General features: G+C 37.1%; 8 protein-coding genes, 1 long non-coding RNA gene and 1 pseudogene across 20 annotated transcripts; 4 read left to right on the plus strand and 6 right to left on the minus strand.

Moving 5' to 3' along the window:
* The first annotated feature begins 10,203 nt into the window (after positions 1–10,203).
* LOC104115551 (uncharacterized) lies at positions 10,204–14,983 on the plus strand. Of its 7 annotated transcripts, none has more exons than XR_690632.3 (10): positions 10,206–10,400; positions 10,934–11,052; positions 11,172–11,416; positions 11,505–11,788; positions 11,875–12,169; positions 12,249–12,489; positions 12,932–13,141; positions 13,485–13,819; positions 14,481–14,528; positions 14,623–14,983. XR_690632.3 is itself a non-coding variant. In XM_070197208.1 (8 exons), the coding sequence occupies exons 2-5, from the start codon at positions 11,048–11,050 to the stop codon at positions 11,881–11,883; spliced, it is 390 nt and encodes a 129-aa protein (XP_070053309.1). In that variant the 5' UTR covers positions 10,204–10,400; positions 10,934–11,047; the 3' UTR covers positions 11,884–12,169; positions 12,249–12,489; positions 12,932–13,141; positions 13,485–13,717. The 7 variants fall into 7 exon arrangements, 1 of the variants encoding a protein (XP_070053309.1); XR_690636.4 differs by lacking the exon at positions 10,934–11,052 and adding an exon at positions 13,340–13,415 and having other exon boundaries at positions 13,492–13,819; XR_690630.4 differs by lacking the exon at positions 10,934–11,052.
* Positions 14,984–32,283: 17,300 nt separating this feature from the next.
* On the plus strand, positions 32,284–36,926 carry LOC104091575 (ferric reduction oxidase 4-like; annotated as a pseudogene).
* LOC138907087 (uncharacterized) lies at positions 35,303–36,557 on the minus strand. Its single transcript, XR_011414798.1, has 2 exons — positions 36,419–36,557; positions 35,303–35,737 (listed from the first exon to the last, which is right to left on the minus strand). It is a non-coding gene; the product is annotated as an uncharacterized lncRNA (long non-coding RNA).
* A 5,886-nt stretch (positions 36,927–42,812) lies between the features above and the next one.
* On the minus strand, positions 42,813–46,110 carry LOC104093788 (uncharacterized). Of its 5 annotated transcripts, none has more exons than XM_070197211.1 (5): positions 45,951–46,110; positions 44,162–44,254; positions 43,687–43,760; positions 43,452–43,578; positions 42,813–43,379 (listed from the first exon to the last, which is right to left on the minus strand). In XM_070197211.1, the coding sequence occupies exons 2-5, from the start codon at positions 44,162–44,164 to the stop codon at positions 43,104–43,106; spliced, it is 480 nt and encodes a 159-aa protein (XP_070053312.1). In that variant the 5' UTR covers positions 44,165–44,254; positions 45,951–46,110; the 3' UTR covers positions 42,813–43,103. The 5 variants fall into 5 exon arrangements, with proteins under 5 accessions (XP_070053312.1, XP_070053313.1, XP_070053311.1 ...); XM_070197212.1 differs by having other exon boundaries at positions 45,839–46,110; XM_070197210.1 differs by having other exon boundaries at positions 44,162–46,110.
* Positions 46,111–61,736: 15,626 nt separating this feature from the next.
* Positions 61,737–62,180, minus strand: LOC104089746 (uncharacterized). Its single transcript, XM_009594714.2, has one exon. The coding sequence runs from the start codon at positions 62,178–62,180 to the stop codon at positions 61,737–61,739; it is 444 nt and encodes a 147-aa protein (XP_009593009.2).
* An 887-nt stretch (positions 62,181–63,067) lies between these two features.
* Positions 63,068–69,172, plus strand: LOC104112711 (deSI-like protein At4g17486). Its single transcript, XM_070197213.1, has 4 exons — positions 63,068–63,686; positions 66,038–66,299; positions 68,156–68,223; positions 68,586–69,172. Exons 1-4 carry the CDS (start codon positions 63,552–63,554, stop codon positions 68,859–68,861), a joined length of 741 nt encoding a protein of 246 aa, XP_070053314.1. The 5' UTR covers positions 63,068–63,551; the 3' UTR covers positions 68,862–69,172.
* A 1,191-nt stretch (positions 69,173–70,363) lies between these two features.
* LOC104112705 (uncharacterized) lies at positions 70,364–72,714 on the minus strand. 2 transcript variants are annotated; one of them, XM_033660442.2, is made up of 3 exons: positions 72,533–72,714; positions 71,413–71,625; positions 70,364–71,198 (listed from the first exon to the last, which is right to left on the minus strand). In XM_033660442.2, the coding sequence occupies exons 2-3, from the start codon at positions 71,528–71,530 to the stop codon at positions 70,558–70,560; spliced, it is 759 nt and encodes a 252-aa protein (XP_033516333.1). In that variant the 5' UTR covers positions 71,531–71,625; positions 72,533–72,714; the 3' UTR covers positions 70,364–70,557. The 2 variants fall into 2 exon arrangements, with proteins under 2 accessions (XP_033516333.1, XP_070053315.1); XM_070197214.1 differs by having other exon boundaries at positions 70,364–70,495; positions 70,536–71,625; positions 72,533–72,712.
* A 17,583-nt stretch (positions 72,715–90,297) lies between these two features.
* LOC104089682 (uncharacterized) lies at positions 90,298–102,555 on the minus strand. The gene is made up of 14 exons (XM_070197215.1): positions 102,198–102,555; positions 101,373–101,575; positions 101,211–101,281; positions 100,128–100,216; positions 99,877–99,927; positions 99,640–99,735; positions 99,473–99,549; positions 98,844–99,009; positions 96,648–96,722; positions 94,408–94,658; positions 94,260–94,329; positions 94,058–94,153; positions 93,622–93,700; positions 90,298–93,442 (listed from the first exon to the last, which is right to left on the minus strand). Exons 1-14 carry the CDS (start codon positions 102,477–102,479, stop codon positions 93,384–93,386), a joined length of 1,665 nt encoding a protein of 554 aa, XP_070053316.1. The 5' UTR covers positions 102,480–102,555; the 3' UTR covers positions 90,298–93,383.
* Positions 90,557–91,816, plus strand: LOC104089681 (septum site-determining protein minD homolog, chloroplastic). Its single transcript, XM_009594632.4, has one exon. The coding sequence runs from the start codon at positions 90,557–90,559 to the stop codon at positions 91,553–91,555; it is 999 nt and encodes a 332-aa protein (XP_009592927.1). The 3' UTR covers positions 91,556–91,816.
* A 39,137-nt stretch (positions 102,556–141,692) lies between the features above and the next one.
* On the minus strand, positions 141,693–144,021 carry LOC104084745 (beta-carotene hydroxylase 2, chloroplastic-like). Its single transcript, XM_009588694.4, has 7 exons — positions 143,457–144,021; positions 143,303–143,362; positions 142,871–142,942; positions 142,585–142,719; positions 142,348–142,473; positions 141,996–142,052; positions 141,693–141,829 (listed from the first exon to the last, which is right to left on the minus strand). The coding sequence occupies exons 1-7, from the start codon at positions 143,847–143,849 to the stop codon at positions 141,749–141,751; spliced, it is 924 nt and encodes a 307-aa protein (XP_009586989.2). The 5' UTR covers positions 143,850–144,021; the 3' UTR covers positions 141,693–141,748.
* Between the last annotated feature and the right edge of the window lie 158 nt (positions 144,022–144,179).

A 144,179-nucleotide genomic window follows, 5' to 3' on the forward strand; every position in this document is an offset into this window, starting at 1 on the left:
GAGGGATACTGTGATGTAAATTGGATCACCAGTTCAACTGATTCTAAGTCCACAAGTGGATATATATTCATTATTGGTGGACGAACGGTATCATGGAAGTCATCCAAACAAACGTGTATTGCCCGCTCTACAATGGAAGCTGAATTTATTTCCTTAGATAAAGCCGGTGAAGAAGATGAGTGGCTCCGGAATTTCTTGGAAGATAGTCCATTTTGTCCCAAACCATTGGCACCAATATGCATACATCGTGATAGTCCAGCGGCTATTGGAAGGGCTGGGAGCATTATGTATAATGGTAAATCACGTCATATACAACGAAGACATAAAATCGTTAGGCTACTCTCTAGGGGGGATCATCACAATTGACTGCATAAAGTCAAACGATAATGAGTCGGATCCACTTACGAAGGGCCTAACTAGAGAGGTAATTGAAAGATCCTCGAGGGGAATAGGACTATGGCCGAGGACAAGTCATTGTGGTGGTAACTCTACCTAGAAGACTGTAGATCCCAAGATCTAGGTTCAAGGAGATCAAACAAAGTCATTAATGACGGTTCAACGTTGTCAACTAAATATTTTGGTCTATTCTCATGATGAGACAATGTTCAGTACCAAGGATAAAGCAGTAAGGCTTTTTAATGGTTTCTAAATTTGAGAAGGTTATATCAAAAAGTGTATCTATGGGATGACACGTTTAGGAATCACCTATGTAAATGAGAATTTTTAGCACCTTCAAGGAGAATTTTGCAAGGCCAGTTCTCTACGCACTTATGAAACCAGGAGGTGTTCATGGCTGAAACGAACATAACAATGAGAACTAAAGACGGTTAAGGGTTGGTTGTGTGACTTATGGTTGTCTAGGTATACACCAAAGTTCGACGATTCAAAGATATCAAATCTGCCGATTGATCGAGTATATCTGACATAAGTTCACTACGGAAAGTTCAAAGGGAAACCTACTTATCTAGATGCGATTAATCCTTGTTTGTAAATCACACAGTTTTTCATGCATATTTCTGTGATATAGCCATTCCCCATTCATGTAGGGGATTGTTGGGTTTAAGCTTCTTAGATCTTAAAAGAGGGTGAATGTGAAATGGAGGGATAAATGAAAATTTGATTTTCCCTCCTTGACAAAGGGACATTGTCCCATATTGGAGGAGGAAAAGACATTTGATGGGTATACATACAATTGTTCTTCTTCTAGCTCTTTAAGTGGTAAGAATAAGGCAAGCCTCGCATCGTCGCCGTCGCTCGCTCGCTCGGCTCAGCTCGGCTTCGAATTCGAATTTGGATTCGAATTCGGTCAAATGATTGATTGATTGATTAATTTTTTGGAGCAAATTTATTAATTAATATTAACGCAATATTAATTAATCCAAATTAGACTATTTCTATAACTGTAATTCAATTTTCCTCCGTTTTAATATTCCTGTTTTAATTTGAATTTGGCGGTTGAGTTGCAACCTTACATGAAAAGTTGTAACTTTTCAGTATAACCTAACGTTTATTGGCTATATATAAATGAACTCTCCCTCAGATTTTCCTTACGAAAATTCTGATTTATCCTTCTTCTTTCTGCATTGTTTTAACAGAAAAGAAAGCAGTAAGTGTGATTTACTATTGTTCTTTGCGTTCATTGTCACTGGGGTTTGAAGTACCGCTACACTAGTGAGGGTAATCCGTTCTATCCTGGGAAGAAATAATCCTAAACCTCATGTACTAGGAGGGGATTAAGTTTCTCAAGGAAACACTATGAATTTAGTGGGCTCAGAATAATTCTGCTCTTCTACATTTCTGGTTTTTATTCTTTGAATATATTTTCGAATACAGATTACTAACAAGCTTAAGGAACTTAATTTATTTTTTCTATATTCATCTTATATTCTGATTGTGGGAGACTAAATCTTAGTGATTTCTACTCTTAGTTTGGAGACTTGAATCTTTGGATTTTCTACCCCTTGGTTGACATTACGAGATTAAAATCTCTATGATTTTCTACTCGTTCTGTATTCGGTTTGAAGAAATAAAATTTTCACCGTGGAATTTAATCAGTTTCTGTTAAAGTTGTTCGGTTTGAAGATTTTAAATACTTCACCCTTAATTAATTTTGTTTTTGTTTTGTTGTTAACAGAAATGACAGAAATAGTAACTCCTATGGTTGTCTCTACGAACAATGTTGCTACTTCCAGTCGTTCTGTGCCACCACCGGCTCCGGCGGAAAAGCCCGAAAAAATTTTCGGGATTGATTTCAAACGTTGGCAACAGAAGATGTTCTTCTATTTGACTACTTTGAGTCTACAGAAGTTCATGAAGGAGGACGTTCCGGTTCTGCCGGAATCAACTCCTGATAATGAACGTTTTATAGTGACTGAGGCATGAAAGCACTCAGATTTCTTGTGCAAGAATTACATTCTTAGCAGACTAGAGGATGATCTTTACAACGTCTATAGTAATGCAGAAACTTCTAAAGTACTATGGGATGCGTTGGAAAAGAAGTATAAAATCGAGGATGTCAGTTTAATGAAGTTTGTTGCAGCCAAGTTTTGGAGTATAAAATGGTAGACAGCAAGCCTGTCATTACCCAAGTTCAAGAGCTGCAAGTTATAATTCACGATCTCCTTGCTGAAGGTATAATCCGAATTGATGCTTTTGTTGAAAGTATTAATTTTGTTACTAATTATGAATTTTTTATTGAAGGTTTGGTCATCAATGAGGCATTTCAAGTTGCAGCAATGATTGAGAAGTTGCCTCCTTTATGGAAGGACTTTAAGAACTACTAGAAACACAAGCGCAAGGATGTAATGACTCGGCCGGTCATTTTGAGTATTACAATCTTGTTCCCCCATTTATTGCTCAATTTATGCTTTATATTTGTTATGTGACTTTCCGGGGGTAATTGCTTCGGGTCCAGCGAGGTTTTGGAATAATTTGGAACACTTAGTTCCAAGGTTTAGAATTTAAGTTGAAAAGGTTGACCGGATGTTGACTTATGTGTAACGACCCCGGAGAATTTTTGCTAAGGAAATATAAGGTTTTGTGGTGCCGAGGTAGATCAATTAGTACAAAGGTTATAGAAATTTCTCGCGGCAAGCTTGCGAGTCGCGGCTCGGACTTTTTGGGGTGAACAATGCACTAGGGAGTAAAGGAAAATTTTCGGCATAAGAGGACATTTTTGCGGTCCACTATGCGGTCGCAAAATTATTATGCGGACCGCATAATGGCCGCAGAGTGAAGCATATGCGAGGCAAGATCTGAGAAAATTTGCGGTGCATTATGCTACCGCAAACCTGTTCTGCGATGCATTATGCGACCGTAGAACAGGTATGCGGGCTGCATAATCACCGCAGATCTATCCAGGTGACCCTCATTTTGGAGCTTCAATTATGCGGTCAGTTTGCGGACCGCATACATGTTATGCGATCGCAAATCTGCGTCGGGGCTTCAATTCTTTCTAATTTTTTACCCAACCCAACTTCGATTTATAGCCCTTGAAGCTCATTTTGGAGCAAAACTCTGACATTTTTAGAGAGAATGGAGAGTGTTCTAGAGAGAGGAATAAACTCAAGTGCTTTGTTCATCAAGATCTTGTTCAAGCTTTAAAATCCAACAAGAAAATATCACAAGATCTTCACCCAAGAGGTAAGGTTCTAACCCTTAATCTTAAATTTCGAGTTTGGGTAAAGATGGGTGATTAAGAGTATGATTCTTGGGTGTAAGAGTATTATTTATACGTATCAATAGGGTTTATGGAAAGATTGTTGAGTTCAAATGGGTAAAGATTGGGTTGAAAATGGTATAAATCTTCAAAGAATTTAATTGAAGATTTGAGGGTCGAGTTGATGTCGAAATTTGGTAAAATTTGTATGGTTGGACTCGTGGTTGGACGGGAGTTCATATTTTGTAACTTTTGTCGGGTTCCAAGACGTGAGCCCCCCAGGCGATTTTTGAGTTAATTTCGGATTTTTATTAGAAAATTAGTATTTCCTTATGGAATTAATTACAATAATTGGTATTGGCTGAATCGAATTAATTGTGGCTAGATACGAGATTTTCGGAGACCAATTCTTATGGAAAAGGCATAGCAGAATAAATAATTACACGATTTGAGGTAAGTAACAGTTTTAAATTTGGTCTTGAGGGTATGAAACCCCGTATTATGTGTTATGTGATTGGTTTTGAGGTGACGCACATGCTAGGTGATGGGCGTGTGGGCGTGCACCGTAGGAATTTTGACTTGGTCAAATTCCATGGAGCTGTATAGTTGAATAATCTGTTGATATCCGTACATTCTCTACGCGTTAGAGCAAATTGAGCTGAGACTAGTATTAAAAATCATGCTTAGATAAATGCTGCTATTATTGGTACCCACTAGGGTCATTTATGTGGTTGAATTATATGCTCAAGTTGTAATTTCACACTCAGTCATGTTCATTCATTTCATATCATATCTCAGTCTTTGTTGCTATTTATTGATATACCATATTATCATTTTTGGGCTGATTTTCATGACATCTTGAGCCCGAGAGACTAAAGAGGTTGATGACTAAGTGAGGTCGAGGGCCTAATTATGAGGATATTTATGGGATCGAGTTACGCGCCGTAGCATGTTTCATTATTATATGTCATGATTGGATTGATATAGCGCTTGGGCTGAAGGAGCCCCTCCAGAGTCTATACACACCCCTAGTGAGCGCAGGTACCTACTGAGTGCAAGTGCCGAGTGCGAGTGTCGAGTGATGAGTGACTGTGAGGAATGAGTGACTGTGAGGAAAGAATAACTGTGAGGTTGGAGTGAATGGGAGGACTGAGTGAATGTTACTCTAAGAGGATGCATTGATTTCATTAACTGTTGCATTTCAGCTGTCATATATCACTGTTTTGGAAATTTTGGAAAAACATTATTTTCTGTTTCAATCAAATTTGATATGAAATTACTGTGAAATTTTAAATGTTGAACTTGAGAGCATGCCTACCCTTTTTTTGTTGGAAAGTATTGTATTTGGACTTAGTTGAGTTGCTCGTCACTACTTTCAGGTCCTTATTTATTATTGTTACTTACTAACCATTGTTGTACTCATACTACACCCTGCACTTCGTGTGCAGATCCAGGTGATACCGGACACAGTGGGTGTTGATTCTTTCACATAGTTGATTTTACGGAGATTCAAAGGTAGCTGCTATATTTTGTAGACCTTGTCTCTCCTTCCTTATCCTTTTGTTTATTGTATTTATTCTCGGATTATTATAGGCCGGGTTTCCCAGACTTGTAATGTATAGATGCTCATGTATTGAGTGACACCAGATTTTGGGAGTGTATTTATATCAGTATGTGTGGGGTTTTCTATTAAACTTAATTACGATGTTTCCGTATTTTAAAGAAATTGTGGTTTATTGAGGTTGTCAGCTTGCCTAGTATTAAGATAGGCGTCATCACGACAGGCGTGATCTTGGGTCGTGACAAAGGAGATGAAACTCGAAGATCTCATCGTTTGATTGAGGATCAAAGAGGACAATAAAGCTGCATAAAAGAAGACGCGTGGGAACTCAACAATTATGGGAGCATATATTGTTGAAACTGCTCCAACTAATCCGAAAAAGTGAAAGAAGTCTTCTGGACCAAACAACTATCCCAGCAAGAACAAATTCAAGGGAAATTGCCACAACTGTGGAAAGGTTAGACATAAAGCTGCAGAATGTCGTGCTCCAAAGAAAGAGAAGAAAAAGGGACAAACAAATATGGTTGAAACAAATAATGATATTGATGACTTGTGCGCTATGTTGTCTGAATGCAACTTAGTGAAAAATCCTAAGGAGTGGTGGATTGATTCTAGTGTCACCCGCCATGTTTGTGCTGTTAGAGAAGCATTTGCTTCATATGCTCCCGCTAGACCCGACGAGACCATTTTTATGGGAAATTCTGCAACGGCCAAAATTGAAGGTTATGGAAAGTTATTCCTGAAGATGACCTATGGCAAGGTGGTGACTCTAAACAACGTTTGTCATGTTCCTGAAATACGGAGGAACTTAGTTTCTATTTCACTTCTCGTCAAGAACGGGTTTAAGTGTGCTTTTGTTTCAGACAAAGTTGTAATAAGTAAGAACGAGATGTACTTAGGAAAATATTACCTTACTGAGAGCCTTTTTAAGCTGAATGTAATGGTTGTAGACAATAATAAAATTTCAGATTCTTCTTACTTACTTGAGTCAAATGATTTATGGCATATACGTTTGGGACATGTCAATTATAAAATCTTGCGAAAAATGATTAATTTGGAAGTATTGCCTAAGTTTGAATGTGACAAATAAAAATGTCAAATATGTGTGGAATCTAAGTATGTTAAACATCCTTATAAGTTAGTTGAAAAGAATTCAAATCCTTTAGACTTAATTCACATAGATATCTGCGACGCAAAGTCAATACCATCTCGCGGTGGAAAGAAGTATTTCATAACTTTTATTAAAGACAGTACTTGACATTGCTATGTTTACTTACTTAATAGTAAAGATGAAGCAATAGATGCATTCAAACAATAAAAAAAAAAGTTGAAACGCAACTTGACAAGAAAATCAAAATGATAAGAAGTGATAGGGGTGGTGAATAGGAATCTCCTTTTGAAGAAATATGTTTAGAATATGGAATTATTCATCAAACAACGGCCCCTTACACGCCCCAATCCAATGGGATTGCGGAAAGAAAGAATCGATCACTAAAGGAAATGATGAACGCTTTGTTGATAAGTTCTGGTTTGCCACAGAACTTGTGGGGGGAAGCCATTCTTATGGCTAACCGGATATTAAACTGAGTACCCCATAGCAAAATGCAATTCATTCCATATGAAAAATGGAAAGAAAGAAAGCCCAACTTGAATTATTTTAAAGTGTGGGGGTGTTTGGCAAAAGTGCAAGGTCCTAAACCCAAAAGGGTAAAGATAGGACCGAAAACTATTAATTGTGTTTTCATAGGTTATGCAACAAATAGTAAACCATATTGATTTCTGGTTCATAAATCAAAAAATCCTGACATTCATAATAATACGGTTATAGAATCAGATAATGTTGAATTTTTCGAAAGTATATATCCGTATAAAAAGGAATGTGAGTTGATTGGTGAAGGATCTAAACGACTTCGGGAGGAAACAAAAGAAAGTACGTATAATCAGGAGGATCCAAGACGTAGTAAACGTCAAAGAACATCTAATTCATTTGGACCAAATTTTATGACTTTCTTATTGGAAAATGAGCCTCGAACATTTAAAGAAGCTATGACTTCTTCTAAATCATTATTTTGGAAAGAGACAGTCAATAGTGAAATAAAATTCATATTGAACAACCATACATGGGAATTGGTTGATCTTACTCCAGGCAATAAACCATTGGGTTCTAAATGGATTTTAAGAGGAAAATGAAAGATGATGGTACTATTGACAAATATAAGGCAAGATTTGTGGTCAAAGGGTATAGACAACGAGAAGGTCTTGACTATTTTGATACATACTCTCCAGTTACAAGAATTACGTCCATACGAACGTTAGTAGCATTAGTTGCGGTATATGGTCTTGAAATTCATCAAATGGACGTTAAAACAGTCTTCTTAAATGGAGATTTGGAGGAAGAAATTTACATGGAACAACCTGAAGGGTTTGTGGTTCCAGGTAAAGAAAAGAAGGAATGTAGACTTGTTAAGTCGATTTATGGACAAAAACAAGCACCCAAACAATGGCATGCGAAATTTGACCAAACAATGTTGTCAAATGATTTTAAGATAAATGAATATGATAAATGTGTGTACATTAAAAATATTACAAATCACATAGTCATTGTTTTCTTATATGTGGATAATATGCTGATAATGAGTAATGGCATTGTCAACATAAATGCGACTAAGCGTATGCTAACTAGCAAGTTTGATATGAAAGACTTGGGAGTTGCCGATTTAATTCTGGGTATTAAGATCCATAAGACTCCTCAAGGTCTGGCATTGTCGCAATCTCATTACATTAAAGCAGTACTTGAAAAATTCAAGCACTTAGATTTTAAAGTTGCAAAGACTCCAATTGGCGTGAATCTTGCACTTGCAAAGAACAAAGGCCAAAGTATATCACAATTGGATTATGATCGTGTGCTGGGATGTTTAATGTATATCATGAATTGTACTCGACCAGATATAACTTGTGCTATAGGTAAATTGAGTCGTTACACGAGTAATCCAGGTCAATCTCATTGGATGGGGATGAAACGTGTTTTGGGATATTTAAAACATACCCAAGACTTTGCTTTGCACTATAGTAATTATCATGCGATGATTGAGGGATACAATGATGCAAATTGGATCACCGGTTCAACTGATTCGAAGTCCACAAGTGGATATATATATTCACTATTGGTGGAGGAACGGTATCTTGGAAGGTATCCAAACAAATGTGTATTGCATGCTCTATAATGGAGGCTGAATTTATTGCCTTAGATAAAGCCGGTGAAGAAGATGAATGGCTTCGAAATTTCTTGGAAGATATTCCATTTTAGCCCAAACCATTGGCACCAATATACATACATTGCGATAGTCAAGCGGCGATTGGAAGGGCTGGGAGCGTTATGTATAACGGTAAATCTCGTCATATACAATGAAGACATAAAACCGTTAGGCAAATACTCTCTAGGGGGATCATCACAATTGACTATGTAAAGTCAAACGACAATGTGTCGGATCCACTTACGAAAGGCCTAACTAGAGAGGTAGTTGAAAGATTATCGATGGGAATAGGACTATGGCCGAGGACAAGTCATTGTGGCAGTAACTCTACCTAGAAGACTGGAGATCCCAAGATCTAGGTTCAAGGAGATCAAACAAAGTCATTAATGACGGTTCAACATTGTCAACTAAATATTTTGGTCCATTCTCATGATGAGACAATGTTCAGTACCAAGGATAAAACTGTAAGGCTTTTTAATGGTTTCTAAATTTTATACGGGGAATATCAAAAAGTGTATCTACGGGATGACACGTTGAGGAATCACCTATGTAAGTGAGAACTGTTAGCCCTTTCAAGGAGAATTTTGCAAGGCCGGTTCTCTACGCACTTATGAAACCAGGCGGTGTTCATGGCTGAAACGAATACAACAATGAGAACCAAAGACGGTTAAGAGTTGATTGTGTGACTTATGATTGTCTAGGTATACACCAAAGTTCAACGGTTCAAAGATATCAAATCTACCGATTGATCGAGTATATCCAACATAAGTTCACTACGGAAAGTTCAAAGGGAAGCCTACTTATCCATATGCGATTAATCTTTGCTTGTAAATCACATAGTTTTTCATGCATATTTCCGTGATATAGACATTCCCTATTCATGTGGGGGTCGTTAGGTTTAAGCTTCTTAGAGCTTAAAAGAGGGTGAATGAAAAATGGAGGGGAAAATAAAATTTTAATTTTTCCTCCTTGACAAAAGGACATTGTCCCATATTGGAGGAGGAAAAGAATTTTGATGGGTATATATGCAATTTCTCTTCTTCTAGCTCTTAAAGAGTTAAGAAGAAGGCAAGTCTCGCGTCGTTGTCGTCGTCGTCGTTCGCTCGGCTTCGGATTCGAATTTGGTCAAATGATCGATTGATTGATTAATTTTTTGGACCAAATTTATTTGTTAATATTAATGTAATATTAATTAATCCAAATTAGACCATTTCTATAACGGTAATTCAATTTTCCTCCGTTTTAATTTTTCCGTTTTAATTTGAATTTGGCCCCGATCCCCTATTTACTGCATTCCCCATATCTGTTTCTGCTAATGTGACTTGCCGGGAAGGGCTTATTTTTGGTTTCGGAGTGTTTTGGGACACTTAGTCCCTAAAACGGATGCTTAAGTCCTAGGATTTTGACCTTAGTCGGAATGGTATGAAGACGACCCTAGAATGGAGTTTCGTCGATTCTATTAGCTCTATTGGGTGATTTTGGACTTAGGAGTGTCACTACAAGAAAAAGGGTTATTAGAGACCAAGATTTAGCGATGAGTTAAAAATCTGGTCCCTAAAAGTGTACTTACAGGGACAAGATTATTTTTGGTCCATAAATAGCGATTTACCTTTCCTAAACAAACGAAGGGATTTAATGTGGTCTGAAAAAAGACATTTGTCCGGTCTCTAATAATCACATTCAGCGAGAGACGTAGGCGCGAATAAAAAATAAGTGAAAATAGTTAGCGCTAGTTTTTCTCAAACTTTTTCTCCCCCTCTCACGAGTAAAAACCTTTTACTTAGCCTTTCCAAACGTTTCTTCCCTCTCTCTTTCTCAAAACCCTTGAAATTCCTAAACTCCTTAAATACTTGTTGCTCGATATCAAGCATTGTCTGGCTAAACAAAATTCTTGTCAATCACTCGGCATTATTCGGCTACATCAAGAGTAAGTTTCTTCAATTTTTCTCATTCTGCTTCTTTTTTTCTTTCTGATGAAAATCAGAATTTTTTTTCTTCTGTTTCTTTTTTTCCTTCTATCTTTTTGACCTAAGTTTCTTTGATTGAGTTTTTATTTATTTAGAACACTAATTTTGTTGTGTGGGAGGTAAAAGTGAGGATATTGGATTCGATTTTGGGGCTTGGACAACAAGAACAGAGGTTATCTCATTAGGTTTCTTTATTTTTTTGGAATATTAATTGTTGTTGTGTGCTAAAAGTGAAGTATTTTTGGATTTATTGAGGGGTTTTCTATTAGGGTTACATTAAACAAGAGTTTTGGGAACTTGCTTGAAGGGCTAAGAAAAGTGTCGTGGGCATATTGTGGGATTTTGTTTGTTGTGGGTTTTCTTATGTGGTGAAGAGTTGGTTGAACTTTTTACATATTATGTGTTTTTGAATTGTATAACCAACTTATTAATTTTGGTAAATCTAGTTTGATATTTCCAAAACAACTTTATGCTAATGATAATTCCAATAAAGGCTGGCGTGTAGTGAGAAAGATGCAACCTCGTGATTCCTATGAGATTGTCCAACAACTAGATGATGATATTGTAGATTTAGAAAATCACATACAAAATAAACGAAAAAGAACGAATGAGGTAAAGTATTTCTTTATGCATTAGCATTTCATTGTTCTATAGTCTGATTACCTGATTTTTTCATTGATAGTACATTGTCTTTATAATGTCTTGATTTTTCTTGTGTTTTTTTTTTGTAGGTTTAATATGAAACCACTAAAGACTGGAAATGAGGTGGGATCCCCTATGAAGTCTACTAGCAAATATACATTCATTGCACCTGGTGCTATAGGTAAGGACTGAGGGCGAGGGCGAGAGATTAGATGTATGTGCTCTGTGGGGTTGTCTGATTCTACCATGACTGCTGCTCAAGAAATACATACTGATATTACATTTTATACTTCTACTGATGAAATTATGAAATACATTTAAACGGGTGAAACAAGTAAGGTTTCTCAATTTTTTTGTGCTATTAATACGTAAAAGTGAATTCTAATGTTAAAGTTTTTACTAATATGATTTTCTTGCACTAGGTGCTATAGCAAAGGGACGAGGGCGGGGGCTTAGATCTATGTGCTCTTCGGGAATGTTAGAAATAAGCCGGAATCATCCTTCCATAAGAGGAGTCTTCATGCTAGTCAAAGTGTTCCAAGAATTTATAGCAACTCAAGATCAGATTCTACATTGTCTGCTGATCAAGAAATGCGAAGGACGATTAAAATCCCCTCGGTTATTGAGAAAGAGCATATGCAAATTGATGTTTCATTTTCTCCATCTACTGATAAAGCTATACAATCCCCCCAAACAGTCGAACCAAGTATGATTTCTCAACTTTATAGAGTTACTAATTTATATTCTGAATTTTAATGCAAAACTTTTTACTAATATGATTTCTATCACCAGGTGCCATAGGGATGGGACGAGGACGAGGGCGAGGGCGAGAGCTTAAATCGTTGTCCTCTTCAGGGTTTTTTTGGAAATAAGGTGGGATCCTTTCATTATAATTCTCTTTACACTAGTCAAGGTATGCCAAGAACTTCTAACATGACAAGATCAGATTCTACAATGTTTGCTGCTCAAGAAATGCAAACAACAAATATAAATCCCTCTGTTCATGAGAACAAGCATGTGCAAACTGATATTTCATTTTCTCCATCTACTAATCAAGTGATGGAATCCACCCAAACAGTTGAACCAAGTATGTTCTCAAATCTATTCGATCACAAGTTTATTATTTGTATAATATTTACAAATACTTTTACATTATGCAAATGTAGGTTCATGTACTAGTAAGGTAAAAAAGGTTCGAGGAAGTAACAAGTGCAAAGAAGTTGCATCACTTGAAGTGGGACAGAAGCTGAAAGTAACATTTTACAATAATCGAACAGTTGGAAATAATAGCAATATATTTGCGAGGCACTTGGGAAAATTAGTTCGTGACCGTAATATGTGTCCGTTGGGAGTATCATCGTGCGATGACATTAAGAGAAATTAAATCATATGTGGGCAGCTGTCGAGGTAACTGGATTGAGTATTCTTATTTTTTCTTGGGTTCCTCTTTTCTTACTAATCTGGAGATGTGGCTATGGCCTCTATTACTTATTTTTTTCTCTTATTTGATTATATATATTAGGAGCTTTATTCTTATATAGGATGAACTTATCTGTTAGAGAAGAGATTATAAGAGTAAATGGAAAATTAACACACTTACTCCTGCTTCTAGTTCTGTTAGACTGCTTAGATTGGCAACTAGATGTTGGCAAGGAATCATCTCTCTAATGCTAGACCACTGATGTTTCCTAGTAATTATTCTTTTTCTGATGTGACTGAATTACATGGAATTTTGTCTTTTCAGCAGATACTATGAGGGAATTTTATTTCACTGTCTTTGAATCATTGAATGACTACTAATTTGTTTTCACATACTCTAAACGTTTAAAACATATTTGTTTTATTGTAGGATAAATTTGAGAGTGAGGACATGGATATTCATCGCGATCATATTTTGAGTTGGATGAAAGAACTATGGAATAAATGTAGAGGACGATTGCATGCAAAGTATGTGAAGGGTAAGCCAATCCAAGAGGCTCTTAGAAATGTGCCAAAGTGGGTAGACAAGAAACAATGGGAATGGTTGATAAAGGAACATTTTGCTTCATAAAGTTTTCAGGTTTGACATACAATACTTAGTTATATATTTTCACTTTCATACTATGATCATTTTTTTACATTTATTTATAATATTCCAATCTAATACTTCAAGCTAAGCTAAAGATGCTTCATCATATTGGTAGCAAGCCAATTAGAGAAATTATTTATCAAAAGGTGCTATCATAAAATCTCAATTCTTTTCTTTGAATATTGACAGACTATTTGACATGATTTACTTTGAGACTCGCAAGAAGAATAACACACTTGTTGATTTTGAAACAATTGAGAAACATGTGCGTTTGGTTAATTGAACATCTACCTTACTTTTAGTTAGTATGGGTTCTGACAATCTCTTTATATAGTTTTCAGGCTCAAATCCAAGAATTAGTGATGTCTGAACCATCTCTTTCAAGCATAGAGATTGTAGAAAACTATTTTGGACCTCAAACCCGTAGCCATGTATTTGGCTTTGGAGGTGGAGTAAAAGCAAAAAACTTGAAATGTGACGCTTCTTCAAAGGCTGAACTAATATCTGAGTTGTGTTCAACTCGAGAAAAAACAAATCTTTGAAGGATCATGTGTCTACATTAGAAAATTAGATGAAAGAAATGAAGCAACTAGTATTTGCCCAACACTCCAATGTCCAGCCTTCGACATCGACCGTTTCAGGAGAATGACCATCTGGTTAACATACCAAGTTAGTAGCAACTTACTCGAATATTATTTCATTTTGTTGTTTGTTGTGCATTTGCTGCTTTTCTATTTGGCTAGAGCAGAACAGAGCATGCTTTGAGGGGTAAAGAACATATTTCTAGAGCTAAAAATAGATATTTACATAATCTACTTTTGGTATAAAAACAATCTGCTAGTAGAAAATCTTCATCAGTATATGCATTTTCTGGATTTATTAGGAAGAAGGATGTAGTAGTTTGCTTTGTTTTGGCTTATGTCTGAGTGATGTACTATTTTTGAATCAACTTCAGCCTTAAACAAGTATCGAATCAAGTTTTGCCTTAAAATCTCTTGAACATTAGAACATGCACTCGTTCTACTGACTTTCAGTTGCAGGTCTTTAGCAATAGTTTTATATCGTTGTCATACTTATGTCACGTTAATGATTTTCATAAATCTATTTTAGGAACTGCAGTTTTCCTTCATACATGTTTGCTTGTGGTTACGTACATAGCTAACTGAAGAGAATGCAGATTTGGAAAGTTCATACTAAGCTATAACACATATCACTGTGTTAACCAGTTAAACAAGTTCAGTAGATTGATAAGTAATTTGACAAATGAAGGCTTAGGAAAACTAGACTTATTGTTCTTATTTCTAATCCACTTTTGTGTGTTGTCATGCAGCCTCTTTTACGGTGATGGTTTATGTTTCTAATTTGGGCACTTATTCTGGTAAGTGGTTAAATATTTATCCCACTAAACTAATTGATTTTCTGGTTTCTTTTTATTTTTTTCTTAACAATAATTGTTTGCATCCTTTTTCCAGGTTTTGGAGCAACTTACAAGTCAAGATGCAGCTTTTGGAGACATATATACAAGATGACTATCATTTTGCTAGGATATTATTGCAACAAAATGTTATTATATTTCTAATCTAGGGATATTAATTTGGTGTTTTTGCTATAAAATTTTGTAAAAGATATTGTGACTTACATCATGGATCGTGGCATTAACAAGAAGTTACGCAATATTTGTAATAGAAAGGTTTATCTTTATATTATATTTTGTGGCAATAGTTTTTAGAGAATTTGATAAATATTGAGATTTATTGATATAAAATTTTAGGGACCAGCTGTAATATTTTTATGGACCAGGACTGATTGTCCTTAAAATATTCTTTTTGACCAGTTTAATGTTTATTTATTTAATCATTAGGGACCAGAAAAGTAGTCCCTAAATCAATTAAGGACTAGATAGTGACTGATTTAAGGTGTTTATCATGGACCGAAAACCTGGTCGTCAAAAATGTTTTAGATACCAGAAAAGTGCCGGTCGCTGCAACCCTTTAGGGACCTAGAAATACCCGTCGCTATTAACCTTTAGCGGCGAAGCCTACAACAACGGGTTGCGACCGGATAAACCTGGTCGTTATATATCTTTAGGGACCAGATTCTGATTTTTAGGGATCATTTTTCTTGTCGCTAATAACCGTTTTTCCTGTAGTGCGTGTCAGGACTGTGAATTTGAGGTCTGTAGCTGATTTAGGATTGAAATGGCGAAAGTCGAATTTTTAGTTGGGAAATTTGACCGGGGGGTTGACTTTTTTATATCGGGGTTGGATTCTGATTCCGGAAGTTGAAGTAGGTCCGTAATGTCAAATATGACTTGTGTGTAAAATTTGAGATCAATCGGATGTGGTTTGGTAGGTTTCGGCATCGTTTGTGGAATTCGGAAGTTTAGAAGTTCTTAGGCTTGAATCCGAGTGTAATTTGGTGTTTTGATATTGTTTGGAGTGATTCGAAGGTTCGACTAAGTTGGTATGATGTTATGGGATGTGTTGGTATGTTTGGTTGAGGTCCCGAGGGTCTCGAGTGAGTTTCGGGTGGTTAACAGACCAATTATGGCCTTTGAGAGATAGCTGATCTACTGGTTTTTGTTGTTGCTGGTTTCTTCTTACGCGTTTGCGAAGAGTATCTGGAGATTGAGGAAGACTTGTTCTTCGCGTTCGCGAAGTAAGGGACGCGTTCACGAAGGTTTAGGAGTAGAGTGCATCGCGGACGCGAGATAAGTAACGCGTTCCCGAAGAAGAGAAGAGGCAGTTGGGGACCCCATTCATTTGGTCTACGCGTTCGCGAAGGTGAGGTCACGTTCGCGAAGAGAAAGTTTAGTAAAGGTTCGCGTTCGCGAGGTGAGGGTCGCGTTCTCGAAGGTTTGAGCTGGTAATGTATCGCGTTCGCGAAGTAGTTGTTGTGTTCGCGAAGAGTAAAGCGGAGAGGCAGTTTGAGTTGGTCTACGCGAATGCGAGAGGACGGTCGCGTTCGCGAAGAAGAAATCTGGGCAGGCAGTATTAAATTTCAAAATCGAGGGTTTGAACTCATTTTTTATATTTTGAGCTAGAGATCACGGTTTTGGTTGATTGGGGTAAGTGTTTCTCACTTGTTTTTGGTTAAATTCCATGATTATATCTTGATTTTTATCATCTAAACTGTGATTTGGGGTGAAAATTGGGAAAAACGTGGAAGAGTTCTTGAGATGGAATTTTGAGGTTTTGAAGGGGATTTTGTTGTCGGATTTGAGTAAATTTGGTATGGTTAGACTCGTGAAGGAATGGGCTTTCGGGTTTTGTGACTTTTGTCGGATTTCGAGACGTGAGCCCGGAGGGCGGGTTTGAGTCGATTTCAGATTTTTTTGCCATAATTTGGTATTTTTCTTATGGAATTGATTCATTTAGCCTATATTGATCGTATTGTATTGCTTGTGGCTAGATTCGGGATGTTGGAGGCCGATTTGAGAGGCAAAGGCATTGCAGAGTAGGATTTTTGCTTGGTTTGAGGTAAGTAACGCTTCCAAACTTGGTTCTGAGGGTTCGAGACCCCAAATTATGTGTTATGTGATTGGTATTGAGGTGACGCACATGCGGGCGTGCGGGCGTGCACCGTGAGAATTATGACCTGGGTGATTCCATTTCATCGTTTAGTGACTCTATCATGTTGATATCCATGTTTTCATCATGTGATAAAGTAATCGAGCTGTAAATCATGCTAGATATCATGTTTAGGCTTTATGCCGGTATTGTTGGGACCCTTAGTGGTCGTTTCTTGCTGTCAACTCACTATTTTATTAATATTCCGTACTCAGTCATGTTCATGCATTTTTATAGCATATCTCCGTCTCAGTTATTTATTGATTCATCGTATCATTGTTCCGGGTTTGTTTTCATGACATTGTGAGCCCGTGGGTGAGACTGGAGAGATTGATGACTGAGTGAGGCCAAATGACTGAGTATGAGTGACAGTTATGGGATCGGACTGCACGTCACAGCGGTTATATTGATGATTATGATAGCGCTTGGGTTGTAGGAGCCCATCCGAAGTCTGTACACACCCTCAGTGAGCGCGATTGATATTATTGAAGGATGGATCTTCCCTGGACATGGATCTTGTCCGAAATACTTGATACCTGGAGATGGATCTTCTCCACAGAGCTGGATTGGCCTTCCTCGATACTGGGTGACTTATCGTCAGTGATGTATATGTTCTGGGATGGATCTTCCCTGGGATGTATGGGCCATATACATTACCGAGTGGTTGAGCATTCGAGAATGTGAGCACATGAGGCTGACAGTATGGTGCATCACATACAGCATGTGCATTGGCATGTAGAGATAGCAGAGTTATATTTTTTACACGTTTCGGATCTGCTTCACTTTACTGTTTGAGTTGCCTATTTAATTTAAAAGCATGCCTACGTTTCTGTTCAGTTATTTCCATTTTATATGTACCTGTTGAGTTCGTCACTACCTTTCAGTTCAAAGTTTGGAGTTGTTACTTACTGAGTTGGATGTACTCACGTTACTCCCTGCACCTCGTGTGTGATCCAGGCGACTCTGTTCCTGGCGGCGGTTGCTGATTGAGGATCCTAGAGTTTTGGAGACTATCAAGGTAGCTGCACTGCGTTCGCGGGCCTTGACTCTCCTTCATTATCTTTGTCGTACTTTCAGTTTATATCTCTAGACATTGTAGTAGACTGTATTTCTGATCTAGACGCTCATGTACTCAGTGACACCCTGGTTTTGAGCTGGATTGTTTCACTTTGGGTTTTCTTATGCTTTCAAACAGTTTTCTTTAAATGTTAAATGCTTCCGTTAATGTTTTCAAACTTATTGTTGTGGTGTTGAGTTGTTGAGTTGACGCTGGCCTAGTTCCACGATAGGCCATAACGAATGTTGATTTTGGGAACGTTTTTTGGCTATAAATACATGAACTCTCCCTCAGATTTTCCTTACGAAAATTCTTATTTATCCTTCTTCTTTCTGCATTGTTTTAACAGAAAAGAAAGCAATAAGTGTGATTTACTACTGTTCTTTACGTTCGTTATCACTAAGGTTTGAAGTACTGCTACACCAGTGAGGGTAATCCGTTCTATCCTGGGAGGAAATAATCCTAAACCTCGAGTACTAGGAGGGGATTAAGTTCATTAAGAAAACACTGTGAATTCAGTGGGCTCGAAATAATTATGATCTTTTACATTTTTGATTTTTATTTTTTGAACATATTTTCGAATACAGATTACTAACAGTAGTATCTTAGGGAAGTGACTGCACCAACCCATTAGCAAACTTGGCATCAAGGTAAATAACCTACTGAAAAAGGCGATTTATTGTGTCATGAAATCTTGATCCCCGGAACCTCTGTTTTTGTCCATCTCCACATGTTCACTGGATTCTCCTCTATTTAGCTGTCTAGTTCGTCGTGACATTGATAGATACGTAGACCGTAGTAATATATTGTTGACTTTTTCTAAGCTAAAATACAACCTCAGGGAGCCACTTTCTGCATAAACATTTTGCTACAGAAATTTATCTATATTGCAAATATCAACACTCCTGTGGCATTATCATAGGAATTCCTCCTGTAATTTTTCATTGGCATTTTTGGTACTATTATATATACTTTTGCACATAAAAAACAATAACAATGCCTCAATCCAAGTTTACTATAAAAGATTTATTTGTTCCATTTTACAATTCGTAGTCCATGACAACCTCCCATTCTCCCAAATCTTTTTTTCTTCATTACAGTTTATGGGCATTGTTTCATCTTACACAAGCTCTATTCTATTTTAAAAGAAGAAGATTTTAAAACTATTTCTTTTTCATCAGGTTAAATCACACTAGTACAAATATTTCGGGGGCTGCTAATTAATTAATTCGGTTCTGGAAATAGGTATCCGCAGCTGTTGTGGGTGCCCTCAAGAGTATTTGGAATGTCATAACAAGAGTAGTATTTTTAAGCTAAGGTTGCTCATGTCCTTCAGGTAACTGTCTTCGGATCCTAGAGTTGGGAAAAACTATTTGTTCTGAACGATAAAGATGTTGCTTTTACCAGCTAATATGATCTTAGAGCAAGTGGCGGATTCAGTATTTAAAGTTTATGGGTTTTTACGTCAACTTCAAGTAAATTTACAATAATAACGGGGTTCACAATCAAATTTTTAGTAAACTTCTTGTTGAGGTTTTAATTTTTAAGATGAAATAGTCTTAAAATGAGAATGGGAAATGGAGGGAAAATGAAATTTTTGAGTAAAATTTTAAGTTTCCCTCTTGACAATGAGACATTGTCCCATATTGGAAGAGGAAGAGATTTTTGGTGGGTATATATATAATTGCTCTTCTTGTAGCTCTTAAAGAGTTAAGAAGAAAGCAAGCCTCGCGTCGTCGTCGCTCGCTCGGCTCGGCTTCGGCTTCGGATTTGGATTTGGACCAAATTTATTTGTTAATAGTAAATATTAACGTAAGATTATCCGCATTTGTAACGGATATTTTTCAATCCGTGTATTGACCACAAGGCAGCCGCCTAATGCTCTTCCTACCATGATTGTGCTTGCTCCATAAACAAGCTAATGCTTGCTCCACCATGGAGGGTGGACGTTTGGTCTTCTTCAACACTGGCTGCTATATATATGTGCAGCAGATGTTGAAGAAAGACACTCAACACTCAACACACAAACTGAAATCCTGAAATCGCTCAACAGATTTGGCTATACATTGCACTCCTTCCTCTCAGCATTTCCATATGATTTTCTGAGTATCTACTCCTTCGTTCTGCATTATTTTAACTTCAAACAAAGCAACTGTAAGTGTGATTTGCTACCGAACTTTGTGTTCGCTGAAACACTGGGGTTTGAAGTACCGCTACACCAGTGTGTGATTCGTTCTATCCTGAGAGGAAATAATCCATTACCTTGGGTACTAGGAGGGGATTAAATTCCTTAAGGAAACACTGTGAATTCAGTGGGCTCGAATTAATTACTGTTTCATTACGTTAACTTATATGTTGCAGAATTATTATTTACAAATACAGCAATATTGGCGGGACTAACACTCTTAAGGAATTTAATATTTATTTCTGTATTTGTGTTATTCTTATTATTCTGCAAACTAAAACCTTTGTGGTTTTGTGTACTCCCGTTTTGGAGAGTAAAGCCTTCGTGGCATTTTGTTGGAGATTAAAATCTACGTGATTTTTACTCCAGTTTGAAAACGTGTATTAAACGTTTCTTTGTGTCATTCTTTTACAGAAAAAATGACGACTGAAAGCGAAAACCAAGCTGTTCCGATGGTGACTGCCAACGCATCGACAAGCCGAACACCGGCGTTGGCACCGGCAAAAAAATTCAGAAAATTTTTCGGGATTGATTTCAAGTGCTGGCAGCAGAAGATGTTTTTCTACTTAACTATGTTATGTCTACAGAAGTTCATCAAGGAAGATATTCCTGATCTGCCAGATAAAACTCCAGAGAATGAACGCTTTCTCGTGATTGAAGCGTGGAAGCATTCTGATTTTTTATGCAAGAATTATATTCTTAGCGAACTGGATGATAATCTGTATAATGTATACAGTAGCGTGGAGACGTCAAAAGAATTGTGGAATGCGCTTGAAAAGAAATATAAAACTGAAGATACCGGGATGAAGAAATTCGTTGCCGCAAAATTTTTGGACTACAAAATGGTAGATAGCAAGTCTGTTATTACCCAAGTCCAGGAATTGCAAGTGATTATTCATGATCTACTTGCTGAAGGTCTTGTCATCAACGAAGCATTTCAAGTAGCAGCAATGATTGAGAAGTTGCCTCCGTTGTGGAAGGACTTCAAAAATTATTTGAAACACAAACGAAAGGAAATGTCCCTTGAAGATCTCATTGTTCGGTTGAGAATCAAAGAGGACAATAAAGCTGCTGAAAGGAGAGGCCGTGAAAATTCAACAATAATGGAAGCAAATATTTTTGAAGCTAACAAAAAGAGGAAGAAGGCTTCTGGTCCGAAATACAACCCAAGCAAGAAGCGGTTCAGTGGAAACTGCTACAACTGTGGGAAAACCGGACACAAATCTACGGAGTGTCGTGCTCCGAAGAAAGACAAGAAAAGGGGTCAAGCAAACATGGTAGTAAACCATGATGATGTTGATAACTTGTGTGCCATGCTTTCTGAATGTAACTTGGTGGGAAATCCTAAACTGTGGTGGTTTGATTCAGGAGCCACTCGCCATGTTTGTGCAGTTAGAGAAGCTTTTGCTACTTATGCTCCTGCTGGACCCGGAGAGACAGTTTATATGGGAAATGCTTCAACAGCAAAAGTTGAAGGATATGGGAAGATATTTCTGAAAATGACTTCTGGCAAGGTCATGACTTTGAACAATGTCCTTCATGTTCCCGAAATGAGAAAGAATTTAGTCTCTACTGGACTTCTTGTTAAGCATGGTTTTAAGTGCATTTTTGTGTCCAACAAGGTTGTCATTAGTAAGAATGAAATATTTGTAGGAAAAGGTTACCTCACTGAGGGCCTTTTCAATCTGAATGTAATGGTTGTGGAAAACAATAATAATATTTCAGCTTCTTCTTACTTACTTGAGTAAAATGATTTATGGCATGTACGTTTGGGTCATGTCAATTATAAAACCTTGCGAAAAATGATTAACTTGGAAGTACTGCCCAAGTTTGAATGCGAAAAATTAAAATGTCAAACATGTGTGGAATCTAAGTATGTTAAACATCCTTATAAGTCAGTTGAAAGGAATTCAAATCCTTTAGACTTAATTCACACAGATATTTGTGACATGAAGTCAATACCATCTCGCGATGGAAAGAAGTATTTCATAACTTTTATTGACGATGGTACTCGATATTGCTATGTTTACTTACTGAATAGTAAAGATGAAACAATAGACGCATTCAGACAATACAAAAATAAAGTTGAAACGCAACTTAACAAGAAAGTAAAAATGATAAGAAGTGATAGGGGTGGTGAATATGAATCTCCTTTTGAAGAAATATGTTTAGAATATGGAATTATTCATCAAACAACAGCCCCTTACACGCCCCAATCTAATGGGATTGCGGAAAGAAAGAATCGCACATTAAAGGAGATGATGAATGCGTTGTTGATAAGTTCTGGTTTGCCACAGAACTTGTGGGGGAAGCCATTCTTACGGCTAATCGAATATTAAATCGAGTGCCCCATAGCAAAACACAATCCATTCCATATGAAAAATGGAAAGGAAGGAAGCCCAACTTGAATTATTTTAAAGTGTGGGGGTGTTTGGCAAAAGTGCAAGTTCCTAAACCCAAAAGGGTAAAGATAGGACCGAAAACCGTTGATTGTGTTTTCATAGGATATGCGACAAATAGTAAAGCATATCGATTTCTGGTTCATAAATCAGAAAATCCCGACATTCATAATAATACGGTTATAGAATCAGATAATGCTGAGTTTTTTGAAAATATATATCCGTATAAAAAGGAATGTGAGTCATTTGGTGAAGGATCTAAACGACCTCTGGAAGAAATAAAAGAAAGTACATGTAATCAGGAGGATCCAAGACGTAGTAAACGTCAAAGAACGTCTACTTCATTTGGACCAGATTTTGTGACTTTCTTATTGGAGAATGAGCCTCAAACATTTAAAGAAGCTATGACTTCTTCGGAATCATTGTTTTGGAAAGAGGCAGTCAATAGTGAAATAGAATCCATATTGAACAACCATACATGGGAATTGGTTGATCTTCCTCCTGGAAATAAACCTTTGGGTTCTAAATGGATTTTTAAGAGAAAAATCAAAGATGATGGCACTATTGATAAATTCAAGGCAAGGCTCGTAGTCAAAGGGTATAGACAACGAGAAGGTCTAGACTACTTTGATACATACTCTCCAGTTACAAGAATTACGTCCATACGGATGTTAGTAGCATTAGCTGCAGTGTATGGTCTTGAAATTCATCAAATGGATGTTAAGACGGCCTTCTTAAATGGAGAGTTGGAGGAAGAAATTTACATGGAACAACCTGAAGGGTTTGTGGTTTCAGGTAAAGAAAATAAGGTATGTAGACTTGTTAAGTCTCTTTACGGACTAAAACAAGCACCCAAACAATGGCATGCGAAATTTGACCAAACAATGTTGTCAAATGGTTTTAAGATAAATGAATGTGATAAATGTGTGTACATTAAAAATGTTCCAAATCACATAGTCATTGTTTGCCTATATGTGGATGATATGCTGATAATGAGTAATGACATTGCCAACATAAATGCTACTAAGCGTATGCTCAATAGCAAGTTTGATATGAAAGACTTGGGAGTTGCTGATTTAATTCTGGGAATTAAGATCCATAAGACTCCTCAAGGTCTGGCATTGTCACAATCTCATTATATTAAGACAGTACTTGAAAAATTCAAGCACTTGGGCTTTAAAGTTGCAAAGACTCCAATTGACGTGAATCTTGCATTAGCAAAGAATAAAGGCCAAAGCATATCACAATTGGATTATGCTCGTGTGTTGGGATGCTTAATGTATATCATGAATTGTACACGACCAGATATAGCTTGTGCTATAAGTAAACTGAGTCGATATACGAGCAATCCAGGCCAATCTCATTGGATGGCAATGAAACGAGTTTTGGAATATTTAGAACATACCCAGAACTTTGAATTGCACTACAGTAAATTCCCTACGGTGATTGAGGGATACTGTGATGCAAATTGGATCACCGGTTCAACTGATTCTAAGTCCACGAGTGGATATGTATTCACTATTGGTGGAGGAGCGGTATCTTGGAAGTCGTCCAAACAAACATGTATTGCTCGCTCTACAATGGAGGCTGAATTCATAGCCTTAGATAAAGTCGGTGAAGAAGCTGAATGGCTCCGGAATTTCTTGGAAGACATTCCATTTTGGCCCAAACCGTTGGCACCAATATGCATACATTGTGATAGTCAAGCGGCAATTGGAAGGGCTGGGAGCGTCATGTATAACAGTAAATCTCATCATATACGACGAAGACATAAAACTGTTAGGCAATTACTCTCTAGAGGTATTATCACGATTGACTATGTAAAGTCAAGTGATAATGTGTCGGATCCACTTATAAAATGCCTAACTAGAGAGGTAGTTGAGAAATCATCAAGGGGAATGGGACTATGGCCGAGAACAAGTCATTGTGGCAGTAACTCTACCTAGAAGACTGGAGATCCCAAGATCTAGGTTTAAGGAGATCAAACAAAGTCATTAATGACGGTTCAACATTGTCAAATAAAATTTTAGTCTGTTCTCGTGATGAGACAATGTTCAGTACCAAGGATAAAGCATTAAGGCTTTTTAATGATTTCTAAATTTGATACGGGGTATATCAAATAGTGTATCTACAGGATGACACGTTTAGGAATCACCTATGTAAGTGTGAAGTGTTAGCCGCTTCAAGGAGAACTTTGTAAGGCCAGTTCTCTACGCACTTATGAAACCAGGCGGTGTTCATGGCTGAAACGAACACAACAATGAGAACCAAAGACGGTTAAGGGTTGATTGTGTGACTTATGGTTGTCTAGGTATACACCAAAGATCGACGGTTCAAAGATATCAAATCTACCGATTGACCGAGTATATCCGACATAAGTTTACTACGGAAAGTTCAAAGGGAAACCTACTTATCCAGATGCAATTAATCCTTGCTTGTAAATCACACAGTTTTTTCATGCATACTTCCGTGATATAGCCATTCCCCATTCATGTGGGGGATTGTTGAGGTTTTATTTTTTAAGATGTAATATTCTTAAAATGAGGGTGAATGGGAAATGGAGGGAAAATGAAATTTTGAGTAAAATTTTAAGTTTCCCCCTCTTAACAATGAGACATTGTCCCATATTGGAAGAGGAAGAGATTTTTGGTGGGTATATATATAATTGCTCTTCTTGTAGCTCTTAAAGAGTTAAGAAGAAAGCAAGCCTCGCGCCGTCGTCGTCGTCACTCGCTCGGCTCGGCTCGGCTTCGGCTACGGCTACGGCTTCGGTTTCGGCTTCGAATTTGGATTTGGATTTGGTCAAATGATCGATTGATTGATTAATTTTTTGGACCAAATTTATTTGTTAATAGTAAATATTAACGTAAGATTATCCGCATTTGTAACGGATATTTTCCAATCCGTGTATTGACCACAAGGCAGCCGCCTAATGCTCTTCCCACCATGATTGTGCTTGCTCCACAAACAAGCTAATGCTTGCTCCACCATGGAGGGTGGACGTTTGGTCTTCTTCAACACTGGCTGCTATATATATGTGCAGCAGATGTTGAAGAAAGACACTCAACACTCAACACACAAACTGAAATCCTGAAATCGCTCAACAGATTTGGCTATACATTGCACTCCTTCCTCTCAGCATTTCCATACGATTTTCTGAGTTTCTACTCCTTCGTTCTGCATTGTTTTAACTTCAAACAAAGCAACTGTAAGTGTGATTTGCTACCGAACTTTGTGTTCGCTGAAACACTGGGGTTTGAAGTACCGCTACACCAGTGTGTGATTCGTTCTATCCTGGGAAGAAATAATCCATTACCTTGGGTACTAGAAGGGGATTAAATTCCTTAAGGAAACACTGTGAATTCAGTGGGCTCGAATTAATTACTATTTCATTACGTTAACTTATATATTGCAGAATTATTATTTACAAATACAGCAATATTGGCGGGACTAACACTTCTTAATATATAAAAATGATCTAAGCAAAAGTTACTGGGTTCCTGTGAACCCGTACGAGGTACTCTAGATCTGCCACTGTCTTAGAGGTGCTATAACAACTAGTTGAATGGCCACGCAAAATGACAGGCTTGTTTGATTTTTCTTTTAAATATAATACTAGAGTCTGGATCAGCTTCCACGTATCTTGATTATTTCACCTAGTTGCACGGTGCAACTTGCACCCAATATATCTGTTCTTAAAATCCAGGTAAATTTAGGGATTCAATTTACTTTACGTCTTTACCAACAGTCAGTTAATTCTGAACTTTAGAAAACGTCGAGCAATGTAGTGTCGACATGTGATCAGCTAATCAGTTGCCTTTTTTCTCCATCTCTTACCTCCTTTTTTCTGTCAATGAATACTATTCTTTCTCCAGCTTCAATTTCTTTTCGAGTTGTCCTTATTTTTCTTTACGTAAAATTTATCATTTATATTTCTTTGTAAACCTTATTTATCCTCAAAATCGGATAACAATTGAATTTGTATGTGATTTTAAGAATACGTGATCTAATTTGATACAAAATGATAAATCAGATTGAAATTGAAACAAGCACTCGGAAAGAACCACACAAGTTAAACAGTCTTAGCCTTGGAATGTTAGTCACCCTCGAACCAAAAGAGTTTTTATCGATATCAGAATGGAATGACAAGAGATTAATAAGATTTAGAATATAAGGTTAAATATGTAACCAGTGTGTATCCTTTCCAAATGATAAAACTTTTAGACGGGACAAACAAAATTTTTTGCGTGTTTGGAAAAAGAATATAAGGTGGCATGTTACAGATTTAGAATAAATACTATGTAACAAAGAGTAGTATTACTCTTTTCGTTCAAGTTTTTTCGATTCACTCAATTCAATAGTATTACACTTTCTATTCGCATTCTAACAAAGAGTAGTATTACACTTTGTAATCGCATTCTTAAATGTATTATGCATTTGCTATTTTTTCTTTTTACGAAAAGAAATTCGCCCACCATACCTGTTTAAACATTTACAAAGAAAAATCATATATATAGTTTATATATCCAGTGGTACTTAAAATGAAATCCATCAGATTGCCAACCCTTGAACGTACTACTTGATTTGTGTACTGCAACTCTATGTCAACTGTACTTGCAGTGCTAGTACCATCTGAACTTGGAATTTTTCATTCATCCAATTTCTTTAAATAAAAGGAAATCTTTTAATTAAACTATCTTTTGAATCGATGCATCCGTTCCTATTTACTATGCTTGTGGTCAACTTATCCCTCATTCCAAGTTATTACTAGTACTAGTTAACTAGTTGACTTATAATAATTTTTTGTTATAAATAGAATTGTATTTAAGGTAAATGTCTATATTTTAGAAAGATTCTAGGGTTTGTGGTAACGAGAACAATAAGGATTCTCAAAATAATCTTTCACTCTGTGAAAGTAATATTTGTCATCGATTTGACCACGAGATTTTGTAAAGCACATATAGATAATTATGGTCCATTCATGATGGGAATGTGACAACATGTAATTTATGAATACATATTCATTTTTGGAAGAATATGAACGTGCTAGTGGTAGTGAATATACCACACTCACCTCTAAAAGGAGGTTTGAGATGAAATAAGAAAATAATTTTATTATTATGGCATGAATGGTCATTGATCATGTACCTATTGTGATTATCCCGAAATATTATGGCAATGTAATTACTACAGGGCATAAGTAATGGAAGCAACATATCTTGCCTATAATAATTTTGACCGTGACCATAATGGGATAACATTCTCCTTCAATGAGATATTCACCATATGAATGTTGATGAATATGTGGTAGTACAAAAGTAATTGAGAGCTCTAGAAGAGCCAATTATTATAATTTTGGAGGAATAAAATTAATTATCGATAAGGCATTGTGTCGTACTAAGTCTCAAAGAAACTTATTGAGTTTCTAAAATTTTCGCGAAAACGGTTGGTCATATTGAGACTATAAATAAAGGAAAGATTTAATATCTTCTATTACTACAATTTGTAGCGGGGTAATATTTAGATGAAAAGTTACCCGTTTTATTCTTCAGTTTGTACTACACACATAAAAGAATGCCACAATAAAGTGGAAGTTTATTGATATAAAAACCCATATCATAAAAAAACTTGAAGTTTATTGATAATTGCACACGTCATGGTGCAAACCTGAAATTTATCAATATTGATAATTTATCCAATTGGCATAATTGATTTAGCCATATTAATTTTAAGTATGATGTGCAAAAATAAAAGAGAATTCACATGGGTAAATATTAAAGAACTAGAAAGTTCTTTACGAATTCTCTTATATTATTTGTTGTCATTAATTAATAGACCAACTAAAATTGGGATTGAATCCCATGAATACTGGAAATATCAAAGGTGAATATGGGCTCATTCACCTGCCATGTATACCACATAAGATGACACGCTCAAAATCCACCTAGTCATGATGACACCTAACCCAACCCGTCAGGTAAGCCAATTAATAACTATCAAATTTAAATGAGATTTATTAAGAAAAGAAATGATAATAAAACTGCTTTTATACAAGAATTTTTCAAGGACTGGTAGTACAAATCATGAGCTTCTAAGATTAGAATTTACAAAGCTGGTATGAAATAAATACATCATCTATTTTAAATGTACATAAACATATTTTTTTTTATAAATCTAATACTACCATGAACAAGAGGTAGCTACAACCGGAACACAGATACGTCTTCAAATCTCGCTCCCGTCGATCACAACAACATCAGCATCCAATATCTGTATGCAAGGTGCAGAAGTGTAGTATGAGTACAACCGATCCCATGTACTCAATAAGTAACAAACCTAGCCTTAGGTTGAAAGTAGTGACGAGTTGGAACACATGTCGGGGTCCAACACCAATAGCCAACAACAGTTCATAACAACATAAAGGAAGTAATAAAAGAAGTAGCTCAGAGATAAAAAGTTCGCTCGTTCACAGTTTCAGAAAAATAGGCCTGCTTTCCAAGTATATCAGTGAATACCCAAATCTTTTACTGAAATCACCAAAATATGAATGTTTTGTAAACCTGTGATTTTTCAAAATCTTTCAAGAGGTAAATGTTTCATTTTCTAAAGGCATGAGGAAAATACATCTTTATGCCTACATGTCAATATGTATGAGAAGTCATGAATTACGTGATACCGTACAGCATGAGGAAAAATGCATCTTTATGTCTGTATGTCAAGTGTGCCTGTCAAATGCGATGTAACTCAATGATAAAACCATATGCATACTCTCAGAGTATCAATTCACTCAGTCCTCTCAGTCACTCAGTCCTCGCAACCACTCATTCCTCACAGTCACTCAATCCTCCCAATCACTCGGCACTCGCACTCAGTAGGTACATTCGCTCACTAGGGGGTGTACAGACTCCAAAGAGGCTCATTCAGCCCAAGCGCTATAACAAGCCAATCATAGCATAAATCAATAAAGCATGTTGTGACATGCAGACCGATCCCATAAACATCCTCACCATCAGGCCCTCGGCCTCACTCGATCATTAATCTCTCCAGTCTCTCGAGCTCACAATGTCATGAAAATCAACCCAAAATGATGATGTGATGTATCAATAAATGGTGACAGAGACTGAGATATGATATGCAAATGAATGCGTATGACTGAGTATGTAATTGCAATGTAAGCAAATAATTCAACAGCAGTAATGACTTCGGTGGGTCCCAATAGAATAAGCATATAGCCTAGGCATGGTTTCTAACATGGATCACAACTCGATTACTCTAGCACGTAGAGATTTAATAGATACAAATAAGAATAGGTAACTACACAATACCATAAAAATAACCAAGTCACAATTCATATGGTGCACGCCCACACGCCTATCACTTAGCACGTGCGTCACCTCGACACCAAACACATAACACGTATAATCAGAGTTCATACCCTCAACTCCAAGTTTAAAAGTGTTGCTTACCTCGAACAAACTAAATCCAATACTAAGCAAGCCAAACGATGCTCCAAAATGCCATCCCGCACGTACCGACCTCCGAACAGCTTGAAACTAGTCAAAAGCAACTCAAATATATCAAATAATGCCAAAGGGAACAAACCCAATCGATAAAGGGTGAATCTTAAATCAAAATTCTGAAATCGACCAAAAGGTCAAACTCGGGCCCGCGCCTCGAAACCCGATGAAACTTACAAAATCCAATAACTCATTCAATTATGAGTCCAACCATACTAGTTTCACCCAAATACGACTCTGAATCGATGTTCAAAACTCAAAAATTCACTCTATGAAACTTTGGGCAAAAAAACCCAAATTTCTCTTTAAAAACGTAATCCATTTACCAAAAACAAAGATAAAACCACGAAATATAATCACAAGTGAGTCGAGAATGCTTACCCCAAGTCACATGGTGAAAATTGCTTCAAGAATCACCTCAATCTGAGGTCTATAACTCCAAATATGAACAAAACGACCAAACCCTTGATTTAAAGCTTCTGCCTAGTCATTTCCGCTTTTGCGGACACAAGAGTCACTTCAGCGGCGTCGCTTCTGCGACACGAGCTCCGCTTCTGCGGAATCCACTAGACAGCTGACCCCTCGCACCTGCGAATCTTTATCCGCTTCTGCGCAACTGTGGGTGCGAAGCCAAACACACTTCTGTGCTCAATCTCACTTCTGCGCCCAAGACCATCGCTTCCGCGAGGCCGCAGATGCGTCCTAATTTCCACTTATGCGATCTTCCTTGCCCAGGTCTCACCTCGCTTCTGTGAAGAAGACCCCGCATCTACGACGTCGCTTCTGCGACTAATTGTCCGTAGATGCGGCCACACGAGAACCAGCAGCCTTAGCCAAATGCAACATGCGACGAAATGGTTGAACCTCGTCTGAAACTCACCTGATCCCCTTGGGACCCCGTTCGAATATACCAACAAGTCCCATAACATAACATAACATTGACCTACCCGAGACCTCAAATCACACAAAACAATATTGAAACGACGAATTGCACCTCCATTCAAACTTAATGAACTTTCAAATCTCGCGCCGAAACATATCAAATCAATTCGGAATGACCTCAAATTTTTCACACAAGTTTCAAATGACATAACAAAGATATTCCAACTCCCAGAACCAAAATCTGAACATGATATCACCAAAGTCAACTTCCAGTCAAACTTATGAACAATCCATAACTCCAAATTGCCAATGTTCGCCAATTAATGTCAGAACCTTCAAGAAACATTCAAATGCAATTTCGGGCATACGCCCAAATCCAAAATCACCATCCGGACCTAATGAAACCATCAAACTCCGATCCAGGGTCAACTACACAAAAGTCGAACTTGGTCGATTCTTCCAACTTAAAGCTTAAATCATGAAATTCATTCTTCCAAATCGATTCCGAATAACCTGAAAAACCAAAACTGACGGTTCACATAAGTCATAATACATCATACGGAGCTACTCATGCCCTCATGCTACCGAGCGAAGTGCAAATGCTCAAAATGACCGGTCATAATACATCATACGAAGCTACTCATACAACAAATAATTTTTTGTATATTTTAAATATATAATTATTTTTAAGAAACTTTAAGAATCTATATGTGTTAATTCACACTGAAAATTAAGTTCCTTTCATATTCGTTCCTTCATATAAATTGAGACAAAATGAGTATATTTTTCTTGAATATAACTTATGTACATCGTAGGTCGGTGTAAAGAAATTTTTATACAATCACGTCACTTTAAGGATATCTACCGATAAATCTCTTCAAAATGCGGGTACGTATTCCAATGGGTGTCAATGGTTCGGTTCGGCCGGTTATTTTATAAAATTTGTACCATACTATTTTTTCGGCTATTCTATCATGTATAACCAAAATTAGATTTTCCGAAATTGTCCCAATCACGTCAGTTTCTCTTCGATATGGGTACGGTTCGGTTAATTTTTGGCTATTATTTTAGTGCCATATAAAAATCACTAGTAGAAGTAGAATGCAATAACCTGCATTACAAAACTCTCTAGACATTTTTACTGTTTAAAGGGTGATGAATTAAGAAAACATGAAAGTTGGTTAGAGTATAGATTCATCAACTATTCTATAGTAGTGTAAAAGAAACTAAGCAAAGACAAAGAAAAGACAAAGAGTATGAACCGGACTCGAGAATAAAAAATATAGAAGATTAAATATTCAAAAAGATAAATTTAAATCATACTAAAGGAAACATATTCAATACATTATAGTTTGCTACTCATAATTGCTAGAATACCGTGTGTTTTGCTAGTTAGGGAATTAAAAAAACTGAGATAGTACCACTACTTGGGAAGTCTACGCAAGGGAATTAGTTGTTAACATCAATCATAAAAAGTAAACGCTACAACATCTCTTTATAAGCCAATCCCATCGCATGCGTATGTATATGCAACAACAATTAAGATAGTAGTAATTCAATTCAAGAAACGATCTCCAGTTTAGGCAAAGATGGGGAGCAGTGTTGTGTGGAAAATTGTTTTGCTATTGGTTTTTATTGGATGGCTCTTCATCTGGATAATGTTACCTACAAAGACTTACAAAGATTCATGGACTCCCCAGCTCAAAATCAAGCTCAACTCCACATATTTCAGAGAACAAGGTAGTAATTACTCTAATTAAATTAGCTTAGTCAAATTTTTTCCCGTTTTTTCCTAGTTAGTATAACGCCAAATCTGAACCATTTCCTTAAGTTGAGTAGCAAATTTGGACCTTTGCCCTAAACCAATTGACACTTCGTTACTGCAGGGACAAATCTTCTTTTATTTACATTTCCTATAATGTTGATAGCTGCTCTGAGCTGCATCTATCTTCATCTTTACAGCAAGTCAAGTTCTGATCAGAGGTTAGTTAATGATTTTATTTCATTACCTCGTTCTCAGCCATTAATATTTATCACGTACGTTGGAGGAACAAAAAGATAACATAATTATATATTCTCGGCATGTTATAATTTCGTGAGCATTTTTACAGTACTAATGGCAATAAGGGGCAATATTCTCGTTCATGGAAACGGCCTGTGCTTGCGATGGCTCCTCTGGGAATTGTGAACGCCGTTGAGCTTGCATTTGCTGCTATGTTTATCGCCCTTCTAATTTGGTCTTTAGCCAACTACGTCTGTATCAGCTTTGGCCGTCTCCATATGCACAACGCTGGAGAGAAAGTGTAGGTTTTCTACTTCTTAAAATTAAACAGTTGAATCCTATTGTTGATATGTAAATATATATCTATGTTCCGCGTAAAAACTGTTGAATTCAGTTGAACTAATATTACAACATCGATCCGCCTCTTCTTATCAATGGATCGGTATTTTGGGTAATTTGCAGGTGGATGGCAAAGTTTCGAAGTGTATCTTTAAGGCTTGGCTACCTTGGGAATATTTGCTATGCGTTTTTGTTTTTCCCTGTGACCCGATTGTCTTCAATTTTGCCGCTGGTTGGGCTAACCTCAGAATCAAGCGTTAAGTATCATATCTGGCTTGGTCATGCCTCAATGGCTCTTGCCATTCTCCATAGTGTTGGCTTCGTCATATACTATGCCATGTCTCATCAAATGATAGAGGTTTGTTGACATTATTCTTTTATTGTTTGGAGCTCTTAGTTATTGCTCCATCTGTTTTGAACTTATTTCTCCTATTTAGGGAGTCAAACAATTCTTTTTTTACCATGTTTATTTGTAAATAGTTTTTAAATATTTTGAATCGTTAATTTTTATAACTTATAGTACTTTTTATGTAGTTTCTAAATATACGTACATTTTATTTCAAATAATTTAATGAAGCCGCTATATATGCCTGAATTCATACTAAAAATTAGTCAACTTGATCCTCGTACTCCGAAAAGTTTCAAACAAATTGTAACGGAGGGAGTATACTTTGGATGATATGTTTAATGACAAATGAATTTAGGGTGAAATCTGTGGATTCACCTGAACTTACCAAGGCGAGCTAGATCTTGGATTCACCTCTATTTTTAATTAATCCTACAACTAAATAATTCTTTTTTGCAGATGTTAGAATGGAGCAGTACCTACGTGTCCAACATGGCTGGAGAAATTGCTGCCTTGGTTGCAATAGCAATGTGGTGTACTAGTTTGTACACGATCAGGAGAAAGATGTTTGAAGTATTCTTCTACGCACATCAGCTCTATATTCTCTACATCTTCTTCTACCTATTGCATGTTGGTGCTGCCTACACATGCATGATCCTCCCTGGAATTTTTTTCTTTATGATCGATCGATACTTGAGATTCTTACAGTCTAAACGAAGGGCTCGATTAATTTCTGCACGTCTTTTACCTTGTAGCACTATTGAACTCACCTTTTCCAAAAATCCAGGTGAATATAATCTTTGCACTTACCTAAGCATGTTAATTAGTTACCTTTTCAAGATGTTAAAGAAGCTAGTATATACGTATATTAATGGATGTACGTACTTATTTTCACTTTACAGCATTGACGTACAACCCTACAAGCATCTTGTTTGTAAATGTGCCAAGCGTATCAAGTTGCAGTGGCATCCATTTACTAATTTGGAGGCAGATAAACTCAGTGTTGTCATTAAATGCATGGGAATTTGGAGTCAAAAGTTAGAAAAACAACTTTCTTCTTCTCCGCATCATCTTCAAATCTCAACAGAGGGACCCTATGGACCTTCATCATCTCATTTCTTAAGGTAAGTACCAAGGCGGAAACCTATATCTATATATATATATATATATATATATATATATATATAATCATCCATGTTAATTAGGTGATTTTACCTCAAGACCTTTCCTTGTTTTTATTTTCACTATGAAGTCGCGTTTTCATACTTTTTCTTTTATTCATACGATTTACTTATATGTTTACTTGAGAAATCATGGGAAATCTTTTGTCTAGTATAAAGTACCAACCATGACATCTGGTAATGAACAGATATTTGATTGAACATAGAAATGTTCTAAAAAAAATACTATTAAGAGTAAAACGCAAAGTTTAGAGTTGAATATACATAAATATTTCATTCTTTTTTGGATAAATTAAAAAAGTGTACTTTCATATAATCAAACTGCTCTTGATTTATATTCAAATATCCGCTCGTTGAACACATAGTCTTAGTAGTTGTTGCTCGACTTGCTGTGAGTTTGAGAGTTAAATTGTTTCTTCAGATCTGTTGTAATTCATGATCAGCTTCTATATACTTTTAACTTTTTCACTAGGTCATCTAAAAAATAACTAAAAGGCAATCGTCTATAATAAGTACTTTACTTTTACTTGTCCACTATACTAAAAATATATTTTTACTTTTACTTGTCCATTTTACTAGCAAATAAGAGAGACAAAAAATAATTTCGTGTTTTACCCTTATCATTAACTACTCATTCCCAAATCATCTCCCAATATTTTTTGAAATGCTATCATGGGTAAAATTATAAAATACATACTTCATTCGGTTTTCATAAAGGAAATACAAAGTTAAAAATGGACAACTAAAAATAAACGGAGGGAGTAGAATTATTAAACCGGAAAATAATATAGGATACCTGCTAGAATAAAGTAAAAACACTGATACTATAAGAGTTGTTTACGTTATCGGTATGTATAAATTAAACTTATAATTCACTAGTGATGCCTTGTACAAAGAATTTAACGAAAACAATGTGACATTGCAGTCGGGAGTGCCTGGTAATGGTCAGTGGAGGAAGCGGAATTGCTCCCATGATTTCCATAATCCGAGAGCTCATTTACAGAAGCACACAACCCAACACCAAAGTACCAAAGCTGATCCTAATTTCAGCATTCAAGAACACAGCTGATCTCACAATGCTAGACCTCTTGCTTCCTCTCTCCACCACTCCTGCTGATATTTCAAACTTAGATTTGCAAATCGAAGCCTATATTAGTAGAGAAAATGGACAAGAATATAACATTGAAAGTGCCCATCACAAGCAACTCATCCAGACAATAGTGTTCAAACATAATCCAAATGACTCCGCCATTTCTGCAGCCCTTGGCCCAAGCAGTTGGCTATGGCTCGGCGCGATAATTTCGTCCTCATTTGTCATGTTTCTCCTTTTGTTAGGCATTGTCACACGTTACTCCATATACCCAATTGAGCGCGATGGCAGGCTCTATCATTACAGTGCAAAAATCATTTGGGACATGTTCTTGGTTTGTGCCTCCGTTTTTATTGCCACCAGCATCATTTTTATGTGGCAAAAAAGGGACAATGAAGCTGAAGGGAAACAAATTCAGAATGTGGAACTACCTACCCCTACAAGTTCACCTGTAAGTTTATTATGTGGTACAGAAAGGGAACTGGAAAGTCTTCCCCACCAGTCTCTTGTTCAAGCCACTAAGGTGCATTATGGTGCTAGGCCTGATCTAAAAAGTGAGTTTACTAATTCTTGTTGGTTCACTCATTCAGAAATTTCGCTAAAATTTTTACAATTTAATATATATGTATAAAAAGTAATAGTAGTAATATTTAACTAGTATACATAGTATAATTTTTTCCGATAAAAGGTGTTCAACTCACCACCCTTTGTCGGCTCTAGCTCCGCCCTTACCGCTCTCACACACCAATCTTCTTGAAATAGTTGTTATGAAATGAACTAAATATTTGAATTGCGTGACATGCAGGAATACTTTTTGATTGCAAAGCATCAGATGTTGGAGTTGTAGTTTGCGGGCCACAGAGCATGAGACATGAAGTTGCCAAAATATGTGCTTCTGGCTTGGCAGAAAACCTGCATTTTGAGGCTATCAGCTTTAATTGGTGATGTTTGGGTTTGCAAAACGAGGACAGATGTGTGGTTTTATAATACTGTTTCTTTTTCTTTTTTCTTTCTGGTTAATTGCTACTCAATTTGGAAGGATTGGCTTTTGGATTGTTTGTTGTGTGCAAGTTTCTAAGTGTTTGTTGTGTGCAAGTTTCCAAGACAGGGCAAAGAAAGTTGTGTTGTGTACAGCTTAACCTGTTCAAAAGTTGTATAAAAATAATATGCTCTTATAATGTTTTACGTATAAAGAAAATAATGAGCATCTTTATGTAAATACGGATATACGTGTAGTGTATATGTTTGCATGTCTATTCGTGTTGTTTCGTCACACAAACCTAAAACTTTGTACGGAAACTAAAATTGTGACAAAATTCATTGATAATTGGAGGGTAAATTTTATTAAGGTCATCAACTTAAACTTTGTAACAGTTTTTGTTGCGAAACAAAACGAGTAACTTTTCCAAATGGGGGTAAATTTATTCAAAATAAACTTTGTAACACAAAGGTCAGTTTTCTTTCTTTGTGTAACATAAAAGTCATTTTAGTATAGCTTAATTAATAGAAATATAAAAGTGACTGAAACATATAAATTTTGGCCCAAAAATTGACGTGGCTATTCTAATTCTCTAATTAATTTATTAAAATTTCACACAAAGTCATATTCTAAATTTTGGTCATTGATGTTAGCAAGCTTTGATGATAACGAAAACTGCTGATCATATTTGAACCTACAAACTAAATGCAAATCTTAATGCTCATATTTGTAAAACTAGCACGGACTAGTCAGTTTTCGGACTAGTAATTGAAAAATAGTCTGCGTTTGCAAAGTAATTGAAAAATAGCCATTATTTTGCTGCAATACGGAAAGTTCCAGCATAATATACTAGAGATTGGTGCACTTGCGTATGAAGTTCCAACATATTTATGTTGAAACTCCAACACACGAAAAGTTCTAACATAATATACTAAAAATTGGAGCACTTGTGTATGAACTTCCAGCATATTATGTTGGACCAGTATATTATGCTGGAACTCCAGTATATTACGCTGGAAAATCACTTGTAAAAAAATCGAATTCTAGTATATTATGCTGGAATATTTTCCGGATTTTGAACAGTATTTTCGTTTAAATTTATCCTTACATGAAAAGTGACTAAATTTCGATTACTTTTGAAATTGTAGTTATTTTTCAATTACCACTTGTAAATCTGGCTATTTTTTGAATTTCGCCCTTTTTAATTCACTTTCAAAATCACCAATTGACGTACAAAAGACTAAGAAACTAAAAATTGCTACTCATACTTAAACTCACTTACAAATGTGTCCATTAAGCAACATCAACCCAAAAATACTGCTTAATAAGTAACCTATATAAAAAATGATTACAAATTTTAATTTGAATGATCATGGTAAAATTTACACCCGAATGGATAGTGTAAACTATATAAAAAATGATTACTGAGCGTCGAACTTGATTTTCTCCTCATATATTATATTCGGAGCATATAAGTTAGATATCTTATTAAAATTGTCAATTATCACACTGTACTACAACTTAGTAAATAATAAATCTATTATTTTATTCAAACTTTTAACCACTAAAAATATCTTGTAATATTACATTACGAACCTGAAATTGTAATTTCGCATTTGTCTTAGTGCCATACGCTCCATCCCTATCTCTCACGTCACCCCCAACGGTCAAAAACCAGACCATGCAGCCGGCGACACCACCAACAGGTAACCCCCCCACCTACCCCAATCTTTCACACTTCCCTTTCCTCTCTCTCTCCTCTTTCTTCTTTCCCTCTTCCCCACTCCCATATTTACTAGAGCAACAATACTGTCGGCAACTGCTGTTTCGTCTGGCAGCAACATCGGCCCTTTTCCCTCTTGCTTTTCTTCTTCATTTTTAATCCTTAGTTGCGGGTAACCCCCCCCCCCCCCTTCTTCTGCTCCTTTCCTGTTCGTTCCCTCTTTCTCCTCGTTCCCTTCTCTTTGTGTTTTTTTTGCTACGGCTAGGACTTCATCAGTGGTAGCGGTGACAGCCTCTCTCCCATTTGTTTGGCTTCATGGTATTTTGTGTATATTTCAGGTTAGGGTCGGTGGATTTTGGGCGGCGAACGGGACATGCGTGTGCAAACAGTGAAGAACAGTCCGGGAAACTGTCAACAAGGGGTGACGCGGGAGTTGGACGTGCAAGGAGGTCACAATATTGCCGTGTATACCAAGACAATTCCCAGGTTCTAATTACGGGAGTTAGTACCTCCCGTTTTCCTATTTTCCTTCATTGTGTTAGTTAAATTGTTGCCATCTTAGTTTGTATTAGTTTAATCGCCAAATTGGCATGCCTGTAGTTACAATATATCTTCCTTTACTCTAGTCTGTTGTTTACTTTGTGTTAGTGATTTTCTTTAGTCTGTCGTAGGTATAGTGGTTGTGGTCTGGGATGGTCGAGTGAGGTCATGTCCTCGGGGGGAGCGGGGGTGGGAAGGCAGGCAAGGGAGATAAGGGGAACAAGGGTGCTTATACGTTGAGAATTGGGTCATGGAACGTAGGTACATTGACGGGTAAGTCTATAGAGTTGGCAAAGTTCCTCCGGAAGATGAAGGTCAATATAGCGTGTGTCCAGAAAACTAGGTGGGTAGGGTCTAGGGCGAGGGATGCGTACGGTTATAAGCTTTGGTACTCCGGAGTCCGGAAGGGTAAGAATGGAGTGGGTATCTTGGTGGATGGGGAACATAGAGAGTCGGTGGTTGAGGTTAGACTGGTGAATGATAGATTGATGACTATTAAGTTGGTGGTTGGAGAGTGCACCCTAAACATCGTTAGTGCCTACGCCCCGCATGCGAGCCTGGATGAGGAGGTTAAACGGCGATTCTGGGAGGGGTTAGATGAGATTGTGCGTCAAGTCCCGCCTACTGAGAGGCTATTTATATGAGGAGATTTCAATAGTCATATTGGTTCGACCGCAGGCGGCTATGGCGAGGTGCATGGAGGCTTCGGTTTTGGGGAGAGGAACGGAGGAGGTACTTCGCTGTTGGACTTTGCTAAGGCTTTTGGGTTGGTGATTGCGAACTCTACCTTTCCGAAGAGGGAGGAGCATTTGGTTACTTTCCAAAACGTTGTGGCGACGACTCAGATTGACTATCTCCTCCTTAGGAGGTGTGACAGAGGGTTGTGCAAGGATTGTAAGGTTATTCCGGGTGAGATACTCACGATGCAGCATAGGCTCTTGGTGATGGATGTTGGTATTATGTTAAAGAGAAGGAAAAGGTCTGACCGAGGACGACCGAGAATCAGGTGGGTGCCTTGAGATAAAGCCCAGGAGTTGGAGGGGCAGTTGTCAGCTATGGGAACCTAGAGGAACGGTGGTGAAGCGAGCATTATGTATTCGATGACAGCATACTATATAAGGGAGGCTGCGAGGGGTGGTAGGGACTTCAACGGGCATCTCTGGCAGGCACAAAGGAGACTGGTGGTGGAATGAAGTAGTCCAAGCTAAAGTGGAAGCGAAGAAGACAGCATACCTAAAATTAGTAGGGAGACCAAGTAAGGATAAGAGGAGAGTGTGCATGGAGTGGTATAAGGTAGCTAAGAAGGAATCTAAGATGGCGGTCACAGAGGCTAAGACTGCAGCCTATGGCCGTATGTACAAGGAACTGGGAGAAAATGGAGAGAAGAAGTTATTCCGGCGAAGACGAGAGAGAGGAAGGCCCGGGATTTGGACCAAGTGAGATGCATCAAGGACGACGATGGTATAGTATTGATGGAAGATACATATATTAAGAGAAGATAGCAGACTTACTTTCATGAACTTCTGAATGAAAAAGGGGATCGGGATATTGTGTTAGGTGAACTGGAGCATCCCGAGAGTCAACGTGACTTTGGGAACTACATGCGCATCGAGGTTGAGGAGGTCGTGAGAGTTATGCGTAAGATGAGTATGGACAGAGCGACTGGGCCAGACGAAATTCCAATTGAATTTGGAAGTGTGTGGGCAGAGCAGGCTTGGAGTGGCTGACTGGGCTGTTTAATGTTATTTTTAGGACGAAAAGGATGTTGGAAAGGGGGAGGTGGAGTACGGTGGTTCCGTTGTATAAGAACAAAGGTGATATCCAGAGTTGTAACAATTATAGGGGTATCAAATTACTAAGTCATACCATAAAAGTATGAGAGAGGGTGGTTGAAGCGAGAGTGAGGAGGACAGTGTCTATAACCGACAACCAGTTTGGGTGCATGCCGAGTCGGTCGACTACATAAGCTATACATCTTATTAGGAGGTTAGTGGAACGGTACAGGGAGAGGAAGAAGGATCTGCACGTGGTGTTAATTGACTTAGAGAAAGCATACGACAAGGTTCCTAGAAAAGTTCTCTGGAGATACTTAGAGGCAAAAGGCGTATCGGTTGCCTACATTTGGGCAATTAAGGACATATATGATGGGGCTAAGACTCGGGTTAGGACTGTAGGAGGCGACTCTGAGCAGTTTTCAGTTGTTATGGGGTTACACCAAGGTTCTGCACTCATCCCGTTCTTATTTGCACTGGTGATGGACGCGTTAACACACCATATTCAAGGGGAGGTGCCATGGTGTATGTTATTCGTTGATGACATAGTTCTGATTGATGAGTCGCGAACCAGTGTAAACGAGAGATTGGAGGTGTGGAGACAGGCCCTTGAGTCTAAGGGTTTCAAGTTGAGCAGGACGAAGATAGAATACCTGGAGTGTAAGTTCAGCACTGAGCCGAGAGAAGTGGGCGTGGAAGTGAGGCTTGAATCACAGGTAATACCAAGTAGTGGCAATTTCAAGTACATTGGGTCGGTTATTCAGAGGGGAGGGGAGATCGACGAGGATATCACACACCGTATTAGGGTAGGGTGGATGAAGTGGAGGTTAGCATCTGGAGTCTTGTGTGATAAGAGAGTGCCACTGATACTCAAAGGTAAGTTTTACAAAGCGGTGGTTAGACCGGTCATGATGTATGGGGTTGAGTGTTGGCCTGTTAAGAACTCACATATCCAGAAGATGAAAGTAGCAGAAATGAGGATGTTGAGGTGGATGTGCAGACACACTAAGATGGATAAGATCAGGAATGAAGATATTCGGGAGAAGGTAGGCGTAGCTCCCATTGATGACAAGATGCGGGAAGCGAGGCTCAGATGGTTCGAACACGTATAAAGGAGAAGCCCAGATGCTCTTGTAAGGAGGTGTAAGCGGCTGGCTTTGGAGGGCACGAGAAGAGGTAGAGGACGACCTAAGAAGTATTGGGGAGAGGTGATCAAGCAGGACATGGCGAGGATTCAGATTTCCGAGGACATGATTCTTGATAGGAAGTTGTGGAGGTCAAGTATTAGGGTTGTAGGTTATGAGGTAGTTGAGTCTACCTTACTCCGTACCTTTGTGAGGCTAGTATGATAGGGTTTTTGCCGATGTCAGCTAGTGACAATGTTGTGTCTTACTACTCTTTTATTTTCCATAGTGTCGCGTCTATGTACTGTCTATCACTTTTGCTTTGCATCTACTTTCTCATTTCCGTGATGTTATTTTTCCTATGGTTTTTATTGGTGATACTGATATTGTCTCTTTTCATTTTCTTGAGCCAAGGGTCTTTCGGAAACATCCTCTCTACTCCCTCGGGGTAAGGATAAGGTCTGCGTACACACTACCCTCCTCATACCCCCACTAGTGGATTTCACTAGGTCGTTGTAGTTGTTGTTATTATTACATTACGAACCTTTTTTAAGAAATAAATTATGTCAGGAAGAAATATGGTTCCCAAATCAACAATGTCGAAACATGTTAATTTTGTAAAGAAGCAAAATAAATTAAAGACAATTTAAAATTTTGAAGCGCATATTGCAAATCCTTCGATGCTTGTACATACTGCAATCTTAAAAGTTCAAGAACACTGTCCTCGTTAACTTGAAGGACACAAGATAACTTAATCACATCACTAATATAGCACTCCTTGATCTTAGACGTAGCAACTAGCATCTTAGTGACTACTGCCTCTTAATTCTAATGCTAATATCTCGTCATATAAAGTTTGACATTTGATTCACAGTCTGAAGAGAAACTATGACAAAACGGAGGATATTAATCTCAAGGACAAAACTGAGGAACTCCTCACCGTATGCAATGCATATCTTGATGTTTAAAACCATTAAAGCTTTGACTTTCACATTCAAGTGCGCAACAAGAATCAACATATCCGAAATTATCGTTTGTCAGGTTACTAACAGGAAAACAAAGTTGATATCACTCTGCACGGAGGTTTATGAATATGAGAATATCATCCTCGCATTTTCTTAATACAATCCAAAGATATCTATACTGTAATTCTGAGGATGGAAAAATTAGTAGGAGTCTGTTTCGGTGATGAGGGCAAGAGAACTTCAACGGACTTTAGCAGTATTGTCAGCTTGACATCATCTGTCATTAACTATCGGAGAGCTTGTCTGCTGTTTTTGGTCTTTTTGAATTCTGGTTCTCTTCTTCCATGGCCTTCAATTTGTTCTTAATTGCAGCTATTTTGGCAGTCTTGCTCATTTGCGCCGAAGAGCCAGCAACAAAGTTTGATTTACTCGTTTCACCACCAGCTCCAAAAGAGCTTTCAGCCCCTTCCATAAAATATTTCTCGCTGGCAAGCCTAACAACCAAAGGTCGCCCACAGACTAATTTTCCATGCATCTTCTCCTTGGCCAATACAGCTTCCTGCATGCTCACTTTAAACATAGAAATCAGAACCTACTCTCATTGAAGAGCAACTGAGATTCTGCAACTTACCTCTTTAGTGCTAAATTGGACAAAAGCATAACCACGTGGCTCCCCACGCTTAGGACCACGAGTGTGCCACAGGAAGTCTTCAGCTACAATCTTCCCATAGGGGGAAAACATCTTAATAAGAGCAGCCCTGGTGTAAAGAAATAATTAATTAATCAGGTGAAGCAAGTTCTCGGCAATATAAGTTACCAACGGTACAAGTTAACCAGGGAATTCAAATGCAGAGATCTATCCTTACTCCGATATTCTAAGATCAAGGTTTCCGACATAAAGTCTGCTTTCAGACTTATCATCCAAAGAGTTAATAGGATCCTGCAATAACATTAAAAACAGCCAATTAGCAGTTTCCAGAATTACTGTTACAAAAGAAGCATTCTAGAGTAACTTATATGACTAAAGGCCTGCAGTTATACTTTTTTCTGGAAATCTTTAGGCAGTGAATATTCTGTAGAACTTCTGAAAGCAGATGCTCTTTCAAAACAATGTCAGCATAAGCCAAATGTTTATAAAACTGAAACTAAATGGGCCACATTAGACCTCTCTGCCCAATCAGAAGTCACTGTGAAAGTATGATGTATTCCCCTTCAGCCCCTAATTGAAAGAAAGAAAGTTTTCTTCTGCTGTTGATGCTTTTCTTGTGGTGGTTCTTTCTTTTTTTTTTTTTTTGGGGGGGGGGGGGGGGGGGTGGGAGATGGTTATATTGTAGACTGTACCATGCAGGGCAACAGGACCTGGTAAACTACGAAGCATCAATCCGCAAGCAAAATCGAATATTTGGTGTCTAGAGTACAGCGGCCGCTTAAGACCTGCATTTAGAAAGTTAGTTTTAGTTCAAAATATTCCAACAGGTAATATATATTTCTTTCACTTCAGCTGCAATATAGGTGAGCATGAAGTCCATGCACTCTTTCCTTGCATTGTCACCATCGAAAGGAGGATAAATTTCATTTGAACTTAAGAACTCAACACAAATCATTTTGCTTAGGCGTGTCAGATAGAGAAGATACCACCAAAACCCACCCCTCCTTTTCTTCTCCCTTCTCTCTCTTAACTCAACTCAAACAGAAAACTTCTTATTCTCCGTATTCATTCTCTGATTTCCAGTGATTCCAATTGTCTTAGGGTCTTCCTAAAAGCAAAGGCATCTTTCCCACGCATCCTATTCTAGGGAGACAAGAGAGAATGGCAGCCAAGTTCACCGTTTAAAGCACTGATTTCAATTATCATTCAATTCCACAAAGGCCTCGAATATCTAGGTTCCTCTCACCTCCACAGAACCCCACCTTGGTCTGGGATAGACGGAAACAGGGTCCCTACTTCACCTTTGGACCATAGATGAAAAATGAACAACTTGCCCTATGAATTTCAAAGACAATACCAACTACATAGGATTACGGATTAGTCATGTTGGTATGATTATATATGATCCCGTGCTTAAAAGGAGTCATTTCAATCTTTTACATATTTGTATGTCAATAGAAAAATAGAGAACCTCTAGTATTAGAGAATCCCAAGCTATTGAGAATTGGAACGATACGGGTACAAGTGGAGTGAAATGGATAATACAAATCATAACGCCATATAGTTGTTAAAACCAATACCAGGATGTACCCCCATGCCATCTACCAAAAATAAGAAAGCTAGGGAGTGGATGGAGACCCAACTTCACCTTTGGGCCATAGCCCATGGATACCAACAAAAATAACTCGCCCTGTGATTTTAAGTAAATTCTCAAGACCCCATGCCATCTATCATTAAGAAAGATCTCATCCGCAGCCAATTGGTCTGTAGAAGCCTAGGGGAGGGGAGGTAAACTGAACAACTTTCCTGTCAAATCTAAAAATGAAAAATTGAACTCTCAAGAATGAATACCAGGATGTCCTCCAATGCCATCTATCACAAAATTAACAAATATCTCCTTCCCAGGCATAATTTACTAACAGTAAGATGCCATAAACCTTCATTTTCAGATCATGCCACTATCACTCTCCTGAACATGTTTGATATACATGAATGATTTGTCATGCACTGCTAACCACTCAATACAGAGACACAACTTCCCCTTCCAAATCCATCGCCATGCCCCTTAACTTCTTACACTTAGCTCTCAAGTAGCCTTTCATATTCCACATTGGCAATATCCAGTTTTGCTTCTATGTATCATAAAGTCGATGTCTGAATAGTAAACCCTAATTTAGTTTTCTAATAAAAGAAGCTAACCTATACACCCCACCCCCCAAGTTGGAACTCACATGTTTACAGGGAAAAAGCAGAGCTCGTAAATACCACTTCTAACCAACAAATTCAACCAGAAACATTCGGCATAAATCTAGCGTGTTATTCAACATCAAGACCCAGATTAAGAGAATTTAGAGGGAACATGATATTACCAATTGCAAAAGCTCCAATTGAATAGAGCTAGAGTATTCAACAAATCTAGCAGAAAACGGGAACCTAGGCAAACAAAAAGACAATGTAAAATGAATATTGAACTGAGTTTACTTGAATTTTTGCTGGATTATTTATGATGAACTGGAACCTGCTCGAAACCCCCAAAGAATTAACACGATCAGAGACGATAACTTATTTTTTATCAAAAGATTTGTTGGTTGGGTTTGTTCCTCTTTTTCTTGTTCTTCTTCTAATCTCTGTTATCCGACGTTTGTGTAATGTATTTGGGTCAGTTCACGGTATGTTATATTACTGGGCTTTCTTCCAGTCAGCCCAAATTAGATTTTTAAATCAACCATCGGCCCACCAGCAAGCAGTCAAACTAAGAGTAATGTTGTTTTGTCATACAAGTATAAGAATTAACCTAAATAGCCGGCGTTTAAACTAAAAATAGTCAGCATATATATAATATATGTAAAATATGCATAACCTTGTATAATATATAATATATGTATATTGGCTATAAAAAGTAAAAATAAATCCAGACGATTGTAAAGATTTAAGGTACTAGTAGTTCTATGGTCACTTTTCAATATTGATGTTTCAATGTCCAAAATAAAAAAATCATTGGGGGTATAATTAAAGAATTTTATTATGCACAATTCTGTTATTCTAATTTTATTTTTCTTAATGAGAAACACCATAATTTATGGTCACTAAAGTCAAGGACACTTTCTAAGTGCAGCGAAAGAGGAAAGATAAGGACATCAAACCTCCGAACGAGAATGTCACTTTGAAATTTGAAACATGAAAGCATTAGAAACTTGGACACAAATAATTATCCAACTAATAGCATGTTTGGCCAAACTTTTTCAAACCAAAAGTATTTTTTAAAGTTGAAGTGTTTGGCAAATCTTTTAGAGGGAAAAAAAAGTACTTTTGAGTAGAAGCAGGAGTTTGAAAAGAAATTTTAAGAAAAATACACTTAGAAATAGTTTTTAAAAGGTTGATCAAACACTAATTGTTACTTAGAAGTGCTTTTCAAATAAAGTAATCAAACACAAACTGATTCTCATCAAAAAGTACTTTTGAAAAAAAAAAAAATTAGAAAAATCAAATAGAGTATAAATCTCCTCCTCACATGCCTCTTACCCAAATTTCGATAAAGACAAACTCTTTGCAACTTTCTCACTTTAATCTCCACAGGAGAATGAAGAATTTGTTCATGTTCTTCGTATCAATTAGTCCATTTATCTCAAATTAAATTCTCTTTTATACGACCCTTAAAAATATTAATTAGAAGGGTTTTTTTAGTTATTTTACTCATATTATGTCTTAAGATACAATCTATCTTCATTGAATATTTATTCTATTTATGTGATATTTACATCTTCAAGAACAATTACTATTAAGTATTAAGAGTAAAATGAGAAAAAATACGGAATTTTATTTTATATTTCTTAAATGACAAATAATTTGAGATAGCTATCTTTAAAAATCACGATAAATAATTTGAGATTGAGGAAGTAAAAACTTTGAATTTGAAAATTTTGAATGTCTATGTCCAATCGAACATAGGTTAAGGGGTGGCAAAGTAAAAAATGTATGGACCAACACTCCAAATCGATGATCTTAGTTAGAGATAACTAATGGTGTGTTTGGTACGAAAGAAAATATTTTTTTATTTTTTTCATGTGTTGGTTGAATTAAATGTTTTGAAAAATATTTTTTTTATCAACTCATTTCAACGAAACGGGTATTTTTCATGATGTAGAAAAAAATATTTTCTTTCATTTCAACAAAACGAGTACTTTCTTTTCATGATGTAGAAAAAGTATTTTCTTTCATTTCAACTAACTAAGTATTTTCTTTTCCTCGAATAGAAAAAGTATGTTTTTTCAAAAAATAAGTACTTTCTTTTCATGATGTATAAACAATATTTTTTCTCATTTCAACAAAACGAGTACTTTCTTTTTATGATGTAGAAAAAGTATTTTCTTTCATTTCAACAAACAAAGTATTTTCTTTTCCTAGAATAAAAAAATATTTTTTTTCAAAAAATGAGTACTTTATTTTGATGATGGAGAAAAAGTAATTTCTTTCATTTCAACAAAATGAATACTTTCTTTTCATGATGTACAAAAAGTAATTTCTTTCATTTCAACAAACGAGTACTTTCTTTTCATGATGTAGAAAAAATAGTTTCTTTCATTTCAACAAACCAAGTATTTTCTTTTCCTAAAATAGAAAAAATATTTTTTTCCCAACAAAGCGAGTACTTACTTTTCATGATGTATAAAAAGTATTTTTTTTCATTTCAACAAACTAAGTATTTTCTTTCCTAATGTAGAAAAATATATTTTCTTTCATTTTAACAAAACGAGTACTTTCTTTTCATGATGTAGAAAAAATATTTTCTCATTTCAACAAACTGAGTATTTTCTTTTTCATGATATAGAAAAAGTATTTTCTTTCATTCAACAAAATAGTTAATTTCTTTTCATATTGTAGAAAAGATATTTTCTTTTCAACAAAATAAAGTATTTTCTTTTTAGTTATCGAGCTCAAACTTTAACGGTGTTCTTATGTGTAATAGTAAAGTAACACATTAGTTCCTTTGAGTTGTGAATTTTGAAAAGAATAATTAAATTCTTGAAGAAAATAGAGTTCTGAAAACGTTGGGGGGGGGGGGGGGGGGGTGAGGAGTACAAGAAATATGGATATTTTGGGGAAGGTGGGTTGAGGAGAGTAGCATAAAAAATTATTTTCCTAAAAATATTTTATACTCTCTAACCAAAAACTAGAAAATATTTTTCGGAAAAAGTTTTCACCTACCAAACAAGAAAAAATAAGTGATAAAACCACCTGTTTTCTAGGAAAACATTCACCTTGATACCAAACACACCCTAAGAATATAAACTTTACAACTCAGTTGGACAAAATAGACCCCTCAAGATTTTTTTTTTAAAAAGGTACTCATTTCATAACAATTTGGACTCCACTTTTTTTTTTTAAAATAATGGGGATATCTAGACTGGTCATGGTTATTAGGAAGCCGAACATTAATGGGTTTTTTTATTTGAATTCAGGGAGGTAGTGGTTGGGCACTTTTGATTAGCACGATTTGTTATATTGAGAAGTACAGTACTCTAAAAAGAAATATGTTTTAGCTCAAAATGCTCCTTATTCCTATCTGGCCTAAACCAACGAGCTGACAATAAGTATAAATTACTATTTGTTGGTATTAAGGTAAACTCTTTTTTAGGGTTAATTATCTTCTATTATGAATGGAGAATAAGTGATTGAAGTGGGGTCTCTTGTGCCCGAAAACCTGCAAATGGCAACTGATACTCATCAAATCATACGATGTTTGTCTAAATAAATTATTGCTCTCCCATTCTGTAGTTATTATTTTGCAATTATCCAGAGCACGTAGGTCTTTCATAAATCTGCTAGTTGACATCCAATTATTACGCATTTTTCCCACTTTTTGATGATCACGCGTATTACACAATCCTCCTAATTTTTCATGTAGCAAGTTTCTATGTTTTATTGAACTTTACTTTTACATTTACATTCATAAGAAAACGGTCTATGCACATGGAAATTGGCACGATTCGCGTGTTATGGAGTGTAACAATATCAACCCGGTAAAATTTTATAAGTGAGATCTGAGGAGTATATATAGTGTGTACACAGACCTTAGTAGAGAGACTATTTTCAATAGACCATCGTGTGTTATGCAGTGCATGTTTCTTTATTTTATATTATAAAGAACTTAAATATATTCCTTAGAAAACATCCAATAAAAAAAATTAATTAATTAAGTAGAATATACCAAAGTCATACAAATATGCACACCAAAAGAATTGTATTTAATAGCATTCCTAATATGCATTGAAATACAACAATTGACAAATTTGACACAAACTTTACTCCAATAATGCTTGTGCAATGCTCAACATTTCATCAATATTTAACGTTTCCACAACCTCTATTGCAATGGAAAAAGATATATCGAACACATATATCATGACTATTTAACGAAGGAAGTTACAAAATCAGCCCAAAACGGTATAAATGAAGCAAACCAATCGACCAAATTTTCTTCTTCCACATCGTATAAACATTTTTACAATCTTCTTGTTCATCATCAAATTAAAATGCTAATAGTGCGTATTACCACTTTATTTTCATTATTTGTTTTGGTGAAAAGATAAAAACCCTATACTATAATTTTTAACGCATTATGATAACTTAATTTTCTTTTGTCGGCTTTAATTTGTTGACAAAGAAATCGTTATATATACTCAATAAACAACGAAAAGTAGGATAACGAAATTCCTATCTTTGTTTCTATTAAAAGCCCAGCACGTACATTTTCAATATAACTATATTCTTGAGTTAGGTATAAGGTTAGTTAGTTACATTGGTGGCTGTTGGTGGAAGCAGCCATTTAACTATTGCATTTTCTTTATTACTCCATTTATTTATTGACATGAAAGGACGCGGACAACTTGCAATCTTAGTGGAAAGACCTGTTTCCAATACTGATTTAGGCATATCAAGTTGATTAATGGAGAAATATTTGCAACAATTGGTTAAAAGACAAAATAAAAAGAAAAGGTTGCCACTAACACATAAGCCTGTGAACAAATTGTTTAAACCTAATCATTGTATGCTTTTCCTTTTTCTATAAGTAATGTCGTTTCATGGATAATGGATAATTAATGGGAAAACAAAAATATAGGGTATGTACCTTATGAGATATTTTCTGGAAGCTTTTTACAAATTACATATGCAAGTTGTCACCACGTGCTATCAGAATGTAAAGACTTATTAAACGACCTAGCTCCTGTACAAGTAAGACCGCAACAAGTACAAGCATGCATAGCGTAAATATAACTAATTCCTAACTCCAACATTCTCTAGTCATTTTCCTTTTTGATAATATCTTACTGCTCCATCCAAATAAAGTAAAACATTATTTTCCTTTTTTTTTCGGTACCTACCAAAAGTTGGATGTTTTCCATCATATGAAACAAACTATTTGTCGGGCCAAATAAAGTATAGTTTTGAAGATTGACAAAGGAACTCAAGGATGAACCAAGTCCATCACTGGTAGGCATAGACACATGCAGATTCAAAGCACGTGAGATGCACATGCAGGAGATAAACGAAATCTGGCATAATAATAGATATCTCTTGATCGAAAAGATTGCATAACTGATAAGGAGAAGGACTCCTTACTCAACGAGAACATTATCCAAGATAAGGAAGGAGTTAGGAGTTGAGATTAACTAGAACTCTTCCACCAAGGAAGAGTAGCATTAGAACTCTAGTTATTTTCTACTCTACTAATTATATAAATCACAGGATGTTCTCACTCTACAGGTAACGCACAAAAGCAGAAGTTAAATGTCAATTGAGAGCAAAATAGCAAGGCATTTTGCAAGCAGTTCATGTGTAATTTAAATGTGCGAACCTGAAGCTACATGAACCAGATAGAAGAACCAGCTCCAAGTGTTTGTCTTTTATTCTACTTCAATTGTAGTAGGTGTTTTCATATTGTACCTTTCAGCTTTATCTAGAGGCAATTGTAATAAGTACTCAGAGTATTCAAGTTAGAGTTAACTTGAAGTTGTCGCAGCAGTTAGAGGCTGGTTGCCACAACGGGATTAGAGTTAATCCTAGGTTTACAAAAGTGTTTTGTAAATGTAGTTTTTGGCTCAGTGATTTAGTGGAGAGTTTGGGAAAATCCTACTGGGAAGTAGGTCGTAGTTTTTTCATCTTTTTAGCCAGGTGTTTTCCACATAAAATACTTGTGTTCTTTAATTTCTGCATTTATTATTCCGCAACAGTAGTATAAGGAACACATAAAAGAACCGGGTCCTTCTATAATCTGTGCACGCGAAAAATTGGACACCACACAAATCACCCCCCTCTTGTATGGTATTGAAGTTAAAACATCAATTGGTATTAGAGCGGGTTATCCTTGAAGAGGCTAACACCTTAGGAGAAGATCAAGATGAGTGCACCACCTGGAAACTGGGAAGGGCAATCCACTGCTAGGCCACCACTCTTCAACGACCAGTATTACTCTTGGTGAAAAAACAGGATGAGAGATCACATCATTGGAGAAGACTATGAGCTATGGGACATTGTCACAGATGGTCCACTGGCTTCCATGAAGATAAATGTTGAAGGAGAAGAGGTGCCAAAACCAAGAGCTGACTACACTGTTGACGACTTGAGAAAATGGGAGAAGAATGCTAAAGCTAAAAAATGACTTGTTTGTAGACTCGGTCCAGATGAGTACAATAGAATCCAAAGTTGTACCACTGCTAAGGAAATCTGGGACACTTTGCAAGTGGCCCATGAAGGAACACCTCAAGTGAAGAGGTCTAGAGGAACACTACTATATTCTCAATATGAGAATTTCACCATGAAGGAAGGGAAAACCATCCAGGAGATGTATATAAGGTTCACCACACTGACAAATGAACTTAAGTCTCTTGGAAGGATTATTTCTGAAGAAGACAGAGTTGAGAAGATTCTGACAAGGGTTCTGCCAGTTACTTGGGAGAGCAAAATCACTGTCATTCAGGAATCAAAGAATATTGTCACTCTTAGGTTGGATGAGCTAATTGAAAATCTCACTGCTTATGAACTTAGAAGTCAAACTATGAAGATGGATGTACCCAAGAAGAAAAGGAGCATGGCACTCAGAATCACTGAAGGTTCTGATCTAGAAGATGATGAAATGGCTATGATCACAAAGGACTTCAAGAAGTACCTAATGAGAGGAAAGGGTTCTTCAAGAAGTGGAAGCTACAACAAACCAAGGGTTCCTGAAAAACAGACCAATGAGGGCTACTACAAGTATGGGAAGACTGATCACCACATCAAAAACTGCCCTTAATGGGAAATTGAATGGAAGAAGGAAAGAGCTGAACGAAGAAACAGAAAGAAGGAGCAGGTTCATCCCAAGAAGAATAAAGGATCAACAAAGGCTATGGTTGCTGCTTGAGGAGAAAGCTCAGATGAGGACGCAGATGATGAAGATGAAGATGAACAAGCACTTATGGTACTTGGAGAATCCGATGAGGAATCTGAAGTAAGTATAATCCATCTAAAAGACAAGATTAAATTTTTGTCTAAAGAAAGGCAATCTGAGTTACTTCTAGATTTTATTGATGAATCTGAGAATATAAACAATGAAAAGAAACAATTGTCTAAGGAATGTGTGATTTTAAAAGCAAAGTGTAAGAACCTGGAACTTAGAGTTAGTGAGACTGTAAGTGAAAATACTGCACTAAGAACCAGGTTCATGCATTTGAATCAAATGTCCTAGAACTTAGATCTGAAAACCTAAAACTGAAATTAGAAACAAGTAAGAAGACAGTTGATTGCACACAACTCACTCTAGAAGAAAATGTAGGTAAATTAAAAGATGAGTTGTATAAGAAGGATGACCAGGTAAGAATTTTGACAAAGGATCTAGGCAAGGTCAAGCATGAACTAGACAGAATTTGTAAATGGAACAAATCCTCCGATGCACTGTCATGGCTACAGAAACATCACAGTAGCAATAGAAGAGGAATTGGCTTTGGGAATCTGCCACCTAAATGGGATCCCAAAAGCAAGTATCTCACACTTCCTGAGAACAAAATTTGCACACACTGTGGTAAGACTGGTCACTATAAAAGTGAATGCACTGCAAAAGAAAAGTCTAGTCAAAAGAATAAAAAGTTTGTTCAAGGGAAAAATAGGTTGCCAGGTTGGGCTAAAAAGAATTTGATTCATCCTTTTGCCTATAGAAAGGGACCCAAACTAGTTTGGGTTCCTAAGACTAACCCCTGATTTCCTTTTGCAGGTCCAAGTAAAGGGGAGCAGTCAAATATGGTACATGGATAGTGGCTGCTCAAAGCACATAACAGGAAGCAAGAACCAGTTCCTTTCACTTGAGGACCTCAAAGGAGATAATGTCTCCTTTGGAAATGGGAAGAAAGGTGAAATTATTGGGGTTGGTAAGATAGGTAAGACTGACTCTCACTCGATTGAGAATGTCTATTTGATAGACGACCTAAAATACAGTCTAATTAGTGTATCACAACTGTGTGATAGAGGTAACTTGGTAGCATTCACCTCTACAAAATGCTTTGTGATTAATCTTACCACTGACGAGATTGTTTTGCAGGGGAAAAGAGTGAACAATATATATATATTGTAGATCTGTCCACACTGTTAGAAAATGAACTCACTTGCTTAAGTGTGTTGGACAATGATCCCCACCTTTGGCACAAGAGACTTGGACATGCAAGTCTGAGTCAACTCAACAAATTAGTCTCCAAGGACCTGGTGATAGGGCTGCCTAACATCAAGTTTAAGGAAGACAAAGTTTGTGAGGCTTGTGCAAGGGGGAAACAGGTAAGATCCTTTTTTAAATGCAAAAAAGTGGTAAGCACCACCAGGACGATGGAACTGGTCCATATGGATCTCTGTGGTCCAATGAGAATATTAAGCAGATGTGGTAAAAGATATGTGATGGTGCTTGTTGATGATTACTCTAGGTTTACTTGGACATTGTTTTTAACATCTAAAGATGAAGCATTTGACATGTTCACTTCTTTTGTTAGAAAAACTCAGAAACAACTAGGTAATCAACTTGCATCAATTAGGTCTGATCATGGCACTGAATTTGAAAATGCTAAATTTGCTGAATTTTGTGATGAGCATGGCATAGATCATAATTTTTCTGCTCCTAGGACTCCATAACAAAATGGAGTAGTTGAAAGAAAGAATAGGACACTTGAAGATATGGCTAGGACTATGCTTCTTTCTAGTAAACTGTCCCACAGCTTCTGGGCAGGAGCTGTAAGTACTGCATGCTACATCATAAATAGGTACATGACTAGAACTCTTGTAGAGAAGACTCCCTATGAGTTACTTAAAGGGAGAAAATTAAATATATCCCATCTTAGGGCATTTGGATGCAAGTGCTTTGTGCACAATAATGGTAAAGACTCCCTAGGTAAGTTTGATCCCAGAAGTAATGATAGAGTATTCTTGGGATATTCTTCACATAGAAAAGCCTATAAAGTCTATAACAAAAGAACTATGTGTTTTGAAGAAAGTATTCATGTGGTTTTTGATGAAACTAACATTCTTTCTGAGAGACAGGAACATGATGATGAAGCAATTGGGTTGGTAAGAAACTTAAATGAAACCACAGCCCAGACTGAAGCTGCACTGGAAGAAGGAACAGGTGATGGAACAGGTTCTTCCACCCAGAGCAACATGACAGGGGGAACATAACAAAGAGGAAATGATCCCCAAACCTCAATGGAACCTTCCATAAACTTGTTCCACACCAGCAAAACACTGAAGGAGCATCAAAGGGAAACTAGATGGTTGTGAAACCTTACAAGTATCAAAGTTCTCATCCCATTGAGAACATAATTACTAATCCAACCTCTGGAATCAAAACCAGATCTTCATTAAAGAATCTTTGTGCTTTTGATGCTTTCTTATCTCTTATTGAACCTAAAAATATTGTTGAGGCTTTGCAGGATGCAGACTGTGTAAATGCAATGCAGGATGAACTCAACCAATTTGAAAGGATGCAAGTTTGGCATCTGGTACAAAGACCCTTGGACAGATCAGTAATTGGCACAAAATAGGTCTTCAGAAACAAATTTGATGAAGATGGAACTGTTACAAGGAACAAGGCAAGATTGGTGGTTCAAGGATATAGCCAGGAGGAGGGCATAGACTATGATGAAACCTTTGCTCCAGTTTCAAGGTTGGAAGCAATAAGACTCCTTATAACCTTTGATGTTTACATGGAATTCACCCTCTACCAGATGGATGTCAAGAGTGCCTTCCTCAATGACTATCTAAAGGAAGAAGTGTTTGTCAAGCAACCTCCATGGTTTGAAAGCAAGGAGAGTCCTGATCATGTGTACAAACTTGACAAAGCACTTTATGGGCTCAAGCAGACGCCAAGAGCATGGTATGAAAGATTATCAAAATTTTCGCTTGAGCATGACTACAAGAGAGGTAAAATTGACAATATTATTTTCTTGAAAGAAAAAGGTAAAGATCTCTTGGTAGTTCAGATATATGTTGATTATATAATCTTTGAAGCAACTATTGATAAGTTAAGTAAAGAATTTGCTAAACTAATGGGGAGTGAATTTAAAATGAGCATGAAGGGTGAGCTTAATTTCTTTTTAGGCTTACAAATTAAATAAAATTCAAATGGAACTATGATCCATCAGCATAAGTATGTAAAAGAGTTGCTTAAAAGGTTTAAAATAGAAGATTCCAAAGAAATTGACACTCCTATTGCAACAACTACAAAGTTGGATATTGGTTCATCTGTGGATCAGAAGTTGTATAGGGGAATGATTGGCTCATTATTGTATCTCACTGCTAGTAGACCTGACATTGTCTTCAGTGTATCTCACACTTGACTGCTGTCAAGAGAATTTTGAGATATCTAAAAGGCACCACTGATCTTTGTCTTTGGTATCCAAAAAGTAGTAATTTCAATCTTGTGAGATATGTTGATGCTGATTATGCAGGTTTTCTTGTGGATAGAAAGAGCACCTCAGGTATGGCACACTTTCTTGGCTCATGTCTTGTGTCTTGGGCCACCAAAAAGCAAAATTCAGTGGCCTTATCTACTGCTGAAGCTGAGTATGTTGTTGCTGCTTCATGTTGTGCTCAATTGTTGTGGATCAAACAATAATTAATGGACTTTGGAATTGATGTTGGTTGTATCCCTATTTTTTGTGATAAAACTAGTGCAATTAGTATGACTAAGAACCCGATTCATCATAAGAGAACTAAGCACATAGATGTTAGGCATAACGTTTTTAGGGATAACTATGAAAAATAATTGATCACTGTGGAATTTTTTGCTACTGACAAGCAAATAGCTGACATCTTCACAAAAGCCCTAAGTAGAGATCACTTTGAAAGGAAGAGATTAGAAATAGGGATGATTAAGATCACCTAAAAGAATCAGTTCAGAATTCACAACGAAAAAAAATATTGAAAATAAAAATTAAATTTTTTAAAATTTGTTTTGGTTAGAAAATCTGAAAATGTGTATATAATTAGATTAATTTTTGCTCAGACTCATACTTTCAATAGTATACTCTTGTGCCATGTGTTAAAATGACTCATTAATCTCTAATGATATTTTTTCTATTTTGGAAAATTTAGACTTACACAAGAGAATTATCAGTGAAGAACCTGGTTCATCACGGTATATTTTCTACACTCTACATAATTTTAAATAATAATATTTGGATCATGAGGAGAGTCCTACTTAATTCCAAACTCCTTTTGGACTTATCCGTTACAAGTGAACCAATTTTGTTCAAAAGAGGCCCAACCGAATTGAAGTACCTAGATTCTAGGGATACACTCCAAAGTCTTTTCAAAACTGAAATTAGTTTGATTAGACTTCCATACCCACTATCATCCCTTCCACCACCCCAACCTCTAAGAAAAGAGTAAAGATGCTGGCTCGCAAGGTTGTTGCGGGGAGAAAAATTTGGAAAATAGGTTTGTACTAGTAGGGTCTAAAGCAGGTGTTGAAACTACAGAGTTTGGAGAAATTAGTGGTAAAAACGAAAAAGAAAAAGAAAAAGAGAGCAAGGGTGTTCAAAGTGCTGTGAGGGGAAAGGGTAAAAGAGTGGTTGATTCTTCACCCACTCATGTGAGTTTAACCAAAGACACAGGTGCAATGGTTATTTGGGGAGAAAAATCTGCTGGAGTAGAGGAGAGTGTAAAGAAAACAGGGGGAAGTGGGTCTGGCAAAGCCGCTGAAAGGCTGGTTCAACTTGGAAAAAATATAGATGAACCTGTTTCATCTGAACAGGAAACCCTCGCAGACCTACTGAAGAGAGTGACTAAAAGTTATAATCCAAAGAAGAAAGGGAGGTTGGCACAAGCAAGGATTATTTTGGGGCAAATACGCTGCCTGCTTGTGACTATGAAGTCCATGTCACTCCTAAAGAACCTGGTTCATTTAAAAAGGTACCAGTGAATAGCAAGGTGCAAGCCCTGGTACAAGAAAGTGGGGCTAAGGATGCTGAGATTGAGAGGCTGAAGAAAAGGTTGGCTGAGGTAGAGTCTGATAGAGATGCTCTCAGAACTGAACTAGCAAGGAAAAAGAAGAAGAATGATGGAATTCTTCAAGACATGCTGAAACTTCTCCAAGCCAAAAACCAAGCCCTTAGTTCTTCCAAGCCTTAAACTTCTAGCCCAGTATAGACCTTTCAGTGACACGATTTGGGATGTTTTTTGTTTGCTCACGTTTTCAGTATTTTTATTTCTTTTTATGCTTTGTGGAAGAATCATATCAATCATTAATGAAATTCACTGTTTTTGCTCTAACTGTTTGTTTATATTTCTTTGATGGTTAAAATTCTTAGCTTGATCTATGATGATTAATCCATGATTGCATTTAAAGTAGCCCTAGTGGCCATGAGTAAGTTTTAAAATCTAGTTATCTCATATTTTTTATGCAACTTTTCGATGATGCCAAAAGGGGGAAAAGGTTGTGCTTTACACTTTGAACATTGATGTTTATAACCTAATGAACCTGGTCCTTGATGATAAGTGATAAAAAGAAAAAATATTTCTAACAGTGTGTTGATGTTGAGCTAAGTTGAAACAGGCCCTAAGCTTATGGAAGCACAGAGTTTGTCATCATCAAAAATGGAAAATTTATTGGGCCAAGTAAAGGATAGTTTTGAAGATTGACAAAGGAACTCAAGGATGAACCAGGTCCATCACTGGTAGGCATAGACACAGACAGATTCAAAGCACGTGAGATGCACATGCAGGAGATAAACGAAATCTGGCATAATAATAGATATCTCCTGATTAAAAAGATTGCATAACTGATAAGGAGAAGGACTCCTTACTCAACGAGAACATTATCCAAGATAAGGAAGGAGTTAGGAGTTGAGATTAACTAGAACTCTTCCACCAAGGAAGAGTAGCATTAGAACTCTAGTTATTTTCTACTCTACTAATTATATAAACCACAGGATGTTCTCACTCTACAGGTAACGCACAAAAATAGAAGTTAAACGTGAATTGAGAGCAAAATAGCAAGGTATTTTGCAAACAGTTCATGTGTAATTTAAATGTGCGAACCTGAAGCTACATGAACCAGATAGAAGAACCAGCTCCAAGTGTCTGTCTTTTATTCTACTTCAATTATAGTAGGTGTTTTCATATTGTACCTTTCAGCTTTATCTAGAGGCAATTGTAATAAGTACTCAGAGTATTCAAGTTAGAGTTAACTTGAAGTTGTCGCAGCAGTTAGAGGCTGGTTGCCACAACGGGATTAGAGTTAATCCTAGGTTTACAAAAGTATTTTGTAAATGTAATTTTTGGCTCAGTGATTTAGTGGAGAGTTTGGAAAAATCCTACTGGGAAGTAGGTCGTAATTTTTTCACCTTTTGAGCCAGGTGTTTTCCACGTAAAATACTTATGTTCTTTAATTTCTACATTTATTATTCCGCAACAGTAGTATAAGGAACACATAGAAGAACCGGGTCCTTCTATAATCTGTGCACGCGAAAAATTGGACACCACACAAATCACCCCCTCTTGTGTGGTATTGAAGTTAAAACATCAATATTCCTTCATATTCTTCTTTGACAATTCAAGCTGCTAACTATTGATATACCACTTTATATTATGCCTAATTTGATTTGAAATATTACCGCCTAACTAACTCGCTTTTTTCTTCTTTTTTTTTTATCGATTTTAATAGTATTTTGCATCCGTGCAAGTCAAAAACTCAACATAAACACTTGCTTTATAATTTATTGGAAGGAGGGAGTAAGATGCTCAATACTGTAATTTTTCCTGCATTATTCCAATTTTACCGAATGTCCCCAAAGCGACAGATGCTCAATACTGTATACTCGATTTAATCAAATACAAAAAGTTAGGCATTAAAACGAACTTTTGACCAAACTTTTGGACTAAAATTAGTGAATGGGAAAACAAAAATATATCATACGTACCTTACAAGATATTTTCTCGAAGCTTTTTACACATTACATATGCAATGCGTAAAAGTAATAATGCAATAAGTACAGTAAAATCCAACAGATGAGGTGTTTGGTGAAGGGATTGTGTACGCAAACTTTATCCCTACCCCGATTGAGTAGAGAGGTTATTTTCGATAGACTCTCGACTCAAGAAAACAAAAAAGACGAAAAGAGACAATATATAAGTACCATCAACAGAAATCATATTCATAATAACAGCATTATAAGAACTAGAAAATAGTGAAAACGCAATAACAATAACCAGTAAATAAGGCCCGGTGCTATAAAAAATAGAAGAATAGTGTGAACACAACATTAACCACTAGCAGTCTAAGACAAACCCTATTAGACTAGCCTCACACCCGAAACGAAGTAGAAAAATATTCAACTACCTCCTAACCCTCAACCCTGGTGCTCGACCTCCACACCTTCCAATCAAGGGCTATGTCCTCGAAAATCTGAAGTCACGTCATGTCCTGCCTGATCACCTCTCCCCAATACTTCTTAGGCCGTCCTCTACCTCTTTTCGTACCCGTCAACGCCAACTGCTCACACCTTCTTACCGGGGCATCCGAGCTTCTCCTCTGCACATACCTGAACCATCTGAGCCTCGCTTCCCGCATCTTGTCATCTATAGGAGTCACGCCCACCTTCTCCTGAATATATTCATTCCTAATCTTATCTATCCTAGTGTACCCGCACATCTACCTCAACATCCCAATTTTTGCTACTTTCATCTTCTGAATATGTGAGTTCTTAGCCGACTAACACTCTATCTCATACAACATGGCCGGTCTAACCACCGCTCTATAAAATTTATCTTTGAGTATCAATTGCACTTTTTTGTCACACATGATTCCAAATGCTAACCTTCATTTCATCCAACTCGGCGCTGAACTTGCATTCCATGTATTATGTCTTAGTCTCGCTCAACTTGAAATCCTTAGACTCAAAGGCATGTCTCCAAACCTTCAGTCTCTCGTTAACACTGCCTCGCGTCTCATAAATTAGATCTATGTCATCAACGAATAACATACACTATGATACATCCCCTTGAATATGTCATGTGAGTGCGTCCATCACCATGGCAAAGAAGAACGAGCTGAGCGCAGATCCTTGATGTAGCCCCATAACAATCGAAAAATGCTCTGAATCGCCTCCCACTATCCTAACCCGAGTCTTAGCTCTGTCATAAATGTCATTGATCGCTCTAATGTAAGCTACTGGCACACTTTTTACTTGCAAGCATCTCAGAGAATCTCCCTAGGGACCTTGTCATACGTTTTCTCCAGGTCAGTAAACACCATGTGCAGATCCTTCTTCATATCCCTGTATTGTTCCACCAACCTCTTAATAAGGTGGATAACTTTTGTTGTTGAACGACCTGGTATGAACCCGAACTGGTTGTCAGATATACACACTGTCCTCCTCACCCTCACTTCCACCACCCTTTCCAAAACTTTCATGATATGACTTAGTACCTTGATACCCTTATAGTTGTTACAACTCTAGATATCACCTTTGTTCTTGTGTAACGGTACCACCGTACTCCACCTCAACTTATCTGGTATCCTCTTCATTCTGAAAATAACATTAAATAACTCAGTTATCCACTCCAAGCCTGCTCTACCCGCACACCTCCAAAAGTCTACCGGAATTTCATCTGGCCTGGTTGCTCTGCCCCTACTCATCTTACACATAGCCCCCACGACCTCCTCAACCTTAATGCGCCTACAATACCTAAAGTCTCGATGACTCTTCGAATGCCCCAAATTACCTAGCACAATATCCATGTCCCCCTCTTCATTTAGAAGTTTATGAAAGTAAGTCTGCTATCTTCGCTTAATCTGAGCCTCCCCATCAATACTCTACCGTCCTCGTCTTTGATGTACGTCACTTGATCTATATTCCGAGACTTCATCTCTCTCGCCTTAGCCAGCCGAAATAACTTCTTATCCCTGCCTTTGTCCCCTAGTTCCTCATACAGACGACCAAACGCTGCAGTCTTAGCCTCTGTGACCGCCAACTTTGCCTCCTTCCTCGCTACCTTATACATCTCTTTGTTCGCTCCCATCTCCTCCTCGCATGTGCTCCCTACTAACTTCAAGTACGCCGCCTTCTTCCCTTTCACTTTGCCTTGGACCACTTTATTCCACCACCAGTCACCTTTATGTCCGCCAGAAAAACCCTTCGAGACCCCTAACACCTCTCTCGCCGCCTCCCTTACACAGTTTGTCGTCGTCGTCCACATAACGCTCGCGTCCCTACTACTCCTCCAGTCTCATATAGTTGATAACCTCCCCTCCAACTCCTGAGCTTTATCCTTAGTCAAGGCTCCCCACCCGATCCTCGGTCGTCCTCGAACAGACCTCTTCTTCCTCCTTATCATGATACCAATCACCAAGAGCCTATGCTGCGTCGCGAGGGTCTCGCCTGGGATAACTTTGCAATCCTTTCTCAACCTTCTATCGCACCTTCCGATGAGGAGATAATCAATCCGAGTCTTCGTCACCGTACTTTGGAAAGTAACCAAATGCTCGCCCTCTTCGAAAAACTAGAGTTCGCAATCACCATCTCAAATGCCTTAGCGAAATCCAATAGCAAAGTTCCTCCTCCGTTCCTATCCCGAAAGCCGAAGCAACCATGCACCTCGCCATAGCGTAAATATCTAATTCCTAACTCCAACATTTTCTAGTCTTTTTTCTTTTTTGATAATATCTTACTGCTCCATTCAAATAAGGTTAGACATTTTTTTTCCTTTTGTTTGGGTACCTACCAAAAATTAGACTTTTTTCTTCGTACGAAACAAAATATTCTTCTTTCACAATTCAAGCTGCTAGCAATTGATATACCACACTTTATATTATGCCTAATTTGATTTGAAAATATTAGCGCCTAACTAATTCACCTCTTTGTCAAATTTTACTATTTAGCATCTGTGGAAGTCAAAAACGCAAAACAAACACTTGCTTTATACTTTATTGGAAGGAGGAAGTAAGATGCTCAATACTGTACTTTCTCCTGCATTATTTCAATTCGGTATACTCTGTTTGAATCAAAGACACAACTTTAGGGATAAAAACGAACTTCTGGCCAGACCTTTGGGCTTAAATTAGTGAATTGCCAGCTAAATAAATTGTACTTTAATAAATTTTGAAGGTGTCGGTGTGAACAATGAGTACCCTCAATAATGACGATTCTTATCTCAATTGACTAATGGGCCCCCATTTTCATCCTCTGGCCCAGCCCGGACCCACCACCCATTTCACTGCACGTCAGATCGTGTAGCGTGTATCCCATTTCCCGATTTGTCCATTTTGCCTCAGTCGGAAACAACCGCAACGATCAAAAAAGTTATCAGTGTTTCCGTAACTAAGGAGTTAGCAGTAAAAAATAAACAGAAGTTTAGCCAATCGATAAAAAGAGAACAGACTCTGCCACCGAAAAAGGAAAATTACGAAAAAGGGAATCGCCAAGACACAAGGGTCTATGGTGATTATCATTATCGATAAAACAACGGTGCTTTTTCATTGCTAATCATTGCGTTGCTTTCATTTTGAATTCAATTTTGGGGGAAGAGGGATATTGATAGGGTTTTGTATTCGGAATTAGAAAGGAAAGGATGACGGAGGTGGTCGTCCACATATATGATGTGACGAATAGTGGCTCCGATAAGACCAACAACACAATTGTTCAGATCAACAAGTTTTTCAAAGACGGCATCGGTCTTGGTGGCATCTTCCATAGCGCCGTCCAGGTTCACTACTTTTACTTTTTGCCCAATTTGTTGTTCTATGTTGGTGAATTGGATCTAGGGTTTAGTAGTGATAATCCTGCTCTAGGATTTCTGTTATTGTTCCGTTTTGAGTTGCTGGATACTGAAATTTACTGATTTTTATTGTGTTCCATTATATATTTGATGCCTTGGAATATTTAATAAAAGGGGATCTGGTTGAATGTGTTCGTGGTATATTCTCAAACATCTCTCTCCTTTTTTTTTTGGGGGGGGGTGGGGGGGTGTCAGTTAACATTTCCCTAGAGCAGCAAAAAGAGAAGAAGCAGAAACAACCAAAAAGCATTTAGCACATAAGGAGCTTTTTATTTGTGGAAATGAGACAGAAAATTGGTAAATCTAACAAAACATTTTAGTGAGGAAAAGATTTTTCTAGAACTATCAATTTACTGTATGATCTGCAAAACGACAAGTTCCTTGTGTTTTGTTTCTCTTTCTTTTCTTTTTGCTTCTCCTTTGACACAAAACTAGTTTACATTGTAGACCATTTTGTTTTGTAGTTTCTGGTATGTAAGATATTAGTAACCACTTCTGTTAATCTTCTATCTCCCATTTGCTGTGACTTTAAGCTGAAACTGTTCTTGAATGTTTGCTTTTGTCTATACAATATTGAGCCGGGAGGACTTGATTATAAAAAAATTCCTCAGGTTGAGTTCATGGTAGATGTCAGCAGTTGTAACAACATATCATCTAGAATTATTAAAGCTGAAAGCAGGTTTGATGAATATGACTTACCGTTATATCAATTGTCGTCTTTGAAATCTGTTAATACTTGAAAGGCGTTCAGCTCCCAAGGGGTGGCCTATTGGTTGAGGCCAGAGGCATGAGGATAATAGTTCTAATCCTAGCTATAACACTTGGTGTGAGTCCATCTATCCCAACCTTGGTGGGCAGGATTACCTTTTCACTGTCGAGTAGAAATGATATAGGCTAGTAACATGACATAATCATTTCCTTTTCACCATCGCGTATCTCTCTCTCTCTCTCTCTCTCTCTCTCTCTCTATATATATATATATATATATATATATATATATATATATATATATATATATATATATTGTATATCTTAGCTTTCTATTTTTTCTGCTGCAAGCTTAATTTATCAATTCTCACCTATCGTCTTTTCGAAGATGCAAGTATTTATTTTCCTTCAATCAGACTAGAAGGGAAAGAGTTACCAACCTGAACACTGTAAAAAATTTCTCCAAAATTTTTCAAGCCATATATGTGGTATCAGTGTTGGCGATAATGTTTGTATCAGTGTTGTCACAAGCGAAAAGCTCTAAAAAAATGCTCCAGGTCTATTGGGTCTTTAAGCGCAAAGTATAATTTAAGTGTGGGCTTTAGTAAAAAAAAAAAGGCACAACGATGGAAATAAATAAATATATATATGTAATTTAAGAAAAATCAACAAATTCATTCATATTGTTTTCCATAAGACATTATACACTTATTTGCTGTTATATTTGTTGTTTAGTACCCGCTCAATTCAAGATAGAACTCATGGGCAATGGGTGTGCACGCCTTAGTGCCTTACCTTAACTGAAGCGCAGCTTAAGCGAGGCGACCTCCCCAAGCTTTTCTGAGCTTCAGGGCTTAAGCACGCTTTAAATGAGCCTTTGACAACATTGATCTGTATGAGATCGTGTCCACCTGACACTTCCATACTTGGGGTTATAAATGTATTAATAAGCTCTATGATCCTTGCAGTTTACCCAAAAAGTGATTGAGTGGCATTATTGCTTCACAGAACTCAATATCTAATGTATCATTTATCGAAATTGAGAATACTAGGGACCATCATTTAATGACTTAAAGTAAATGTGAAAGTACTGGTTAGTCTACGACGACATACATTGAAAGAACTGATTATCTTTGATTTAAAAATTTAAGACTAATGATAACTGATTTTTTCACATCCTTGCATCTTGTTGAATAATATGTCAAAACTGTGTTGATCCTATCTAAAAGCTTTACAATTTGTCTGACCTAGCATTTGTTTTCTGATAATTGACATGTGCAAAGTTGTAAGCACGATGTCCTGTTTCTAACTCTTTCTATTATCAGGATATATTGGTTCCTATTTGCAAAAATCTTGCACTGTCTCATCTTGTGTAGTGTCCCTTTAAGCTCATTCAATGGTGTCTTCAGTTGTTCTTTAACTTTTTGCTGAACTTTTGTCTCTTGTTAGTCAAACGAGCTTTTTTTGTAAATATGTTGCTCTGGCTATACTGTCTATAGCTCCACCTTGTGTTTTTATCCTTTTGAGTTTGTGTCTTAATAAATGTGAGATTTGGTCTATATTTTACACAGGTTTATGGAGATGACGAGTGGTCATTCGGGTTCTGTGAGCAAGGTACTGGAGTTTTTAGTTGTCCTGCTGGGAAAAATCCAATGTATACATACCGTGAATGCATTGTACTTGGAACCACAAACCACCAAATTTTCGAAGTGAACCAGATACTGAGAGAGCTTAGTAGAGAGTGGCCCGGACACTCATATGATTTATTGGCAAAGAACTGCAATCACTTTTGTGATGAGTTTTGTGAAAGACTTGGTGTTCAAAAGCTTCCTGGTAATCTTTTTCTCCCTCCTCTCTGTTTTCCCTTGCCTGTTGATCTCTGTTTGTGCTATAATCATTTTTTGTCGACAAACTCTTAGTAGTGAACTTGAATTTTGCGCAAATGTACGGCCACTACTTTTAGTTTCTGGAGAAGTACTCAAATTATTATGTATTTGCTATTTCATCATTTTCAATTAGGTGATGTCTGCTTACCAGTGAGATGTTTTACTTTGAAGACAGTTCTCGGTTTCCAATTCTCCTCATACTTATTGAAGCTCATGGAAACCACCTTTTCTCGGCTTTTGAATTTGACATTTTTACTGCATGTTATTTCTTTCATTCCAAGTTCAGTTTCCTCCTCCTTTTTTATGATAAGGTAATTCCTTGTTTCCTAGGTTGGCTTCTATGAATAAATTGATTAATGAACATTCAAGCTTAGAGCAAGGTGCAGAAACATGATGGATACACTGTGCTTTGCCAAGAACATGATCCATGGTTAATAGATATATTAACTTTAGAGAATTTGATTTAAATGTTGGACCCCTAATATGAGGAGCGGGGAACACCTAATATATTTTGATTATCCCATTGAAGTGTTCAGTAAGCAAAATATTCCATTACCAGTAATTGACACTCAATTATTTTGTCCACTTCCTATACATCAGTCAAATTACTTAATAATGCTAAATTACATAAACTTATACATTTTGAAACATGTATTGGTGATGCCTTCCCTTCAAAACATCTCTGGTTCCTCTCCTTCCAACTAGTCCAAATTCCAAAAAACACATGCTGGAATGGTTCTCCAGCATTGAAGCGTTTAAGCGCACGATTCTTGTTAAAGATAAGCTTTTAAATGCATGATATATTTTGCTTATTTGCTGTGTAATTCACGGCTTCACGCTAGTAAGAAGCATTCATTTAACGTCTTATATTAAGAAATCTGTCTACTAATATTCTTCTCCAAAACGTAGGTCTTAGGTGTTTTTTGTGGGAGGGTGGGGGTCGGTCCAGATGTAAGCATGGGCGGAAGTCCTGCCTTGTGTTCTGATTGTTGCTTGTATAGAGGTTCCCATCAGGTGCACCAAAACAACAGTTCTAGAGAAGATTTGAGATGTCATTTTACCTTACCAATAGAAATAGTAATGCAGGTGATGTATTTCATGCAGTGAAGTTAGACTGGATACTTAATATTGGGTTGCCACTTCGTCTGCTAGGGAGCAGTTTTAAAATATCCACATTATCTAGGTATACAGTAAAAAGATAGATGCACGCTTGAAATATTCTTCCGTAAGGACATGAGTTTAACACCCATTGTTTAAGCGGGAACCTTGTAACATAACTTCGCTCCTGGAACTTATTGGTGCTAAGCATTCACTGCTATATGAGTGTTGATTGGTGGTACTTTTTGCGATTGTTATACTGTTTGAAATTTGAATATATCACTTCAAGAAATAGATTTCCACCAAGATACAAGCATGATGATGCTTGAGTGCTAATGCTGATTCAAAAGCAACTTTTCTTAATCATGGATTTATAACTACCCATGTTTCTCTGTTGGATCTTTTCAATATCACTTGATTCCTGGAGCTTATTGGTGCTAGATGTTCACTGCAATATGTTGGTAAATGGGAGGAGTTATATTTTTTATTCCTATGCTGTTTGGATATGTCATCTCGAGAAATAAAAGTTCCCCCAAATGGGAACACATGGCCAAACTGTCACTGGTGCTTGAGTTCTAATCAAATGCTGATTCAAGCAACCTCTTGAACAGACATTTATATATCGTGCAGCATAAATTTTCTGAATCTTCTATCTTCTGTCTGTAACTCCCTTCATAGACCATATTCTTATAGCTTCTGTAACAGGTTGGGTGAACAGGTTTGCTCATGCTGGTGATGCTGCCGTTGAGATAGCTGGAACTACTGCCTTTAGGGTGAGATTCCTCTACTTTTGGACGTGCATTTCTTTAGCTCTAATGTTAAATGTGTGGTTACCAGTCTCCTAGTTCCCATTCTACTTCTCTATATTTACCCCAATTGTTTGACCCTTTCCCTGAAGGGAAAATCTCTCGAAAAGTTTTATTTTATCTAAGATTACATTACTTTTATGACTGTAATCTAGATTGAACATTTTTTCCAACTTAATATCCACATTCAACATATTACTTTTATGTCGTTATGATCTCTGTGTAGTTAAGAAGCACCAGAGACAATTTTGTTTTTGTTGTTTACTTTGCTACGTCTTGCTAGTTTAGCACAACTTTTGCTTCAACTTGACTTCTTCGTCTCTATGTAGCTGAGGCAAGCTAAAACAGAGATTGTTACAGCTAGTAAAGTGGCATATAGGTTCTTTGCGGGAGTTGCTTCGAACAATTCAGTTGCCCCGGATTCTCCTAACTCTAGTCGGGGAACTCCTAGATTTCAAGCTAATTGGTTTAAAAATTTTATCACCACTGGTGCAAAACCATCAAGTAGTTCAGATTTGGAGAGTCACAGTGAAGAAGTGCTACGTCAGCAGAAGCATCATGGCACAGAGACCCCTCTGAGGCAGAACTCGCGGCAGGACAGCTGAAAGAATTCTACCATGCGCTGATCCATGTTGTAGTTCATACTGTAGTCAGACACAAGGAATATCGTTGCCCCCACGTTCACTGTTATGGTTGACCACTCCTTGTTATTCTCAAGAAAATGCAAGCTTATTGCTGCTGATTTGTTGTGGAATTATGTAAATCATTTTGTTCTGATGATGATGATGCTTAAATGTTAGAAATTTTTTATGGGATTATGTAAATTTTTCTGCTCTTTTGTTGATGCCGAATTAAATGTTAGAAGGTGGACGCACAAACAACATTATTCATAATAGCTTACCTGTTCTTTCTTTAATTTCAATTTACATATATCTGAGTTCATGCAGTTAACTACATTAGGATCATGCAACATATGGAATAGTTTCCTTTTCAGCTAAACAAGTTTCTCGTATAAGTCAGAAACTGAGGATTTGCATAAGATGTCCGTGGGCAAGAAAAATCTAGTCCCGTCATGGAGAAAGAGGAGAAGAAATCAAGTTGTCGGCTTTAAGATGTCCCTTGCCACAAAAATTTAATGTTTAATATATCTTGGTCGTCTCATTTTCATGATAGATTTTGCTCACAATAATAGCCCATTCTTCCCATCCTAGTAGAGATCCGTCGATGATAATATTTGAATACAAATTCAGATTAGTGTTTCTTTGCATTTGATTCGTTATTTCAACTTAAGATAGAAAATTAAAGTTTGAAAAATTAATTTGAACAGTATTCCAAGTAAAATATACTAATGGATTTCACTCATAAAACTTAGTGGGCTCTGGACATAGGAATTGTAAAATTCCAAAAAAAAAAAGTGAATTTGTTTTTTGGTATTTGAAAATTAGAGTTGTGTTTGGATATGAATATAATTTTGGATTGTTTTTGAATTTTTATAAGTTGATCTAAGTGAAAGTTGTGAAAAATAGCTTTTTGGGATTTTTAAATTTTCGAAAAATTCCAAAATTCATCTTCAAGTGATAATTGAAATTTTATGACCAAACACTAATTTTAAAAAAAATAAAAAAATTCTTATCTTCTCCAAGTTAATATCACATCAAAACACAACTTCAACTCCAAATATTCTTGTTCAATTTCAACTTCAACCAAATGCTATCCTTAGTAGATATATGCATAAACCAATTATGAAATTGACGGTCTACTCGACGAGTTAGGTCGCAGGGTCTGAACCACTGAATATATACTAGTGCGTAGGACTTGACATCCTGCTTTAAGTAATTAGAATGTGATAGCTCAACATTTTCCAAGCAAGGATTTCGAAACCACAATAAGAAAATAAAATCACAAGTACATTTACTTATACTTGACAGCCCATCCCCCAAACGAGCAAAGAGTACGATCAATTGAATGTTTTCATCTCAAGTCTCAACCCAGCCATAGATATTCTCCCACCATGTAGCTCTCATGAACTCAAGGTGTAATTTAACCACTCTAAACTTCGCATATAACACCTCAACAGGTGACAATCAACCAGAAACACCACAGTAAATTTTAAAACACAAGCAACAACAAAGAGCGTACATATTGCAAACGGATGAGTTCACCTTCAAATATATACATGAGATTATTCAAACCCATTAAGAAAAAAATAGTAGTTTGGCACCACCAACTGGATTACAGACTTAACAACAACAACAACAACAAATAATTCACTGGATTACAGACTTAAGACTTCCAAATAATTCACTCCCTCAACACCTGATTGAAGATATACGAGTCCACTGGAGCGTCTTCAGCGATCTGAAGAGATGAGACAGCCTGTGCTGCAAGTAGATCAGGAGAAATTCTTGCAACCTCCCAATTTCCCTCATCAAAATAGTGATACTGAATATCCCTTACACAAGGTTCAGATGAGATCATCCAGTCAGAATTTCCCCCCTCATTCGACATGCATGCATATCCGCTTGCCCCAGAATCCCAGTCTGTTCCTTCAGGTGAATATGTCGAGAAGTCTTGGTGAGGGAGTATGGGTCGTTGTCCCCCAATGTACAAGTCAAAATTGCTACAAAGATCCCATGCATTCCATCCTTCGTCCTTCTTCAAGATAAGCTTACATGAATCATCAGAGTCTTCGTCCACAAGGACCTGAAGAGCAACTGCCTCAGCAATCGCAGCACCCTCTTCATCAAGCCTTTGCTGTTCTTCTTTCTTCTTCTGTTTCTTCTTTTCCAGTTCAGAACGGATGGCAGCCGAAGTAGCCAAGGCTTTCTCTAAGCGCCTCTTCTTTTTCTCAGCCTGTTTAATTCGATCCAACTCATCCTTAACTTGCTTCTTCTTGTCTTTTCTAACTGCAGATGCAACTTTAGCACAGTCCATTTTGCCAACTGATTCTCAAACAATAACACTTAAGCAAATCTGACTTTCCCTTTGTTAAGATATCTCTAAAGAAGTATTCATACTCTCTGTGACTAATTTATTTTCCTTTCCTTTGTGCCCTGTATTTAATACTATTGCAAAAGACTAAATGCTATCCAATCTAAAGCGTTTACGAGAAGTACACCTACACAAACTCAGGTCTAAAGGAATACCTCATTTTACGAACAATACAGTCCCAGACAGAAACAACAGGAGACTGAAGAAGAGAAGATTGGTAAGCACTCATAGGCCCGTCACTCACCATTCTTCCTAGTTTTCCGCAACCCTGGCATTTACCCATCTGGCAGCAACTAACCAAACTACTAACCTCACTGAAAACCCAACAAAATGATGTCTATACCTGTCGGCTTGCAACAACTCACATGGCCTTCCCTCCTGCAGAATATGCACAAACTTAGTACATAAATTCTAGATATTAACAGAACGAATAATTAGAAACACAATCAACAGAATTCATCCTAGACATATGTATATCACAATATACACCACGTTGTCCCGTACGCATATATTGTGTGTGTGTGTGTCCCGCACAGATATACACCACGTTATCCCGTAAATAGATTGTGTGTGTGTGTGTGTCAAAACCACATAATCTAGAGTACTCATACAGCTTATTAAAGAGACCAGAAAAACAAAAAAAGTACCCATATCGATGACAAATCTACCACCAAAACAGGGGGAAATTTAAGAGATACAAAAACTCCCACCCCAACAGCAACTAGACAAATCATCAGCGTCCTCAAACGTCAAAAGAGAACACCAATAAATTCACATTACATATTCTCTAACCACCTATTAACAACATACAGATTGAATCCAGGACTTTCATGTCTCATACACGAGACTTTGCTTAGGACTTAGTCATATCAGCTATGTCCAAAACTAATCCTCTCATCTAAGTTGTTTTATAAACGACTATTTATTCTACATCAGAAGCTGCAATAGTGGGTAAGCAACTAAAGCAAACCCTAATTTAACAAAATTGAGATTCATATAAGATGCCCAAATCAGAAATTGACTTCATCATACAGAGGCAAAAACTACAAAAATCATTAACCCCAATAAAATTCAGTTCACTCCTAATACAACATCAAACGATAACAACCCATTCGACCCGCATACAAAAACTTCAACTTTCAACACAATCAATCACTTTCACACACAATTAACATCAGATCGAGAATACCGAGATGACAAATCAGAGAGAAACACAAAACAGAAGCACAAATATTAAATCTTTTAGATCTCACTTGAACACAAAACAAGAATCAAGAAAATTAACCTGTGAGAGAAAAAGGCCACTGAAAAGCTCTTCCAGCGAAGGGTCAACTAGAAATAGAGAGAGTATAAAGATCTGTAAATCTGACGATAAGAAAAGCAAAGGAGAAATGAGAAATGGGGGCAAAGGAAGAGAGATAAGAGAGACAGAGAGGATAATATAATAAGCAACTGATCACATGAAATTGCCGGTTGGAAGAGACGGGGATGAGTAGGAGAAGCAAGGGTACAATTGTCAATTTAATTCCTATTCGTTATGAGACACGTGGGAGATGAGTAGGGTCATTGAACTTTCTTTTTCTTCCCCACTGGACTATGCTATCTTATTGGGACCCAACTAATATGAATTCCTAGGGTATAAATTTCATTAAATTCTTTTTGGAAAACTATATTCTATAGCAACTTTTAAAAATAAAAACAAACAATAGCAAATTCAGTATAATCTCACATAGTAGAGTCTAATGAGGATAGTGTGTATATAGACTTATCCCTACCCAGAGGCGGACCTAGGATTTGAGCGCGACGGGGCACCACTAACCTTAAATATGCCAATAATTAACTATAAAATTTTGTGTACAGTTCTTTAAGAAATTAATAAGTATGACAACTTATCCGCAATATATAAACAACCAAAAATTTTTAAAGAAAAAAAAAACATTAAGCAAAGTGTGAAAGATTACTTTGCAAAGTAGGTGCTACAGAAACCAATGCTGATAGAAGCGTTGTCACCCAACACTGCTTCGTTAATTTTTCTTATTATATATATAGGTAAGTAATATGAAAAAATAAACATTGTTATCAATGCTTTGATATAAAATATTTTGACAAAACTGGTTTTCAAAATGTAAAAGAAAACAAAAGAAGAAAGAACAAAATGCTAATTTTGCTGGAACTGGGTCTCGAACACAAGACCGAATGGTGAGGCTGGGAAGGTGGTGAAACTAGCAGCTCAACCACTTCTACCGTCCAGCTTTTGTTTTCCAGGGGGCCCAAGTAAATTATTTAAAGGGTCCTATCTCGATATACAGTACACACAAGATCTATATATACATGGTTTTTGCCGAGCCTAACGAGTTGCGGTGACCCCGCGCACTCCACTGTAGGTCCACCTCTGCCCCTACCTTGTGGAGAGAGAAAGGTTGTTTCCAATAGACCCTCGACTCAGAGAAACATAAGCACCACATTAATGAAGAGAAGAAGCGCGCAACAGCGAGAGAGCCAATTGCTTTTAAAAATATTTTTTTTATATTTGTATGTGGTCGAAATCGAGCTCGCCTACGACATGGCAGATTAGGATCGGAACATGACAACTAAAGATTGAAGATCGAGTCCGAGTTCCACCGAGGAGTTTGATAATTCATTGAACACATTGTAACATGCATTCCAAAGCAATATATTATTATTCTCTTTAAGTTCTTATAATTCTCTTGTTGCTCTGTTCTGATATCAATTAAAGTACTTTTGGCTCGAGGATGGCTAACTTTCCAAGGTTGGGACTGTTCAACTTGTGTGGTTTGCATTTACTTTTCCATTAGTTATTTCAATTGCAATCTAATTTGTCGTTTCGTATCAAGTTAAATCACGTATCCTTTAAACCACTTACAAATTCAATTGTTATCCGATTTTGATGGTAAATAGTTTGGCATCCACCGTGGGGCTAAGGATAATAGTGGTTATTTGATACAAATCTCCATAATACACACTACTTTACACTTGTTCTTTGAAGTGCCTCTAATTTCAGGTTAAAACTTGAAATGTCGAACCCTCAATCAGCACCCCTACATGTTGACAACAAGTCCGGTCATCACGGGAAAAATAACAACATAGCGCCCAGTGATGAAGTACCGCACGTTGATCCCATCGGAATTCCGGTCGCAGACCCAATTGATGCTAATTCACATATGGCTATCGACGCAAACTTACCTACCGACCCCGAGAATAGCATCCGTGGTGGAGCCCGATCGGCAACTCAAAACACACAAAACATTGGAGGAGACGGGATCAGTTTACGGGTGATCTTTGAAATGTTGCAGGCTCAACAAGCGGCGATAGCTCAGTTACAGAATCAAAGTCGTGCACCGAGCAGGGTTGAACCCAATCCACCTCGGGAAGTCACCCGCAGAGATGAACCGGTCATAGAAAGGTCAAATGGACATGAATCGGGGACTATCCCTGAGATCATAAACATGCTCGAAGAACTGACGAAATAGTTAGAATCAGGGGAGAAGAAAATCGAAGCTAATGACAAAAAGGTGGAAACCTACAATTCTAGGGTAGACCAAATCCCTGGAGTAGCGCCAATATTGTAAGGCCTGGATTCCAAGAAGTTCATGCAAAAACCTTTTCCTTCGAGCGTGACCCCGAAGCTGATCCCTAAGAAATTTTGTATGCCCGAGATACCTAAGTATAATGCAACAACTTACCCAAATGAGCATGTAACCTCTTATATATGTGCCATCAAAGAGAAAGACTTAGAGAATGATGAGATCGAGTCTGTCTTGCTGAAGAAGTTCGGAGAGACCTTATCGAAGGGAGTTATGATATGGTATCACAACTTACCTCCTAATTTTATTGATTCATTTGCTATGCTCACAGATTCTTTCATGAAAGCACAAGCCAGGGACATCAAGGCCGATACTAGAAAATTGGACATTTTAAAAGTAAGACAGAAGGATAACGAGATGCTCACAGAGTTCGTGTCCCGGTTTCAAATAGAAAGAATGGACCTATCACCTATCGCTGATGATTGGGCCGTTTAGGATTTCACCCAGGGGCTCAATGTTCGAAGTTCAGTGGCTTCATAGCAGTTGAAACAAAAACTGATAGAATATTCGGCCGTTACTTGGGCCGACGTGCATAACTGGTATCAATCGAAGATCAGAGTAGAAGATGATCAACTTGGGGGCCCTTCGGGGTCTATTTATCCCGTCATAAACATCGAAAGAGTTAAGAGAGACATCGATTGTGAATCGAGACCAAACAAGGATCGGTACCAGCCGTATAACTCTATGAGAAATGAAAGGAGAAGTGACAGAGGTCAGAGCAACCGGGGACTCATGAGCAAAAACAGCTTCGATAGGCCCATCGGGCCTAAAGAAGCGTCGAGGTTATCGGAATACAACTTTAATGTCGATGTTGCTGCCATTATATCAGCTATCGGACGCATCAAAGACACCAAATGACCTCGACCTTTACAATCTGATCCAACCTAAAGGGATCCTAACCAGATATGTAAATATCACAATACTCACGGCCACAGAACGGAGGATTGTCGATAGTTGACAGAGGAAGTAGCATGACTATTCAACATCAGGCATCTTCGAGAATTCCTGAGCGACCGAGCCAAGAATCATTTCAGGAATAGGAATTCTAACAAACAGACCGTACAAGAAGAACCTCAACACGTCATTAACATGGTCATTGGTGGGGTCGATGTTCCACAGGGGCCGATGTTTAAATGCACCAAAGTGTCCATCACGACGGAAAAATGAACTTGAGCTTACATACATGAAGGAACCTTGTCTTTCAACGATGAGGACATGAAAGGGATCGTGGAACCCCACAATGATGCACTGGTAATATCTGTACTCGTAAATAAAATTCGAGTTAAACATGTGTTAATTGATCCAGGTAGCTCGGCCAACATCATCCGATCGAGGGTCGTGGAGAAGCTCGGTCTACAAGATCAAATCGTGCTTGTAGTCCGAGTTCTAAACAGATTCAACATGGCATATGAAACCACTAAGGGTAAGATAACGTTACTGGTGAACATCGTCGGGACCATCCAGGAAGCTAAGTTTTATGTAATCGAAGGAGACATAAGATACAACACTTTGTTCGAAAGGCCATGGATCTACAACATGAGGGCAGTACCTTCAACTTTGTACCAAGTGTTAAAATTCCCAATACCATGCGGAATTAAAACAATATACGGATAAAAACTAGTCGTAAAAGAGATATTTGCGGTCGAAGAGGCAATTCCGATATCCGCACTTGCAACGGCAAATGGGCCGAATTTGGTCACAAAGCCAGAAACTAAATAGCAATTACCGACACCAGCTCCGACCCAACCGGAGAAACAGGGGACAAATGAAGATGTTGATTATGACTATGGGGTACCTAGGTCTTTTATAGTCCCCGATGATTCAAACGCCACTAAATCGACGGTCGAGGAGCTGAAATATGTCATATTGGTCGAGAACCTACCTGATCGAAAGGTATACCTGGGCACGAGGTTAAATCCCGAGCTCAGGAAAAAACTCATTTAGTTTCTTATAGATAACATAGATTATTTTGCTTGGTCTCACCTTGACATGACAGGGATCCCACAGGAGATAACCACGCATAAGCTAAGCTTGGACACAAAATCTCATCCGGTGAAGCAGAAGAGGAGACACCGGTCCGAGATCAAACATGCTTTCATCAAGGACGAGGTATCTAAACTCCTTAAAATAGGTTCCATTCGGGAGGTTAAATACCCGGATTGGTTAGCGAACGTAGTAGTAGTCCCTAAAGAGGGAATAAATTAAGAATGTATGTAGACTATAAGGATGTGAATAAGGCATGTCTCAATGACTCTTTCCCTTTGCCCAACATCGATCGAATGATCGATGTCACGGCCGGCCACGAGATCCCCAGTTTTATCGATGCTTATTCCTGGTACAACCAAATACGAATGGACTCGGGCGACTAGGAAAAAACCTCCTTCATCACTAAATACAATATCTATTATTATAACGTGATGCCATTCGGGTTAAAAAATGTCGGTGCCACTTACTAACGCCTAGTAAATCGGATGTTCGAGGAACAAATAAGAAAATCAATGGAGGTTTATATTGACGATATGTTGGTTAAGTCCCTGTGAGCAGAGGACTATTTAAAACATTTACAGGAAACCTTCAGTATATTGAAGAAATACAATATGAAGCTGAACCCGGAGAAATATGCGTTTGGAATTGGATCAGGTAAATTCCTCGGATTCATGGTATCCAACCGGGGGATCGAAATCAACCCCGACAAGATCAAAGCCATCGAAGATATCACGGTTGTGGATAACGTGAAGGCCATACAAAGGTTAACCAGGTGCATAGCAGCCCTTGAGCGATTCATCTCGAGATCCTCCGACAAGAGCCACCAGTTCTTCACACTATTGAAGAAGAAGAATAACTTCTCGTGGATCCCGGAGTGCCAACGGGCCTTGTAGGAACTCAAACAGTATCTATCGAGCCTACCGCTGCTCCACACACCGAATATAGACAAACAACTATACTTGTACTTGGCAGTATCAGAGATAGCGATAAGTGGAGTCCTGGTACGGGAATAACAAGGTACGCAATTTCCAATTTACTATGTTAGCAGGACCCTAGGTGAGGCCGAAACTAGGTATCCTCACCTAGAAAAGCTGGCGCTAGCTTTGCTAAGTGCCTCTAGAAAGCTAAAACCATACTTCCAGTGTCACCCCATATGTGTCGTGACTACTTACCAATTGAGGAATGTTATGCATAAGCCCGAGCTCTCGGGACGGTTGGCCAAATGAGCCGTAGAAATCAGTGGGTACGATATAGAATATCGACCCTAGACCGCCATTAAGTCTCAAATTTTGGCACACTTTGTAATCGATTTTATGCCAGCCCTAATACCCGAGTTCGAAAGAGAGTTACTAATCAACTCAGGACCTCCTCGGGGATCTATACCCTCTTTACGGACGACGCCTCGAACACAAAAGGGTCCGGACTTGGCATTGTATTGAAGCCACCAATAGGCAATGTAGTTAGACAATTTATTAGGACTGTGAAATTGACTAACAATGAGGCCGAACATGAGGCCATGATTGCAGGTCTCGAACTAGCCAAAAGCTTGGGGGTAGAGGTAATTGAAGCTAAGTGCGACTACCTCCTTGTGGTAAACCAAGTTAATGGGACATTCGAGGTCAGAGAAGAACGAATGCAAAGGTACCTGGATAAATTGCTGGTAACATTGCATCGATTCAAAGAATAGACTTTGCAACACATACCTCGAGATCAAATAGTGAGACCGATGCTCTCACTAACCTAGGGTCATCGGTCGAGGATGACGAGTTCAACTCAGGGGAAGTTGTACAACTTATAAGATCGATAGTGAAAGAAAGTCATACTGAGATTAACTCAACGAGCTTAACTTGGGACTGGAGAAATAAATATATAGAATACCTGAAGACCGAAAAACTGTCGTCGGATCCAAAGGAATCGAGGGCCCTATGTACAAAGGAAGCCCAGTTTAGCCTATTCGAAGACGAAACCCTGTTCAGAAGGACATTTGATGGCCTACTCATGATATGTCTAGGACCAGGGGACACCGAGTACGTTTTGAGGAAAATCCACGAAGTCACTTGTGGAAATCATTCAGGCGCCGAATCATTGGTTCTAAAAGTTATTAGAGCCGGCTATTACTGGATCGATATGGAAAAGGACGCAAAGGAGATCGTACAAAAATATGATGAATGTCAAAGACACGCTCCGATGATTCATCGGCCCGGGGAGCTGCTGCATTCAATTTTGTCACCGTGGTCGTTCATGAGTGGGGAATGAATATTGTCGGCCCCCTTCCATGGGTACCCGGTAAGGCTCAGTTTATATTATTTATGACTGACTATTTTTCTAAGTGGGTGGAAGCCCAGGCATACGAAAAGTTCAGGGAAAAAGAAGTCATCGACTTCATTTGGGATCATATCGTATGCCGATTTGGAATGCCGACCGAGATAGTGTGCGACAATGGAAAATAATTTATCGGCAGCAAGGTAAGCAAGTTTCTCGAAGATCATAAGATAAAAACAGATCCTATCAACACCCTACCACCCTAGTGGGAACGGGCAAGCAGAATCGACCAACAAAACCATACTCCAAAACCTCATAAAGAGGTTAATTGACGCCAAAGGAAGATGGGAGGAAATCCTGCCCGAAGTCTTATGGTCATACCGAACGACCTCGAAGTTCAGTACCGGGGCCACCCCATTCTCACTAGTGTACGGCGCCGAAACACTAATACCGATCGAAATCGGAGAGCCAAGTCTCAGGTTCTGATATGCACACGAGCCTAGATTTATTGGATGAAAGTCGTGAAGCAGCCCTTGTCCGGATGGCCGCCCAAAAGTAATGGATCGAGAGATATTACAATCGAAGGACCAACCTTTGATACTTCAATGTCGGGGACTTGGTACTAAGGAAGTTACATTAAACACCTAAAACCCGAATGAATGGAATTTGGGGCCGAACTGGGAAGGCCCTTATCAAATTATCGAGATCACCGGTAAATGATCGTACAAACTTGGAACGATGAACGGTGAGCAACTACCGAACAACTAGAACATAGCTCACTTGAAGCGATACTATTGCTAAGGTACGATCTCATTCATTTCCTTTTATTTATTTACATTCTGAACTAACACCTACAGAGAATCATCAAAGAACGATACAACTTTTAGGCCGGAAAGCACGCGTTGCAGTCTTTTTCCCTTGAACCAATTTTGTCCCAAATGGATTTTCCGACAAGGTTTTTAACGAGATAACAAGTAAATCATGCTAATTAAAATTGAAGGCCGATTACGAACCGGTATCGAACACCACAACAATATTCGAGGCCTCTTTCTGATCGGCCCCGAACATTAGGGGGCATCACCCTCGGATAACAACTTTAGCAAGGAAGGAATCTTTGTGATTGAACGATCCCGGATCGATCAATAGTATTTACTGTAAGGGCCAAACGGTCACATCAATCGTGCCCGCATAGACTACTTGAGCCCTGGCACAAAACTTGTACACATGTATAACTATCACGCACAAGAATAAAAAGAAGTTTCTACCTTGCGGATAAAGATCTTGCCTTTTAGAATTTCTCTTTTTCTTAAAGGAATTTCCTATATACGATCCCTTAAAGGTATCGAGCCCAAGGGCCACCTTATCCGGGTTCAAACGATCACCCTAATCGGGGATTGCCGTTCAAAAACAAATTCGGATGGCTCGGGCTATTGAAGGCCGAGGGTGCAAGACCTATTAGGAAACGCCTGAACCTTAAAGGATGCGGCCATCCCCATTCGGGGACTGATATCTTAGGCAAGCCCGGATAACTTGGGGTAACAAGCCCATTAGGCAACACCCGAACTAAAAATGCTATGGCCATACTAAAACGGCTTAGAGACAGGACCCGTAACAAAAATAAGGCCTTCAAAAATTTCATAACCGGTTTTAAAGGCTACCCTCGGCAAACTACAATCTAAAAAGTCATAAGTACTTGGGGAGAAAAAAGTTTTCGATCATGTCGAACCCCCACGATGCATTAAACAAAATAATGTCAAAGGCAAGGTCTGAACATGACCTAACTATTTTATGCTAAGGCATTTTGATCTTTGCAAACATAAAGAATAAAGCAAAGGAAACTATTTTATGCTAAGGCATTTCGATATTTGCAAACATAAAGAATAAAGCAAAGGAAAAAAAAATTCTTAAACTGTCGAAGGGAAAAAAGCCTCGTATATTATATATAGTCTTTACAAAGGCCAAGTGGCTTTAACAAAAGTACAAAAGTACACAAGAAAAATAAAAAGCAAAAAATTTCTACAAAGGCGTCTAAACAGCCTAGTCTTCTCCACTCCCAGGTCCATCGGAACCCTCGGAGTCTTCTTCTTCTTCTTCTTCTTCGGGGTATGCTAACTTCTTGGCCTCGGCCTCGAGCCCCTAAGTAGTTTCGATCTCGGCTGATAGATCGAAACCCCGAGCATGAATCTCCTCAAGGGCCTCTCTTCGCGACTGTCGCTTCTCGTATTCAACGTTATCTTTCAAATAGTCCTGGGCCGCCTCGGCATCAGCCTTATATTGGGCCACCATCACATCGGCGTCGGCTTTAACCACCGCGGCCGCTGACTTGGCCGTTTCAAGTTCCTTGGCCATGATTTTCTAATCAGAGGCAGCCGAACCTAGCCGAGACTGGAGCTCTTCGACCTTTTTGGCCTACACCTCAGCCTTTTTCCTTTGTTGCTCGAAGCTGGACCTCAGCCAAAGTAAGTTGCACCCGAGCAACCTCCTTTTCCGAGGCCAGACGATCCATCCTGGCCCTCTATTCGTCGATCTCGGCCTTGACAACATCCATCTCAACTCGAAGTTGGTCTACTTGATCGATTTTTTGTTGGACCTGCGGATTGTGATGATTAGCCACCGAGCCTAGCTCATCGTCACTAACCTCAAATATGTTTACCTGCTCGACCAGATCAGTATGCTCCTTCTCAGCCACCTAGATCTCAGCTCGGAGGCTCTTAGCCTCCCCCTCACGTTGCTCACTAAGAAGTCACTAGGAATCTATCTTCTCAGTGAGCCCTCGGACCTCGGCCTCAAGCTGTTTCAGCTCATCCTGGTATCGGAGAAAAGCCTCATGGTAAATCACCGAGGCCTACAAACACGAAGAGAAAATATTAGAGCTATCTACAAAATAGTCTAAGTGCAAATTGAAAACCAATGAGGAATGTTTTAAGTTACCCGGTTTAACGCATGTTGCGCTTCGTTGAACAGGCAGGGTGCATCCATCTCATTTATTTTGGCCTAATCATCCTCGGTCACCAGACATCGAATATAACTGGCCACCCCTACGGGGCAGAAAGGACCCGCAATCCTCCGAAGGGAGAAAGTGATGAATTGCTTCCGGCTAGGATCCACGCTCGTGGCAGGGAATCGATTGACCAGTTTGGGACTCAAGGAAGTTACACTTGCTCCCGAAGATGGCCTTTTCCTCGGTATCTCTAAATCTCCCAACCCGGTGACACCCTATGTAGCCGTAGAGTCCACACAATCAAAGAAGTTGCGGAAGGGATCATCCGCTCCGAGGACTCACTCATTAGGACGTTCTCTCACCGTCTGAGCCTCATTGTACATGGACTCAGTGAATGAAGGTGACTAGGTGATCTCTATCACACCGAGTGCTTCCTTCGGCCCACTGCCCACTGCCCGGGAAGCTTCGGCCTCGACCTCCTCCTCGGCCTCCCTAGCTCGATAAAGATTGGCATCGCCTCCCTCTGGTTCGGAGGCCCTTTGCTCTTCGAGTCGTGTCGACACTCGGGATACCAAATTGAAGGTTTCCTCCTCTTGTTCTTCTTCAGATTCATCCATCAGCTAATAGAGGGAATCCAAAGGTGGTGCTCGAGCATTGTTGCTTTCTTTGGACTTGCACACCAGTCTTCTCTTTGTTTTTCTTTTCTCCGAGCCCGGAGAACTCAGATCCCTTTTTCTATTCTTCTCTTTATCCTGTTTCAGACCAAAGGATTCAGTAGGGAAATCATCACTATTAGATCGAGGCCTCATTTGAACATCCTTGGGTAAACTTACAAACAGAAATAAGACAAGTAAGGACTTAATTATGTGGTAGGGAAACCACATATTACTCATAAAAGGGATCTCACCGTGCGAACGGGCCTCCCATCGGCCCTTTGAAAGCTCACGCCACGAGCGCTCGAAATAAGGCCTTTGCGATATTATGCCCTCGACCCACTCCTTGAGTCGAGGAAGCACGTTTGGGATTCGGGCAACAGTTGCACTGTCACAGAACACCGATAAGAAAGAAGGAAAAAGGGCAATAAATAAAACCTTGGAAGCAAAATTATATACTTACGTTTCATGATCCATTTCTCAAGGAACGACATGTGCTCGGTCGGGATCAAGTCTGAGGTCCTCACTCGGACGAAACGGCCTAGCCAATCTCGATCCATATCTTCATCGATACTCGAGAACGCGGCTTTACTGGCCCGACGAGCGAGCTTGATCAGCCCTCCCGGTAGAGTCGGGGACTGTATAAATGCATAAGGTGGTCAATCGTGAAAGGGCACCCTTCGATCTTACTTACAAAGAAACGATCCTCCAAAAAGAATGGTGAATTTGATCGAGGGTTACCTCATATCTTTTGCAAAAATCAATGATAACCGGGTCCAAGGGGCCCAACGTGAAGGGATAAGTGTAAACACTTAAAAATCCCTCGACGTGGGTGGTGATGGCTTCGTCAAGTTCGGGAACCACCACATATTTTTCAGCCCAGTTAGAATCCTTTTTGACTTCGGAGAGAATATCTTCGGTGATCGAGCAGATATACCTCGAGACCTCCTTACATCGGCTTGGTACGGAGGAGGACTTTTCAATTTTAAAATCAACATTGACCGGGCATCCACTTGGATGAACATTTTTAGAGGTGGTTCTAGTGCTGGTTCCTCGACAGTTGTACATAAAGCGGTTTCTTCGGTAGCAGGCCGCGAGGTAGAAGGATTTTTTTTTTGGGGAACGGTTTTGGAAATTTTTGCCATTTCTTTATAGAGAGGAAATAAGGAAAAAAGAAAGTTAAAAGATTACACTTAATGGTTTGAGATGAAGGCAGAGCATAAGTTCTTATAAAAAGACCTCAAATATAAGTGCTTAAAAATATTGAGATTGCTAAGATACGGGGGTAGAAGTTTTGAATGTAAAGTTTGAATGAACAAATGAGGGGGTATTTATAGTTTTCAGTGACGGTTCACATCCAGGAGTGGCCGACCATCAACTGGCATACATTTAATGCCTTTAAGACTTGACTGACAAGACGTTTCGACTGTTTTGTCATTTCTATCGTATGATGTAGAAGATAGAATCAAAAGGTCATGTCGTTTCTCGTCATCTACTCTCCAAAAAATGAGGGGACTATCTGTATGCAGTCGAAATCGAGCTCGCCTACGACATGGCAAGTTAGGCTCGGAACATGACAACCAAAGATTGAAGATCGACCCCTAGTCCCACCGAGCTAGGACCCGGGGTCAGAACGCATGCCTTCGAGATTATTAAGTCCGTAATCCCGGAGTTGACCTTAGCCCCGATCGAGCTCGAAGAAACTTTATTATTATTATAACAAAAGACCGAGATATCCGTGACCGGTCGGATATTACAGCGGGAATCTCGGCACGAATCAATAACGAATCGGCAATCAGCGAATCAAGAGATCTTTTACCTTTTATAGAATTGTACCTAAAGTAGGATTCTTCTATTATATGAAGGGGGTTTGATAATTCATTGAACACATTATAACACGCATCCCAAATCAATATATTATTATTCTCTTTAAATTCTTATAATTCTCTTGTTGTTCTGTTTTGATATCAATTAAAGCACTTTTGGTTCGAGGGTGGCTAACTTTCCAAGGCTTGGACTGTTCAACTTGTGTGGTTTGCATTTATTTTTCCATTACTTATTTCAATTGCAATCTAATTTGTCGTTTTGTATCAAGTTAAATCACGTATCCTTAAAACCAATTACAAATTCAATTGTTATCCGATTTTGAGGGTAAACAATATTAATATATAATAATATATTTTATATATAATTCGTATATATTTTAAATATATAACTATCCAATATAATTATTTTTAACCGATCGATCTTTTTTAATGCTCATTTATGAGTGGCTTAAGGAAAATTTGTTAGTTCCGATAGTTAATCTAACTGAGAAGGCTCTCTATCAGAATTTGTTTTTTGTTTTTAAAGCTCAATTTAAAATCTCTGATTAAAAGTTAAATTTTTTTTAATCATCCTACCCTACTAGAATTTATGAACTTGCTTGTGAGGAAGGACACTTGGAATGGACGGCTTCGATGAACTGTTTGTAGGTGCGTGGAACACTTTAAAGAAGAGAAGTTTGAGCCGGTACATATGATTTATTTATTTTTGCTTTTTGCTACTAAAAAGAGTTTGTTTTTGCTTTTACTTCCTAAGGAGTTTGCTTTTGTTTTGAAAAAGAGGGAAACAGGGTATTTGTTGGAGGAGATAAGGGAATCATCAAAGATTATATGGTTGGAAGTGGACGGCTGTGATTGGATGAGCTCATTCACTCTGTCACCACATGCCAAAATGCACAAATGAAAAATGGTGAGGGATGATATGATATTTAGTATATAAGTTGGGGACCGCTAGCTGAAAATGTTGTGCTCAATCTCAACTGGTTGGCAGTGGTGTTCATAAAAATCTAAAAAATGAAACCAAATCGAAAATCCAACCAAACCGACCAAAAAAATCGATACTTTTTAAGTTTGGTTTAGTTTTGATTTTGAATTTTAAAAAACCGATCAAATTTGATTTGGTATTGGTTTTAATAAAAAAAATAACCGAAAAAATCAAACCAAACCGACTATAGAAATAACTATTTAAATTTATTATTACACACACACACACACACACACACACACACACACACATATATATATATATATATATATATATATATATATATATATATATATATATATATATAAAGTTTCTAAAATTTTATGGTACATATTAGTCATTTGTACTTTTAGTCTAGTTCTTTGCTATTATAACAATTTAATTCTTTGTTTTTATATTCTAGTTTGATTGGTAGTTTTCTTTTGCTAAGTACAAGAATATATTTCATGTTAAAAATAATCGATTAATTGAGAAATTAAATTATTCATCACTATTTGATTCAATTATCATCAATATATCTTGGTAAATGATAGATTTCTCAAATAGCAATTGGTTTGATAGTGTTACGTTGAAAATGTAGTCGTCGGAGTATGTGTTTGGTAGTGTATATCTCATATTTAAGAAAAAATTCGATAAATAACTGAAAAAATCGAAAAACTGACAAAAACCGATAAAATCCGAATCGATAGAAAATCAACTTAATTGGTTTGGTTTGGTTCCAATATTTGAAGAACCAACTTAATTGATTTGGTTTCTTTTTAGGAAAAAACCGATTCAAACCGAACCATGAACACCCATATCAACTGGTTTTCGATTTTTTCTTTGGGCCGCTGATTTCCAAAATGCGAGAGCTAGTAGGTTAGAACGAACACTTTTTTTTCAAAGTAAAAAAAAAAAAAAAAAGGGAAACAAACAAAGAAAGGTGAATTAGAGCTTCAGATTTGAACGAGTAAATGAAATTACTGAAAATATATTAATTAATATTGCAAACAAGAAGAAAATGTAACACAACCGAGTTGGGTGAAATAAGGCTGTATGGGACTAAGCGAAGCACAGACAGAGTACAAGTAAGCAATGGCAGAATCATATTATAAAAAAATAAACTCATAAAAAAGTCAATGAAAGTTATATATATATATATATATATATATATATATATATATATATATATATATATATATATATATATATGCATCATTTTTTTACCTAACTATACAACATAATTTATTGGCGAAATGAAGTATGTGGCTCCGCGCAAGACCGCCCGGGCCTAAGGCCACTAAAGCAATAACCTTAGGCCCCCAAAATACTTAAGGCCCCAAAATCTATAAATAATATATATAATATTTAATAATTATGCACTATTGATAGAATTTTTAAATTATTTATATATAATAAAAGGAGAGGCAAAAGCACATTATTAAGACAAGTGGCATAACCACAAAAAGCCAAGTGGCATTATTATTAAGATAAAATAAACTACCTTTTTAACTAAAAAAAATATTAAATTTTGAATTAATTTGTTACTCTATTTGAATTAATAAATATAGATATCTTATAATTAGCTATATTAAAAAAACAAAAATATATATATAAAAAAATAACTACTCATTCAAATTGGGGAGTAGTTTCAAGTTGGAGTTTTAAAGTTATTTTAAAATAAAAAAATAAAAAAAAATAAAAAATTAAATTAGCTACAATAAAAAAACGAAAATATTAATAATAAAACAAAACTACCTATTCAAGTTGGGGAATAGTTTCAAGTTGGAGTTTTAAATAATTTTAAAATAAAAACGAAAAATAAAGAAATAAAAAATTGCCAATTCAAATTGGGGTGTGGTTTCAATTTGGAGTTTTAAAACTATTTTAAAATAAAAAATGAATATATATATATATATATATATATATATATATATATATATATATATATATATATATATATATATATATATATATATATATATGCATCTCTTTATACTTTTGATGAATTCAAAATTATAATTTAGTAAAAAAATATTACATTATTTTAGTTTTTAATAAACTACAAAATTTGAAAACTAATCAAATAAGTATTACCGTAGAAAGAAATGTACGAAAAGAGGGGGATAGAGATAATTTTATGATATTTATATTTTAAATTAGTTAAAAAATAAAAGATAAATAAATAACACTCAAGAAAATTATCAATAGTACTAAGTATTTGCTAATTCAATAATAAAAATAAAAAGGATCAAACAATTTATTTGATTACTATATGATGTGTATCCTTTAGTTTTGTACAGATTGTGTTATATTTTTGTACACTATATTAAATAATAAAATACAACTAATATTTATTAAGTTAATATGATATATTAGATCATAATTTTATAAGATTAATATTCTGTCAAATTATTCGTGCATCACGCAGGTTCTTATACTAGTTTGGTTAAAATAGTTATAGTCAAAAGTTTTACACATCTTAAATTGTAGTTACTAGTTGTTTCCTGTCTTTAAATCAACCCAACTTAAATCGATTTTCCTGCAATGTTAGTTTAGAACATTTTTTTAAGTTATTTGAGTGCCTTTGTAGACATTTTTCAAACTACTTAGATAACTAACTATTAAAATTCGTCCATAACATTGAATGACTCTTGAAACATATTAGTTACTATAATATTATTTGTTTCAACTTATATTTAGAATTAAAAGTGCTAAGAGAAACTGTATAAGTAGAAGAATACTCTAATGAGCAAACTCAATCAGGTAAAAAGTGATAATTCAATTACCATTAATAATTTCTATATCAGCTGCCTTTGTTGAAAAAGTTTTTCAAAACTAAATCAATGAAGTTCAGCTTGACAACACAAGAGAGGATTAAACAAATTGGTTAGACATTGGCAATAATTAAAATTGATTATAATTTCTTTAGATTTCGATAAATTATAAGAGTAAAAAAATCAAAAATTTAAGGCCTCACTTTTTATTTTCGCCTTAGACTCCATATTATGTCGAGCCGCCCCTGGCTCCGCGAAAGAACATTACAAAGCCCCTCTCTTCTTCACTCAAAGAGGCAATGCACCCTTTGTTTGAATGGTACTTGATTCATAAAGAATGATTCTTTTGAAGTTATACGAACTTTCTAAAAAAAAAGAGGGGCATCTTAGCCTTCTTCTCCCTTGCGGATCTATTACAACTAGCGATTCTGATAAACATTATTATAGAAATTGGGGCTAATTCAATAGAGGACTTATCGCGATGCCCGCGGACCAATTTACGATGTCTCCATCGCTGACGTTCGTCAAGCAGGCCACGTGGATTGGCCAGGGTCTTCTTCGGCTAATTCCACCTTGCTCTATTGTCATCCCTAATCATATTGATATTGTTTACCCCTCAAAATCGGATAACAATTGAATTTATACGCGGTTTTAAGAATACGTGATCTAACTTGATACAAAAATGAGAAATCATATTCAAATTGAAATAAATGATAAAAAGGTAAATGCAAACCACACAGGTTGAAACAATCTTGGCCTTGAAGGTTGGTCACCCTCGAGTCAAAGATGCTGCAATCGGTGTTGGAACAGGGTGATAAGATAATAATGACTAGAAATAATAATTTATTGCTTTAGGATGCGTGTTACTATGTCCTTTATAAATAATTAGACCCTCTTTATATAGTAGATGAGTCTTACTTTAAGTACAATTCTATATAAGGTAAAAAAATCTCATGATTTGCTAATTAATTGGTTTCATTAATACGTGCCGAGATTCCCGCCATGATATCCGATCGGTTACGGATATTTTGGCCTTCCGTTATTTTGGTTCGATAATGTGTTCTCAAGGTAATTCGGAATCGCGGTCAGTTCTGGGGTTACGAACTCGATAATCTTAAAGAAGCATGTTCTAACCTCATGCCTAGGTTCGATGGAACCCCAGGGCCGATTTTCAATTCATTATGTTTCATCCCCGATCTGTCATGCAATAGATGAGCTCGATTTCTATCGTATAAAGATATGATGATCAAAGTAACTCGTAAAAGTCATAATATGACGTTTGGTTCTGGATTTACTGGAAATCAAATCGATTCGAATAATCACACGAGGTAGTCAGGTAGTACAGTAATTTATTCTTCACTATATTAAGTGGTGTAATTATTTAACTTCAAGACCACTCTGTAAATGGAAATTGATGTATATTCTTGAAAACTTTTAAAAGATAGAAAATCACGCTTCATAAAATCATCATATTATGAATGCATTATGCCATCACCCAAGAGGGCAAAAACTTATTTCCAACTCAGTGCATGCACTAAAACAACGAGCGCATAACATCTATTCTTCATATTAATTATTATTTAATTTTATAGATATATGAAATTATACATTTTTCTTGTATATCTTGGCATGAGTCATGAGTCATGACCATCCCTTTTTGGAGAAAAGTGAATTTGCTACATGTTTTATGCTATTTATATTTTATGTTAAATAAACACACAAATTGGAAACACTCAAACACCCACATTGTTTAAGCCTTTCTAAGATCATCCTAACATTGTTCGTATTTGTTAACTTCTTTTTGTAGCACATGCAAACAATTCAATTACACTTGGATTTTACATAGCAAATTTAATCTTTATCCAATGATGATGCAAACAATTGTCAAATTAAGTACTATAATTTAACCGACTTCCACAAGTAACACATCATCTTTTCTAATTTACAAATTCAAGTTTAAGTGCACGTTTAATAAATTTTAACTGATGTAATTAAACAAATATTTTTTTTTTAATATTAGTAGATGAAACATCATAAAATCATTGAAATACTTGAATATTTATATCATGTGCATCTTCATTCAAAATTATGCGACACAGCCGAAAGAAAAAGAAAAAAAATTAAGATTAGCTGCACAAAAGATATTTCCCGTTCTTCAGTCATCACCTCATTTGCCACTTCCCCAGTGCCGTCGCCTTCCTCTTTCTGCTAACAACACACATTCGAACATGTTTTTCCACTTCTGAAGTTTCCTCTGTTTCACTCAATACAATACTCTCTCATTTCTTCCACACGAAAATGTTATCTCTGCAGCCACTCTCTAACCCTAAATCCTCCTCTTTCTACTCTTCCTCATTTACCCCTCCCAATTCCCTATCCCCCAAAACCCTAAAACCCATTCCCACTCCCAAACCTTCTAGAAACTTCTACCCTTCTATCCATTCCATCCTCCAGTACAACCGCAAGCCTCAGCTCGCCGGAGAAACCCCGAGAGTCGTCGTCATTACCTCCGGCAAAGGCGGCGTCGGTAAGACTACCACCACCGCCAATATCGGCCTCTCCTTAGCTCGTCTAGGCTTCTCCGTCGTCGCCATTGATTGCGATGTGGGACTCCGTAACCTTGACCTCCTTTTGGGCCTAGAAAACCGGGTCAATTACACCGTTGTCGAGGTTCTCAACGGCGATTGTCGTCTCGATCAGGCCCTTGTACGTGACAAACGGTGGTCCAATTTTGAACTGTTATGTATTTCCAAGCCCAGATCCAAATTGCCTATTGGGTTTGGCGGGAAAGCCTTGGTTTGGCTTGTGGACGCCTTAAAAGCCCGTGACGAAGGTGCACCCGATTTCATTATCATTGATTGTCCAGCTGGTATTGATGCTGGGTTTATAACAGCTATTACTCCGGCAAATGAAGCTGTTTTAGTGACGACGCCAGATATTACAAGCTTAAGGGATGCCGATAGAGTGACTGGATTGTTGGAATGTGATGGAATAAGGGATATTAAGATGATGGTGAATAGGGTTCGGACGGATATGATAAAAGGAGAAGATATGATGTCTGTATTGGATGTGCAGGAAATGTTGGGGCTTCCTTTATTAGGTGTGATTCCTGAGGATTCGGAGGTTATTAGAAGTACTAACAGAGGTTATCCCCTTGTGTTGAACAAGCCACCAGCTTTGGCAGGTTTGGCATTTGAGCAAGCTGCTTGGAGATTGGTTGAGCAGGATAGTATGGAGGCTGTAATGGTGGAGGAGGAGCCTAAGAAACGTGGGTTCTTCTCGTTTTTTGGGCGGTAGCAAAATATTAGTCCTCATTTAAGTAGTGGCTTTGGTAAGGTTTCTGTAATTGTTTGGTTGTGTTTTTGGAAGGTTCTATGCAAGAAAGCTGTGTATAGTAGAGAGTTGAGGTTTGCATTCTTCCTTGTGACTATTTCAGGATTCTATGTTGGATAGTCAAAGATTAGTGCAGTTATTAGGAATTTGTACTTTTTGTTTTGGATTTGAGCTGAACACTGTATCATGTGCGTTTGCACGAAATATGAATTTTTTCTCCGCCAATCTAGTTTGAGTTACTGTATTATGTATCCCTACCTAAGTTTGGCTGTTCTCTGTGTAAGTCCAGCCTGTGATCTCCACTTCTGTTCCTATTGCTTGCTTTGCCCTAGGAAATTTTGCTTAAATCAGTGCTCACAGGTAGATTTCAATAAGGTTCCCCCAGCAGTCGGTGTAAATACATGTGTTAGTGTTGAAGTATGCAGCCTCATTAGATATGCACAGTGCTTCAATCGAAACAGAAACTAGTTGGACTTCCATAAGTCATCAACTTCCTCCAAAGGAATTGATAAAGAGTGTATAATAATATCACTAATGCTGCCTATACGTAATGGGAAAGTTCCTACTTCTCTACAAAAAGAAGCTAAGGAGGTGTCATAAAGTTAGAAACCAAACTATTGCCGATATGCATACACAAGAATCATTAATGCCAAGAGGTGCTCAAGAATTCACTGCTATGGGTAAGCTTTCTGCAATTGTTTGGTTGTGTCTCTGTAATTATGTAGCCCTACCTAAGTTTGGCTGCTCTCAGTTTAGGTCCTGCCTGTAACTCCATCCTTCTGTTCCTATTACTTGCTATGACATGCCCTAGGAAATTTTGCTTAGATCAGTGCTCACAAGTAGATTTCTGTAAGATTCCCTAGGAAGTGTTCTAATTTGGATATCTGTGGATGTAAATACCTTCTTAATGAGAGAAGAATGCAGCCTCTTTGCAGCAGATCACTAGAGATTGATATGCAAGGTGCTTCAATCCAGACATGACCTGGTTGGTCTTCCATAAGCATTGAATATAATTAATTACAGACTTACAGTGTATAAAAATATCACATAATGGAAAAATCTCCTGCTTCCCTACAGAATAAGCTAAGGAGGTGATCATTTTTTTATTAGGTAAACAATTTTATTAATAATGAGAAATCTCCCAGATACAAGCACTATATCAAAAAATTATATAATCTACAACATAATGTGATTCACTAAGAACGACACTCTATCTTCCTTTACGAACTGAGATTTCATGGATGCCCCAAAAAGATGCTAAGAATGAGAGGATAACTCTACAAATGTACATAGTCGTCCTCCTAACCTTTTAAAAGCTCTGATATATTCTTCCACAAGATTCACATGAGTGCTAAGCAAAGGAGGTGGTCATAAAGTGAGAAACCACACTGTTGGCGACATACATACCCAACAATCAAGATGATCGGTAATACTGGCAGGTGACAGCCGAGAGGATTCACTACTACTTGGGGTGCAGTGGCGGTACTTTCTTACTCCATCCCTTCTATACCATTGCCTAGGTCTTTTCCTTTTGATTGTTGTGTTTGCTGCAGCAGAGAAAGCAATCATTGGATGGATATGATCTCAAGCAGTTAAACATTACCATCATATCTGCATGACTAGATCTTCCATCACCTAGATCACACTTGGCACCATCTATTTAGTGCAGGTGAATGTGCACGGTGCTAGGACCCTCTACTTCTTTAGCCGTTTAATTTGAGGCTGTGAAAAGTATAAGCATCTTCATGTCCCAGAAACCGAAAATTTTGCTGCCATCTTGAAAAGCAGCGTATTATAGTAATCTCTGCTGCAATTCAAGTAGTAGTTTATGACCCACCGCAGTTATGTCTCCTGAAAGTAGATATCAAAATCAAGTTTCAAAATAAGAAGCCAAAGATTCTTGTGCCTTTTTCTATTGCTTATTCCTTTATTTCTTTTTCTGTCTTTTTTTCCTTTTCCATCTCGGCAAAGAATGGTCTCCCTAGACAATGGAATACTGTTATACAAGGGCTATCACACAGAATGTTCACCTGCCCCTAAGGTCAAGATGACAGTTTCATGATCGGGATCCTTGGATATCTGATCAACCAGCATTTCCAGCACTTGTATCTGGTAAGTTTACACCATAAAAGGGAGGAAATAAGAAGAAAGGTTAACCAAGATGAACCATAAGCTGCCACTGACCATTCAAGCTGACTAATCCAGTACTGTAATGGATGTCATATTCTTAAAACATTGGCAATAAATATGGTTATCTAGAGAAAGATAAGCTCTCTGTCTTCCACCATCATAAAGAGAATTTTCCATTTTTTAATTAGACCTAAGAATAGGAACTCAGTACTTACTGAAAGACTGAATTATTCTCATATCCAAATGATTAGACAAGGAGAGGACAACAAAATTTTTGAGGTAACTACAACGTTTACAACCGTGAGGAAGTTTTCTTAGTTGCAGAGAGTTTCATACCAGGGAAGGGATAAACTCAGATGGCGGGCCAACTACAGACATTGCAAGATCGCTTCCACTGATCTTCCAAAGATTTCTTTCTCTAGCTGCATAAATCTAGCAGCAGAAACAAAAAATACATCTCATTTGCCAAGAGAAAAAGAAAGGGGAAAATAGAAACATTATCACTTAAGTAGCTTTACTACTCAAAGTGGGATTATACCTCTGTAATCATAACCCTATTCGCATTAGTGAATGCAGTAGCAAAGTCATCTTTCAATGCTGCTAGGCGACTGCAAATTGTGAAAATTTCAAGCATTGTGCAATCAATGTAATTGTAATTTGGAAGGACAATGCTCTCAGGTACATACCTGTAAGTATGAGGCTGAAATACTACTATAAGTTCTTGAAATGGAAATCTCTGGCGTGCTGCCTGAAGAACGGCTTGAATCTCGGTGGGATGGTGAGCGTAGTCATCGTAAATATGGCACCCGCGTACAATACCTATCTTCTCAAAACGTCTGGAAACACCTTCAAATTTTTGCAAGTGAAGCTGCAAAGAAGCCATGGAACTAAGAAATTTTTTCTGATCCGCAAAAAGAGCATGGATAGTTGCAATGACCTGCAGGTTGGAATGTCCAAAAGCAGCAACAGAACTCATCAAAAATTGTCTTCCCTTGCAGTGGACGAACGAAACAACTTTGCATGCTAAAACATGTTTTCTTCTAAACAGATGCCTAAACTATGAGATAATCAGCCGCCAAGAGATTATTCTCCATTTTGGGGCCCATTTAAGTTCGAACATAATCAAAATTGATTAGTTGTACTGGCATTGTTTATCTATCTATCTATCTATATTATATTAAAAGTACGAAGGCCCTTAGCGAAATGTCGTTCGACTTTTTTATCCTTTAAAAATAGAGTTCACACTAGACAAAACAGTCATTTATATTAATTTCCTAATATTTAGGAATGATCATTTAATTAATTCCCTAATATTTAGGAATAGTCATTTAATTATAACCTAAATACTTAGGACTTTAATTTTAACTAAAATTTGGTTAATATTTTTTTCCTTATTTGAAACAGGTAAAAAGTTCTCATATTTAGAAATTCAAAAGCAGTATATTTCTAATTACAAATATGGTAGAGTCAATATTTATGATTTAAAATGATTATGCACTATCAAGACATGCACTTTCGATATTCTACGTTTGTTATTAAACTAAGACAAAAAAAAAAAAGGTTGTTAACTTATCAATTTCTAACTCAAATAAGGATATGATAATAACAAAACTATCAATTTGTTTGACATTGAATGTCTTTTATTCGTAGACAAAATTTTATGCATTAAATTCTTTCTTATGTATTTATGCAATTTTTTTTCTTTTTTGAATTATGTAACATAATAATTTATAAAAGACAATTAATACCATAAATTAAACAATTAACACAGAATAAGTAAAAAGTAGTTATTACTTATTGTATGTTTGAATTACTCTTTGGCACATAACTATAACCAATTAATTTTATCTTAGTAAAAAAGAAATTAGAGAAAGACAAAGTTAAATTATAACGGAAGTCGATAAAGTTGACCGGCACTTCTTCGATTTTTCTTATTCTTAATTCTAGATTTATTATCGAATGTAGAATTCCCATAAATTTTGCATAATTTAATTATCTTAGTAAAAAAGAAATAGAAAAGCCCTTTACGTGAAAAATTATGATTGATTCTCTGGTATACAATAGAATATCCATTATCCTTTGACCAAACACGCCTTCTACAAAATTCATGTTATCAAAATGTAAATAAACATTCTAATAAATACGATAATTAGATATAAATAGCCTAACTTCTACAATTACGATAACATCAAATTTAATAAGTACTTTTAAAATGACACATTATAATTGCACGTGTGGGATAGACACATAGTTGCATATACTCTAAAAGTACGGAAAAGGCCTCTTTTCATTTATGTATGAAGCTATATTTCGTAGGACTTTAAAATTCATTAAAAACAATTAGAAATGGTTACTTAAATATGTAGAAAGTCCTCTTTCGACCAACATTATCATTTTCATAAACTTATATTTTTCTATTTAATTTATATTTTATAACTCAAATATATTGGTAAAAATATTGATGTAACTTTTTAATACTCCCTCCGGTCCAAAATAAGTGATTTTTTGATTTTTTTTTTTTTGTGGTCCAAAATAAGTGATTTTTTCAGATTTCAAGAATGAATTAATTATTTTATTCCTACATTGCCCTTGGAGTAAATAATGTTGGAGTATGTGATAAGGGTGTTTATGTGATATGGGTGTTTATGTGAAGAGATAGTAAAGGTTAATATGGTCAATTTCATTGTTAATTAATGTTAAAGGTGAATTTCTTAATCTGTGTGAAAACATCCAAAAAATCACCTATTGTGGACCGGAGGAAGTATTATATACTCATTAATGTAGGTGCACGCGCTAACATTAGCACCCAAAAATATTTGAGTAAAGATCATAAAATAAAATACAAAGAAAAGAAGGAAAACAATTCTGCAACTTTTAAATGTCGTCTTACCCTAAAAAAAATAAAAAGATAAAAATGTTTACTTACTGCTAATGAATTAAGAACATTGTGGACTCCAGGAATTTGTAGGCTGATGTCCGCAATATGATGCCCCTTGTGAAACTGGATAAAGAAATAAGATCTTTAATCAACAATCTGTGCACAAATATAAGAGGTATTCCATATGCCAGTAACTTCAAATAACTACCGGGGTTAGGTATAAATAAAAGACAGCAAAAACTTTATTCTATGCCGTTATATTTTTGTATTTATCTGCAAGAATGTTGTGCAACATACAAAAGTTGCAAGGCTTCAAACTCATCAAGAGAAATAAGGGAGAAATTCAAAAATAGCCAGATTTACAAGTGGTTATTCAAAAATAGCCACACTTTCAAAAGTAATCGAAATTTAACCATTTTTCATGTAAAAATCTGAACGAAAACACTATTCAAAATCCGGAAAATACTCCAATATATTATACTGGAGTTCCAGCATAAGTATACTGGAACTCCAACATATTATACTGGAGTTCCAGCATAAGTATACTGGAACTCCAGCATAATATAATGGAGTTCCAGCATAAGTATACTTGAACTCCAGCATAATATACTAGAGTTCCAACAAAGTATACCGGTCCAGTATAATATGCTGGAAGTTCATACACAAGTGTTCGAATCTCCAATATATTATGCTGGAACTTTCTGCGTGTTGGAGTTCCAGCATAATATGCTGGAAGTTCATACACAGGTGCACCGAACTCCTGTATATTATGCTGGACCGGTATCTGTTGCAGCAAAATAGTGGCTATTTTTCAATAACTTGGCAAACGCTGGCTATTTTTGAATGACCAATCCGAAAACTAGTTAGCCCGTACTATTTTTACCAGAAATAAAGTTAAAATTTCCCCATAAACAAATTTTATGCACAAGACCAAGAATCTATTTGTTTGGTCATATTCATGTCAATATATAGACTTTTAACCTACATGCAAATCTGAATCGCTCAAAATCAAATCGAGAAAGTATAATTGCTCTTTCAATTGATGTGACAGTGCTGCAAAATTCAAGAACAACAACAAGAAGCCCAGTTTAAATGTTAACTACACAAGTGGGGTCTGGGAAGGGTAGTGTGTACGGACCTTACCCTAGGCTATTTCCGGTAGACCCCCGGCTCAAGAAAAGATGAAATGGGCCATAGTAACACACAATAACACCAGCCATTCAATAAGAAAACCGAAGCAACAGAAACAACAAATAGTAATAGAATACCACGATTAAGAAGATACATGACTAACACTAACACTAATACTACTGGTAAGGACAAGGAACACACTCGAGTACCTATCCTTCTACCCCAATTCTCGACCTCCACACTCTCTTACCAAGGGTCATGTCCTCGGTAAGCTGAAGCATACTGCAAAATTCAAAACACAATCTAATTTTCTATGGCTGATATTCTTAAATATATTTGTTCTAAATGGTTCCAGTTCACAAACTGACAATATTTTCTATATAGTTTCTAAATATACAATATCTTTTTCAAAATTTAAGGGTGCATTTGGTATGACAGAAAATGTTTCTTTGCCCTTCCAGGAAATGACTTGTTTTCTGGTTTTTCTGGAAAATGTTTTCTGGTGTTTGGTGTTTGGTTGAGAGTAGAAAATTTAACTCTTCAATCCTACTTTATAGTACTCCAAATTGCAAAGGTTATTTGGGATGGAGGGTGCAAGAAAGGAGTTTATTTCCCAAATGTTCACTTTATTTTGTGAGGTGATGCATTCTCTTAATCTTTTGAAGAAACAGAAACATAAATCAGGAATTGTTTTGAATTGGACTCTCCAGTTAAGTTCGGAGAGAATAATCTACAGATTTGTAGACCATACAGGAAGACAGAAGTTATGATATTCACTTTATGTTAAGCTTCTGTAAATTGTTCTTTCACTTTCTTGAAAAGTGAATTTATGGATCATGCAGCATAGAGTTGCCAACTCAAGTACAAAGCAGGGTAGAATATGCAAAGCATTTTCACCTCCTTAGTCATAAGCTATCTACAAGTTCCCTGTATTGTCAAATAATATTTCGAAAACTAATGAATGTATTTCAGTATTACATGAAACTAGTATGTTTCATCTCTGGAAGTGATGAAGGAATCATTCTAGAATCTGACAACAAAATCAAAGATGAACAAACATGGCCTAAAATGAGTGCTTCTGGAAGGGCAGAGCTAAAGAACAAATGTACTCACCAGCTTATAGTCGGTACCGCCACAAGAGTTTGGGGATATTGATAAGGGATGCCAATCGTTACAACTAGAAATTCCGTAAGTTGAAATCTGGAATGCATCATTGCGAAGAACTGAACTAGCACCAGAGTCTGAGCCCATTTTGTTGACCAAAGAGCACGCACCTAGACTGTAATTACCCAATCAGAAAATTATTATTGGTAACTACATTAGACATGAAAATTCAATATTCCCTTCTTTAGCCTCAGAATTAAATCAATTTGTGCGTTCTATAACCAAGGATAATAGAAGCCACCAAATAATGGTTCAGAAAACGTAAATGGAACCTTCAGTAATAGAACGATCAATGTATCAGAGGACAAACATAATAAGTTCATGTAGACCGTGAACACTGCTTAGAACGTGAGGACCATTAATATCTTCATAATAGTGTTTCTAAAGGCCAATGACCAACGAAGTAGTAGCAGGTGCATGAAAAGAAATATGGTGTAGTGATTGTCCTAGTTCAGGAGATGTTTCCTATGAAGAGTGAGTAAAAAGATTGTTGAAAATCTTCAACAAATTTCTGTTTGAGCTAAATCCACTCAATCCATGAAAAGTATCAACTGTGGAACAAAGTTAGCACTACATACCTATCACCACATAAAATTAAATGTCCTCCAACCTTTATCTGCCCTATGAACTTCTGGAAAATAGTTTTAACTGCTTCCTGAGATAGAAAAACTCTGGTGATTTTCCAAAGACAAAATAAATTAAATTAAAAATATTTGGTTAACACTATAAGCAGTGAATCACCGACCTCATCTTGAAAAATGTCTACATGTTCCCAATCTATATTTGTTACCACAGCTATCTGTGGTGTTACTCCAAGGAAGCAACAGTCATACTCATCAGCCTACATAAAAAAGCACAAAAATCAGAGTTCCAGGAATAACAAACTATGTTAATCTTGAGTGACTCCTACAATTTTACAAACTACAACCAACTCATGCAGATAACAAGACACAAGAAAAAGAGGTGCGACGGGATTGGGTACCTCCAATACAAAGTTGCCACCAGTTCCACAGATGATGTTTCTTTCAGCAAGCTGCAGAAGGCAGTTACGTCAAAAGATAGTTTTGCATGTAAATGAAAAATCTCGGAATGGAATACAAATGCTCTAATGTGCACAAAAACCGTTTTGCAAACACTATCGACAAACTCCCAAAGGGGCATATCCAGAAAATCTTTGCACAGAAAGCAGAGTAGTACGAAAACACTTCTAAGAGAAAGAGAGAGTAAACCTACCTGTGGTACCCAAGCCCCAATTACAGCTGTAAGATCATTCCCCATCGCGTGTAAGACATAAGCAAGCATACTAGATGTGGTACTCTTCCCTGCATTGGTCAACATATCAACAGAAAGCAGGAGAAGTGAATTTTGGTGGTAAGAAAGGCTGCATCATGAGTAGGTCAAAGTCATTCCGACCAGACTAAATAACAAAAACATTAATGGTACAAAGGCCTTCCAGAATTGGGTTCAGCTGATAGATATCATATAGTTCAAAGCCAAACATCTGATCAGGCATTACAAGTTCTATCCATGCACTCATAGCATGAGTTTTTACCTATTAATTGAATATGTTTTTGCAAATAACATAACGGTTCACTAGTAACAAATGTTTTTTTTAAATTACATAATGTAGCGAGCAGGCATGAACTCCAGATATTAGTGACCTACAGTATAGAAGCCTAAAATCTCTTCTCCCAAATGTTGCCTAATCCTAGTCTTCTCCTATCTTTCTCAGAATAACCCCTTCAGTCAGTAGTGTTGCTCTTCTCCCTTCCGGGTACTCTCTGCCTTGAATCCTTCTTCCCACCTATGCTTGTGCAAAACACTTGTGTATGCATAAAAACCAGGGCAGATACTCATTCCTCCAAGAAGTGTTTCCACTTTCCACAGATCAAATTGTTAAGCCAATAAAGCAATACTTTCAGGGTTATGGCAGAGCTGATTAACAGAGGAATGGTTTGTGCTACAAGCGAACTACTGAAGTTCCTCGTATTTCAGATCCTCAAAAGTACAAGATTACATCGTGATTCTAGTCAAGATCTCATAAAATGATCGTTTTGGTAAATAAGGACGTTGACATTGAACAGAATTACAAAATACACATTCTTTTCAAACAACTGATTCACCCAAGAGAAATGGCTAGTACAATACATATCACACTTCAACAAACTTTCCTCATATTTCAGGCTGTGTAATACAAGCAAATATTGTGAATAATTTCACGATCTCAAAAACGTAGCCATGTTTAGCAAAGCTCAGACATAGAATGGACTTTTTCACGTATTAAGATCTCAGCAAATACCACAGAAATAAGATTACCATGGCTTCCACCGACAGCAATGAGGTTGTAGCTTTCAGTGATCCTGCCCAACCAAGCTCCTCGCTTGTACCTACAAAAACAGAATACCATGTCTACTATCTGAATTTAAGTGTAACATGGGTAACAGAAATACAATAAAAAATTACGATCAATGTACTCACACAGGTATTCCAACAGACTCGGCATATAAAATCTCCACATTGTCTCCACAAATCGCGCTTGACACAACAAGGGCATCAGGCATCGAATCATTATGCTTTCTCAAATTAAGCTCAGAATGGCCTATATACACTCTGGCACCGGCTTCTCGCAATGCGCCCATGGCATTATTCCACATTATATCGGAACCACTGACCACATAACCCTAATGAATTTCAAATTTAGCTCAGTTTAATAGTACCTAAGCAAACATTAGACTAAAATGCAAGAAACAAAGAAAAGTAATTGTCTTAAACAAACAACCAGCTCACTAATTCAATTGTCCAATAGTAATGAATCATTTTATTCAAGTACTAGTTACGTTGGAATTGTAATAGTACATACACTGTTATGCGGTGAATTATAAATGTTGTATTAGACTATTAGTTATGAGCAATTTTATGCCGAGATTATATCTATTTCTGCAGCCAACGAAGTGATCCCTAAGGGTTTAGGGAGGTCTCACCAGCTAATTGTGTTACTTCGTCCGTCCAAAATAAGACAGGGTTTTGTAGTACCACAGTTGAATTATCTAATTCTGTGTCTCAACTCAAAAATGATTTCACAATCACCAACATATAAAAATCACATTTCCGAAACTCCGTAGCAGGTAACATCAAAGCTTTTTCTAGTTACAAACATTTAAGAAGTGTTTTTTCAAATTTTCGAAAAAGCAGCTTGTCACCAAATATAAATAGTTGCGACATATATATATATATATATATATATATATATATATATATATATATATATATATATATAGAGAGAGAGAGAGAGAGAGAGAGTACTTGTTTGACAGCAAGCATGGCGAGAGCGGACAAACCACAACCTCCGACGCCGACAAAGTGTATCCATTCCTTCCTTTTCCGCTCTCTTGCATCAATGACTTCACAATTTTCGCATTCCTTAATCACTGGGGGAAATTTCAAAGCAAGGGAAGCTGTTCGAACATAATTTAATTTGCGGCGCCGAAGAAGCATTTGGCGGCGACTTGTGAGCGTAATAGCTGGAGAATAACTGAAACATTTTGCCGGGTAATTCAACGGTGATTTCACCGCCGGCGGTTCCATTTTTGCATGCTTTTGGAGACGTGGCGGTACTTCGCGGCTCAAAGCAAAGTCATTCCGCGTTTAGTAATTCAAATTTTGAAACTCCTAGACAGACTGTGGGCCGGGCTCAATACTTCTTTGTCATAAAGTCCAAAATAAAGAAGAATTAAGGAAATTTTACCTCATATACCAAACTATTATACCCTACTCCATTTATTATAAACCAAAATAATTTTATAATATTACTCCCTCCTTTCATTTTTATTTGGCACATTTTGACTTTTCACGCCCCTTAAAAAATAATAAATAAAATACATAATTTACCATGATACCCATATTAATTGATGCATATTTTATTAGATTTGAGAAAATGATTTGAAATGAGTAATAAATACTGTAGGTATAACATAAAAAAAATTGTATGCATAAAATGACAAGTAAAATGAAAATCTATTTTTAATATACATGTCAAGTAAAAGTGAACGGATGGAGTATTACTTATAGCTACCTTTTCTATTTTATAGCAAAATAGATATTTATTTATACCTACCATTGACGCATGAAATATGCCATGTTCTTTCTCTCTCTTTTCCTTCTCTCTCTTTATCAGAGAGTTTCTCAATATACGCCACTTATGTTCTTTCTCACTACCTCTTCCTTCTCTCTCTATCAACAAGATTCTCAATCTTCTCTCTTCTCCGTCAAATTAGCAGAATCATCGGCGTCATCATCGTGGTCGTCGTCAGAATCGTCGGAGTCATCATCCATTATTGGCTCATCTTCTTAGGCGAACAAATCTGGCCATGGTTACATCGGAGAAAATTTGAGGGTCGGGTTTTGTTCGTCTCCATTTATAGGTTTAATAAATTTATACAGTATTTTGCTTGGCCGAAAAACGTCATCGCCAGCTAACTTTCTTCTCTTCTTTGCTATTTAGTCACATACAATGATACAAATATATTATATTTTGTACAAATATACTCAAATATATTATATTTTGGTATAAATATATTATTTTTTGCCTATATTTATGTATTCCGAAGGTCTGTATTTTTTTAATACAGTTAAATATCACTGTGTTTTGTGATTTTTTGTTGTTTGAATACAGTTGAATTGAATACGGTGAATTGAATACAATGTATAATAGTGAATAATGGATATTTGTGAATTGAATACAATATATACAACTGAATTGGATACAACGATATACACCGTATTTCTTGATTACCTCAATATATTTATAAATATAATCACGTGAATACATGGAATACAATACAGTAGCAGCGAAATTTATGTAGAATTGATTTTGTTGAGTTAAATTAGGAGTGATACAAGCTAATTGATCTTCTTTCCGTTATTAAACAGCTGGATTCCCCTATTTTTAGGCAAAATTTCGCTATTGTATTCATGAATACAGTAGCGCGAATACAACGAATACAGTCATACAACTGGACTCCCCTGTTTTTTTAGGCGGATTCCACTACTGTATTCATAAATACAATAACACGAATACAGTGAATACAGTTGTGTAACAACTAAATAGTAGTTATATGAAGTAATTATATATATGGTAGCTATATGAAGTTAATAACCGCTAAACAATAGTGGTTTCTGAAAATTCCTCAAGAATTAACCCAAATAGCCGCACATCTAAACTCTTAAACTGAAAATAGCCAGCAAATATATAATATATCTATAATTCATGTATAATATATATATATACACATAGACTAAAAGAGTCAATCTGACCGACTATTTGTGTTACAATATAGTAAAATACTACGATTTGCCGATGGAGTTAGGGGTGTCCATCGAACTTTACTGAATCAATTATTAGGACTAGATTTTTTAAATAAATCGTATGTTTCAATTAAACAAAAATTATAATTGTAAGTTTTAAAGTTTATTAAAGAAATCAAGTATCTAACGGAACTGAATAAATTTATAGAAATTAAATATATTTATATTTTAAGTTTAACAATAATGAAACATTATAATTTTGAGATACTACCAGTCGTATGAGTCCATAAACAAATTAGTATAAAAATTAGGCAATTCATAAAATGCTACCAATATTAGCCAATTAGGTATTTATAGAGAAAAAATATCAAAATTTTATTTTCTTTTGAGCGGAGGTTGTTGGAATAAACTAGGTCACTAGGTACATCTTAAGGAGTTTGAATCTTAGTCTTGGGATGATTTGGTGTAGTTTTGAGGTGGTTTGAATTGAGAATTAGAAGCAGAAGAAGAACATGAAAAAAATATGATACGTATATGACACTGTGTATCATTTGTATATCTCATACGTATCAAATGTGTATAACATGTATATACATGTATACCTGTGTGTGAAATACATGCATGATACATGTTTGATAATGTGTCGTAAAAGAATTTTTAAAATCGATTTTAACTACGAAATTTGATACCAAGTCAATTCAAATCACCTCAAATCTTCCTAAAAATATGATAAGGTCCCTTTTTGCTTTGGTTTTTGGAATGCTATATTTTTATTTTTATTTTTTGTATTTCATCACCTTGTTTGCTACCTTATCCATAAAATTTTCTTTCCGTCTTGCATATAATATTTCTCATCATGCTTAAAAATATAGAAGGAGATATTTGTGCGTGATTCCTGGATAGGAAGAATCCTTATTTATATGAGTTTTTAATTTTTATATTTGCTTGACTAGTTTTAGTAATTCTGTGATTAATGGTTAGAGGTATGTAAGTATGAACTTATTTTGGATATTTTTGTAAGCTTCTCTAAAAATATTAATCTTGGGCCTTGGAATAGCTACAAGTAACGCCCAATCTTACTCTATTACTATTGAAACTAAACATGTTCCTGCAATTTTTAGGACTAAGCCACAAATAGCTATTTTGGCCAAGCTTCTCTCAAGCCAAAAGTATTTTTTTCTTCAAAAAATGCCTTTTTCTCAATTTGTGGTGTTTGGCCAAGCTTTTTAGGGAAAATAGTGCTTTTGGCTAGAAGCAAAAATAGTTTTTAAAAAGTAGAAAAAAGTAGCTTCTCCCCAGAAGCATGAGCAGTTTTGACTTTTTTTCCTACAAAAAATACATTTAGCAAAATATTATATATATATATATATATCAAAATAACCTTACTTAGTTTAAACTATTATATAATATATAATGACTTTTGGGATGAACTTTCATATTTATTGATGATTTTTTTATATATTTAAATTATCTTGAAAGAATAAAGTACTTTTCACTTTTATTTTTATATTTTACTTAAATAAAGTAAAAACCTAATTATTACCTTTAATAATAAATATTTATGATTATTTATCTATTTATATAATGTTAACTATTAAGCAAATCTCTTCATGTCCTTAATCGTAATTTGACACTTAAAAATATTTTTTGAAAAGTTTGGCGAAACACAAATTGTTGTTCAAAGTGCTTTTCCAATTGATTAGCCAAACACAAATTGCTTTTCTCCAAAAGTATTTTTTCGAAAAATACTTTTAAAAAAGCACTTATCAAAATAAACTATTTTTTCCAGCTTGACCAAATAGGCGAAAATGATTGAGATGAACATAGTTTTAGAAAGTCTAATTTTGATTTTACACGAGCAATAATTGAAAGTGTATAATGAGAAAATAACCGGCCGAATTTAATTGGTGATGTAAAATAAACTATCAATGAAACAACTCCATAAACGAAAATTCTTTGACAAGAATCTCTATCCTGTTTGAAAATTTTCTTTTCTAGCCTAACAGTTTCTCGTAATTAAATATTAAGAGTTAAAAATATTACACTGATATTTGTACAATTAAATTACCTAAAAATAATTATATATAAATGACTACAGTAAACATGCATGGATAACTTAAAACAATATAAATATACAGTTTAAACCGATTAAAGTATATTAGTTTTGTAAAACAAATTACGTAATTGGTGCATATAAGTTATATATATCTAAGGGGTATTATTATTTTTAGCCCGCACCAGAAATTATTTACATTTGATAGTCAAAAAAGTATATAATATTTGTATGTTAATGTATATATATACAAAATAATATACAAATATATATTTTTTCGTCTATTATTTTGAGAGCGGCATGTAAAAGTAAAAAATCGGAATCTTGTCCTAGGCTAGGACCCATTTAAGCTTGCATAATTTGACACTTCATTGAGCCGCGCATTGCCTAGATTATGGACAACTACAAGCCTAGGAGAATTAGGTGTCACGATCCCAATTTCCTTTTGTAGGATATTGTGACGGCACCTAATCTCTAAAAGTAGGTAAACCTCAACAACATGCGGAGACATTAAATAAGAGATTAAAACTTGAACATCCGAACAATTTCATAAAAGGAATCTACCAAAACTCAATACATAAAATCCCAAAACCTAGTGAGATATAAGTCACAAGCTTTAAGTACAGTACCGAATAATCATATACATCACTATCTATCAAAATATAAAGAAATAAGAGAAGAACGGAATAGAAGGGGACTCCGAGGCCTGCGGTCGCAGGCAGGTGTACCTTGAAGTTTACAAGCAGCAACACAACACACTAATATCGGGGCTGGTAAGATGCACCTGGACCTACACAAAGACATGTGCAGAAGCGTAGTATGAGTACACCACAACGGTACCCAGTAAGTGCCATGCCTAACCTCAGTAGAGTAATGACGAGGTCAGGTGTAACGACCCAACTTGTCGTTTTAAGAATTAACGCCCCGTTCAGTGACTTAAGGTCTCGAGAAGCTTAGTAATATGTATTATGACCCGCGGGTGTGATCGAGTTTGATTTTCGGAAGATTCGGAATTAAATTAAAAGAACAATTCTTATTTAGAAGCTTAAATGGAAAAAGTTGACCGGGGAGTTGACTTTTGAGCAAACGACTCCGGAATAAAATTTTGATGGTGTCAATAGCTTCGTATGATAATTTCGGACTTAAGCGTATATTCATATTTGGATTTGGAAGTACGTAGGGCAATTCAACACATTTTGGCGAAACTTGAAAAGTAGAAGATTTTGGAAAGTTCGACCGAAATTGGAATTTTTTGATAACGAGGTCGGATTTCGATTCCGGAAATTGGAATAGCTCCATTACGTCATTTATGACTTGTGTGAAAATTTTGAAATCATTCCGGATTGAATTGATACGTTTCGGCGCAAAATATAGAAGTTGGAAGATTTGAAAACTTATAATTCGATTCGATGCGCGATTCGTAATTTCGGCATTGTTTGATGTGGTTTGAAGCCTCGACTAAGTTTGTATTGTATTTTGGGACATGTTGGTATATTTGGTTGAGGTACCGGAGGTTTTGGGTGGATTTCGGAAGGTTAATGGAGGAATTTAGACTTGAAGGAAGCTCCTGGAAAATGGCAGCAGTTGCTGGAATCGCACCTGCGGAATTATGGGCACAGGTGCAACCATCGCATAAGCGAGATGAAGCTCGCAGAAGCGAAATTGGCTGGACTGAACTGAGGCCGCAGGTGCGAAGAATTTCCCACACCTGCGTGATCGCAGAAGCGGGCAGAGGAGGCGCAAAAGTGAAACCCATCGCAGGTGCGCACTGGACATCGCAGAAGCAATGTGCGCAGATGCGGTATTTTTCCCGCAGGTGCGAAACTGGATAGAATCATTAAGGAAGAAAATTGGTCATTTCGTCATTTTTCGATTGAGATTTTGGAGCTCAGTTTTTGGGCGATTTTGGAGGAGTTCTTCAAGACTTTGACTTGGATTTGAGCGATCCGGAGGTCAATTCAAGCAGGAAGGTAATTTTAAAATATCGGCACAACTTCGAAAAGGTAAGTGTCTTGCCTACCCTCGAGTGGGGGAATTACCCCTTAGGCATCGAGTCTTATGTGCCATTTGTGAAATGTGAAAAGCCGTGTACGCGAGGTGACGAGTACGTACTCGGGCTTATATGTGCAAATTTTATTGGGTTAACGTCTTAGGCCTTATTGTGTAGTAAATTAGATAATCGTTGGTATTTATTAAATCATCTATTTTTCATGCCTAAATCCTTGTTTGTTGAATTTGTTGTTACATGACAATTTGATGTGATTGTTATTTGAATATTTATGTAATTCCGTGAGTTTGTTGGTTTGATATTTCTTGGAATTTAATCTCATTATGGATTTTTTCTCTGCAAATAATTAATTAAATGAGCTTAAGAAGAGGTATTTATATAATTATTGAGACTGCGGTTTAATGAAGGCGTTGCCCTATGCTGAGCAATTTCTATCTATGTTGATTATTTTTGAGGTCTTATATACATTGTGTGGAGCCTTCGGCTATTTGTTTTAAAATTAATTGATTTGTTGTATCTTTGGAATTGGTTATGGCCATTAAAAAAATTATGGTATGAATTGATTTTGTTATGTTGCCGTGATAATTTTTTATGTAAATTATTGTGTTGTGTGAGTTGTTATTTTGAGGATATAAGGGTGGCATTCCACTGTTGAAATTTTGTGGGTATAAGGGTGGCATTTCACTGTTGTTATGTTTGTTGGAATATTATCTGGGCGAGTGATAAGGGTGGCTATAGGAGAGATAAGGGTGGCAATAAGAGCGATAATGGTGGCTATTAATATTGTCAGGACGGAGGGATAAGGGAGGCTATTATAGGAGTGATAAGGGTGGCTATAGGAAAGATAAGGATGGCTATTGTCAGGGATGATATGTGAAGATGTGGGGTGGTTGCATTGGTGATTTTTATATGATGTTGTGATTTTACTTGTATTTATTTTTATACCTTGGGCAAATTTATCTTGTTATTGGTAAATTGATAATAGTCTGATTTATGTTGAAATTAGGAGCCTGTGGATATTGCCAAACGTATTATGAAAAACAATGTGGGCACGAGGTGCCACGAGTAAATAATGATGATATTGGTACGTGAATTGTCCGCGTAGTTGATATATGAAATATGGGCACGAAGTGTCGGGGTAAAATATGATGGTTTTATTATTGGCACATGAACTGTCCGTGCAAATGTGATATAAAAAATGGGCATGAGATGCCGAAAAAATATGATGATTTAATTATGGGCACGAAGTGCCGTGAAAATATAAAAATGGGCTGAGACCCGTGTTTACGAAAAATATGAAAATGGGCTGAGACCCGTATTTATTTATTATTTTTTTTTTTATGATTATGAAATGATATGTCACATGGTGACTTTTTAATTGAAAGAATTATATTCAAAATATTTATTTGGAAGGATTTTTATTCAAAAAATATTATATGAAAGAATTGTATTTGAAAGATATTTATTTGAGAAAATTATATGAAAAATGGGCACGAGGTGCAGGAAAAATATGATGATTTAATTATGGGCACGAAGTGCCGTGAAAATATGAAAATGGGCTAAGACCCGTGTTTACGAAAAATATGAAAATTGGCTGAGACCCGTATTTTTTTTTTTATGATTATGAAATGATATGTCACATGATGACTTTTTAATTGAAAGAATTATATTCAAAATATTTATTTGGAAGGATTTTTATTCAAAAAAATTATATGAAAGAATTGTATTTGAAAGATATTTATTTGAGAAAATTATATTTGAAAGAGAGTTATTTGGAAGAATTATATGTGAAAGATATTTATTTGAAGGACTTGATTTAATTGGGTGTACTTGTATTTATTATTGTTGAGTGATATTAAGGGTGTTCTTGTTGCGCTGCTGTGCGTATCACTGTTGGATTTGTGTTGCCCTTATTGTTATTTGTTTCCTATTATTTTGTATATCATATTGCACAGGTTATTAGACTAGTGAGTGTCTTGACTGTACCTCATCTCTACTCCACTAAGGTTAGTCTTAATACTTACTAGGTACCAACTGTGGTGTACTCATACTACACTTCTGCATATTTTTGTACAGAGCCAGGTATTGGAGATATCGGACTCGGACATAGCTAAAGTGTGATCGCAAGGATTCAAGGTAGAGCTGCTTGGTCGTCGCAGTCCCTTGGAGTCTTTCTATTTTATTGTACTGTCAACTCTTATTCTAACAGTATTGTATATTCGATCCTTGAGATCATTGCATGTATTCAGTTAGAGTTCGTGACTCAGTACTACCAGTCTTGGGAGGTTGTCTGATTATTTCCGCTGTTAGTTTCTATAAAAAAAGGCTTAAAATATAATTGAAATCAGCTTACTTAGTCTTAGAGATTAAGTGCCATCATGACGTATGTGGTGGGATTTTGGGTCATGACATCAGGTCAGGCCCTACTGAAAATAATAGAAAATAAGGCAGAAGATATAATAATGTAATGAAATGACTGAGAAGTGAACAATGAGAAATTACAGAAAGATAACAACACAACAAATAAAGGTAGACAACACGGGCGGTCCCGAGGTACCGCCTCGTAGTCCCAAAAGAAAATACACAACAGGGGCGTTCCCGAGGTACCGCCTCGTAGTCCCAAAAGTAAATATGCAATAGGGGCGCTCTTGAGGTACTGCCTCGTAGTCCCAAAAGTAAATACACACCAGGGGCTCTCCCAAGGTACCGCCTCGTAGTCCCCAAAAGTAAATATGCAATAGGTAACCGATGGGACAATGAAATTACAGCGAGGAATCCCACAGTTAAAGACTGAATACAAGATCAAGGAAGTAGGAAATCCAACTAAGTATGTTGCACAAATTGCAAGTAAGAGATAAGACACGTAGACATACGACATTAGGCTAAACGTGATGACTACACATGCTAGAGTAACTCAGTTAAGGAATTAAAAAGGAAACTACTTAGCAAGAACCGGATTTTTAACATTTAACCCGAGTACGCACTCGTCACCTCGTGTACATGGCCTTCACGTATTGAAAATACCATAATAGTGCCAAACCTAAGGGGAGTTTCCACCACAGAAGATTAGACAAGTCACTTACCTCAAATCTCGCTCAATCAATCAATAAGAATGCATTTCTCTCGACTTCCAACTCCGATCGGTTCGAATCTAGCCAAAATAATTACATACTATAAATATAACTATAAGAAACTAATTTAAATAATAAATCTGCCACTTTAGCAAAGAATTAAAAAATCGCTCCAAAAAGTCGACCCGGGGCTACGTCTCGGAACCCGACCAAAATTATAAAATCCGAACATCCATTCGATAACGAGTCCAACCATACAAGAATTTCTCAAATCCGACCTCATTTGGCCTTTCAAAACTCAAATATTCGGTCTAAGAAATTTCACCATTTTCTCCCAAATTTCTCAACCCAAATCCTTAATTAAATGAAGAAATTAATGATAGATTAGTGGATACTAATAAAAAATGAGTGTAGAATCCCTACCCAAATATTTACTCTAAAATCTCTCGAAAAATTGCCACAAATCGAGCTCTCCAGGTCCAAAAATGGATAATGAAATCAAACCCTCGAAAATTCCCATTTCTTCCCAGTTAAACCGCTTCTGTGATTCATTTAGCCGCTTCTGCAGCGCCGCTTCCGCGGTCAGCCAACTGTATATGCGGAAAATCACTAACCCTGACCAACCGCTTTTGCGGTCCAAATCTTACTTCTGCGAACCGGCCTCCCCAAGCTCTCTTCCGCTTCTGCGATTATCCTTCCGAAGAAGCAACACCTGCTTCTGCGACCTCCTCATCGCACGTGCGCTCGCCCGCTCGCTTCTGTGAGCTCGCCCCTGTGAGCAAAATTCCGTAGGTGCGAATGCACGAGAAGACACAATCCCAGCAAATGCTTCAAGTCCTAATTTGATCTGTTAACTATCCGAAATCCATCCGAGTCCCCCGGGACCTCAACCAAATATACCAACCAGTCCTAAAACATCATACAGACTTAGTCGAGACTTCAAATCACATCAAATAATGCTAGCAACATGAATTGTACATCGATTCAAGCCTAATGAAATTTAGAATTTTTAACTTCTACATTTGATGCCAAAACCTATCAAATCAAGTACGATTGACCTCAAATTTTGCACACACGTCATAATTGACATTATGGACCTAATCCCATTTTCAGAATCGGAATCCGACCATTATATCAAAAAGTCCACTCCCTGTCAAACTTTTCAAAAATCATCCAATTTTTCAACTTTCGCCAATTGATGCCGAAATGACCTACGGACCTCCAAATCAACATCCGAACACACTCCTAAGACCAAAATTATCATACGGAGCTATTGGAACTATCAAAACTCCATTTCGGAGTCGTTTTCATACAATTCAAACTAATGTCAATTCCTACGACTTAAACTTCCATTTTAGGGACTACGTGTCCCATTTCACTCTGAAACCAAAAACCAACCCTCCCGACAAGTCACTTAACCACATAATGAAATAGAGGGAGAAATAATTAGGGGTTTGGGCTAATACTCTCAAAACGACCGGCCGTGTCGTTACTCAGGAAAGAAAGAAGGAATTTTTACTAGATATACTTGATTGTTAATTTTTTACCGCTTTTAAGGCGGTGTATGGGATAAACAGCGGCGAACAATTCAATTAAGGGTATTTTCAATTTAATTGCGACATTATTGTCGTGGTCCATGATTAGCTTTCTAAGTTTTATTACAACATACGCATGCACTCATCCTAAAGATCAACCTATTATTCGGATGGAGTTTTATAGTGATTTTATCTAGAGAGAGAAAACCACACCTCTCTCCACTCTTTAACCAAACATCACTGACATGGCCACCTCCCCACCCCCGGCGGAGGACCCATCCTCCAAAATCCTACTGGACCCCCCTACGAAAGCCTCTCAATTTGAGATGAAAGAGGACACTCCTCAAAAAATTTCTTTCAAAGAGATCCTACTGGAAAGGAATCTGATGTCCACCACTTTATATGAACTAACCCACTTTCCCCTCTTGTTCGAATTAAATGTGGGGAGTATTCCCATCCCTTTGTCAAAGGAAGACAAGAACATGTTATACCTCCCCTGGAGATACTCCCTAATAGTGAAACTATTTGGGAGGAAAATTCCCCACCAGGTACTACGAGCAAAGCTTGCACATCTTTGGAAGCCCATTGAACCCATAATACTAATCGACCAGGGATGAGACTTTTTCATCGTCAAATTCAACCTGGAAGCAAGCATGAACAAAGTCTTGGAAGATGGACCTTGATTTGTGACGAGCCATTTTCTATCTATACGAAAATAGGAACCAAACTTTGTTCCAGCGGAATTCAAGCTTGTTATTACATCAAATTGGATGAGACTCCCACAGCTTCCAACGGAGTTCAATGATAGAGCGATCCTCGAGCAAGTGGGCAACATGGTTGGCAAATTACTGAAAATAGATACATGTACCTCCTCCACCCTTAGGGGGAGGTATGCTAGGATCTATGTTAAGGTTCCACTAGACATCCCCGTAACCACAACTGTCACCATCGGCACCCACAATCAACCCATCTTATATGAGGGGGAAGGAATTCTCTGAAAGGGATGTGGGAGAATTGACCATACGCTACGCTACTGCTCATTCACCCCCAAGGCCAATGAAACCAACCGTCCAGTTAATCCAACTCCTACTACCACAAATGTTGGTACAGTCCCTGGCGAAGACTCTCTGTGACAAACAGTTCCATTCAAGCGGAACAAAAGAGGAATACACAAATGAAATTGCTTACAACGACCAGCTGGAGCAACATCGGAGTATCCCACGACCCATGTAAAGCAGTACAGTGAAGCCACAGGTACGTTCCTCGACCTGGTAGCCACCACCACCGGCGGCAGGAGCCCTAAAGCCCGCGAACATCTGGACCCAGGTGGACACTTGGGCTCTATAGAGTGGGCTACAGATAATCAACAAGACTTGAGGTATTTAAGGCCCAACTCTGATAAAGGATCATCTTTACAAGTGGGCGAAGTCAAAACAAGGGCATCCCCACAAGCTAAGCTGATTGGGCTGAAACGACATCTGCCTGAATCATGCACAATCCCAAAAGATGCCACTTTAAGGAATATCTCAATTCCCAAAAATTCCAATACAATCTACAAAAATGGGATTGAAGATTCCGCCCCCTTGACTATGCTCCCCCAAATCAGGTACTCTTACACAAAAAGAGAGTATATCTTTTTGAAAAGGGATCATTTGTCAATACAATCTCATCCTAAATGGCCCACACGTTCATGAAAGGCCACTTTACCGTGCATGCGCCTGCGCCACACACAACACACCCCCATCTCTTCCCCCATCCTGCCTCTTCCAGTAGAGGTAATCAAGTGTTAATTACAAATCCAATCCCCAATACTATCAATGAGGTGACACCCCTTGTCAATCCCTCAAGATTAATTGCAGAAGGCAAATCATCTCACACGAAACCCAAAGAGGAGATGGATTATAATGCTTCTCCCTCTTCTGCCTTTACTCCAAGCCACACCAATAGTCCCCTTCACTCTGATTTTTCATATGGAAAATAACAACCCCCCTTCTCAAACACAAGCCACAACACCGCTAACCATCTCCACCACCCCAATGCCACCAGAGCTCATACCGGAATCATGGTTGGAAATAGCATTCCAAGGACATACCCAAAACCTACTAATGATGGTAGGGTCTGTCCCGATGGAAATAACCATCCAAAATCCCAGGTATCAAGCTCGACTGGCCACACAACTCCTCCACCATGGTCTGGCAAACTTTGGACACCAGCTATAGATATCCATACTACTCCAAGCCCAGTACATAGTACATGGGGAACCAACAACCCTTGTCTATGGAGGAACTCAAAACACTCATGGGCCAGATTTTCCAAACCATGCCTTTCTTCCCCCTCATGAACCTAGAGACTCTAGTCCCATCTCCATCCTTCCAACTCTGGCCACCAATAGTCCAAGATCCTCAACCACCACCCCAACCACTCTCACCCATCGATCTGCTGAGTAGGGATACCACCATGGTATTGGACTACCTCAGGGAGTCAAATGTGGATCTGGAGAACATGCTAGAAAAATTAGGGGTGCCAAAGACAAAGGCCTTCCTCATACAGAAACCCCTCGATATAGAGTTCAAAGAGCGGTCAGGAGAAATGCCTATTGCACTGTGCCCCAAAAAGCTCATAAGTTGCAAAATCGATCTTCGAGTGCATTCATCTCCAAACTCAAAAAACTCAGCAATGACTCTAGTTCCTCTAGTAGGTATGTTGAAGCCAACCCCAGTGAGCAAGGGGAAGGGAATCAAAAGGAAGGCACCAACCCAAAACCCCCTGCTAATGAATTCTGTAGGCACTGTGCATCTATGGTGTCATACCCCTTTTTTACCCCGAAAAGATAATGTATGTTATTTTATGATTGCGGGTTAAAGAGTTTTTCCAATTGAAGTGACAAATTTGAATAGGGATTTACAGAGTCGCCACTTGGAATTGATTTTTCGGTGTTCCAAGTCACCTTTTATTTGAATCCCTAATCAAAGAAAGGTTTGACTCTATTATTATTGGTCTGCGAAAACAAAGTCTAGGTAAGGAATTCTGTTGATCGGGGAGAAGGTGTAAGGCATTTCCCGAATCCCGTGGTTCTAGCACGGTCACTTTATTGACTATATTTGGCTTATACTATTTTTGAACAAACTGTGCTTTAATGGATTTTTATGCTTTGCCTATGTCTGCTTTTATTGTTGGTGACTTTATTAAACTCAAACTAGGACGAGCATTCCCTGCCCACTAACCAAGACGAGTATCCTCGACCTTAGTTCATGCATCGCGCCTAGAATTGGAGCCTACTCGAAGTTAATTAAAATAACAACTTTTATTTATTAGAAAGAATTGGAACAAGACATGTCCTCGCGACCTTGCCATTTTATTTATGTCTTTATTCCGAAGCGAGTCTTCCCGACATCGGTTAAGACGAAATTGTTTATTTTTGTTAAATCTATTACTTTGGGTTTAGATTATGGAAAAATATTTGTTCATCTTTATCATGAAAGAAAATGCCTCTTTGTAGCTTAATAGTAGTAAGACTCTCTCTCTATATATATATATATATATATATATATATATATATATATATATATATAGTCGACACTGAGCCTACCCGCACTAATTAAGGCATTGTGATTTTTATTAAAGTTGTAAGAAAATGTCAATGAGAAGAAAACGAGGAAAGATGTAGCAGCTAACAGGATTTCAATTCGTTATTTAATATGAATGCAATGCCCACTAAGCAACATAACTCCTATATTTTGTATTTTAAAACTTATCAATATGTACTCTCAAATTCCATAAAGAAACGATGCAACAGTTGTTCCCACATAGTAAAAGTAAGAAACTTTAACTTTGGTAAGTCTAATTACTATAAACTGACATCAAATGGACCAACCAAAAACGTGACCATGAATGAGATTAATGGACTATCAATTCCTCATTTTAAATCTTAATATTTTGCAAGTTCTTCTTTTCAGGTTCTCACTTACACACAGTTAATAATTATAACAATAAATCAGAGACATGCTTAGACGAGAATACAACATAGAAATCAAGCCAAGGAGGCAGGAACAACTTAAACAAGGCAACGACGAACTAATTACCTAACACAAAGCAAAAAGCAGAGAACTTCATGGCTAAACTTTCAGTGTTTTTACAAAGCAAAACAAGAAGCAACTCAAGAGTACAAGAAAAGGACCTTAAAACTGAAGTTACACATTACATATCTAATAACCGATTAAACTTTAACACTTGAGCGCAAACTGTTTGACAGCTATGTCGAGCTTTGGATAAAAGGGTCCCAAATCTACCTATAATGATCAGACCAACGAGATCTTTATCTTTTCAGCAACTAAAATATGCTAGCAGAATGATGTTTTAACTACCAATGTGTATATAACCATTGCAGATTGTAGGCTTGAGACATGGATAGCATGTCGAACGTTTATCCAATCCAGGAAAAGCGCATCAAACATGTATGAAGAGCTGAAATGATCATTATCTCCAATCAATTACTATAAAAGCTGCATTACAAAGTTTAAAGGTTACCTGAAGTGCAGAAAATAATACAGTAGTGAAACCGAGCAGAAACGACGGCAGAAACAACGATAGGAACATCAGTGAAATCAGTAGTGTTAAAGCAGTGCTTGAAACCCAAAGGAACAACAGCTTTTTTTTTTTGATAGAGAAGGAACCCAGCAAAAGCTCTAAGTGTTCTCCTATTTCTCTGAAACGATTTTACACTCAAGATACTCCTCACAAAACTCACAATTTCTGCTTACTATATGGAAGTTCAGCTAATGGTTTTTACTCTTAAGTTGTCCTTTTAGTGTGTGAAAGATTGTAAAATGTGTAGGATCGTGTGTCCTGAAGTGAGGAAATGTGTAGGATCGTGTATCCTGAAGTGAGGAAAGAGCAGCCCCTTAAATAGGCAAATAAAGTCACTTTTTGGGACAGATTTTGGTTCACCAAAAATTTGTCCAAAAGACTGACTTTGTGTGCGCACTGTTCAAAATCCGTCCAAAAGGTGAAAGGACACCCTGAAAATCTGCTATGTCAGAAGCAAGGAGAAAAAATATCATTTCAGCCACCCTACTAGTAATATGTAGGCTACTAGTACCCTATTTTATGATAAAATAACCTAAACTTCAGATTTTAACCATCAACACCAAACCACTTGATTTTGAACCAAATCAAACTCAAACGACTAACCATTGACAAAACAGAAACAAGACTTCAAATGGAACTAAAACTCAAACTAACTAGATTAAAATAAATTGATTTGTGCAAACTAAATAAAGAACAAACAACTGGATTCACAAACTAATGATCAAAAAAGAACGAGCATCGTTAACAATCGGACGACGACGTTCAACAGCTAAACAATCGATTAACTAAGCAAACGATTAAACTAATACACTAAAGATTATGCTTAATTAATAATAGTCTAACAAATAACTAAACTAAATAGAGATAACTAATTAGATAAATCTAACTTGAAACTCTAATTAACAACAACAAACCCGAAATAGAAAAATTAAAATCAGGAACTAAAATTAAAATCAAGAACTAACCTATTACTACTAAAACAACATCAAAAATTAAGTAAAGAGATGGCGATTATACCTAATGTGATGACCCAAAATATTATTTTTAAATTTAATAATTAATTATGTGATTTAAGCACTATTTACCATTACTCGACTTGTGTGCGCAGTCCGTAAAATTTTTCGGAAAGTTTTCAGGTGAAAAATGGATTAAAATGTGAATTAGAGGTTTAAAACTCAACTGAGTTGACTTTGGTCAACATTTTGAGCAAACGGACTCGGATTAGTGTTTTGATAGTTTCGGTAGATTCGTATCGTGAATTGGGACTTGGGCATATACCCGGAATCAAATTCCGAGGTCCCTAGCCCGAGATATGAAATTTTGATAAAAAATTTAAAGTTTAAGTTCAAATAGTGACCGGATGTCGAATTATGTGCAAATGACCCCAGAATAGAATTTTGATGATTCCAACAGTTCCGTATGGTGATTATGGACTTAGGAGCGTGATAGAAATTTTATTTGGAAGTCCGTAGTGGAATTAGACTTGAAATGCCGAAAGTTGAATTTTTGGGAAGTTTGCCATTATTTGATGTAATTAAATGTGACATACTACTTGTTTCATTTCCATTGTCATTTTATCTTATAATATTGTTTAAATATTTTACCATACCATTATTTATTCTCCGGTAGGGCCTGACCTGACCTCGTCACTACTCTACCGAGGTTAGGCTTGGCACTTACTGAGTACCACTGTGGTGTACTCATACTACGCGTCTGCACATCTTTTTGTGCAGATCCAGGTACATCTTATCAGACCACGCATCAGTAAACTAGCTATACAAGGAGACTTTGAGGTATATCTGCCAGCGTCCGCAGACTCCGGAGTCCCCTTCTATCTTACTATGTTGTCTTCCTTATTTGCTTTAGACTATGATGTATAGAGACATAGAGAATAAATTCTTAGAAGCTTGTGACTTATTTCTACCGGGTTTTGGAAGTTGAAATTGTTTGAATTGTAGTTTATTTATTTCAGATATTTATTATTATTCGGCATTGATAGGCTTACCTAGTCTTAGAGACTAGGTGCCATCACGACATCCTACGGAGAGAATTTGGGGTCGTGATACCTAACGACCGTGCTTGAAGTTGTTCAAGCAATGAGAAGACGTCGAAGATGCCAAGAAGTGGTTGCCCGACCATAGAATGCTAATTTCATTTCGATATACACTAAATTCAATGAACTTGGTGTTATACCAAAAGAAAATTAGTGTTCTTGGGTCGGAATTAGGCTAAAACAAAGGAGGAGTGGTGCGAGTGGTCGCGGCAGTGGAGTGGCAGTGTGAGCGGGTCAGCGGGCAGCGGGGTAGTGGGGCGTTTGGGGTGGAAATTGACATGAAAATATACGTCTCGTGGGGGTCTATCCGTTTATGTATGTGTCATGGGGTGGAGATGCCACGAATCGTGCGAATTTGGGCAAAATGGGTGGCGGCTAGGGTTCCCTAGATCTGAAATTCGTGGAGTTTGAGGGGGGTTTGAAGGATTTGGTCTGAAAATATGGAAAGAGGAGGTGTTGGAGATTACATGGTAAAATTTTGAGGGTGTTTGGACCAACTGCCGCCGCGACGGATGGTGGCAGAGGCGGCGGACGAGAGAGAGAGAGAGAGAGAGAGAGAGAGAGAGAGAGAGAGAGAGAGAGAGAGAGAGATAAGGGAGCTAGGGTTTGGTTATGGAGTGAAATGGGAGGATTTTCGAATTTTTGGAGGTTTAAATTTGGAAAGGGAAATGGATCTAAGCCATTGGATCAAGAAGAATGGAGGGATGAGATTTGATCTTACATTTACTTATCAAAACGACGTAGTTTAGGTACGAAACTACGTCGTTTCGTGATCTACACCTTGCAGCCCCTTTATGGATTAGCCATTGCACTTTTGGCCACTTAAATCAATTCAATTTTGGCCTAATTCTCTTAATCCTACTTATAAAACTACATTTACACAAATAAATTAATTAATAAAATAAATTATTCAAATGATCGATTAATGTGATGACCAAAAAGGTCATCTTATATTTTAGAACTCGATTCCGCGCTCTTAAGCCTTAAAAATCTCTTTTTTTACCCTTCTCGATTTACGTGCATAGTCCAAGCGTATTTTCGGAAAGCTTTTATGTTGAAAATAGATGAAAATAAGAATTTTTACCTTAAAAGTTAATTTTAGTTGATTTCGGTCAACTATTTTGGTAAACGAGCCCGAATTCATCTTTTGACGGTCCCGTGGGTCCGTATCGAATTAAGAGGCCTGGGCGTATGCCCGGAATCTAATTCGGAGGTTCCTAGCTCGAGTTATGAATTTTTGATGAAAATTAAAAGTCTGAAAATTCATTATTTTTAAGAATCGGTTGTAGTTTGGCCTTGTTGATACCGGGTCCTTATTTTGGTTCCGAAGCCCAGTATAGGTCCAATATAATATTTATGACTTATCTGTGAAATTTGGTGAGAAATGGAGTTGGTTTGACGTGATTCGGACGTCCGGTGGTGAAGATAGAAATTTTAAAGTGTTCTTGAGAATTTCATTTGATTTGGTGCTAAATTCGTAGTTCTAGGTGTTATTTTAGCAATTTGATCACGCAAGCAAGTTCGTATGATATTTTTAGACTTGTGTGCATGTTTGGTTTCGAGCCCCGAGGGCTCGGTGAGTTTCGGATAGGCCACGAGATGTTTTGGACTTGGGAAAATCTGGTATTTTGCTGCAGCAGGTGTTCTGGCATGTCCTTCTTCGCGTTCGCGAAGATACTCTCGCGAACGCAAAGAGTAAACTAGTCAGACTGAGATTTCTTCTTTCCGAACGCGAAGGCCTGGTCGTGAACGCGAAGTGATGGGGGATTTACCCTTCTCGAACGCGACAGGCTAATCGCGAACGCGAAGCACTTGGGGACCTAGGGGAGGATTGGTCTTTCCTTCATCGTGAACGCGAGCAATGTCTCGTGATCGTGAAGGCCTGGTCGCGAACGCGAAGTGATAGGGTATTTACCCTTCGCGAACGCGACAGGCTGATCGCGAACGCGAAGCACTTGGGGACCTAGGGAAGGATTGGTCTTTCCTACATCGCGATCGTGAGCAATGTCTCGCGAACGCGAAGGTTAGGGGGGAGTAACCTTCGCAAATGCGGGCAAGGTCTTGTGAACGCGAAGGCTTGGCAGCTCTGCTCTTCGCGAACGCGACAGTGGCATCACGAACGCGTTGCACACTGTCGTCCAGTGCATAAAACAGAATCAAAACGTGACTCAAGCCATTTCTTCAACATTTTCAAGAACCAAATGGTTAGAGGCGATTTTCAAGAGTCATTTTATTCCCCAAAGTGTTGGTAAGTATTTCTAAATCATTTTCTTTCAATTACCCATTTCATTTCATAAATTTTCAACCTAAAATCTAGAGTTTTCATGGTAGAATTAGTGATTTGGGTAGAAACTAGGAATTTCGGAAATTTGGGGATTTAGACCTCAATTTGAGGTCGGATTCCAAAACCAACTATTTATCTGGGCTCGGGGGTGAATGGGTAAATGTATTTTGGTCCGAACCTCGGGTTTTGACCAAGCGGGCCCGAGGTCGATTTTTAACATTTTGGAGGAAAATTTTGGAAATCTAAATTTATGCAATGTAATTAATTCCTTTAGCAATATTTTATATTATTGAGTTGTTTTTGAATATATATGAGTGGTTTGGAGGTGGATTCTAGAGGAAAAGTTGTAATTGAGTATTAAGTGGCATTCAAAGCAATGTAAGTGTTGTGTCTAACTTTGACTTGAGGGAATTAGGAACCTCAGACTATTTGTTGTGTGAAATTCATGTGAGCGGTGTATATGTGAGGTGACGAGTACTTATGCGTCGCCAATTTACCTATTTTTTCTGTTTCTCCCGTTTTTCTTATATTATCTCTTTCATATGCCTAATTACTACATGTTTATACTAGTGTTGTTAAATTGATCGTTCTTATTATGTTTACGAATTTTCTAGTGATAATCGAGTACTTATTTCAAATTTGAGATTGATATTGTGGAACCAAATATTGAAGTAAGGCTTGTACTTGTTATTCTATCTCCCTGTTGTTATTTATACATTGCATTATGGTAAGGGAGAGTGTTAATGCACGAAGGGTAATGCCGTGCTATATTGTGAGTGTTAATGCACGAAGGGTGATGTCGTGCCATATTGTGAGTGTAAAAGCACGAAGGGTGATGTCATACCATATTGTGAGTGTTAATGCACGAAGGGTGATGCCGTGCCATGATATGAGAGTTAATGCACAAAGGGTGATGTCATGTCTATTGTTTTTATGGTGAGATTGAGAGTAAAAGCACGAAGGGTGATGCCGTGCATTTTTCCTTTACTGTATTCGTTGTTTCTGTTTATTCATAGTATATTTGTTGTTCCAGTTATCATTCTGTTGTAGTTTCTTATCTCGTATTTCCCCCAGCATGTTTCTCCCTCCCGATATTTTCTGTCTAGCTCTTCATTACTGTTATTTGTACATACACTGTTAAATTGTACAGGTTGATTTGTAGGTGCCTTGCCTTAGCCTCGTTACTACTTCGTCGAGGTTAGTATCGACACTTACCAGTACATGGGGTCGGTTGTATTGATACTGCACTATGCACTTTCTGTGCAGATATTGGTACCGGCTCGGGTTGATCGAGATTTTTCTATTAGACTGCTATCCGGAGACTCAAAGTAGATCTGTCGGCGTCCACAGACATTGAAGTCCTCGTGTATCTTTTTTGTTCTACTGTTTCTTTCATTCAGACAATTGCATTTCTTTCAGACTATTACTTGTAGTGAATTCTAGAATGCTTGTAAATTGTGACTCCAGATTCGGGTGATAGAAATTAATGCAGTTTTTATATTATTCCGCACTCATTATATTTTATCTTAGCTAATTATTGTCATTTACTTAATAGAATAAAGATTGGTTTAATGATTCTCTAACGTTGGCTTGTCTAGCAAGTGAAATATTAGGCGCCATCACGGTCCCGACGATGGAAATTCCGGGTCGTGACAATTAACTAGATTAATTCACCACCTGAACAGTTAGTTAATTCCTAAAATTCACACAAATGAAGAAAGAACTAATTGTATTATTTTATTTTTTATTTTTATGATATGAAATATGCTATTAAAACACAAAAAATTGAGAAAAATAATTAAGATAACAAAACACTAATGACTTTAGGAGGTATTAAATAGTGCAAAATTAGGTATTCACATATGGTGAAGCTCTATAACCCTTCCATGCTCGTCTTGCTGGAGACTAGAATGGCAGACCACAAGCACCTCACTACTGAGCTCAAGTTTGATGCTCAATTCCAACCCCCTGTTGTTTGCCAGTCTGGTGGGATTCTGCTTATGTGGAAAAATGATCTGGTTAAGCTAGAGGAAGTAGCCACTACCCCACAAGGGGTGCATATCATGGTCAAGGTACTCCCCTCATCCACTAAATGGCTTTTTCTGCTATATATACTAGTAATTGTGTTAATAATAGAATTAAACTCTGGAACACACTAGAGGACCTGGCTTCTATCTACGGGGGAAGTTAGATTGTTGGGGGGGGGGGGGGGGGGTCAATGTCCTCTTAAAATCTAGGGATAAGTTTGGGGGTAATAGCTTAAACACTAATAGAAGCAACAGATTCTGGAAATGCTTGAACAATTACAAATTAGTTGATCTAGGTTTTTAAGGTTCAAAATATACTTGGTCTTATAAAAGATACACTAACACGCAAGACCTAATCCTAGAAAGACTTGATAGGTGCTTTGCAACTGATGATTGGATAGAAGAGTTTCCCGAATTAACTGTTACCCATATTCCTAGGACTCACACTGATCACTGTCCACTTATTTTATGTTTAATCCATCAAAGTTAGAGCAAGGCCAACAAGCCTTTAAAGTTTGAATCTATGTGGAGCAACCACCCTGACTTTCTTCCTATTGTGGAAGATAGTTTTCAGGCAATTTTGCAGCCAATACTGATATCCTGAATGCTACCTTTGTTTTTGGTGGCTGATTGGAATAAGCATGTCTTTGGCAATATTTTCCATAGGAAAAGACAGATCCTTGCTATACTTGCTATCATCCATAAGTCAAATGCCTACCCCTTTACCACCTTCCTTCAGGAGCTTGAAGCCATGCTCCAGCAAGATTTCTCTGTCATTCTTACGAGTGAAGAGGACTTCTGCAAGCTTAAATCCAGAATTAATTGGTTAAGTGGAGGACATGCCAACACTAAATTCTTTCACATATCCACACTTAACAGAAGGAGGATGAATATGATCATGTCTTTAAAAGATGAGGTGTGGAACAATATTTAGGATCTCTATGACATTAAAGACACAATCCTTAACTACTTCACTAAGATCTATACCACTGAACACCATAGCTCAATTCTGTACAAGAGCCACATTACTTAGAGTGCAAATGTCCTGACTATCATGGAACATAGCACCATTGACTCTACCCTTAGGCTCTCTGAGATCAAGTGTGCCTTGTTCTCCTTCAAGGCCATGAAGGCACCAGGGCCTGATGGTCTTCACCCCTTTTTCTATCAGAAGTACCGGCACATAGTTTCTGGCAAGGTAATCCAATTCTGCCACACTGTCTTCTCCACTTGTATAATCCCTCCTAAAATAAACAAAACCAACCTCTGCCTCATCCTAAAGTGCCCTAATGCCACAATGCTGAAAAACTTCAGGCCAATAGGTTTGTGCAAGACCTTGTACAAGCTGATCACCAAGATCATTGTCAATAGAATCAAACCTTTGCTTCAGAACATCATTGGCCCTACTCAAGCCAGTTTTTTAGCCAATAGAAGGGCTACTGGTAATGCCATTACAGTCCAAGATTACATTACCCACTTACAAAATATGAAAGATAAGAATGCTAATATGATCCTAAAAGTGGACTTGGAGAAGGCCTTTGATAGGTTAGAATAGTCTTTCATCAGAGAATCCCTTTTCTTCTTTAACTTCCCCACTAAACTAACCACCTTAATCATGTTCTATCTCACTACAAGCTCCATCTCCATCTTTGTCAATGGTACCCCGACTGAATACTTCAAGCCCAGTAGAGGCATTAGGTAGGGAGATCCCATGTCACCCTATTTGTTCATCATATGAATGGAAAGGCTTTCCAAAAATACTGACAATGCTGTAACTGATAATGATTGATTCCCTATCAACATCAACACGGGAGGGCCTAGAATCTCCCACTTGTTCTTTGTTGATGACCTCACTATGTTTGTCATAGCCAATAGGAGAAACTATGAGATAATCTTATATATCTTGGGTAATTTCAATATTGCATCTGGGCAGAAAGTCAACCTTCAGAAATCTAAAGTGATCTTTTCTTCCAACTGCCAGGAAGAGTATGCCACAACTTGCAGTGCCATTGTAGGTATCAAAGGTGCCAGAGACTTTAAAAAATACCTAGGTTTCCCCATCTTCCACAGAAGGCCTAAGAATAATGACTTCCAATTCATCCTAGATAACTTCAACAGTAGAATGGCTGGGTGGAAAACCAAGTTCCTGAACATGGCTGGTCGAACCAATCTGGCCAAATCTTGCCTTAGTAGCATTCCAAACCATGTAATGCATTGCACCTCGTTACCCCTCCAAATTACCAATCAAATTGACAAAATTCAAAGGAATTTTATTTGGGGTACAACTCCTGCAAAAAGGAAACTACACATGGTCAAGTGGCCCATTGTCACTAAACCAAAAAATAGGGGAGGGTTGGGCCTCCAACAGGCCTACCTAAAGAACAAAACATGCCACTCTAGTCTAGCCTGGAGACTCTACAATAACACTATCTCCATCTGGGCTAGGGTGCTTATGGGAAAGCATTGTAGTGGAGGAGGGAATGGGGCTAAGGCTAATACTAGGACCTAGAAATGTGTTCAGGAGGGCTGAAAGATATGCACTAATTGCATTAGATGGGTGGTTCACAAAGGGGATAGGGTTAGATTCCTTACTGACACATGGTTTCCCAAAATACAGCCTCTGGATAAAATCCTTAATGGTTCATGGCACCACAGTGACATGAACACCAGGATAAATGAAGTGTACTCCAATGGGGTTTAGGATTTCACCTCCATTCCGTACCCAATCCCCCATAACATCAACATTATAATCCAAAACACTTTCATCCCCACCTCCACTTCTGTTGAGAACAAACTAATCTTGAACCTTAGCCCCAATGGCCTGTTTAGTACCAAATCAGCCTTCTCTTTCCTTAATGCTCTAATGCACAATGATACTTCTCATGAAGACCATTACAGTTGGATTTGGAAATTTAAGACCCCCAATAAGATTAAGTTCTTCATATGGCTCATGCATCAGAAGAGGCTGCCTACAGGGAACCACTTACACTACATTGGCCTAAGAATTGATCCTAACTGCTACTTCTGTGATTCTGCCATAGAAGACATAAACCACATCTTCTTTGAATGTGCTAATGTCAAAGGGTTCTGGCAGCAATTGCTGCACCAGTGCAATCATAAGCCTAACCATAGTGTCAATTCCTTTTCTATGCCAAACTGGGAAGACACATGGCATATGCTTCAAAATGTGAAATACAATGCTTGCATCAAATGAAAAAGGCTATTGCCCTTCTGCCTCTGGGCCATCTGGCTCACTATGAACTCTAATGTCTTTAAAAAGAAAAGAAATCGCATTAATGTGCACCAAATAATTGCAAAGGTTGTTGAATACCACCATGTCGCAGTCACATCTAAGCCTGCTATAACCACAACCACCTTATACCTGAAGTGACAACCACCGGATAGGGGCTTCGATAAGTTGAACACTGATGGGGCTGCATGCCGTAACACAAGAAAATGGGGTATTGGGGGGAGGGCGGGTGTTCAGAAACAACATGGGTGACTGGGTTTTAGGCTTTATGAAGGGGCTCCCAAACACTGACAATATTAGAGCAGAGCTTCAAGTCCTATAGATGGGGTTAAAAATAGCTCTCGATCAAGGCTTGTCACCTATTGCGATTGACATTGACTCTGAAGTAGTGTTAGAAATGTTAAAACATGGTAACTTAACTCGCAACCCCATAATTTCTTAATGCAGGCATTTGATGGAGCAGTTGGGGAACCCAGTCATAGGTCATAGCTACAGGGAGCAGAAGCAAGTGGCGAACCTCCTCGCAAAGGAAGGAGCTAAGAATGAAGTTTTTGACAAGATCTAATTTTTGGCAGTTCCTCCGGTGTTTGCAAATGATGCACTGTGGACAGACATTTTAGGAACTATTTTTGAAAGGAAAATTAATGTTTGTAATATTGATAAAATGGTAGACATTGATGGCAATCAACATGGGACCTCATCCTCCCCTATAATGATGTAATTTTGTGAATGTTTATATATATAGAAGTATCCAGTTAACCCCCCAAAAAACATATTATTGGGATGGAGATTTCAAACTGCAAATCTTAGTGTCTTGACCATTACATGTCCAGTTGGATTTCTTATCTCTAAACGAATAAATATTAGACAAAGAAGAAGACAAATCAATCAATACAGTGATGCGCATTCATTGAGTAATATATGATATATTTCTTCAATAGTTGACTACTAAATCAAAATGTTGAATTTTAATCTTCTCATTAGAATCAAGCTCCCACTGATTTTTTTTTAAATATTTTTTTTCTTGTTGTTATATGTAGTTATTATCCGTATTATCTTTAAATTTTGATTTCTCTGCTTAGTTGTGTGGGTGGTGTATGGGTCAAAATCTGTCTTTAAAATATTTAAGCCAAGATAATACTAAGGAAAAAGTTTCTTCTTGGGTGACTCATTCCCTTTATTTATTTAAATGTCATTTATTGTTATTCATTGTTATTAAATGCAACACTATTATTTTCGATTTGTGGAATATTTATTACACTGACCGACCACATTTGCGTGATATTTATTATTTAAGGATATTATTATTAGTTAAGATTAACATATATTTACATAAATTTAATTATTTAAATCAAGATCTATATTTTTTGGTTAAACATGTGCGTGGGGTGGCGGTGTTTGTTGGAACTATTTTATCTTTCTGTTTTGGGTGCAAATGTCAGCGTCTTTTGTTAATTGTGCATTTTTGCTGAAATGGCACTTTAGTGGTAAGATGAAATCGCAATATGTTAATGGGTGGAAGATGTGACGTGTACGTGTTGGTTCATGATTAAGGGATAATACATAAAGTGCCCATCCAAAAATAATTTTTTAAGATTAGTTAATTGGTGTGTTAATACATAACCACCTGGCATTCAATAAGCGGCCCAATTTGACGATAAGATTTTCGAGTCAACGCGCAAAAAGGTTGTTAAATGATCTTGTCTAGAGCATAGCCAATAGTCCATTCTCGGGCGTTGTTTACCTTTATTCCCACAAGATTCAGACTTCAGAGGAAGAGATGCAGCACTGCGAAGGATTAAAGTCAGGGGCGCGCTAGAAGCCCGGGTTCAGCTAGAACTTAATATTGAGAAATTCAATAAAAATATATATAAATATTTAATTTAGAACTTAGTTATTAATACTTTAAAATATCGTTCTAAAATTCAGAACCTATAAAGTTAAATTTCAAACTTAAAGTCAAGTGATCAATAATGGTATATTACTAGCAGAGGCCTTTTATTTGTTTCCTGTCCTCATGGTCTTATCACAATAATAACCAATGTGCTAGTTTCAGTCCTTTTCAACTCAGATTTTATTCTTCAATACCCGTTCGTTTTAGTTTTACGTGACAGCATTTAGTTAGGTACACTACTTGAAATAATTAAATTTACCGATAAACAATCGTTTAGGAAGCTAGCATAGAAATAAAAATATCACATTGAATCAAATAGAGAAATTTTAGAAACGTAGAAGTTAAATGAAATAATATCACCAATATAATATATGCTGTAGAAGAGTTTGATTACGTAGTAAAAGTTGTTTCTTAACATCTAGAAAACATTATCTCCATAATGTAACAGATCTCTTTATATTGAAGTTTGTTTTTTACAATCTACAAGTCGGTTTCCTCTTTACAAAGAAACGATATTTTGTCAAGTCAAGATCATGGTTATTCAATTTAAGCCTTATATGTTATCAAGTTTAGAGTTCGAATAATTATGATAGTGTTATATATAGTTGTATACAGGTAAAATCGGGGATAAACTTACCCCTGATTTTTCGTTGTGGAACGAGGAACTTCATTACTTTTTACTGGCTTCAGTGAGATCGAAGGTACCTGTAGATCGGAACCAGGGACAAGCGATACGACGGGTCTCGGGCATGACCGAACCCGGAAAGAATCAAGCTGGAGTAAGACGAAAGATCGAGGGTAAAGGAAAGACGGCTAAAAGAACAAAATGCGGAGCCGAAATATCCGTCATTAGCCGGATATTGCGGCACAGATCACGCTCGGTACTGGCCACAAATAATATTTTCGTCGAAAAAAGGGAATAGAAGATTTTTACCTTATTTATACTTGTATTAGGGTTAAAATTCTACTATATAAAGAGAGGAATCCTAATATTTTTTAATCACTGTTATCACGCATATCAAAGTAATAAAGTTTATTCGGACTTTTAGCAATTGTTTAAGTATTCTTCAGTTGTTCATTGACTTAGCCATATAAGAACTCTCTCTCGAGAACTCGGTTGTGGTCGATTGTTAGCATTTAAGTCTAACATGAGGCTTAATTATTTCTACATATTGGTTTGATCGTTATTTTCATTTCAATTCAATTATTTACTGCTCTTTAATTATTTATGTTAAATTAAATTATATATTCTATAAACGGCTTACAAATTTAATTGTTATCGTTTGAAGTGTAAACGATAGTCTTTTTGTTTCTGTTCGGAGCTCTAAAATAAATTCTCTGACTTTAAAGTACTAGCCATTCTGAGTAGTATTTTAAGTGGTGAACAATGTCATTGAGTGTTTTCCAAAGACCTCTTTTACTTTGGAGATTGGTCCTTCCTTAAATGAAATACCGTGCTTTAAGCTACTCTAAAGAACATACTACTCCCTTCAATTTCTACAGTTCTTTTTTTATTTTTTTTGTAATTTCTAAAGATTTAATACCGTAAAACTCGTCTAAATTATATAATCTTTGTCAGTTGCCTACCTAAATTATTACATGTCTTCGAAAATTCTCTGAACTATATCCCCCTTCATAACAAAACCCCATCGTCGTCGGGGGCAAAGCTACACTCTGGCAAGGGTGGTCAATTGACCACTCTTAGTCGAAAAATTACACTACATATATAGGTAGAATATTAGATTTTAAAGGTATATAACTTATTGAACACCCTTTATCGGGAATTTTTTTTACTTCAAATAAGTTTGAACACCCTCGGAAAAATTTCTGGTCGATCTCGCCACTGATCGTCGCATTCTTACTAATGCGTGTAATACACTCTCCAAATTATTTTAAAATCTGCCACGTGATAATCTACATGAATATTTGTTTACCATAATCTAAAAAACAGACTTAATTAAGATTTTAATACTATTTATTATATCATTAATTCATTATAAAAAATTACATAGTAAAAATAAAAAAGGGAGTTAGCGTTAAAACTAGTGGGTCAATTGAAAAAAAACTCATTTTCTCTTTGCTCTCATCAAAGAATGGCTACACTAATCTCTCAGTAGCGATTTTCTCCATTAATCTTGGTTCTAACCTCGATTGCATTGTCTATTCTTGCTTCCGTTCGAAAATCGGGATAAAAATTAGGGATTCTGCTCCTAAATCGGTATAGAAGATTATGATTTTGATAGTCCTAAATTGTGAGGATTGTTGAAAGGAGATACCTAAATTGTTAAAGAAGATAGCTACACACATGTCCTATTTCTTTATTCCCTAATTTCTTGAAAGACATTAAACCTCATGCTCTACAAATATTTGAAAGAGTGTAGGATCTTTCAAATAAATTTAGGTAAGAAATGAAGGATGGATAAAACGAGAAAGATAAGAAATAAAATCAGAAATATTAAGAGAGAGAGAATTTCATAGGGATTCAAATGAAGAAATGGAGAAGAAAAGTGAAAAAATGGAAAAGAAAGGTAAAAAAATGAGGAAGGAATGTGACATGTAAAGAAAAAGAGAAGAAAATAAAAATAAAAATAAAAATTTTAAAAAAGAAGGGCTAATTAGTTGTTAGACATGCCATTTTAATGGGTTTTTTAGACTTCACGCGCTCTTGGGCGATTTATTACACACATAATGTCACATAAGTGACGAAGGGGTTTTATTATGAAGGGAGATATAGTCCATGAGGTTTTCGGGAGCATTCGAGAGTAAACCCTGCGTTGACACAAACCAGGCAAACTGAAAATTAAAACTTGAAAACAAATATCTAATAAAAGCTTAACTTAGTCACGTAGCTAATTTCTAAGTCCCCGGCAACGGCGCCAAAAACTTGTTGCGACCAAACACACTCACGCAAGTATACGCGGTCGTCAAGTAATAAAGTGACTCAAAGTCGGATGTCGAACCCACGAGGACTTATGATTAACTATTAACTAAATTAGCCTATCTTAATTATCTAAACAAGAATTAAATCTAAAAATATTTTATTCCAACTAATTAAATAAGAAAAATATAAATAATAGACTTTGAACAGAGAAAGAGCAGATTTTAATGATATCAATGTAATGAAAACGATCTAGGGTTATGGGCTATCTAACAATCCTATTGTTTTCTTCAATTGAATTGACCGACTAATTTATCTAGCTTATTGGTTGATAGGGTTAATATTGCTCATAAGAATCTGTCGAGTTCTTACTCGCCTATTCAAGCTAACCTAACGCCTATATGTCTATGGAGTTAGAATCAACAAGAACGCATTTATAATTCCTGTAAATCAACCAAGCAAGGCAATTAGGTATATGTCTATCCTAACCACGAATCCGTTCCCCGATGCCCGAGTTCAAGAACTTGCCCTACTCAATCCTATATGCAATATAGAATTCCCACTTTCGAGTTCAATTCTAGATTCGTAGATAATATTCAATTGGTGATCAAGCAATTAAATAATTAAGTGCAAGATTGAATAAATAAACTAATATGATAAATCAAGAAGTCAAAATCAATATCCGAATAACAATAGTCATGAAAGAACCACAACCCTAGAACGTGAAGTTTAGCTCCACATAGACATGGTAGCCAAACAACAAATCATACAAAGAAACATAAAAATTACTAAGTTTGGTGGGAGAAAGATGAAACTTGATGAATTCCGGCCTCCACAGCTTTGTCGTGGCTTTTTCCCTCTTCCCAATCTGTTAGATAACCTAAAAGAGGCCTTTTTGGCTTATATATTGCGTACAAAAGTCGTGGGCCAAAGCTCTCCTATTCCTAGTCCAAATCGGCTTCAGGGATTGATGCTAAGGTGGATGCGACGCATCCACCTTGTCCTCCATTTCAATTTTTGCCTGCGAAGGTGGATGCGACGCATCCAGCCTTCTCTTCTACTTCCCAGTTTCGCATGCGATGGCAGACGCGATGGCCCAACTTCACTGCTAAGGTTGCATGCATGATGATGTTTTCCTAGGTTGGATGCGACGCATCCAACCCTTCTTCCTCTAGCTAAACCACCTTTTCTTCATATTTTGCACTCCGAACACCTTAAATCGTCACACATAACTTAATTAGTCATCAAACCAATAATTACACCATGTTGGGTGTTTTAAAGATTAAATAACATCAAAAAGTGGTTAAAGCATGGGCAAAGTAACATCAACACATATCGAAATATGCCAAACATCACAACATAAAGTAGAATAAACTATAAAGGGAGTATAAATTTATTTGTCAAATGAAATACTAAGCCTCTAGTCAATTGATTCATTGAATCTTTTGTCCTCTTCTAAAAGTAAGTAAGAAAAGAAGTAAAGAGGAAAAGAAGTAAAGAATGCCTTTCGGTTCCGTGATCTGGTCGGCATCAACATAGCACAAAGGCATAATAAGAGTCGGTTTTGTAGCTTATTATAAATGTAAATTCTAGTTATGTAGCTTTTTTAAAAAAACTGAGATTTCTAAAAATAACACACAAAAAAATCAGTAAATTAAACATAAAAAGTTTTGTATGATCATTTATTTATTCAAATTGAAATTAGTCCTGAGGGTTGATTTCCGTCGTTATTCATAAAATTAAGGAGGCACCAGTACTACAGATAATAACGTTAATTCTAATTGTATTGTGGTCCACTCCTACTATATTGTTTTCCTTTGAACTGTACTATTGGACCTAACAACGCGGGATGTTGTCTATATTGGTAACAATAGGTTCGTCATACTACACCTCGCACTTGATCGGTTGGGCATCTCAATCAAATCAACCATTAACCAGTAGGGGGACTTTTGGGATTTGATTGTTGTTTAGATAAATGTAGCTCTCGTATCAAAACAACACTTGGCATGAAGATAAATGGATAATCGATAGATGTGGGAAGACCATTATCAAAACTCGCTTGAGTTGACAAAAGTTGAATTGATTTTTTTCCCCTTTTTCCTATGCAGATATATTTGGACCGTCCACCTAGAATATTGGGGCAACACTGGCTATTATTGAGTGGGTTTTTATCCCTTTTGTTAATGTTTATTAAAGTTACTCAATAGGATGGCATGGAATTGTTTTCTATCATTCCATTTGAAAAGAATTACGTATTTCTTGTAACGCATGAAACCGCTACAGAGAAATAAAGAAAAGTGAAAGATGAGATTGAATAGGCGAGGTAATCATAATAGAAAGAATTTCCACTGCTTGATTGGAGAAGACATTATATTCGAATGGCCATTCCTTTTGCAACACTCATAAAAGAAAAAGAAAAAAAAAGGAAGTAGCATAAGAGAATGGGGATAATCTTGATTCCCTTTTTTTTTTTTTTTCCCAAATAATTTTTTAAATCACTTTCATAAGCTCCTCATTTTTTTTTTCTTTGGTGACTCACCTGTAACCTTAAAAAGGAAAATGAAGGAAACTTACTTGTACTTGAACAATCCTTCCAACAGATTCACTAATTTATATCAACTTTTAGTTACTATATTTTTCGTTCTTTGAATGGTTTGGTTGTAGACGATCTAATTAAATATTATCTTTTCAATCTCACACACGAATTGACTGTTGAGGTTTTATTTTTAAGATGTAATATTCTTAAAATAAGGGTGAATGGGAAATGGAGGAAAAATAAAATTTTGAGTAAAATTTTAAGTTTCCCTCTTAACAATGAGACATTGTCCCATATTGGAAGTGGAAGACATTTTTGGTGGGTATATATATAATTGCTCTTCTTGTAGCTCTTAAAAAGTTAAGAAGAAAGTCAAATGATCGATTGATTGATTAATTTTTTGGACCAAATTTATTTGTTAATAGTAAATATTAACGTAAGATTATCCGTATTTGTAAACGGATATTTTCCAATCCGTGTATTGATAATTTGGCAGCCGGATAATGGTCTTCCCACCATGAAGTGCTTGCTCCACAAATATGAAGTGCTTGCTCCACAAATATGTAATGCTTGATCCACCATGAAGGGTGGACGTTTGGTCTTGCACTCCTTCTTGGCTGCTATATATATGAGCAGCAAATGTTGAAAGATACCAAAAACTCAACATACAATTCGCTCAACAAATTGGCTATACATTGCATTCCTTCCTCTCAGAACTTCCATACGTTTTTCTGAGTATATACTCCTTCGTTCTGCATTGTTTTTAACTTCAAACAAAGCAACTGTAAGTGTGATTTGCTACCGAACTTTGTGTTCGCCGAAACACTGGGGTTTGAAGTACCGCTACACCAGTGTGTTATTCGTTCTATCCTGGGAGGAAATAATCCATTACCTTGGGTACTAGGAGGGGATTAAATTCCTTAAGGAAACACTGTGAATTCAGTGGGCTCGAATTTATTATTATTGTTTCATTACGTTAACTTATATTTTGCAGAATTAATATTTACAAATACAGCAATATTGACCGGGAATAACAATCTTAAGGAATTTAATATTTATTTCTGTACTTGTGTTATTCTTATTATTCTGCAAACTAAAACCTTTGTGGTTTGTGTACTCCCGTTTTGGAGAGTTAAGCCTTCGTGGCGTTTTGTTGGATATTAAAATCTACGTGATTTTTACTCCAGTTTGAAAACGTGTATTAAACGTTTGTTTGTGTCATTCTTTTACAGAAAAGATGATGACTGAAAACGAAAACCAAGCTGTTCCGATGGCGACTGCCAACGCAACGACAAGCCGAACACCGGCGTTGGCACCGGCAGAAAAACCCGGAAAATTTTCCGGGATTGATTTCAAACGCTGGCAGCAGAAGATGTTCTTCTACTTAACTACGTTATGTCTACAGAAGTTCATCAAGGAAGATGTTCCTGATCTGCCGGATAAAACTCCAGATAATGAACGCTTTCTCGTGATTGAAGCGTGGAAGCATTCTGATTTTTTATGCAAGAATTATATTCTTAGCGGACTGGATGATAATCTGTATAATGTATACAGTAGCATGGAGACATCCAAAGAATTGTGGAATGCGCTTGAAAAGAAATATAAGACTGAAGATGCCGGGATGAAGAAATTCGTTGCCGCAAAATTTTTGGACTACAAAATGATAGATAGCAAGTCTGTTATTACTCAAGTCCAGGAATTGCAAGTGATTATTCATGATCTACTTGCTGAAGGTCTTATAATAAACGAAGCATTCCAAGTAGCAGCAATGATTGAGAAGTTGCCTCCGTTGTGGAAGGACTTCAAAAATTATTTGAAACACAAACGAAAGAAAATGTCCCTTGAAGATCTCATTGTTCGGTTGAGAATCGAAGAGGACAATAAAGCTGCTGAAAGGAGAGGCTGTGGAAATTCAACAATAATGGGAGCAAATATTGTTGAAGCTAACAAAAAGAGGAAGAAGGCTTCTGGTCCGAAATACAACCCAAGCAAGAAGCGGTTCAGTGGAAACTGCTACAACTGTGGGAAAACCGGACACAAATCTACGGAGTATCGTGCTCCGAAGAAAGACAAGAAAAGGGGTCAAGCAAACATGGTAGTAAACCATGATGATGTTGATAACTTGTGTGCCATGCTCTCTGAATGTAACTTGGTGGGAAATCCTAAACTGTGGTGGTTTGATTCAGGAGCCACTCGCCATGTTTGTGCAGTTAGAGAGGCTTTTGCTACCTATGCTCTTGCTGAACCCGGAGAGACAGTTTATATGGGAAATGCTTCAACAGCAAAAGTTGAAGGATATGGGAAGGTATTTCTAAAAATGACTTCTGGCAAGGTCATGACTTTGAACAATGTCCTTCATGTTCCCGAAATGAGAAAGAATTTAGTCTCTACTGGACTTCTTGTTAAGCACGGTTTTAAGTGCATTTTTGTATCCAACAAGGTTGTAATTAGTAAGAATGGAATATTTGTGGGAAAAGGTTACCTCACCGAGGGCCTTTTCAATCTAAATGTAATGGTTGTTGAAAATAATAATAATATTTCAGCTTCTTCTTACTTACTTGAGTCAAATGATTTATGGCATGTACGTTTGGGTCATGTCAATTATAAAACCTTGCGGAAAATGATTAACTTGGAAGTACTGCCCAAGTTTGAATGCGAAAAATCAAAATGTCAAATATGTGTGGAATGTAAGTATGTTAAACATCCTTATAAGTCAGTTGAAAGGAATTCAAATCCTTTAGACTTAATTCACACAGATATTTGTGACATGAAGTCAATACCATCTCGCGGTGGAAAGAAGTATTTCATAACTTTTATTGATGATGGTACTCGATATTGCTATGTTTACTTACTGAATAGTAAAGATGAAGCAATAGACGCATTCAGGCAATACAAAAATGAAGTTGAAACGCAACTTAACAAGAAAGTAAAAATGATAAGAAGTGATAGGGGTGGTGAATATGAATCTCCTTTTGAAGAAATATGTTTAGAATATGGAATTATTCATCAAACAACAGCCCCTTACACGCCCCAATCTAATGGGATTGCGGAAAGAAAGAATCGCACATTAAAGGAGATGATGAATGCGTTGTTGATAAGTTCTGGTTTGCCACAGAACTTGTGGGGGGAAGCCATTCTTACGGCTAATCGAATATTAAATCGAGTGCCCCATAGCAAAACACAATCCATTCCTTATGAACAATGGAAAGGAAGGAAGCCCAACTTGAATTATTTTAAAGTGTGGGGGTGTTTGGCAAAAGTGCAAGTTCCTAAACCCAAAAGGGTAAAGATAGGACCGAAAACCGTTGACTGTTTTCATAGGATATGCGACAAATAGTAAAGCATATCGATTTCTGGTTCATAAATCAAAAAATCCCGACATTCATAATAATATGGTTATAGAATCAGATAATGCTGAGTTTTTTGAAAATATATATCCGTATAAAAAGGAATGTGAGTCGTTTGGTGAAGGATCTAAATGACCTCGGGAAGAAACAAAAGAAAGTACATGTAATCAGGAGAATCCAAGACGTAGTAAACGTCAAAGAACGTCTACTTCATTTGGACCAGATTTTTGTGACTTTCTTATTAGAGAATGAGCCTCAAACATTTAAAGAAGCTATGACTTCTTCGGAATCATTGTTTTGGAAAGAGGCAGTCAATAGTGAAATAGAATCCATATTGAACAACCATACATGGGAATTGGTTGATCTTCCTCCTGGAAATAAACCTTTGGGTTCTAAATGGATTTTTAAGAGAAAAATCAAAGATGATGGCACTATTGATAAATTCAAGGCAAGGCTCGTAGTCAAAGGGTATAGACAACGAGAAGGTCTAGACTACTTTGATACATACTCTCCAGTTACAAGAATTACGTCCATACGGATGTTAGTAGCATTAGCTGCAGTGTATGGTCTTGAAATTCATCAAATGGATGTTAAGACGGCCTTCTTAAATGGAGAGTTGGAGGAAGAAATTTACATGGAACAACCTGAAGGGTTTGTGGTTCCAGGTAAAGAAAAGAAGGTATGTAGACTTGTTAAGTCTCTTTACGGACTAAAACAAGCACCCAAACAATGGCATGCGAAATTTGACCAAACAATGTTGTCAAATGGTTTTAAGATAAATGAATGTGATAAATGCGTGTACATTAAAAATGTTCCAAATCACATAGTCATTGTTTGCCTATATGTGGATGATATGTTGATAATGAGTAATGACATTGCCAACATAAATGCTACTAAGCGTATGCTCAATAGCAAGTTTGATATGAAAGACTTGGGAGTTGCTGATTTAATTCTGGGAATTAAGATCAATAAGACTCCTCAAGGTCTGGCATTGTCACAATCTCATTATATTAAGACAGTACTTGAAAAATTCAAGCACTTGGGCTTTAAAGTTGCAAAGACTCCAATTGACGTGAATCTTGCATTAGCAAAGAACAAAGGCCAAAGCATATCACAATTGGATTATGCTCGTGTATTGGGATGCTTAATGTATATCATGAATTGTACATGACCAGACATAGCTTGTGCTATAAGTAAACTGAGTCGATATACGAGCAATCCAGGCCAATCTCATTGGATGGCAATGAAACGAGTTTTGGGATATTTAGAACATACCCAGAACTTTGAATTGCACTACAGTAATTTCCCTGCGGTGATTGAGGGATACTGTGATGCAAATTGGATCACCGGTTCAACTGATTCTAAGTCCACGAGTGGATATGTATTCACTATTGGTGGAGGAGCGGTATCTTGGAAGTCGTCCAAACAAACATGTATTGCCCGCTCTACAATGGAAGCTGAATTCATAGCCTTAGATAAAGCCGGTGAAGAAGCTGAATGGCTCCGGAATTTCTTGGAAGACATTCCATTTTGGCCCAAACCGTTGGCACCAATATGCATACATTGTGATAGTCAAGCGGCAATTGGAAGGGCTGGGAGCGTCATGTATAACGGTAAATCTCGTCATATACGACGAAGACATAAAACCGTTAGGCAATTACTCTCTAGAGGAATTATCACAATTGACTATGTAAAGTCAAGTGATAATGTGTCGGATCCACTTACAAAAGGCCTAACTAGAGAGGTAGTTGAGAAATCATCAAGGGGAATGGGGCTATGGCCGAGAACAAGTCATTGTGGCGGTAACTCTACCTAGAAGACTGGAGATCCCAAGATCTAGGTTCAAAGAGATCAAACAAAGTCATTAATGACGGTTCAACATTGTCAAATAAAATTTTAGTCCATTCTCGTGATGAGACAATGTTCAGTACCAAGGATAAAGCATTAAGGCTTTTTAATGATTTCTAAATTTGATACGGGGTATATCAAATAGTGTATCTACAGGATGACACGTTTAGGAATCACCTATTTAAGTGTGAAGTGTGAGCCGCTTCAAGGAGAACTTTGTAAGGCCAGTTCTCTACGCACTTATGAAACCAGGCGGTGTTCATGGCTGAAACGAACACAACAATGAGAACCAAAGACGGTTAAGGGTTGATTGTGTGACTTATGGTTGTCTAGGTATACACCAAAGATCGACGGTTCAAAGATATCAAATCTACCGATTGACCGAGTATATCCGACATAAGTTTACTACGGAAAGTTTAAAGGGAAACCTACTTATCCAGATGCAATTAATCCTTGCTTGTAAATCACACAGTTTTTTCATGCATACTTCCGTGATATAGCCATTCCCCATTCATGTGGGGGATTGTTGAGGTTTTATTTTTAAGATGTAATATTCTTAAAATAAGGGTGAATGGGAAATGGAGGGAAAATAAAATTTTGAGTAAAATTTTAAGTTTCCCCCTCTTAACAATGAGACATTGTCCCATATTGGAAGTGGAAGACATTTTTGGTGGGTATATATATAATTGCTCTTCTTGTAGCTCTTAAAGAGTTAAGAAGAAAGCAAGCCTCGCGCCGTCGTCGTCGTCGCTCGCTCGGCTCGGCTTCGGCTACGGCTACGGCTACGGCTTCGGCTTCGGATTCGGATTCGGATTCGGATTCGGATTCGGATTTGGATTTGGTCAAATGATCGATTGATTGATTAATTTTTTGGACCAAATTTATTTGTTAATAGTAAATATTAACGTAAGATTATCCGTATTTGTAAACGGATATTTTCCAATCCGTGTATTGATAATTTGGCAGCCGGATAATGGTCTTCCCACCATGAAGTGCTTGCTCCACAAATATGAAGTGCTTGCTCCACAAATATGTAATGCTTGATCCACCATGAAGGGTGGACGTTTGGTCTTGCACTCCTTCTTGGCTGCTATATATATGAGCAGCAAATGTTGAAGAAATACACTCAACATACAATTCGCTCAACAAATTGGCTATACATTGCATTCCTTCCTCTCAGAACTTCCATACGTTTTTCTGAGTATATACTCCTTCGTTCTGCATTGTTTTTAACTTCAAACAAAGCAACTGTAAGTGTGATTTGCTACCGAACTTTGTGTTCGCCGAAACACTGGGGTTTGAAGTACCGCTACACCAGTGTGTTATTCGTTCTATCCTGGGAGGAAATAATCCATTACCTTGGGTACTAGGAGGGGATTAAATTCCTTAAGGAAACACTGTGAATTCAGTGGGCTCGAATTTATTATTATTGTTTCATTACGTTAACTTATATTTTGCAGAATTAATATTTACAAATACAGCAATATTGACCGGGAATAACAATCTTAAGGAATTTAATATTTATTTCTGTACTTGTGTTATTCTTATTATTCTGCAAACTAAAACCTTTGTGGTTTGTGTACTCCCGTTTTGGAGAGTTAAGCCTTCGTGGCGTTTTGTTGGATATTAAAATCTACGTGATTTTTACTCCAGTTTGAAAACGTGTATTAAACGTTTGTTTGTGTCATTCTTTTACAGAAAAGATGATGACTGAAAACGAAAACCAAGCTGTTCCGATGGCGACTGCCAACGCAACGACAAGCCGAACACCGGCGTTGGCACCGGCAGAAAAACCCGGAAAATTTTCCGGGATTGATTTCAAACGCTGGCAGCAGAAGATGTTCTTCTACTTAACTACGTTATGTCTACAGAAGTTCATCAAGGAAGATGTTCCTGATCTGCCGGATAAAACTCCAGATAATGAACGCTTTCTCGTGATTGAAGCGTGGAAGCATTCTGATTTTTTATGCAAGAATTATATTCTTAGCGGACTGGATGATAATCTGTATAATGTATACAGTAGCATGGAGACATCCAAAGAATTGTGGAATGCACTTGAAAAGAAATATAAGACTGAAGATGCCGGGATGAAGAAATTCGTTGCCGCAAAATTTCTGGACTACAAAATGATAGATAGCAAGTCTGTTATTACTCAAGTCCAGGAATTGCAAGTGATTATTCATGATCTACTTGCTGAAGTTTTAGTCCTTCGGTTGACTTCCTTTTCCAACTCCTCATTTCCTCCTACTTCTTCCAATTCCTGCACCAATAACCAATCAATCTACAGTAAGCCTCTTTTAACCATTTAATTCCGAATTATGTTAATGTCTAACTGAATAAAGAAGAAGAATAAGAAATATTTATTAACACTATAGACTAAAATTCTTTTGAAGGGAAGTTAAAAGAGAGGAAGAGAGAGTAGGCACCTTAGGTCCTAGGAACAAGCCATATGGGACACCATTAAATTTCTCCGAGTGATGAAGCTGAAATCCCAGACATCAAAATTAAAGAAGATCAACTGACCAGTCAATTTAATATTTATCTAATGAAGCCACGGTGCTAAGTGTGATTAAATTACGATTAAGGATTATATATTAACGAAAAACTATTTTATCCTTAATTATATCTTAAGCTATAATCTTTCTTTATTGAATATTTTGTCTATTTACGTGTCATCTCAATCTTAAAAAACAATTACTACTAAAATAACATATAATTTGAAACATCTATTTCTTATAATCACAACAATAATTTGAGATACAACCCAAAGAACTTTACCTGGTGAGCTGCAGCTATCCTACGAAAATAAGGTACATTGGCAATGGGCCCCACTGGGAATCTCTTGTGAACTAATCCATCGTGAACGAACATGTAAGCCATCCCGAATACTGTGATCCCCAGTCCCTGCATTTATAAGAACATATTTTGTTTTTTAACATTTCACTAATAAAAAAATTTGACTACTTTATACCTAATTAGTCTCTCTTAATCAAGAATTAATTAGTGAGACCATACCGCGCCGAAACAGAGTCCAGGGATGAGGCCTTTATTGAAGAAGCCGTAGGCAAGAAGAGCAATGGCTGGAACAGCGTTTGTTATGGCAAAAACATCGTTCAGCTCGAATGCTCCTTCTCTTGGTTTATGGTGTGACTGCAAATTAAATACATTATTTAAAACATCTCATAGTCAATATTTGGTTGCCGGTGAAAAACATGACAAGAATCTTGATTTTCCTAGAAAACAAATCAAGTACAATAATCAAAATAATTAGTGTCTAATAATTTAGTGCAAATTTGCAAACCTCGTGCATGTGCCATAATGAATCATGCCATAACGCTCTATGTGCCCATATCGCCCAAAACTCCATTCCTACCTGAAATCACCGCACAACATTCAATTTCAGCAATCAGCTTATAATAATCAGAAATTTCACTGTTTGTTTAGCCGTGATTATAAGATAGTACTTTCTCCGGTTCACAATAAGTGACTATTTTAATTTTTTTCTTTTTAGTCCAAAATATGTATCCATTTACGTAATCAAGAAGAATTAATTTTCTTTTCAAAATTTGTCCTTATTTACATATTTTAATGTATCAAGGTAACAATTAATTAAGATTAATTTAGTAAATACATATTTTTTTTCTTTAGGAGTTAGTATTTCCCGTGCCAAATATAAAATACTAAACTTATCGTGGACCGGAGAGAGTATTGGATATGAAAAAGTTGAACTTACAGCAGCGCCAAACGAGAGAGCAAATGTACCGAACATTTCAGAAAAAGACACTTCTCCGCCCTATATCATAAAATTTTGAGAAAAAAGGTTAATGCAACCAACAAAGAGCTAAAAAATTAAGCTGGAGAAGAAGAACAGAGTGATTAATTGGTACCTCCATTTGCCAAGAGAATCTGTAATAAATCGCCAAAACAGCCATAGAAGTAATCCCTAAACTAGACATCACAGCTGCCACAAGATAAGTAAACCTCTCCGATCTTTTCCTAGCCAATTTTTCCGCCAGCCTGGCAGCTGAACTCTGCTCCTCAATTTTTACTTCTATCTCTTTTGCTTCAATAATCTCACTTTGGGTATTCAATTTCTCATTCTCCAGCACAAAACAAACCGTCAACTTTGGCTTTCTTCGACACCGCAGATTAATTTCGCCAAAGTTGCGAGTTAACGGAGAGAAGAACAAAACTGGTGGGCTTGTTGAGGTAGGTTTTGGGCCAAGAACTGGGTTGTGCTTGAAACAAATGGTTGGGGAGCTAGCAGATCCGGCAGCCATGGGCGGTGGAGGTCAATGTCGGTATAAAAGCTTAGAGAGAAAGCGAGAGTGGGGCGGACCTATAGAGGTAGAGAGGACAATATAAGGTGACAAGTTGTAAGTAGCACTGAAATTTTTGGAAGGGGAAGGGGGCAGGTTAAGTGAAGGAATTAAGAGGATTTGTGGACAGCTTGTGGACTGCTTGTGGAAAGCTGTATAAATACAATGCTATAGGTACGTTGTTCAACGTGTTGGCACACGTTGCTCTCTTTGGGCATTTCCCCTTATGCAGGGTTTGCACTGGGGGTCCTCCTAACTAACTTCTGCTTCAGTTTATGGTCCTCGCTTTGA

The sequence above is a fragment of the Nicotiana tomentosiformis genome, chromosome 3 (assembly GCF_000390325.3).
Source record: "Nicotiana tomentosiformis chromosome 3, ASM39032v3, whole genome shotgun sequence".
NCBI classification, from domain to species: Eukaryota; Viridiplantae; Streptophyta; class Magnoliopsida; order Solanales; family Solanaceae; genus Nicotiana; species Nicotiana tomentosiformis.

Bases quoted from the DNA above. Each gene is read 5' to 3' on its own strand.
- LOC104115551 (XM_070197208.1), top strand. The intron at 11,264-11,504 runs GTAAGGACTGAG...TTCTTGCACTAG, and splicing joins CATTGCACCTGGTGCTATAG to GTGCTATAGCAAAGGGACGA.
- LOC104093788 (XM_070197211.1), bottom strand. The intron at 43,579-43,686 runs GTAAGGATAGAT...TCTTTACACCAG, and splicing joins CTTGATCTTAGAATATCGGA to GGCTGCTCTTATTAAGATGT. The intron at 43,380-43,451 runs GTAAGTTGCAGA...GTGAGCATGCAG, and splicing joins TCCAATTTAGCACTAAAGAG to GAAGCTGTATTGGCCAAGGA.
- LOC104089746 (XM_009594714.2), bottom strand. From the start codon at position 62,180: ATGTGGACGACGACGACAAACTGTGTAAGGGAGGCGGCGAGAGAGGTG.
- LOC104112711 (XM_070197213.1), top strand. From the start codon at position 63,552: ATGACGGAGGTGGTCGTCCACATATATGATGTGACGAATAGTGGCTCC. The intron at 63,687-66,037 runs GTTCACTACTTT...TATTTTACACAG, and splicing joins TCTTCCATAGCGCCGTCCAG to GTTTATGGAGATGACGAGTG. The intron at 68,224-68,585 runs GTGAGATTCCTC...GTCTCTATGTAG, and splicing joins CTGGAACTACTGCCTTTAGG to CTGAGGCAAGCTAAAACAGA.
- LOC104112705 (XM_033660442.2), bottom strand. From the start codon at position 71,530: ATGGGTAAATGCCAGGGTTGCGGAAAACTAGGAAGAATGGTGAGTGAC. The intron at 71,199-71,412 runs GTAAAATGAGGT...TTTGAGAATCAG, and splicing joins TGTCTGGGACTGTATTGTTC to TTGGCAAAATGGACTGTGCT.
- LOC104089681 (XM_009594632.4), top strand. From the start codon at position 90,557: ATGTTATCTCTGCAGCCACTCTCTAACCCTAAATCCTCCTCTTTCTAC.
- LOC104089682 (XM_070197215.1), bottom strand. From the start codon at position 102,479: ATGGAACCGCCGGCGGTGAAATCACCGTTGAATTACCCGGCAAAATGT. The intron at 99,550-99,639 runs GTCGGTGATTCA...TTTCTATCTCAG, and splicing joins TAGACATTTTTCAAGATGAG to GAAGCAGTTAAAACTATTTT. The intron at 99,010-99,472 runs GTATGTAGTGCT...GGGTAATTACAG, and splicing joins TTAATTTTATGTGGTGATAG to TCTAGGTGCGTGCTCTTTGG.
- LOC104084745 (XM_009588694.4), bottom strand. From the start codon at position 143,849: ATGGCTGCCGGATCTGCTAGCTCCCCAACCATTTGTTTCAAGCACAAC. The intron at 142,943-143,302 runs GTAAGTTCAACT...CGGTGATTTCAG, and splicing joins CTCTCTCGTTTGGCGCTGCT to GTAGGAATGGAGTTTTGGGC. The intron at 142,720-142,870 runs GTTTGCAAATTT...TTTAATTTGCAG, and splicing joins CATTATGGCACATGCACGAG to TCACACCATAAACCAAGAGA.